Consider the following 140,931-nt stretch of genomic DNA (forward strand, 5'->3'; position numbering starts at 1 on the left):
GGGCTCAGCTATCCCAAAGCTGGTCCTCTTTACCTGCCCCCAACCCTTTGCCTATAGCTCAGGTAACTTCTTTCAGACAGGTATACCTGTCTTCTCCCTTGTACCCACTTGATGTATAAAAGGCTTGCACAACTCTGGGATGGGGGACAGACGTGCTGTCTTTTCTATGCAGCCATGCTGTTGGTGGTTTAGACTCCATGCCGAAGATCCATCTTGGACTAGCAATTTTGGCTCGGGAAAACTTTTCTTACAAAAGACTTTCAGCCGTGGAAATTAAACATTTTTAGTTTAACAGAGCAAAGGGATGTAGTTGGGATATATAACTGGAAAGATGCTGGACCTAGAGTCAGAAGACCTGGATTCGAATACTGACTCTGCCATTTTTTAGTAGAGCCATTAACATGTTATCATGAGGCCTCTCATGCAAAAGGTTGAGTTAATCACACGCTTCAGATAACAGTAAGACCCCCATAGGTCTGTAGGCTCCACCTCAGAGCCACTCCATGGTTCATATCCCTGGGCTTGTCTTTATCAAGAATTGCATCTCCTGGAAACCTCCATTTCCTTATGCCACCATCTGCTCATCACTTCTTACTTTTTCAACTTCATCTCTCTATTCCACCAGCAATTTCTCCTAAAATCCATTGATCCAACCACTTTTTCAGGGTTCCTCACACCTCCCCAACCTGTCCTCACTTCCCTCTTTACTGGGCCCAGATTTCATGGGCCACCATGGTAACCACTTGCTTGCCTACAAATCCCCACCCTCTCTCCATCTTCTCCCAACCTGTACTTGGAGTGGCTAGAAAACAAAGACACTTAATCACCCTAACTGACCGCTCACCCCAAGGTGCTACCTGGTGAGCCTATCACATGCTGGCAGGCTCTGGATGACCAATTCACACCTTCTTTTTCCCTTTGAACCCCAGAACCACTGTACTCTCAGCTGATGACATTGCTTCCTGTTTCTCTGGAAAAACAGAAGCCCTGGGAAGAAAACTTCCTAAGGCTCCCATCATTTCACCTGTATGCTCTGCATTCCTCAGAGGGACTCTCCCTGCTCCTGCCCAAGGTCAACCCTCCACCAGAGCACTTAACCCCATACCCCTTGATGCCTTCAGGACTTCACACCCTTCTCTCTCATCCTTCTGCATCATCAATTTCCTCTCTCTCCTGGATTATTCTGGCCAGCCTACACACATGGTGTAACAGCTCCTAGCCTAAAAAAATATCCTCCATGATTGCACCCCCGCCTCTAGTGACTGCACCACTTCTCTGCTCCTTTAAAAATTTATTTATTAGAGAGAGAGAGAGAGAGAGAGAGAGAGAGAGAGAGAAGGGGGAGAAAGAGAGAGAGAAACATCGATTTGTTGTTCTACTTATATACGCATTCATTGGTTGATTCTTATATATGCCCTGACTAGGAATCAAAGCTGCAACCTTGGTGTTGTCCTGATACTGAGCTACCCAACCAGGACTTCTCTGATCCTTTTATAGCAAAATTCTTTGAAGAAGTGTTCACCACTTCCTCTGCTCCCATACTTGGTGCATTGCTCCAGTCAGGCATTCGTCCCCAACACTAGTGAAACTGCTCTTACCAAAGTCACCAGTGACCTCTACCTGGCCAATTTCAAAGTCAGTTCTCAATCTGTATCTCAGTTGATTTATCACCAGCATTTGACGTAACTGCCAAGTTCTTGCCCTTGAAATACTTTCTTCTCTGGTCTCCAGGACACTCTCTCACATGTCTGCCTCCCACCATGCTGCTGGCCATGCCTCAGTCTCCTTTCCTGCTTCTCCTCAGCCCCTCTCCCCCTCCTGCTGTGCTCTAGAAGTCAGCCCTCAGCCTTCTTCTCTCTTGACACCTAGATAACTGGCTTTAAAAATCATCCACATTTTGCTGCTGCCCCAATTTTTTATTTCTAGCCTTTATCTCCCCCTGCATTCTGGCCAAATTTATGCTACTGCCTACTTAGGATGCTACCTGGATATCTCACAGGCAACATGTCCAAAACTGAGGTCCTGGTTGCCCTCTCAAACCTCTCCTTTCTGGAGTCTTTCCACTTGAGTGAAGGACATCTCTATCCTACTAGCTGCTCAGGACAAAACTTTGGAGTTCTTCGCGGTCCCTTTCTTTTTCTCAAACCTGGCATCCAGTCAGCAAATCACATAAGCTTCACCTTCAAAATATATCTAGGGCTGAAACTGGTTTGGCTCAGTGGATAGAGCGTCGGCCTGCGGACTGAAAGGTCCCAGGTTCGATTCCGGTCAAGGGCATGTACCTGGGTTGCGGGCATATCCCCAGCAGGAGATGTGCAGGAGGCAGCTAATCGATGTTTCTTTCTCATCGATGTTTCTAACTCTCTAGCTCTCTCCCTTCCTCTCTGTAAAAAATCAATAAAATATATTTAAAATATATATATATCTAGGACCTGAGCACTTCTCCCCATTTCTACCTGAGCACCCTGAGGCCACAGCCCCTCTCTCCTGGATGATAGCAACAGCTTTCTAACTGGCCTCCCTGCTTCTACCCTGGCTCATCTAATCCATTCTTTACACAGAAGCCGGAGGATATTCCCTCAGTCCTCTGCTTAGATCATCAATGGTTTCCTATCTCATGGAGGGAAGGACCTGATGAGGCCCAACATGAGCTGACAGCCCCCTAGGGCAACTCCTCCCATGTCTCCCCACTTACTGTGCTCCATCCAGCTGGGCTCCTGACATTGCTTGAACAAGCCAGCCCTGCTCCTGGCTGTCAGTCTTTGTCAGGGCTGTTTCCTCTTCCTGGAATGCTCTTCCCCTAGATGAGCATGGTTGCTGTTTCCCTATTATTCAGATCTCAGCTCAAACATCCCCTCTTCAGTGAGTACCCCCTTTTTCTGACTAATGGAAAGTATCAGCCGCCTTCACAGCTCTCTATCACCTGAAGCTATTGTATTTTTTCATAGCCGTCACCATGATCTGAAATGATCTTATTTATTTCTTGTGTATTGTCTGTCTTCCCCACCAGAATGAAAGCTGTATGGTAGCGGGAACTCTGTCCCCAGCAGCTAGCACAGTGCCCACTACAAGGTTGTCAGGGCTGCCATGGAAGGTGGTAAAGGTTGTTCACGGCACTGAGCTCTGGCTGAGGGGCTAGTGGTATTGATATCCAGCCTGCTCTCTGCTCTCCATGCTGTGGGGGACCCAACAGGTCATCCTCTGCTATATTCTAATGCGTGTCTATGGGCTGGCTGTGGCTCTGTGATGGGTGATCAATAAATACTAATTAAACAAGTGACTGACTGACGGATGTGCAGACCTTTCCTTGCTTTATTCTGTGGAATGTCTTGCTAATTCCCTTCTTATGGCTGTGTTTCTTCACCTATTATCAGGCTAATTAATATCTAATAGTGTAGTTATGAGGATTAAATGAAATAGTTCAGTAAAAAGCTGGCACAGGTATGGTTTCATTTGTAGGAAATATCCAGAGCAGGCAAATCCATAGAGAGAGAAGGCAGATTTTTGTAGTTGCTGGAGCCTGGAGTACAGGGGAAATGAGTGAGTGCTTAATGGGTAGAGGGTATCCTTTGGTGTGACAAAAATATTTTAGAACTAGCTACAGTGATGGTTGTACAACCTTTTGAATATAATAAGTGCCACTAAACTGTGTACTAAAATGGTGAATTTTTTGTGATGTGAATTAGGTTATGTTATATTAATACCTCAATTTTAAAAACAAACAAACAAAACAGCACAGGTGTTCAATGAATACCTTTTGAATCCTATGATTTCCTTGCTTCAAAATCAAAGCAAAACCCCCAAACGTCCTGACTCCTCACTGTCCCATCACGGGTAGTATTCACTTTCCTCTTATTCACTTCTTTCAGAAGGATTTATTGTTGCTGTTTTAGATGTTGGGGACTTGAAGGGGAATGAGACAGATGCAGACCCAACCCCAGAGTTTCCAGACTCACAAGAGGCCCTGCCAAATAAAGAGAAATTCACAGTAGTAGAGGTCAGGGGAAAGGGAGAGAAGTGCCAAGCCTGAGGGGGCACCGAGGGTGGGAGGAGGAACCCAGACTAGGAAGAGTAAGGGAAGGCCATCTATATAAAGATGGCCTAAACTAGGGTCTGAGTGATGAGTAGGTCTGGGAGAAAATCAGCCTGAGAGATGATGGACAATTTGGGGGAAGGGCTGAAGGTGAGGGATAGGGGAAATCAGGGGCCCCAGGAATGGGGCATGCAGAGCCTGGGAGATGGAGCATGGTGGGTTCCAGGAGTGGAGAACGGTTTGGTGTGGCTGGAGGAGAGAGTATGAAAGGCAAGCACCAGATGGGGTGGGAGACCTAGGAAGGAGCCATTGGAAGAGTTCAGATTCCATGTTAAAAAATCCAAGGCCCTGCAAGGCCACAGTTCTGGCTTGCCCCACTTGCCACCCCTGGGCATAGTCCAGTGATGGCGAACCTTTTGAGCTCGGAGTGTCAGCATTTTGAAAAACCCTAACTTAACTCTGGTGCCGTGTCACATACAGAAAATTTTTGATATTTGCAACCATAGTAAAACAAAGACTTATATTTTTGATATCTATTTTATATATTTAAATGCCATTTAACAAAGAAAAATCAACCAAAAAAATGAGTGTCATAGGTTTGCCATCACTGGCATAGTCCTTGTTCGGGTTGTGGCCTGAGGGACCCTGTGAATCCTGTGCCCGCATGGCTTAGCTCATGCAGTCCTTCCTTCCTTACATAGTCACCGAGAGCCTGCCCTGTGCCAGGTGCCAGCAAGCTAGAGACTGTTAAAACTTGGTTCCACCCTAGAGAGCTTCTGGGTTAATGGGGGAGGCAGCCCAGGAAGAAATTATAACCGGACAATCAATGGGTCTGTGCTGCCTGTCACTACTTGAGTCAATTAAGCAGAGACAGGGTTGAATCATATGAGCATTTATTCCAATAATGCTGGCAGCATGGGAGAGCAGCAGGTCGTCCACAAAAATCTGCTCTGCCCCCCAGCATAGCCAGCTGCTTATATTAGGTAGAAGGACAAAGATTACGTGGGGAAGTAGGCAAAAGGGTACAGATGGGGAGGGTGGGCCATGGGCTGCATTTCCAGGTGAGCTCCCAGGTCCCATGTGCAACGCCCAGCCAGCTTAGAATGCGCCTTCTTTAACCAGAACAAAACAATCACAGTTAACAGAGCATGGTTAATATTTCTTACCATTATAGCTGGTCTCCAATATCCTATTTCTGCCCCTATCAAAATCACTACAGGATAAACAGAGAAATGCTGTGATAAAGGGTGCGCAGGGCATGCAGGAGAGGGAATGATGAGAGAGAATGCTGGGCATCTCCACCCGGAGGGAGCAAGCTTGCCGGGGCAGACTGAGGGCTCCGGGAAAGTGACTCCTGAACCGTCTCTTCAAGGACAAGGAGTAGGACAAAAGGGAGATTCAGAGCTAGCTTTGTGGGGTCACAGGATCCTTGAGATCCAGATGAAGGCTGGACACACATACACACCATAACCACCACCACCACCCCCAAGATACATATACCATCCCCAAAAGACCTTTGAACTCACACTCCCCATTGACCTTCACATCCGCTCTACACACACACACACACACACACACACACACACACACACACACACACTAGCAGGCAATTTTGAGTGTGTCCTTGGCCTCTCTGGCTTTGCCTGGGAAGAATGCCCAACACCCCCCCCCCCACGCCCCAACCCCCACCCTCCCTCCCTCCCGGTTCCGGCCCACCGCCTTCACAGGTCTGCAAAGCTCCCTCTTCAACTCCGGACTTTGTACCTGTCACCGTAAAGTCATTGCTCATCTGGGCCGCCAGCCTGAGCAGCAGCCTGCTGAAGCGCCCGCCCCTTCTAGGGCCCATAGGACCACCCCTTCCTCTCAGGATCCCAACTGCACCAGCCGACCCCCCTCTCCCCAGTAGTGGGGGTGGGGGTGAGGCCTGTGTCATAAGGTTCTCCGAAAAAGCTTGGTAAGACTAGTTAGTCCTCCCGGTTGTGGGCGTTGCCTGCTGCCCAGCCCTCCGCCCTCACCGGCAGCTTCAGCCCCACCAGGGGCGTCCCCAGGTGAGTCAAGCCCCGCCCACTGTCCGCCGGCCCCAGCCGGAAGCTTCCTCTACGGACTGTGCACAGTTCCTACAGGTGGGTAGCAGAGGGGAAGAATTGGGGGGCTGGGAGGAGGAACCCACAGACCCCTGAGGGCTGCTGGGAGCAGGAAAGGAGCTACAGATCAGGGTGGGTGTGTGTCTGAAGATCAGAGGAGGTGTGTGTGTGTTAGTGGAAGAAATGTGACTTGAGGGGGTGGGGAAATGTCCTTGGGAAGAAACTACAGGGACAGGGCAGAAGGAAAGGAACAGGAGTAAAAGAAAGGTCAAATTGAATTCAATTCATTTCAATTAAACAAAATCTGTGTTTTGAGGACCCAGTGCACAGTGTGGGGCCCACAGTAGGCACCCGCGGAATGTTACTCATTTACCCGTCCTTTCTAATCTCTCCTGTCCCACCCCTCACCCCCACTCCCATATTCACTCTCAGCTCTGTCCCTCACTCAGCTCACCAACTGGCACTGAGCAGCCAAGTGCCAAGCTCTCTGGCCGTCCCAGGGCCCAGGTTAATCATCCCAGTCTTTGCCCTCAGGGAGCTGCCCATCTAGTAACTGGCCAGTTCTGACTGGTAGTTTATGGTTTAGGCCAGTGACAGGGGTCATACAGAGGGGCCTGGGACAGCCTCACCAACTGGCGTGGCCTGATTTAGTGTTCGAGATGGTGGACTCAAAAAAACTGAGAAGGGAGGGGGTGGCTGAGGTGGGAGGTGTCTGTGTGGGGAGAGGGAACTGGGGGAAGAGGAAGAAGAGTTTGGCCTGAAGGCCTTGTGCTGGATTGTGTGGCTGCGGAATTTGCATGCAGCACTGGATGTGGTGAGCTCTTGGATTTTTAAACAGGGGGGTGAGGGGGCCAGATTTGGGCTTTAGGCCCTTTGCTCTGGGGATTGGACTAGAGATGGGGCGAGACCAGTTGGGAGGTTATTGTTAGAGTAAAGGTACAAGATGAAGGCAGCTTGGACTGGGGAAGTGGCAGTGGGGTGCAAAGGAAGGGAATAGTCATTCCAGAGATATTTAGAAGAACTGATGGACTTGGTGACAAGTTGGTGGTGAGGAGGGAAGGTCTCATTAAAGTATTGGTGTAAAAGACTATGGGGGAGTACTCCCCTAAACTAGGTGCTTATCTTCTAGGTACTTTCTTAGGTTGGATACTCCTCCCCAGGAGTATCTGATTTGGGTACTCCACTTGCAGATAATCTCTAGCCCTAGCTGGTCCTCCAACGGGTACTTCCCTAACCTAGGTGCTCTGCCTCTAGATCAGTGGTTCTCAACCTTCCTAATGCCGCGACCCTTTAATACAGTTCCTCATGTTGTGGTGACCCCCAACCATAAAATTATTTTCGTTGCTACTTCATAACTGTAATTTTGCTACTGTTATGAATCGTCATGTAAATATCTGATATGCAGGATGTATTTTCATTGTTACAAATTGAACATAATTAAAGCATAGTGATTAATCACAAAAACAATATGTAATTATCTATGTGTTTTCCCATGGTCTTAGGCAACCCCTGTAAAGGGTCGTTCGACCCCCAAAGGGGTTGCGACCCACAGGTTGAGAACCGCTGTTCTAGACACTCCCTAGATTCAGGTGTTGCCCCCCCCCTTCTGATTCAGGTGCTCCTCCAGGCATTTCTGAGTCTAGTCCAGTGGTTCTCAACCGTGGCTGCACATTAGAATCACCTGGGAATCTTTTTAAAATCCAGATTTCTGGGGCTCATCCTCCAGAAATTCTGTTTCTTTGTTATGGGGTGGGGCCACAACATTAGTAACAAAGAAACAGAATTTCCGGAGAATGAGGCCCAGAAATCAGGATTTTAAAAAGATTCCCAGGTGATTCTAATGTGCAGCCAAGGTTGAGAACCACTGGTCTCTAGATGATCTTCTCCAAATACTCCCTTAATTCAGGTGCTCCTTCTCTAGATTTTCTCCAGCCCTAGCAATTCTCATCCAGATGATTTCCTGATTCGGGTGGTCTATATTTGGCTACTTCCTGATTACCGCCTCCCTCTGAGGGCTCAGGTGAATAGACAGATGTGCCTCAAGGGCTGAGGGTAAAGGTGGGTTAAGAGGGGCTCCTGACTCAGGAGCAGAGGGGCCAAGTCTGCCCTGGCTATGCTGAGACCCCCTGCCCTGGGTGGGGATTGGTACTGTCTTCCACGTGTGGTTTCCACTTTGGCTTGTTAACTCCAAGCAATTGCTGTTGTCCAACCTCTGGGAGCCAGGACTGCCTCTGCCCCCACCTTCCATCCTCAGCTTACCATGCAATATAGCAAACTGGGCCCTGGGCTGGAACTTTGGCTGAATTAGTTGACCCTTCTGGGCCTCAGAGTCCTCATCTATAAAGAGAATAATGTTTACACCGACATTACAGATTGCTGTGAGCATGGTACCTGGATCATACAGTGTGCTCAGTGTAAGTTCCAGCATTGATTTTTGTTTCCAGCCACTTCCAGAGCTGGACCCTGCAATACTTCCTTCCAAAGAGCCAATTTCTCAGCTTGTTTCTCTCCTGTGAACAACTGTTTATGGTTAGTTGTCCAGTCCCCAGCGTTTGTGTAGCACCCTAACACGACTGTGAGTATGGCCTGCTATGTGTGCCCTGTGGCCACCCCTGACAGCCACACATGTGTGTATGTTTCAGGATCTGTGCCCCAGGCCTGCCTATCACCTGGGATCTGCTTGGAGCCAGGGCTCTTCTGGCCAAGCCAAGGCTCACGGTGTCTTCCAGCTACTCCATGAGTGACACAAACCAAAGTGAGTAGCAGTGAGGGAAGCTGAAGAGGGGGGGTGGTTTCCCCTTAGATGCTGGGGTTGGGGGAAAGGCCCTGCCCCCACTCCTCTCGGTTTCCCCAGGGAGCCCATCTGGAGCCCATTCATAATGCTGTTCCTTTCTCTGCAGCCATTGTGGGACCCTCGGAGCTCCCCACGGTATCAGCCATGACCCCAGGGCCAGGCTCTGGGGCCCGGGCATGGCCTGTGCTGGTGGGGGTTGTGCTGGGAGCTGTGGTCCTCTCTCTCCTCATTGCACTTGCTGCCAAATGCCACCTCTGCCGCAAATACCGCATCAGCTATCAGCATCGCCCACTGCCCGGGACAAGGAAGGGGATTTGTCCGGAGGCCGGTGAAGATGAGGATGATGATGGTTTCATTGAGGACAATTACATTCAGCCTGGGGCCAGCGAGCTGGGGACAGAAGGTAGCAGGCACCATTTCTCCCTCTGAGCCACGACCTTTGCACAACCTTTGCCTGACAGCTTAAGAATTGTAAATACTACAATGAACTCAGGGATGGAGGTGGCTAGGATTTAAGGGCTGACCAGGGATTGAGCAATTTTCCCATCCCTGACACTAGCCACCAAAGTGACAATGCCCCTCTCTTGCTCAATAACTCTCAATGGCTCCCTGCTATTCTCAGGATAAAGCCTACCAAGGACCTGACTATGGAAATGAGGCCTCTGTCAGCCTCTTGGTTTGCATTTTCCCTACTTAACTAGTTATTATTATATACCAGTTGGTAACATTTTAGCAGATGAAAACCAGTGTGCCAAGTTTCTTATTGAAATTTTTTCCTATCAATACAGTGGGTAATCTAAATAGTTATAATATATTCTGTTTTTCACAGGTACTAATAAATCTATTTTTATTTCAAATAAAAATTAAAAGTTGCTCATTTTTATTTTCCTGAACTGGAACTTGTGCATAAAAGTGTTCTTTGTCACGGAGCTGGAAGATGCTGCTCGGACACGCCCAGCCTCCAGTGAGCCCCTCCCTCTCAAAACCCTGTGAGCTTCTCTCCCATCACCCTTGCCACATTTTACCTTAATCTTCATTGCAGTTTGTACTTATTTTTTACTGTGCCTGTCCTTACAGCTAGACTGTGAGCTCCCTGAGGCCACAGGCTATGTCTCATTTGTGTCCTCAGAGTCTTGCACAAGGCAGATGCTAAATAAATACTTGTAAAATTTATTGAATTACTGTGGGCTCAGGAGTAAGTAGGTGAAGGATAAGGGAGTGCAGTTGATTGTGAAAAACTTGATTAAGAACTTGACAGGAAAAGATTAGGGTCACAGCTGCTGGTGGAATATTGGGGCAAGGGAGACAGTTAAGCTTCCTTGGTTCTTTGCTTCTTTTGCAAGCAATGGAAAGGAATCCTGGCTTTTGCATAGAATTAAAGGGACAGCTGACTCAGGAGGGCAGGAAGCAGGTGGTCCCAGCAGCCTGAGGTCAGGCGTGGTACCGCTAGTGCTTTGTCATTTATGGGCATTGATGAGACTCCAAGCCTGGGACTCCTACACTCTCAGTTCTGAGTCTCAAGAACTCAGGTGAGAGAATCTGATTGGCCCAGGTTGGATCCAGTGTCCACCAGAGCTGTGACCAGTGAGAGCAGGCTCCTGTAGCACATATGTGATTTGGGGAGCCCACCTGTTTGTTCCAGGTCATTCCCAGACAAGGGGAAGTCATGAGCCAGGCAGCCATCCCACACTGTCCACCTGGATGCCACGTTAGCCTGCAGAAAGAGCCAGCAGAGGAGGAAAGGGAGGGATGACTAATGTAGGAAGGTGCTTGAGAAAAAGGCAGGAGGTCGAGGAGGACTGGAGCTGGAGCATAGGGTTTGAGGGGTGCCCATGGCCGTGATGAAGCTGAAGCGTAGACCAGATCAGCTAGTGCAGTGATGGCGAACCTTTTGAGCTCGGCGTGTCAGCATTTTGAAAAACCCTAACTTAACTCTGGTGCCGTGCCACATATAGAAATGTTTTGATATTTGCAACCATAGTAAAACAAAGATTTATATTTTTGATATTTATTTTATATATTTAAATGCCATTTAACAAAGAAAAATCAACCAAAAAAATGAGTTCGCGTGTCACCTCTGACACGTATGTCATAGGTTCGCCATCACTGAGCTAGTGCCTTGGTGCCAAGGCAGAGAGCTTGCTCTTCAATTTGAGAGCAACCTAGGCTCATCTGTGAACTTTTTGGGCAAGGGAATGCTGTAATCATGACAGAAAAGGCATTATGGATGCTGCTAAGCGATGGGTTGGAGGACAGAGACCAGGAGAGAGGTGACTAAGATGAGACTAATGTGTAGGGAACAGATTCCACACATTGAAGGGGGCAGGGCTGACAGCACTGCTTGGCTACCAGATGTGGGGGCGGAAGGAGTCCAGGGAGCTGCCCTGGTTTCGGGCTTGATGGAGGAACAGGTTTCTTGGGAATGTGGATTCAGTGCCGGATGTAGATTTCCAGGGAAAGGTGCCCCAGGGCAGCTGGGGTTCACTAGGGAGGGGAGAAGTCCTGTCAGCAGACATGGGCTTGGGAATAGTCAACCTGATTGTCACTGACACCCTGGGAGTGGTTTAGGTTTTGGAAGTGGAGTTGAGAGGCACTGACAACTGAGTAGGGAAACACTGACATCCAAGGACTTGTCAGCAGGAGAGAGGAGGCCAGGGACAAGGGAAGCCCAGCACGCACAGCCCCAACTCCAGCAATTTTTCCTGAGTCCAGAGATGGTCGAACTGCCCCAGCCTGAGACCTGGAGAAGGACCCTGAGCAGCAGAACTAAGGGCCAAGAACATGTCCTAGCTCCAAGGGGAGAGCAGCTGCGAACACAGTGGGTCTGTCCCCTGACCTAATGCTCCCGCAGGCCCACCTGAAGGAGCCGTCCTGCCTGCAGTTCTGGGCCAGAAAGCAGCTCAGCTGGCCCTGTTTTCAAGTATTCTTTGGGACCTGAGTCAAGATGTCCGAGGGATCCAGGAGAAGGTATGGGCCGGATCCCAGGAGAGCAATTGCGTTTCCTGAGCCCTGCCCCCAGTGAGGGTCAGCAGGGAGGGCTTCCTCTCAGAACCTGCTGGAGGGCAAGCCTGGCTGAGCAGGACCGTGGGGTCATGAGTACCTTGGACCTTGTCCTGAGTGGCCTTGCTGGATTCCTCTGCCGAATCATTGCCATTGTGCTGCACATGCCTGGCCCCAGGCACAAATAGGGCACGTGACCTGGGCCCACAGGTGCAGGAGCCCAGGATGCTGAACGTGCTGGGAGGCCTGGGACTCAGCCAGACCTGGCTCTGGTCTGTCCTCCTCTAGCTGAGGCCCTGGCTGCAGCTGCCTCTGCCTTGGCCTTGCACCCTGTCCTGCACCCCCAGCAGCTGCCACTACCTACTCTGTCCTGGGAACCCCAGCCCAGACCTGACTGTGGAGGACAACCCAGCTCCCAGCTGCCTTGTTCTGCTGTCCCCAAAGCAGAGCCAGATCCCTTGTCCATATGTGGAGGCCAAAGACAGGGGTCACACAAGCCACAGGCGTGAAGTTTAAGGAGCCCCAGCAGAATAGCGGGTGAGTTGAGAGCTGAGACTCCCTGGATTCAAATCCCAGCTCTGCCCTTGAAGAGCTGTGTGATCTTGGGCAAGTTACTCCCTCAGTGTGCTACTCTCTTCTCAGTAAAATCGGGATCATAGAGTACTTGCCACACAAGGTTAGAAGGATTGAGTTACTTAAATAAAGTGGAACTGAGCCGGCCTGTACAAGTGTTAGCCATTTGCCTGTGGGCTCCCCCAGGGCAATCACTCCTCACAATGGGTCCTCCCACAACCAGGCTTAATCCTGAGGGAGGAGCTTGTCAAGCCCCCTTTCTCCTCACTCTCTGGGCTGGGGTTTGAGCTTCCCTGTTTCCCAGAACTCAGCTCAGATCTGGTCAGGACAGAAAGGACTTGAATTCGAGTCTCTGATGCTATAGAATAACAACGATAGCACCGATGTCCTAGTGCTTCTTACAACAGTCCTGCTGGGGAGGCAGCCCCATATTATACACTGCGAAGTTGAGGCTCAAACACCGTAACTGCAACTTGCTTCTTTGCTCAGCAATAATGCCATTATCTCAGTCCGAAGTAATGATCACAAACCTAGAGAAGGAACCTCTTGCATTCATCCTGCCAGGGCTGGCACCCCTCCCGCTCCCTGAGTGAGTGGGGCTGAGAAGTCTCTGGGTGCAAGCTCCTGGTTTGGGAGAGCAGGCTGTGAGGGTAGAAGCGGTCTGTTCCGTCCCTGGGGGCCCTTCCAGTCCCGGAGGCTGACTTCCATAGCTATGCCCAGGGGAGTCTCTCAGGTCCTGAGGACAGTCAGGAAGGCGGCCCCTGTCCTGTGCAGAGTGCTGAGCATGAGGGGCATGTGTCAGTCCCCTGCAGCCTGGAGGAAGCTCCTTTGGGGAGACCTGAGTGACCCCAGAAGGCCTGAGGTCTCATGTAGGATGTGCTTGGATATGATATAAGCTCCACCTGGACTGGAACAGATTTGGAAATTTCTGGAACATGTTCTTCCAGTATCCAGGCATCCAGGTGACATGGCTGAGGACCTAGAGTTTGACTCTTGAGCTCAGAAGGAACATGTGGCAAGATCTCTCTCTACACCTCACCCTCCACCCAGTGGGAGCCTCCAGCTCAGGGGTGGGCAAACTTTTTGACTCGAGGGCCACAATGGGTTCTTAAACTGGACCGGAGGGCCGGAAAAAAAGCATGGATGGAGTGTTTGTGTGAACTAATATAAATTCAAAGTAAACATCATTACATAAAAGGGTACAGTCTTTTTTTTTTTTTTTTTAGTTATTCATTTCAAACGGGCCGGATCTGGCCCGCGGGCCGTAGTTTGCCTAGCTTCACACCACTGTCCTCTGTCTCTGTCGGCCCCTTCTTGTCTTTTCACTCAATACCAGCTTAGATTTCAGGGTGTAATATGTCAGCCTCTCTTGCCAGTCTCCTCCACTTACATGCCATTGTCTCAGCATTGCACACTCCAGGTGAACTCCGGCCTCGGACCTGGTGCCTGGCCTCTGTGTACTGTGGAGTAAGACCCACCATTGTCCAGCCTGTGGTCTCTATTAATGCCGGGCATCCAGCCTCTCATGGGCTCTCACAGCTTCGGCAATCGCGCTGTTTTCTTGGTCCCATCCTCTCGCACTCTCCATAGCAGCTCCTTAAAATGGCCTGTGCCTCACGGACACAATAGTTATTGGTCAAGGCCTCCCTCAATTTCCTGCTACAACACCCACAACTGTAACCTGTGTCCATTCTTTTCTCTCATCAAAATGGCTTTGTAAGCCCAATACTCCATCTTGTGTCCTGGACCTCCCCACCCCGCCTCCTGTTCAGGGACTTTTAAGGGCAGCTTCTTCTCTACCTTATATCTTAAAACTCTTTCTATCCACCTTAACCCATCACATCTCCCACCCTCCAGTCAGTCACAAAGACCTGTCAGTCCAGCTTCTGAACATCCACAGAATCTGTTCTGTTTCATTCTGTCCCTCATCATCTTGCATCTGGACGATGGCATTAATCAACCAACCCTCCTTGCCTCCATTTTGGCCCCTTCGGATGAAGTTTCTGTGCTGCAAGCAGGATGATTGTCCTAAAACACGTTCTGACCGGCCATTCCTCTGCTGACAGCCCTTCACTGGTTTGCTCTTGGCCTTGAGAAACTGCCACATGCTAGGGAGCTGCTGAAGCCTGGGACTGGCCGAGGGCCCCTCCTTAGCACTCCTCGCCTCTTCCCAGCTACTGCTCCATGTTTCAGCCACACAAACCCTTAGTGGTTCCTCTTTTTTAAACATATTTTTATTGATTTCAGAGAAGAAGGGAGAGGGAGAGAGATAGAAATATCAATGATAAGAATCATTGATTGGCTGCCTCCTACATGCCCCCTACTGGGGATCGAGCCTGCAATCGGGCATGTGCCTTAATGGGGAATCAAACAGTGACCTTCTGGTTCATAACTCGATGCTCAACCACTGAGCCACACCGCCGGGCCCTTCGTAGTTCCTTGAAGGAACCAAGTTCCCTTGTCCCTAGGCCAGCCATGGGCAAACTACGGCCCGCGGGCCGGATCCGGCCCATTTGAAATGAATAAAACTAAAAAAAAAAAGACCGTAATGATGTTTACTTTGAATTTATATTAGTTCACACAAACACTCCATCCATGCTTTTGTTCCGGCCCTCCGGTCCAGTTTAAGAACCCATTGTGGCCCTCGAGTCAAAAAGTTTGCCCACCCCTGCTCTAGGCTCTTCTGCTATTTCTTCTTTCTGGGGCACTCTTCCTACCGCTTAGGGCCAGCGAAGACATCACTTCTGGGGCTGTTTGGCCATTTCTTCTTCTTCTTCTTTTTCTTGGAGAGCTCACCCTGGTTCCACACAGCAGCCAGTGCGTCCCAAATCCTACTCTCACTCCCCTGATTAAATTTGTCCTGTGTTTCTCAGAGTCCTGAGGACAAAGTCCAAATTCCTCAGCGGGGCTGCCAAGGTCATTGTCCGGACAGGAGCAAGGAGGGGGGATTTGGTGGGAGCGATGTGAAGGCTTCCTTCCATAGGACTCTCAGTCTCGAGAGGTGGAAGGTCAAGCCACCTGCAGAGAGTGATGTTAGGTGACGCTGGGATGTGAAGGGCGTGGAGGTAACTTGAGGGTCACTGTGAGAACAGCTGACGAGGGAAACTGTAACTGATGAGCTACATTGCGGACCCGGCTGAGACTGGTGATGAGGAATTCATGGTGACACCTGCTGCCTGGCTGTGCGGGTCTCTCTAATAACCACTCCCTGGGGGGCGGCAGGTGCAGTGAAGGCCAGTGTGTGGATTAGTCCATGGAGGTGGTTTCCTGGGAGAGCGGGACCAAAGGGGCAGGTGGCTAAGGAGTTGAGGACTCTGTCACGGAGTGGGTGAAATGACGGGTCGAAGAATCATCACCAGACAGGAGATAAAGGCGGGAGGGGGAGGAAAGAGAGGAAGGGGCAGCTTTATATTTATTTTTTGTTAATCCTCACCCGAGGATATTCTTCCATTGAATTTTAGAGAGAGTGGAAGAAAGGGAAAGAGGCAGAAGCATCGATATGAGAGAGACACATTGATTAGTTGCCTCCAGCACCCGCCCCAACCTGGGGCCGGGAATTGAGCCTGCATCGAACCTGGGACCCTTCCATCTGTGGGCTGACACTCTACCCACTGAACCAAACCTGCTAGGGCAGGAAGGGGAAGCTTTGGGCTCTAAAGCAGGGGTCCTCAAACTTTTTAAACAGGGGGCCAGTTCACTGTCCCTCAGACCGTTGGAGGGCCGGACTATAGTTTAAAAAAAAAACTATGAACAAATTCCTATGCACACTGCACATATCTTATTTTGAAGTAAAAAAACAAAATGGGAACAAATACAATATTTGTATTTGCATGTGGCCCGCAGGCCGTAGTTTGAGGACCCCTGCTCTAAAGTTTAGAGAGATAGCAGAGGGGCCAGTGGCCAGCTGGTTGTAATGTGGACCAAGATGGGGTTTTGTGACATGCTTTGAGCAAACCGGCTGGAGATGGGAGGTTGTGGGTGGGCTTAAGTGATTGAGGAAGCAGTAGCATTTCTGCCCTGCCTGTGCCTTGACCCAGCTCTTACCCTCCCAACTCATGTTCCAGATGGGTGTGCAGAGGTCTACTCCCACTGCTGTCTGAAGTAGGCCATCTGGGGGCACAAACCATATTCTTCATGCGGCCTCCTTCCCAGAAGAGCCTGGCACGGGCCTTGCCTGGAGTAGCTGCTCATCCACACATCTGTGCCATGTAACCCTCCCCCTCCCCATTTTCTGGGCCTCTGTTTTCTGTTTTCCTTTAGTTTCTTAAAAGAAATATTATGGAAGAGTCTAGCCCTGTCTCAGCCTAAAAGAAACATGATTCCTCCCCGTGTTACAGGATGGAGGGGTGTCCTGTGGTCCTCGAATGGCCCAGGAGCTGAGATAATGCTTGCTGCCTCCTGGGAACCCAGGAAGAGCAAGAATTTCTGGGGCGGGCAGTGTGGGGCCTCAGGAGAGTCCGGGCCAGTAGTGGACAGCAGCCTAACTTCCCTGCCCTTCCCAATTATAGGTGGGTCTCTCCCTGATCCTTGCACACACATTGCCATCCAACAAAGCACCTACTAGGTGTCAAGCCTGTGCTGGGAACTAGGGACACACCGGTGAGAAGACCAAACCCTGCCAGGAGGAGTTTACCACCCAATTAAGGAGACAGGTGCACAGAGAAAGAATTGCAGACTGGTCTACAATTGAGTGTCTGGGCTAGAAAAGGGGCAACTCTCTAGTTCCGGGGAGAGAGTCAGGGAAGACTCCCAGAGAAGTGAGTCTTGAAGAAGGACATGAAGGCAAGGAAAGAACATACAGAGGCTGGGAGAAGGGAGAGAACATGGTGAGGCCCAGCAGTAGTCTAGTATGTCTGGCTCACGGGGTGACTCGAGGGGGGAGAGACCAAATCAGCTAAAGTCTGCACCTTAGCCTGCAAGAGGTGTGGCCATAGGAGGATCTCAAGGTAATCTGCATTTCTGTTTTAGCAGTCACTGGGGCCCCTTGTGTACATATTGGGGTTGGGGAGGGGAAGTTGCATTTAAGAGGAGAAAAGAACAAAAGTAGGGAGAACAGTAGAGAGGCTGCTTCACAAATAGGCCGAGACGAAGAGGATTGTGGGAGATGAGTGTGGAGGTCTGATTATCACAAGAACATCTACAAAGGAAGTCCGCAGGAGCTGATGTGTGTGCTGGACACGGGGTGAGGGAGAGCGAGGGTGCTGTCTGGGCCTGGCTGAGGGTTCCAACCTGGATGCTGGGTGAATGGTGAGATGGAGGAGCTAGTTTAAGAGCGAGAAGAGGGGTTCCAAGTTGAATATATATATGGAGGGTCCGAGGTGCCTTTGAAATATCTGCTGCTCCCGGACACGCCCTATTCCAGTGATGGCGAACCTTTTGAGCTCGGCGTGTCAGCATTTTGAAAAACCCTAACTTAACTCTGGTGCCGTGTCACATATAGAAATTTTTTGATATTTGCAACCATAGTAAAACAAAGACTTCTATTTTTGATATTTATTTTATATATTTAAATGCCATTTAACAAAGAAAAATCAACCAAAAAAATGAGTTCGCGTGTCACCTCTGACACGCGTGTCATAGGTTCGCCATCACTGCCCTATTCCTTCTGCTCCCGCAGCTCTCTCCCTGGCTTGGCAACACCCTTGCCCTCATCCAGCAGCTCGGTGTTGTCTCCAGGAGACTGCCTTGATCTCGGCAGCTGGAAGCAATGTTCTCTTGTGGGAGCCCTTATAGGTCTACATTGAACACGTCTGGTCCCGACCTCTCTGCTGGCTGAGGTGCTGCCTGTAACCTGCACCTTGTGAAGCAGGAAGTGATGAAATGCTCTTCTGGTGAAACTTTGCCCTGGGCACCCAGGGAGTGGAGATTGATGACCGCACCAGAGACGGGAGATCCCTTCCAGGGTGGACCTCAAGCAGGAAGTGACTCTTAGCACCCAAGGGGGTTTCACACAGCCCTCCTGTGCCCCGGAACCCGAAGTCAGGCCAGCCCGTGCAGCGAGGACACGGACCAGGACCGGGATGCTCCGGTTGCAGAGGTGGGCAGGGAGCAGCAGTCTCCTGAGTCACCAGCTGACAAAACCCCAATACCCGAGGCTTCATCGTGAACCAGCACGTGAGCTAATGGCAAGGACCCCCTGCCCTCTCTGGGGCCAGAAACCCACCATCTTCCCGAAGCTGAGCACCCCTCCGCCCCCTCTCCCCTCGGCTTCACAGCAGCTGAGAGGAGGAACCACAGGCCTTACTGAGGACACCTGCAGGCGCTTTGGACACGGAACTCGGATGGGGTGGGTGTGAGAGAGGGGAAGGAAGGTCTCTAGGTGAGCTGGAATGTAAAGACAGTGACAGTAACAAGCAGCCACCACTTTTAATGCACATCTGTAACGTACCCCGTCCTTCCATACACTCGATCCTCAGAACTGATGACCACAACCATGATTCTCAAAAACTGAGGCTCAGAGAAGCCGAGTCACTTGCCCAAGTTGCCCAGCTGGGAAGTGGTCGAGGGGGATTCCAACGCAGGCCTGTCACGCCCCGGAGCCCACTCCGCCACCAGTGATTCTCCTAAATGAAGACTTGCTGGTGCGGTCTCCGGGGTGGGCAGCAGTCACTCCTGGGGAAGTCTCTGATGAGTGCGAGAGGGCAGGATTGGCTTGGAGGGGTGCTGGGAATAGGAGCGAGCCCAGAATCTCCAGGGGCCCAGATACTTTTCTGCCTGGAGACCCCAGTGCAGATAGGCAGCCTCTGACAGTTCCATGGACACACACCCAGTTCCAAGAAGACACACACTCACCTTCCCGTAGGGCCGGACAGTCCTGGGGAGGTGCACACACACAGTCACACAAACACACACACTCACATGCCAGCACAGGTCCATGAGGTTGAGGCAGCTGTGGCAAGGGCGCCGGCTGGGTCAGATGAGGCTGGCGATGCTGGATGTGGTCTCATGACGCTGGCCAGCAGAGAGCCGTCCTGAGATGCTGAAGATGCTGCCGCTGCCACTGTGGTCACTATGCATGGAGGGGGCAGCTGCGCGCAGGGGAGGGCAGTGTCCACTCACGCCCACCTGATACACCAGCAAGCCCAGGAGCAAGAGTGAGCCGGAGGCAGCCAGGGCGATGCCCACGGACAGCATGACGGCCAGCGGCCGGGCAGGGGCTGGGGCGGCGGCCAGCCCGGCCAGCGTCAGGCCGGTGACCAGCAGCACCAGGCCACTGAGCAGCACCACGAGGGCGTCGGCACCGCCGCCGCTGCGCAGCAGGGCCACATGTTGGGGCTGGCGTATGCAGTTCATGTCCTGCACGGCTGAGCTCATCAGCTGCTTAACCAGAACCAACAGCGCCAGCAGGCAGAGCACAGTGCCCACTGCCAGCCGCCACTCGCCCGAGCGACTGCTGGTGGAGGCGAGCAGTGCCACGCCGCCTGCCCCGCAGCCAGCCACGAGGCCCACCGCCATGGCAAAGCAGAGTGCCGAGCGCCGCGGCTCCTGGGACCACCATAGCTCCACCTGCTCTGCCAGCACATCTGGGGGCAGCGCCCGGCCCCGCGGGGCAGGCGCCTCTCCTTCCGACATGGCCGGGTCTGGTGGAAGTCAGGGCAGAGGGCAGCACCAGGGTTAGAGGGTGCAGATCATGGCCTGGAGCCCCCACCACCTGCTTGGCAGCTGGAAGCCCGAAGTCCTATTCCTCTCACAGTCCAGGGCAAAGGCACCATCATCTGTGAGGGAGAATCACTGTTGTTACCTCGCCAGCCCTCCTGCCCCCCATGGTCTCTCCTAGGGGCTGTGGGGATGATCCCTGGGAATCCTCCCATGTCCCCTGGAACAACCCCCAGGAAAGCCCCCTCCCCAGCACTGCTGCTTGGGATGCCTCCCCAATGACCCCAGGAGAGTTTCCCCCTATAAAGCACCCCACCCCTCCAGGGAACCCCCTTCCCCAGCTGACCTCTCTGGCTCTCTCAGTTGCCTGTCCCATCCCGGCTGGCCGAGGGAGCTGGTGCCATGGTGGATGGTGGACGGTGGCTGATGACGAAGAGCCAGAGATAAAGCCTCATTCAGGATCCAACTCACATGGCTTCAGCTGTCACCACTGGCTCCTGGGGGGAGGGTGATGGGGAGGGAGGGGGGTGACTTAACCCTTCTGGAACCAGCAGCCTGACCCTGAATATTCTCTCTTAGGGCTGTGGTTCATTCTCTGCAGGTTAGAATCTAATCCCTAACACTCGCCTTCCCCTAACATCCCATCCAATCTCACAGCCATGGCCGCAGGTTCCCGAGTCACCTGTGCCCCTCAAATCCCAATCTCCCTCCCGGGCTGCAGACCCATAAGCCAACTGTCACCTGATGTCCCATAGTCACGTCTGATGCAACAGGTCCAACCCAAGCTCGTCCTTTTACCCAAACCTGCTCCTCCTCTTATGCTTGTTCCTCACTTATGCACGTCCCAGGGAGGCCATCACTCCACATTTCTCCATCCCATTCCCTGCCTCATCCCCACTGCTTCCCGACTCTTCAACACCCCACTCTTCACGGGTCTTCTGTCCCCCAGCTCTTCACCCTCCTGTCCCCCCCTCCCCCACCCCATCATCCTCCTCCAAGATTTTTCTAAAGTTGTGCAAAGGGAAAGAAGGGCTCCGGACCCGAACCCCAGCTGCAGTCCTTACACCATGGGAACTTGGTGAGGGACCTCAGAGTGGTTACTCATTTATTAACATGTCCTGAAGGCGCCAGGCAGCAGGACTGGGCAAATGAAGCAGCCAGGGTCCTTGCCCTCAAGGAGCTTCAGTTACAGCAGGTTCAGGCCATAAATGCTGGGTGTGGATTCACCAGGAGAGGGTTTTGGGGGAGGGTCAGGGAAGCTCCCTTGCCTTCACCTCTTAGAGCCCCAGGCTCCTTATCTTAAAATCGAGGACAAAACATTTATCTTGAGGGACGAGGCCCAGTCATTTGATATCTCCATTTCAGAATTTCAGTGGGAATTCTGGGGCCCGCACAGATGCCCAGAGTGTGCTTTTTGAATAAAAGAACACAATGTTCCTTCTCTCCTCCAATTCAGGACGGGACTCCTGCTACAGACTTAGGACCCAGGTGCTGGGTCACTTCCGGAATGTGGCTGCAAGGCTGTATGTGGGTTGCACCCCAGGTGAGGCATCAGTCCTGCACAACCCCTCTGCAGGGCCACCCCGCAACCAGTAGGAGGGGCAGGTGCAAATGCCCCTGAGGGAGATGGATAAGGGGCCGTGGGAGGGGCGCTGGTGTCAGGGCCACCTTCCCCGGGGCGGTGACTTCACTGGTCCGAAAGTGCTTGCACAGGTGCGCTGGGACCGCGGGGCCAGGTTGGGGGTGAGGTGGAGGCTCAAAGGTGACGAGCCAGTGGGAGAAGATGGAGGCGGTGGGGGGGGGGGGCGGTAGGGGGGCCCAGGGACACTCACGAGAAGACTGGGAGTGCTGGATCCAATCCGAGCCCGGCAGGTGGAGTGCTCCAGCTCCGTTTCCGGGGCGGTGCTTCACCTGCTTAACCTGCACCCTGGTGAGCCGGGGAGGGGTGGGCGAGGGGGGGGGTGGGGGAGGAGATCAACAACAGGTGTTGCCTAGTCGGGGCTTGAGCTGATTGGCTGACGCGGCACTCCTTCTCCGGGGAGGCATTCCTGGGAAGGGAGGGGCTCTGTCAGCTGCTGTTGGGCTCCAGCAGAATTCCCGGACCTGGGCCGCAGGAGAAATGTCTCTTCCCGCGCGCCTGGGCCCTGCCCGTTCCCCCAGCTCCAACCCCATCTTAGATTCAGCCCCAGCTGCAGTTTCAAACCCTACCTAGAACTCCTAGCTCCAACCCCAGATCTTACCCCACATCTTAGCCCCAACCCTGAGTCTTGAAACCTAATCTCAACCCCCAGCCTCATTTGCAAATCTAATTCCTGTCCCAGTTCCAAAACCCAACCCTGAATCTAGCTTGGACCTGACCTCAGCTGCAAATCCTGGAATTAGGTCCTGGACCCCACTCTCACCTCAGTTCCTGAATCCAGCCCCCAAATCCCAAATCCGGACTCAGACTGAGCCTCGGCCCCAAATTCCATAGCTGGTCCCTAAGCCCCAGTCCCGTGGCACTTTCCCCTGGGCTGAGGCCCCCACAAGCCCCCTGCTCATTCTCCTTCAAAACAACATCCAGTGCCTGACAATGGCAGGTCTGCCCGCCCCCCCCCCCCCCTCCTGCAGCTCCCACTGGGGGGCAGGATTTGAGTAGAGGAAGGAGGGGCAAAGGCACTTCCTGTGGGAAACAGGAACTCCCTTGCTTAAAACACTTGCAGAATAAACTTCAGATAAATGCCACACTCCTTCACTGGGCTCACAAGCCCCTGCCATACACACCAGGCCAACTAATTGCCACTGGTCCCTGCCCTCCAGCCAGAATGCATGTAGTTCAGTTCAGCATGCTCTGCCCTCTGCTCTGCCCTTCCAGTTAGTTCTTGAACCCAGAGTTCCCTCTGCCTGGGATATTTACCACCCCCAGACTCAGTCTGGCCAACAGGACTTCTTTAACTGAGATGTTACCTCCTCCAGGAAACCCTCCCTGACTTCAAGTCTGGTGTAGGTGCCTCTTTGGTGCACCCATGGTTCCTGTGCTTCCTTCACAACTGCTCATATTGCATGTGCTGTAATTTTCCTTATTTACTTACCTGTTAGCCCCCACTAGACATGTGGTCCCCAAAGGGTACAGGTTTATGCCTATTTTGCTAACCATCATGACCTCAGCAGCCAGCACTGTGCTTGGCACATGGGCAGTAGTCAGTAAATGTTTGTTGAATGAACAGAAGTGTGAACTGACAGGGTTTTGAGCAGGGAGCATGTGAGATGAAGCTCAATAGATGAGCTGCACTGGGCCTTGAATGCCATGGTGAGGTCCTGGGTCTCATCTGAGGAACCGATGGAGGGGCCTGAAGTATAACTGGACATGGTCAGGGCTCTGCTTCTAACAGGTGAGCCTGGCACCACACACCACATGTGCTCTGGGTGGGCTAAGGCGGTTGCTGCTTGGAGCTGGTTGTAGGCCGTCACCCATCTCCTGGATTGAGATCCTTGAAATGAATGCCTCTTGCGCTCTCTCCTCCTGATGTGTTTGAAAGAGACAAGAAAACAAAATCAAAGTTATCTTTCCACCAGCAGCTCACAAAGTACTTATGCTTGACCTGTCCATGCTTCTTCTTGCTTTGTGCTGTGGAGACGATTGGGGGTCAGTCCCAACTCTAGAGCAGTGTTGTCCAGTAGGAATATAACATGAGCTGCATATGTAATTTAAATTTCCAGTAGCCACGTTGAAACAGTGAAAAGAAACAGACACTACTACGTTAAACTTTTTACTTAACCCCTAAATATTTTCATTGTAATATACAAATGATTAAATGAGCTATTTCATTTTGTATGAATTATAGAAAATGAGTTGTGTACCTTAGACTAGCCCCATTTCAAGTGCTCCATCGCCACATGTGGCTTGCGGCTCCCTTACTGGACGGTGCAGCTCTGGGTGCTTCTGTCCCTGGGAAAAGCTAGGGTAGGCTGACTACTGTGGGGCAGGGCCTCGGGGGGAAACCACATGGGTTTGCCACTTTGCAAAGCGTTATAAAGGTGTCCCCTTCCGTGGGAGGAGCAGGAGAGCAGGGGGCCTGGCAGGCTTGCTGGCTGTGTATTCCCCTTGCACATGTCTGACATTTATTTATCTTCCTGATCCCAAGGAGGGGCCAATCCTGGGCAGACCCATGGTCCAGCTGTCCCAGGTAGAGCTGGGCAGGGAACTTATGAAATTTTCCCTCCCTTTCCCCAATCCTGGTCCTGATATGTCTTCTCCTTACCTCTCACTCCAAATCCAGAGCAATGAGAGCCAGGGGGGTCCTACCTGGACACACGGTCATTCCCATACTCACCAGGGTCCCTCAGGTACTACTGGGAGCAGCTGGTTGGTAATGGCTGCTCACACTCTATATGGGGAAAGATAGACACTGATGCCAGAACCTCCTATGGGGCAGGTCTTCGGTGCTGGCAGAACAGGATGGCAGGGGAGGCTCAGCTGGGAACTCACATGGTGTGGCCAGAGCTGATGCTGACTCTAGAAGAAGGGCAGGAGAGCACAGGGTGATCTGGGGCCCAGGCAGAAGGCAGCCTCCAAAGGCACCCGTGGTCACACCAGCATTGAACGAGTCCCCAGAGCTCAGTGATGGACTGCAACCAGAAGAATGAGAGTGGAGTCCACATGCCAATGCCTGGCACTTGAGTGACCAGCAAGGTTCCTAAGGCTGCTGGAGGAGGGGCTGCTAGGCCCACTCAGTGAGGCTGAAGAGACCCTGTGAAGGAGGAGGTGGCACCGTGAGGTGAGACCCTCCCCATGGGGTCAGCACAGGCCAAGTGGAAGGAGGTCTCAGGTGCAGCAGCCACCCAACAGGGTGATGTAGGAACACACAAGACAGAACATGGAGAGGAAAACAAGATTATCCCTCTGGCACCAGCTTTGCCAGCAAGAAGCTGTGCTCACCCTTGTGCAGCTGAGAAAACACCTTGTGGATGCACTGGCCACAGGGCCAGGTTCTGCTGTGATGGGTTCTCCTTGGCTGGGCTTTCTCCTCCGCCTCCTCCTCACTAGCTGGGCCACAGCCAGCCTCGGGGTTACTAGCAGGTAAGCTTAGCCGGCAGGTGTCAGCACCTGTTACTTCTGGGTTGGACTCTCCAGAGGTCACACTCCTAAAACCACCAACACTTGGCCCAGTGCTCTGTTTGGGAGCCTCTCCAGGACAGGCTTAAGATCATGGGATGTGGAGGCCATTGGGTAGATGGCCTGCAATCCTGGCTCCATCAGTGTGACCCTGCGCTAGTGACTTCATTCCTCCTTGGGTTTTGGTTTCCTCATCTGAAACCTAAGGCTCAACTTACAGGTGAAATGTGATATCTTGATCCGAGGGCATTACGTTGAAAAATCTCATTTGAATGTTGCTACTTCATAGCAACAGTGAATTCATTTCCTTTTGGCCCTGAGAAGAGCCCATTTCTTCCCATGTTCCTGCTTACTGAGTCTTTCCCCCACCCCGACCCCCACCCCCACCCCTTTGCTTGGACAACTCCCTCTGGTCCTAACGTCAGGATTCACTTCTCTGCATCTCCACCGCCGCCATGTTGGTTCCAGCAGTTGTCCTCTCCCGTGTGGTCAGCCACAGTGTCCTCCCAACTGGTCCCCTGCCTCCACTATTAGGTCCCTTAATCAGTGACCCACCCAGGTACCCAAGTGAACTTTAAAATCTGACAGAGCCTTGCTTCCATGGAACGAGCGCCTCGGAGAGGCAGCATCTGACAACTGAACGGATCTGTCACAGGGGGTTATGAAAGGAAGCAATGCGGCGGGTGTAATTTAGGTGGGGGCGGGCGGGGGAGGGACAGCCCCCGACATTTCAGTTATCATCTGAAGGATGAGTGGAAGTTCACTGAGTGACGTGTGGAAAGACCTGGAGGCAGGGAAGAACTTGGCCTTTTGGAGGAATTGGAAGGAGGCCAGTGTGTCAAGAGCCTGGGAGGTGGTGGGGAGGGACTCTGGGTGGCTCAGTGCTGGCCTCTGTATGTGCCTTCACCACCCTGCACCATCTGGCCCTGCTGACCTCCCCAAACTCATTTTGAGTCGGTTTCCTCTACAAAAGTAAAGGCAAGGTGCTGGCTGGGAATGGAGAAGTCTGACTCCCAGAGCCCATGTACCCAGCATGGCTGTGGTCCTAGTGGGTGAATCTCTCAGGTGCCTGAATGTTGTCCTGCTTCCTGGGCCTGGTCTGGAGGAGATACGCTGGCCACTGTGACAGGGTGTGGGCTGGGTGGGGGTGGGGAATTGCTAAGGAGAGAGAGTCCTGTGTACACTTTGCTTTACGGCCTCTGCCTTGTGCCTTCTTTCTGCACTCCTCAGCCCTCTGGAGAGACTTGCCAAGTGTGACAGCCATGCCTCGGCTCTCACTGGGGAAACTAACTCGAGAGCGGTGCCCGGAGCAGATCGGGGAAGTTGGGGAGATGCCTTGGGGACACCAGACTTAAGAGCCAGCAGGGACCAGCAGGGACCGGGGGCTTAAATGCTTGTTATTTGGGTATTAGAAGGTTGCCTGGCCTCCGCAGGTGGGAGAAGACAGGGCCGTCTGGGTATATTGCTTTGCTCTTTAGTGCGTAAAAACTACCTTTTCTGGTATATGTGGCTGGGTCACCCATTATGAGGCCCAGAGGAAGAGGTGTCCCCCAGAAATGCAGGGGGGCGGGTAAGACCTTGGAGAACAAGTCTAGAGTGGCATGGAGGTGAGAGAAATAAGGGGGGAGCTCTGCTTGTAATTCTAACAACAGGGTCAGCAGGTAAGGGACACTTGAGGGAACTTTGCCATGTTCTTTCTTTTACTCTGATCTTTACACAAATGTAAAAATCCTCAGAAAACCTCCTTAGGTTTCATAAAGGAGAACAAATGATGGAGACTGTGTTGGGTCCTGTTCTGGCTGGCAGAGGAGAAAGCCAGGCCAGACATGCGGGCAGTGATACTTAAAGTGGGAGCAGGCAGCCCATCCGTAGGGCCCAGAGAGGAATGGGGTGGCAGGAACCAGCTTCAAGTTCAGTGTGATTTCCACAGGTAGAGGTGGCTTTGGATGAGCTGGAGACACCCCCAGTTTTCAGAGTCCCCCCTCTCCCTTCTTCCTTCCCCAGCTCCTTGGCTAAGCAAAGAGTTGGACACAGTTGTGGGCAAACACTTTTATTCTGACCAAGTCTCCAACTCCCCAGGGCAGGAGAGAGGCTGGTGCGGGGAGTGCCGCAGGGACTGCAGCCCAGAGTTGGCCTGGGGACAGATGCGCAGTGCTTCCTCTAGTGTGACTGGAGGTGGCTCACCAGAGGGAGTCACTTGTTGGGCACCTCAGCGTCCACCTTGGCCAAAGAATGAACCGTCGCTACGAGGGAAGGAAGCCGAAATCCACTGATGGGGTGGAACCCTGGGACCTGCTCCTGTTCTTGGATCTGGTCTCTGAGACGTTGGATTTCTAGGCGTTGCATTTCAATAATTCTCCCAGTTTCTTCTTGCTCATTCAGTCTCATGGTGGGAACGATGCGGTGTGTGACCTCACTGGGCCCTGCAAGGGACAGAGCAGGATGAATGCGGGCTTGTCATTGGACTGCAGCGTATCCTCCCTTCCTCCCTCCTGCCTCCTCAAATTTCTATTGAGCACCTACTCAATCCCAGATGCTAGGGATACAAGATGGAGAAGTGAAGAGACACACTTGAGAGTGATAGCCAAGTGCTAAGCATGACCTCAGCCCAGCCCCTCTCCTAAGCCCCAGCTGCTGGCCTTGTGGCCCCTCCCATGCAGGTGGCTCATTCTCCCATTCCCCACCCCAGTCAGGGTGGCGCTCTCCTGTTGACGTTGGTTGGCTTCTAAACCTGCAGTGCTCCTCCTCAGGTAAAACCCCTGCTCCTGGAGACAGACCCCTCTCTACCCCTCCTGGTGTGGCCACTCATTCATGTTCCTTGAGGACTTTCCCTTAACTCTCCCGTCCCCAGTCATCCTCAGATGCTGCCATCATCCTGGGCAACACTGGTGTCCACCAGGGTCCAGGGCTCATCCATTACCTCGCCTCACAGGCTGAACCCTCAGCAGGAATGTTCTTGGCTTCCACGCCGTGTCAGCACCCACTCCTGTGGTTTCCCCTCCCTTATCACACACGAGGTCTCCATTCTCCCATCATGACCTCTCTTACTGCCTTGTGCTCAAGGCACCTGTTCTTTGCCTGAGTTTGGACCTCTTCTTCCTGGACAACTCTATTTCTTACCTACCAAATGGGATCTTTTTACACTCACTCCCTTTTCTGTCCAGTTAGATCAATTTACAATAGCATCAAAAAGAATAAAGTACTTAGGAATAAACTTAACCAAGGAGGCAAAAGACATTTACATTGAAAAGTACTTTAAAAAAAGAAAAGAAAAGTACTTTCCTCATACACTACAAAGCCACCGTAATCAAAACAGCCTGGTGCTGGCATAAGAACAGACATATAGATCAATGGAACAGAACAGAGAACCCAGAAATAGACCCAAGCCATTATGTTCAATTAATATTTGACAGAGGAGGCAAGAGCGTACAATGGAGTCTCTTCAATAAATGGTGTTGGGAAAATTGGATGACTGCATGCAACACACACACACACACACACACACACACACACACACACACGGCCACCAACTTACACCATACACAATAAACTCAAAATGGATAAAAGACTTAAATGTAAGTTGTGAAACCATAAAAATCTTAGAAGAAACCATAGGCAGCAAAATCTCAGACATCTCTCATAGCCATATGTTTACAGATACATCTCTTAGGGAAAAGGAAACTAAGGAGAAAATGAACAAATGGGACTATATCAAAATAAAAAGCTCTGCACAGCAAAAGAAACCATCAACAAAAGGAAAAGAGAGCCCACTGCATGGAAGAACATATTTGGCAATGATACATCTGATAAAGGGTTAATATCCAAAATATATAAGGAACTCATACAACTTAACAGAAGGAAGACAAACAATCCAATAAAAAAATGGGCAAAGGACCTAAATAGACACTTCTCCAAAGAGGACATTCAGAAAGCCAAGAGATATATGAAAAAATGCTCAAAGTCACTAATCATCCGAAAGATGCAAATCAAAACGACCATGAGGTACCATCTCACATCTGTCAGAATGGCTACCATCAACAAATCAACAAAAGACAAATGCTGGCGAGGATGTGGAGAAAAGGGAACCCTAGTACACTGCTGGTGGGAATGCAGATTGGTGCTGCCATTGTGGAAAAATAGTATGGAGTTTCCTCAAATAATTAAATATGGAACTGCCATTTGACCTAGTGATCCCACTTCTAGGTCTATATCCCAAGAAAACCGAAGCACCAATCAGAAAGAATATATGCACCCCTATGTTCATAGCAGCACAATTTACAATAGCTAAGATCTGGGAACAGCCCAAGTGCCCATCAGTAGATGAGTGGATCAAAAAGCTGTGGTACATTTATACCATGGAATACTATGCAGCAGTAAAAAAGAAGAAACCCTTACTCTCTGAGACAGCATGGAAGGACCTGGAGAGTATCATGCTAAGTGAAATAAGCCAGTCAGAGAAAGACAAGCATCACATGATCGCACTCATATGTGGAATCTAAGTAACAAAATAAACTGATGAATGAAGTGAATCCAGAGACATGGAAGCATGGAACAGAGTGCGGGATCTCAGAGGAAAGGCGGGGGAGGGTGGGTTGGTGGGAGGTAAACAACCAAAGACCTTGTATGCATGTATGCATAACCCATGGACACAGACAATAGGGTACTGAAGGCCTAGGATGGGGGTGGTGGGGAGCGTGGTGGTGGTGGTGGGGGGATACGCTGGAAGGGGTCAATGGGGAAAAAAGGGGACATATGTAATACTTTCAACAATAAAGAATTATTTTTAAAAACAAAAATTAAAAAAGTTACAATGATAGAAGAACTGGGCTGGCAGTGAATTTTTTTTTTTTTTTTTTTTTTTTTTTTTAGTGTATAGACATGCAACTGATTTTTGTGTGTTGATTTTGTATTTTGCAATTGGAATTTTTGCTCCTTTGCATGAAATCTCTCCTTATTTTCTTTGGAAGGCTGGAGGATTTTTTTCTTTGTACTCTGGTGTTCTAACATTTAATGATGATGGTGATGATGGCCCTGTTGAAGGTCCATCCTTTTTTTTTAATCCTTACCTGAGGATATTTTTCCATTGATTTTTAGAGAGAGTGGAAGAGAAAGGGAAAGACAGAGAGAAATATCGATGTGAGAGAAACACATAAATTCGTTGCCTCCTGCAGGTGCCCTGACCAGGGCCTGGGCCAGGGAGGAGCCTGCAACCGAGGTATGTGCCCTTGACCAGAATTGAACCTGGGACCCTTAGGTCTGCAGGCCAACGCTCTCTCCATGGAGCCAAACCATCTAGGGCTGGTGAGGGTCTATCTTTAACCATTGTATTAGATACTGGGCGGATCAAATGTCTTTTGTTTTCAGGCCCTCTTTACTCCCACTTCCAGAGCTGTCAGCTTCTGCTAATTCCTGAGCCTTTTGCAGTGGTTCTCACCTTCTGGCCCTTTAAACACAGTTCCTCATGTTGTGACCCAACCATAAAATTATTTTCGTTGCTACTTCGTAACTGTAATGTTGCTACTGTTATGAATCGTAATGTAAATATCTGATATGCAGGATGGTCTTAGGCGACCCCTGTGAAAGGGTCGTTTGACCGCCAAAGGGGTCGCGACCCACAGGTTGAGAACCGCTGCTGAGGGTTCTGTGATTAGGTTTCCTCTAGTGTTCCCAAACCTGGCTTAGGAGTCAGGTTTCTTGTGCCTATGAAGTGGAGTTACCACTCATGTATCCATTTTCAGCTTTCAGATTTTTGTGTCTCTTGTTTCCTTTTGTGTTTTTTTTTTAGATCTTATGGTTTACTTGTGCCATTTTAGTAGGTTTTCAATTAACCATCTTTAATTAGAAGTTCTAATGATATGGTTTTAATAATTGAAAGCAAGCAGGTGTGTCTATCAGACCTGTTAGTTAATTGTGCGAATAAAAACTTAATAATAAATGCTGCTAAAACTAAAATAGTGGTTTGGAGATGGCAACCTCTCCTGTTTGGATAAAAAATTCTTAAAAGCCAATCAAACTGCTCAATTCCTTAAACGACTTGAGGGTGTGAATTTTGAGCTAACATGTCTTGGTGGGCCCATGTTCAAAATCAGAGGTCAGACTTAGGCTCTTCCTAATCAAGGCAGGCAGTTGGTAATATATGTCTCCAACTGTTATGAACTATAAATATCTCCCATGCGAAAACTATATTACATGAGTGCTATGATGTTTGCTTTGTTTAAAAATAATCCATGGTGGGTGTGGGGGCAATTACTGAGGGGTAGGGACACTGATGAAGCAAGAGTGACAGAAATTGATGCTTGTTGAAGTTGGGGGATGGATTCATTAGATGTTTCTCTCAATTTCTGAATATGTCCGAAAATTCCCATGATTGTAATAAGAAGACCATAGATATATCATACATCATCCTGAGGACGTCTCAATTAATTATTTGCTAGGACACTCGGGCATATTCGAAATATTTTCTAAAGTGAAGTTTTGCAATTGTCAAGCGCCTGGTCTTTGTAACACATGTGCTCTTATGTCATTCTTTAGACCTGACAGTGCCACTCAGGTACTACTCAGAGAGGTTACTATTGTGTTAATTTCTCATCAACTCTAATGACAAGGGCACAGGAGACAACACACACACACACACACACACACACACACACACACACACACACTAGAGGCCTGATGCACGAAGATTTGTGCAAGAATGGGCCTTCCTTCCCCTGGCTGCTGGCACCACCTTTGCTCCAGCCTGGAGCTGCCTTTCTGCCTTCATTCTAGCCCAGAGCTGCCTTTCCGCCTTCCCACATTGCCCAGAAGCCTGGAGTGGCTGGGGCGGTGCGGAACACCTGCGTCATCGCCATGGCGACAACACAAGCATCCTGCCCTGCCCCTGGCTGCTAGGCATCTGCATATGCAAATCAACCTACCATCTTTGTTGGGTTAATTTGCATGCTCACTCCTGATTGGCTGGTGGGCATCATGCAGGTTCAGTCAATTTGCATCTTTCTCTTTTATTAGTGTAGATATATTTATATAAATATCTATATCTATATCTATATCTATATCTATCTATATATAAAGTTTAAGACTCACAAGAGGTTGTGAAAATAGTACAGAGAGTTCCTTTGTATCCTTCCACTACCTTTCCCCCAATGATAGTATCTTATATAACCACAGTACATGAGACAACTCATATGTGAAAGACCCAGTCCTCAGCAATGGGACGTTTTGTCAAGGTTTCTAAGCTTTATCCCTGAATGTAAACCTCCAGAACACAATATACTTGAACCACGTTGGCTTACTTTTCCACAGAAATGCCTTACCCTCTTGGTTTTCATTGACTGCCCAGGTAAGAAATGGACACCTGAAGAATGTTTTTTTAATTGTCTGAAAACCTATAATTGCAGACGATCAATTATATTATTCAACACCCCTTTCATAAGCATCCATGTGATAAGCTTTTCATGCAATTTAGTGCCAGGGAAAGGTTTGTTTCTCCAGAAAAAGAAAATTCCTTTATCCTTAAATGAAAACTATGTAAATAATCATATTTCTTTGTTTCCCTTTTTGCCTTGGTTGTCAGAAATTCAGAGGAACTTTAGGATATAATTACAGTCATAACTCATTTGCAGTTTCTAATATCATTTCCCCCTCTCCCTTTAAATAGTCTCTGATTTTTTAAAAAAATATTTTTAATATATTTTATTGATTTTTCACAGAGAGGAAGGGAGAGGAATAGAGAGTTAGAAACATGGATGAGCGAGAAACATCGATCAGCTGCCTCCTACACACCCCCTACTGGGGATGTGCCCACAACCAAGGTACATGCCCTTGACTGGAATCGAACCTGGGACCCTTCAGTCCGCAGGCTGACACTCTATCCACTGAACCACACCGGCTAGGGCTAGTCTCTGATTTTTTATGTGTCTTTAATTATACAGGTCTTCCATCCCTATCCATAGTTCTAAGAGGCACAAAGCTCTAAAAATGAAATGCATTTTAAAATTATGAGGTGTAAATATTCATCTGTTTCACAAAAGAAACACTAGTCTAGGGCTGCCATGTAATATACAGCATACAGTATGCTCTAAGACAATGATTTTCAACCGGCGTGCTACAAGAATTTTTAAAACATGCAATACCTGACTATTTAGTCAGGGCCACTGACCTCTTTTCCCTTAGACTGTCAAATAAAAAAATGACAAGAGCCAACAAAATAGCTGTCTAGGGTGAATAAATCATATACCTATTTTTGTCAGATCAGCAAAATATACTAGTATTTATTTTTTGATGGGCCACAGAATTTTAGTAGTTTCTGCATGCCATGAAGATGAAAAAAGGTTGAAAATTGCTGCTCTAAGATCTGAAAGATTCTAAATTCTGACAGCGTGGCTAACTCTAAGGACTGTGGACCTGCATATATTTGAATGTGGTAGGTCCTCACAGATCCTTTAGAGAGCAGGTGTGTGGCACGAAGAGGCTCCCAGAAGGCCATGGGGTGGCTGTGACCTGATCCAGGAGGACACTTAGGAGAGGCTACCTCAGAAGCCAAAGGGCGACCTGCCCATGGCTGCCATTGGTCTGTTTGTCCCAATGCCCATCTCCTTTAGCCACTGGGGACAGTACCTGTTTCTGGAACCTCTTGTTGTTGGAATTTCTTGGTCGGTTTCAGAGCTGCTTCAAGGTCATAGACCTGGGAGCGGGTGAGCTTCAGCTCCCTGCGGAGCTCATTAATCTCCTTGATGAGGGAGACATTTTCCTGCATAAAAGGGAGGAAAAGAGAGTGAGTATGGATGAGTGATCAGTGGGCACAGGGCATGCCTGGCTAGGGGCCGAGGGTGTGGGGAATGGGTGGGGTTGGTCCTGAACCCAGATTAATTATCTGGTGCCTCTATTGGGGTCTGAGTCTTCCTAGCTCATGGCTCAGCCTCTTGAGGCATCAGCTAACTTACCTTCAGGTGGACTCTAGCAACATTAGATACAGACAGTACACACTATTTCCATCCACCCAGGCTCTTTCCAACACCCACAGTGACAACAACACTTTTCTAAGAACTTCATATGAATTTAATGCATTGAAGAAGCATAATAACCCTGTAAGTAGATTCTATTATAATCAAAATTTTACAAAAGAGGAAATCGAGGCACAGAAAGGTTATGTAACTTGCTCAAATTACATAGATAGTAAGTGACCGTGTCAGGATTCTGAGCCTGACAGCCTGGCTCCAGAGAGTTACAAGCTCTTAAGTACTGTGCTGCCCTTTATTCATTTTTTTCATTAATTGTTGAGCCTATTTTTATAGGGTATCTGCCATGTCCCTGAGATGCAGACAGAAAAAAAGACATGGTTTCTGCCCCCAACAGCACACTGTTTAGTTAGGAACCCAGAAAAGTACGTGGGTAATTAACATTTGCAACATCCACCTGAAGTTCACTTCTCTTGTGTTTGATAATATCCATCCATCCACCCACCCACCTATCCATCCATCACCCATCCCATATGTATGACTACTAACTATGTGCCAGGCACTGCGCTGACCCTGAGGTATACCGAAAGTGAGACCTGGTCTTGAGGAGTTTAGGGTTCCGTGGGGGACCTGGCACAGTGCAGTGTGTGGCTGCCCTACTGAGAGGCAGGAGCGGGCCACAAAGCACAGGTGCTGAGCTCTGCCTGAATGACCAGGGTGGACGCCTAGGAACAGGTCCGTGGGCTGAGGCCTGAAGGAGCTGCCAAGGAGAAGGTAAGGGGTCCTAGACAACTGGAACCGCAGGAGTGAGGCACAGAAGTAGGACACGGCGGGTGGGCAACTAACAGCAGGTCTGTACCGCTGGACACCAAGTGAGAGAGGGGAGTGGCGAGGAGTGAGGATGAAGAGCCTGCTGGACGCCGGGTGGTGGGGGCTCTGCCCCTGGGAACACTCTTCCCTTCCCACACCTCAGATCACTGCCTTCCTTTTCATACTCAGCACAAGGGCAGCAAGGGTGGCTCTGCAGAGGTGTCCCCTTCACCATAGGCGCAGAGAGACACTGGCCATTTTGCTCTGAGTCCACAGCCTCAAGTACCCGGCTTGTCTACAGCGGCACCTCCCATACATCATGCAAAGGAATCACCTGAGGATTCCGTTAAATGCGGCTCCGGACTCGGTAGGTCTGGAGCTGGTTCTGAAATTCTCCATGTCTAACCAGCTCCTGGCTGATGCTGCCGCCGGCCTGCGAGCCAGGCCCTCAGTGGGCAGCAAGGCCTGGAGGTCTGACTACCACAAAAGTCAGCGCGGCCCAACCTGCATGGAACGGACTCGTGCCAGGAAGAAGCTGTGCTTCTACAGGGGACATTGTGAGCATGGACTCTGAGCCCGGAGAATGGGCTGGTCCCAAGCACCGTCCTCACAGTGCTTCTGGGTCACGGGAACGTGCCCGTGGCGCCCAGGAGGGAGCACCCCATCACTGTCTTTCCCTCCAGAGCCTCTTGGTCTGAGCATGTCAAACATACCTTCCGATTTTCAGTGTATCACTTCATTTCAGTGCTCTTCCCTCCCTCGTGGATGAGGTGCCCAGTCATTGCCCCCCCCTTGTTCTCAGGCGAGGCCCTGTGCCTGTCTTTGTAGACAGTCAGCAGCTTTTCTCCACCTGATCTTTTACCCTTTTAACCCACCCAGGCCTGGGTGAGGAATCGGCCGCATTTCCTCCCAGAGGCTCCCCAGTGAAAGTCTCTGCCAGCCCTCCCCCCGCCCCAAACTTCTCTATGCTGACTTTGTATCATGACACGATCAATTAAATGTGTACTAGTATTTATGGGGTTCTAAGACCTTGGACTCTGCCTTGCCTGTAAGAGGTGCTCCATAAATATTTGTGGAATGGGGAGGCAAATGAATAACGAATGCAATGGATAGCAAGGTGAATAAGATGAGATTCTTACTAATGAGGAAATGATAAACCAGCGGGTAAAGGTCAGGCAGGGGAGAGCAGACCGAGAGGAGGCTCGGGAGAGCTGCAGTGAGCTCATGGGCCACTCGCACCCTCCGGGGCTCTCCACTCCTCCTCTCACTTGGTGTCCCTCAGCTTCACTCTCCTGCCTCATTCAACGGAGTAATAGGCATCAGAATAAAAATTAGAAGCTGAGGGTACCCTCTCCCCAGTCCTCTCCATAAACTTCTGTAGTTACTTCTTCTTGGTCATCTCCATCCATTTGGTCACTGAACCCTGTGGATTTGTGTCTGAATAGAATCTGGTGTCTACGTTTCCTGCTATGATTTCTAACCAGCTCTCAGCATCTCTCCCCTCTGCTACTGTAATGGCCCCAAGTGGACCCTGCCCTAGTTTTCTCCCCCACTCCACCCTCCACAACCCTGTCACATGTCTGGGACTTCTGGCTCCTGATACCTTTAAGTGTGAATGCCTGTTTCTGACCCCACTATCAGCCTTGGACACCTCCATGATGCTGGCCACCTAATAAACCTCCAGGACATGGCTCAGTCCTTATTAGAGTGTGACCGAGACCCATGCAGCCTGATTCCCCTGTTGTGTTTGTTCTTTTGTTCATTCATTCATTCACTCATCCATTCATAAAAAATCACTTAAGAAGGAGTTCCTGAAAGCCTACTATGCACTGGTCATGGTGCCAGACACAGGAGGTCCAGCTTGAATCCAATGCCAAGAGATGTCCTGAGGGTCTGAAGAGGGGTGCTCACCCATGTGAGGAAGGCTCCATGGGTGGCAGGGGACAGGGAAGAGAGTTTCAGGCCTGGTGTCAAGAGGGAGCAAGCAGGAGATGAGGCACTAAATACTTGATGAAAGTAATCATAACTGCAGGGGTTGATTTGGCTCCCTAAGGAGTACTTTCTGGGTGGTTCGTGCTCTGAGGGGTCCAGAGGTCACACCGAAGTCACCTGTACAGGCAGGCGTACTTTGGGGAGGTAGTGCGGGTTTGGTTCCAAACGACCACAATAAGCGAATAACACAACCCAAATCGCATGAACTTGTTGGTTTCCCGGTGCATATAAGTTATTTTTACACCATACTGTGGTCTCTATTAAGTGTGCAATAGCATTATGTCTAAATACAATGTATAGACATTAAATGAAAAATACTTTATTGCTCAAAAATGCTAACCTTCATCTGAACTGTTGGAAAAAATGGCACTGATGGTGTTGCTTGATGCGGGGTTGCCACAAACCTTCAATTTATAAAAACAAAACAAAACACAGTATCTGTGAGGCTCAATAAAGCAAGGTATGCCTGTATATGCTTCGGGGAGCTTTGTGAATTTAAAATGTGAACACAACCGTTAGCTGAACCTTCTGTTCCTGATCCCTCCTCAGTCAGGATGGCCTACAAAAGCCCTCCAGTTCTCCAGGTCCCCACTCAGCAACTTTGGCGGAGAAAAGCTGGCACAGGCCCATCAGGTACCAAGTCATTGGGCAGGTAAGAGAGACTGGCTGGGGATGCTAAAGTCTGTTTATATAAAAAACCTTCTACATAAAGGGGCTGTATCAAGCTGGCCAGGTTTGCCTTTTGTGGAGACTGACGCTGGAGAGCCACAGATGTGAACAGACCGGCAGTTGGGCAGGGAAGGGAAAGAATGCCTATAGCACCCCCTACTGGCTTTTCCTGAGTTGACATCTTTTTTTCCCCCCATGTTTTCTTTTTTTAAAAAATATATTTCAACGATTTTTTACAGAGAGGAAGGGAGAGAGATAGAGAGAGTTAGAAACATCGATGAGAGAGAAACATCGATCAGCTGCCTCCTGCACATCTCCTATTGGGGATGTGCCCGCAACCCAGGCACATGCCCCTGACCGGAATCGAACCTGGGACCTTTCAGTCCGTAGGCTGACACTCTATCCACTGAGCCAAACCAGTCTCGGCATGAGTTGACATCTTTAAGAATGTGGCTGGGTGGAAAGAACAGGCGACTGATTTATTCTGTGAACGTGGAAGCCCTGCATGGGTGGCATTTTTCTGGAACCCACAGCTCTCGCCATCTGCCTAATTGCGCAAATGAGCCATTTCTCTGCTCCTCTTTCAGCCTGCTCACGTGCAATCTGACATTTCTATTCATCATTTCTACTCCGAAATGTCTTTTGACATTTTCCCCTTCCAAGTCCTTCTCGTCTTCCTTGAACACGGGCTTTCCTGCCACTCGCCTTTCCCTACCAGCCTTTCCACCTGCCAATGGACTTAACCTTGGTAATACCCCTACCTACTTCAGAAACCTCAGGTGGCACCTGCTTATAAGATATGCGTATGCTTCTTGGTGTGGCATGGAAAGCCCTTTCAAGGGGACCCTAAACTACATCCTGTTCCAGTGGGTCCTTTCTCCCTGCCCCCACGCTGTGCAATAAAGTAAGGTCTGTGGACTCCTGAGTTCCCAAACATCCCACCGGCCTTTCTCTTCTCTGTCTGTCCTCGGGTTGAGCCCTCTGCCCGAAAGGCTCGTCCCCATTTGCTCCCAGCCCACGCTCTCCTCATCCTTCACGGCCCAGCTCAAAAGCCACGTCCCCTAACTGAAGCCCACCTCCGTGGTGAGCTCACAGCACGGGATCCACGGTGTGGAGCAGTGCTTACTGTATCTTGCTCACGTTCCCTGGCACAGAGTTCCCTACGATGAGCTCCCTGAGGGTAGGCACACGATCACCTCATCTTGGAATCCTCCATGGATGGCCAGAACTTGCCACGTAAGAAGCCCTCAAAGCATGTATACTGAAAGAGTACAGTATGTGTCCTAGATATTTGTATTCCATAGCAACTCTTATTTTCATATCTGCAAGCGTGCTGGAGAATGTGTAGGGAGGCCCCATGCTCCCGTCTGAACATGCAAATGAGATAGTGACCTCATTTTCTGTTTTCTAATGAGCATCTCTCAGATGCCATGTCCGCCCTGGCCTTCCTTGCCCTTTTTTGGACAGAAGTGTCAGGGCCTAGGAACCTGCAGACACAGCTCCTTACCAAGGCATCAGGCATCCAGGCCATCAGCTGGGGGGTCTGGGGTCAGCTGAGTGGCCCCCTCTCCTGTCCTCTCAGCCCACAGGTACCCCTGGTCCGTGTGGTGGCCTTCCAGGCTCTCCCTCGGGATTTCCACCTTGGTTCGTAAACAGATCCCTTGCTCGGTGGACAGGAAGGAAAGAGCATTTCTGAGCACCTGCTGTGGACCTGGCCAGTGCCGCAAGCATCCTATTAGTTCTCTCGTTCAAACCTCGCATTGCCTCGCTGAAGTTGGTGTTTTCTTCCCCGTTTTCTAGATGGGGAAGACATTCCTGAAGACGTTAAGGAATTTACTCATGGCGGCCCCACGAGCGTGGCTGAGGCAGGACAAGTGGGGTCTGCCCAGCGTCAGTGCCTGCCGACACCTTGCCTGACCCTGGCCTGGCCCCTCTCCTTCAACTCAAGATTGAAGAAAGGAATAATTTTTAAAACCCAGACCAATGGTTTTGAAAGTTTTCCTTTAAAAAAAAAAATCTTCCAAAGAAAAGTTTACAGAGCCTGCTGTAATAAGCAAGGAGGCCTCCCTGGTTGAGGGTGGGGACCCTGCCTCACGGGGTCCCTCTTGCTCCCTGCAGTTGCCTGGGGGCACTTCTGCGGGCTCCAGGGCACATGGGTTTACCATGCTGCTCAAGAAAACACTCTTCCAGGGATTTCCCTCTGCCAGCCACTGGGGAGTGGCAGGGCCGGGCAGGAGCCCTGCCCGGATCTCCTCTGCTCCTTCTACTCCGACTTGCACCCTGGCCCAGCAGGAGTGGGCACACAGCCTCTGGGGTAGTGAGGAGCAAAAGAGGACATTGTGTCCACCCCGAGCAGCCTCAGGGGATGTTTGCTCCAGGCTAGCCTGCTGTCTTCACTTTCTTTCCTGTTCCTTCTTCTCCTTGGACTGACACTTACTTTGGGTATCTGCTTGGCATGGAGATAGGTACCTCGCCCCTGGCCAGCCCCCACCCCCACCCCCAGGCATGTGCGCTGGTAGCAGGGCAGACAAGAGCTCAGCAATGTCCCCTGCTGACAGCTGCTCCTGCAGTCCCACTGCCCCACTGCCCAGCACGTTGCACTCCCTGGTGGGCTCTTCACGAGTGGGGGCACTTGAGACCCTTAACCATGGCTCTGTGTGTCAGCTGCTCGTGCCTAAGGGTCCCACCAATGATCGATGCCTGTCTCTGGGCCTCTGACTGCTTTCAGGGCCCTGCATGGGGCAGTGGTTATTGATGGTGTGGGCTGCTTTTAAACCGGGGCTGTTTGTAAGATGGCACGAGACCTACCGTGCCTGGACCTGGCCTGAACTGCAGTGCCCTCTGCCCAGTGGTGTGTGGGCTGGCCAAGCTGGGCACTGGTTTGTTTCAACCCAACTGCAGCCCAACCCCATTCCAGTATTTTAATTATGGCATTAAAGACATATAAGCATTAAAAGGTACATGCCTTATATATGGGATTCTGATTAATTCACATTAATTGCCTCAGACGATACTGATACCCAAACAGAAATCTGGCAGGAGAAGCCCGACTGGCAACCCTGATAACGCGCTTACGTGGAGGCGGCCGTAATGGGGCCAGGCTCCCTGCACAGTCTCTGGAGGATCGGGAGGCGGGTGTGGAGAGCTCATTAAGTCAGAGTGAGGCCAACTCTTCGGGTGGGTGTGGTTAGCTCTGCACCCAAGAGATAAGGGTAGGGACCTGAGGCACCAGAAAAGTCAGACGAGGAGGTGGGTGGAGACAGGCGTGTTCAGAGGACAGAACTTGGCCAGCAGGGACCATGTGATACCAGGAGCAGAATAAAAAGCAGCAGAACAAAGCAGGTGAAATAAGAGTTGGAAACAGAGGAGAGGAAAAGGAGAGTGTGACTCAGGAGAGCTAACATCACGGGGATGAGGGTCCAGAGGGGACAGGGGCAACAAGAGGAGTGAGGCAGGACACAGGAGTGCTTCAGATAAAGATGGGGCAGAAAAAAGAAGAAAAAAGAAGTGGATGAAGTGAGGGGGGTGGGGGCGGTTAAGGCCTGGGCATAGAGATGCCTAGGAAACCTCCTTGGCGGGCTCTGGGCCATGTCACAGCCAGGACGAGCTCTGGGAGGTCAGAGGAGAGGAGTCAAAGATAATGTTTTAGAGAAAGCTAGTGGGTCCCCTGGACCTTTGGGGAGCCCTGAGTATTGGGTGGTCTCGAGGGGCCCTTGACAGGCTCTCTCATCTGGGATGGCTCGGCCTCTGAGGGAGCTGACCAGGAGCGTGCAGGTACCTGCATGATGCGGACGTAATCGGTGCGGTGCAGCTCACCCTCCTTGACCACCTTCTTCTTGAGAGTGGCCAGGTTCCGCTCCAGGTGCTCCCGCTGGCGACTGTACTCCAGCTGCAGGTCTGTGTTCAGCCCTGCGATCTCCACCTGATGGGGCACAGGGGTCTCTGAGCGAGGGGCGACCAGGAGAGAAGGGGAGGGCGGGGAGGGAGGCAGAGCTCACCATGTCTGCCCGCTGCACGTACTTCTCAAAGAGACCTCGGACCTTCTCCTTCAGGGACCGGGCTTCCTGGATGTATGCCACGCAATTGTGAAGGTCCGTCTTAAACCGTTTGACCAGCGCCTCCAAGTCCCGCTCCTGCAATCAGAGGCGCTTACTTCTGGTGCTGAAGGGATGGACTCTCCAGGGGCAGGGGCTGCAGGCTAATGGCTGCAGAAAGGGACAGGAGGCACCACATGTGGGACTTGCAGTTGACCACACGGGGCACAGAGACCTAGATGGGCACACGGCCTAGAGGTGGAGGCCCTAAACCTCCGCGCACCTGGCCTGAACAGCGTCAGCTTTAAGAGGCCAACACAGACTGCTTCCTTTATCGGCTCTGTGTTCCCTTCAGGACCATGGGCCTTAAGAGATGAGAGGAAGCCCAGGAGTCACCCTTAGTCCTTTCGGGGCCGAGCTGGAGCGTCGATTCTCTCCTGCAGGTCCCTGGGCCAGGGCTCCCAGGCCCCCTTATTACAAAAGCTCGTCCAGGGTTTATCCTTCCTGAGGGTGGCTGTGTGTGTGGGTAGGGAAAATATGACAAAATTGGGCTAGATCCCCCCCTCTTCCATCATGCTTTCTCTGATACCCATCTTCCCCTACCTATGACACAGCGAGTCCTTCCTTCCTCCTGGCTCCCATAGCCCTTTATTCACATTCCACAATTTTCCACCGTGCATTATAATTTTTATGCACATGCTACAAATCACCTGTCAACCTTTTCAGTTTGTGAAGGGTGGGATCTGTGCCTGTTCATGTTTGTAGCAGCTCTGTAGCAGCTTCTAGCATTACCTAGCACAGAGCCAATACTTACTGTGGGGAATGGAAAAATCCAGTCTGATCCAACCAGCATTGTAGGGTGCCTGGTGCCAGTGGGTGAAAGTGCAGCCAAGTCCTGGCCCAGGGCCAGAAGACCTGGCTCCCAGTATTGGCTCTCGGCTCTGTATGAACTATGGGTGCCAGGTGAAGTTTCTTAACTTCCTAATCCTTCTGGCACGGCTTTCCTTATTTCTTACAAACAGGGACTAGAATAGGTGATCTCTGAGGTCCTCCCAGCCGCAGCATCGATTTGATAGTCAAGGCCTTTAAGCACTGACTACAAATGACTCTGAGCATGCTCCTGCCCAGGACGAACAAGCCAACGCTGAGGGCATTCACACGAAACTGGTCTCCCACCCCCTGGTCACTTTACCCAAAGCCATTGTACAGTCTCAGATGGATTCAGTCATGTGAATTTGCATGGGCCTGCAATCTGGCAGGGCTGTGAGCAAGGATGCAAGTTAAAATGGGAATGTCTCTTAGCAGTGGGCTGGCTCTGCCTTTTGGAAGCCAGCTGCCCACTGCAGGCAGGTGCCAGAACCTGAATCCAAGAACCGCCAGACGCTGAAAATCCTCACACCTTCTGTCTCTCTCTGCGCATCTCCTGATCGGTGGCTCGTAATTTCTGCCACAGTTCCGTGATGTTCAGCTCCAGCTGCGTGTTCTGCTTAAAGAAACGCTCCAGTTCAGATTCCATCTGTAGGGAACAAGGAACAGAAACAAGAATAAGAGAGTGAGAGAATGAAAATTAGGTTTGAACCGAGGTCTTTCCGTGGGAACGTCTCCCCTGATACCAGGACGTGTCTTTTCTAGCTCCCACCTGTCCTCTGCAGCAAAACCTTCCTTCTCACTCCTCGTCTCCTCCAAAGCCCCCACCCTCGTGGCTGACATGTTAACCCAGGTCACGTGTTCCATGGCTGGGCCACGAGTTTTCCCCGCTTAGTTGCCTGGTTACCTTCTTCGCTTACATTCCTTATAATGGATAACTCTCAAGTTCTGGAACCTCAGCTCCAGCCAGAGGCAGGGTCCCTCAGACAAGCACCCTCCTTGCCAACCTCGTGACACTGTGTGAGTGAATCTTGACCCTCTGGGGCCACAACTCATCAAAATCGATCCTCAAGCAGAAAGTTTTGAGGGACCAGCATGTGGGCATCCCCAGCCAAAGGCGTAAGACAGGAAAGAGGAAGCGGAGGCGGAACCTCTGCCTCGCCGCTCTGTTGAAAAGGTCTTAAAAAGTACAACTGAGGAGAGTGTCCCGTCTTCCAAAGAAAAAGCAGGAAGCACAGGCGCTTCGGAAAGATTTATCTGTTGTTGCAGTTGTCGTGACCAGAGATGCGACTGACATCTGGAGCGTCTGAGTAGAGTGAAACCCCCAGTAGCTGAGCTCTCAGTTGATTTCATTCCTCCCAAAAGGGAGAAGTGAAGTTCATTTTCACATGAAATCTGGTGGACCCTAGTGTTCTTGTTAACGGAGAGGTTCGCTGTTTAGGGGGATGGGACATTCACTGGGTTTGTTCGTGGCTGGATGGAGTAGCCCCTTGAGTCTATTTCCGGCCCTCTGCTCGGACTTCAAGGCTCTTGGCCACCTTCTGGGCATCAGGAGGTCCTCATGAGCCACACTCATGTTGTGAACACAAAAGGGCAGGTTTTAGAAGAACTTTGTCCTCATTATTGAAAGCACTTTGTATAGACAGAGAAGCCTAAATGTGTCACTGCCGCCCCCGCCCCCCCCCCCCCCAAAGTAATCATCAAGGTCAAAGGACCTTGTGGAAGGAGTCAGGCCAGCTAACAGCCCTGGCAGCAACTGGTACCAGGGTGGGGTAGGAGGGCTCTGTTTGATCACTCCCCAGGTTCCGGCACATCCCCTGCCAAGAATCAATGCCATGGTTGGCCCAGTTACTGAAGGGAAATGAGTAAGCTCTCAGGTATGTTGGGGTGGGTAGTAATCGACTAAGTCTTAAATCTAATTGAAAAATATGTCAAATGAGGAGGGAGAAACCGGCAGTGATCTCCAGGGGCCTGCAGCACATTGATTCCAGGCAGGGGACCTCTGCTCTCTCTTTCATATTCTCTGGCTACCATTTTTGGGCCTTGGAGTCACTCAAGAATGGCAGGAGGCCCAGAGGAGACATCCTTCCTTGTCCCAGAGGCCAGGGAGAAAGTCATTGCCAAAAGGACGTATGTTCTCTGGACTGCCCCAGCCCTGGACTGATCCCATGCCTGGCTTCTTTCCTGGGCCTCCTAGAGAAAGGGCTTTGCTTTCTCCACCATAGCTCTTGTGCATCCAATTCTAGTTGGGTCACCAATGCTTTCTGACACCCTTTGACTTGTTATCCTTGCTCAGCACAATTAGAGAAAATGGAAGGGGAGCAGGAGGTCATTTTGCATAGGGCGGTCAGGAAAGGCCTCCTTGAAGAGGTGGCCTATAAGCTGAGACCTTGAAAGACGAAAAGAAGCCAGTCATGTGAAGACCTGGAACCTCTGAAACAGCATTGCAAAGGTCCCGAGATGGGAAGAGCTTGGCTTACCCCAACAACTGTCAGAAAGCCTGTGGGCTGGAGCAGGGGAGGGAGCCGGAGATGAGGCTGGAGAGGCAGGTAGAGGCCTCCTGGGCCTCAGTAGGGAGCTTGAAGTTTATTCTAGATGGGATGGGACACCACTGTGGTTCGCTGTGGCCTCTATGTGGGAGTCGACTGGAGGCTGGAGTCAAGTCTAGGCCAGAGATGACGGAGGCTTGGACCAGTGTGATGGCAGCAGAAAGGAAGAAGGCTTGGATTTGAGAGATCTTTTGGAGACTGAGCAGATTGGTGATGATTGGCTATAGGGGTTAAGGGAAGGGAAGGACCAAGAAGACTTCTACCCTTCTACCTTAAGCCCCTGGGAGGATCATGGGACACCTGTAGCTCAATGGACTCTCAGAAGCCCTCTTCCAGTTGCTCTTGCTTCTAATCTCCTAGCTACCTTCATCCTGTTTGCTTTCCAAAACACACACTTAATTATGCCACTCCCCTGCTCAAGAGCCTTTGAGGACTTCCCATTCCTATCAGATGAAGTCCAAACATGGCTTTGCATAGGGCCGGAACCAACATTTCCAGTCTGCGAAAAAAATGTTGGAGGGGTGTCCTTTCCAGTGCTCAAGGCTGGTGGCTGAGCACACATCGCCCCCTGGTGGCTTAAGGCCCAAAAGCCGCGTTGTCCCTTAGAGGGCCTGGAGCACGCACCTTGAGGTGCTGGTCCTGCCATAGTCCACCCCTAAGACCCGCGAAAGCCAAATCCCAATGCATTTCGCTCTTGCACAACTGAACACCCGGTTGGCATCCTCTGGGGAGGGCAGGGTGGCAGATGCCTTCTCACCTCCTGAATCTGTTCCTTCATCACCTTGATCTCATTCTCTCGAGGTTCTATTTGCTTCTTTAGCTCCTTTATTTTATAGTCGAGCACAAACTTGAATTTCTCTAGTTCTTGATTTTTCTTTTTCAGGTCATAAATTCGCTTCTCCTGCAGGTGAGATGAGAGAAAAGTCAGGTGTCAGGAGGCCCGGGATTTGGGATCCTGTTAGGCAAAGAACATACACCCTGTGCCCCCCTGATTGAGGCGGCCCCAGACAGCTCTCCTCGCTGGGGAGACAAAGGCTGTGGCTCTGACTCCTTGGCTTCTGTGCCAGGACTGCGTGCATTTGCTCACTCACTCAAGTACAGCCTGTGGCCAGCTGTTTCCCAAAGCTGGCCTTGGCAGCATTTCTCGTCCCACATGTTCTTGTACAACACAACCTTACGCTCCTCCATTAGGAGGTAGGACCTGGTTCCTCCCCTTGCCTCTGCCTGGGCTTAGGGCTCGCTTGTAACCCACAGCATGTAGATCACATGATGCTGTGTGGCTTCCCAGGCTAGGCCAGAGAAGGCCAAGCAGCTGCCACCGGTTCTCTGGGGGAGGCCATGTGCTACGTAAGCAGCCCCACTGCACTGAGACCTCCAGGCTGGGGAACACAGTAGGTGCTTTGGTGAATGGTCTTGGCTGACCCCAGCCTCCCAGCTGTCCCTGCCAAGGGCTGGGCATGAGGATGAAGAAGCCACCTTATATGCTGATCTTCCCACCCCCAGCTGCTTGCGTCCCCCTGGCTGTGGCCCTGTGAGGCCCCAGACACCGAGGACAAAGACAACCCATCAGGTCTAGTTCCAGACCCACTGAATCTGTGAGAATAAAAGAGTTGTTCGCTTTTACCACCAAGTTTTGGGGTAATTTGTTGCAAGGCAACAGTCACTAAAATGTAGGCCTATTTTATCCACCAAACATTTACTAAATGAAGACCTTTTATTAAGGTCTGGGATACTAAATAAAAATATGACACAGACCCTGCCCTTAAGGAGAAAACACTAGCTGGGGAAGCAGGTGTGTCAACAAATGTACCCTGCACGGTGGCAGGTGTTGTAGAAGAAGGCATGGAAGGTGCGGTGTGTATTGAGGGTGCTGAACACAAGGTGGTGGGTGGTTCACGGGGAAAGTGAAGAATGAGGCTGGAGGGAAGTAGGGGAAGGAGGGAAGTGTCTTGCGTGTTGGATAAAAGGTTCAGAATTTATCCAGGAGGCCAGGAGTTGGAAAACTACAGACCTCAGATCAATTCTGACCCGTTGCCTGTTTCCATAGTTTTATTGGAACATGGCCAAGCCCATGCATTTATGGGTTGTCTATGGCTGATTTTACACTTGGATGGCAGAGTTGAGTAGTTGTGACAGAGACTACACTGCCTGCAAAGAGTACAATATTTACTACCTAGCCCCTTACAGAAAAAAGCTTGCTGACCCCTGCCATGGGCCATGGGGAGCGAGGGAAGAATCTTAAGGGGGAGAGGGACATAATTACAGAGTGTGGTGGCAGGGAGGTGGGAAGAAAGGCCTTTAGGAGGCTGATGTAATGTTCTAGGTCAGAAGGTCTTAACCTCTTTCTTGTCAACCCCTCACCCCCTTTGAGAATCTGAAGAGAGCTTTAAACCCCCCTCTAAAAAAAATATGCCCAGATATATACACAAACACTCACATGTAGAAATTACATGCAGGAACTGTCATCCCATCAGGTGCCCTGAGGGGCCCCATTTCACAGGTGAGAAAACAAAGGCTTAGAGAACTTGCCTAAGATCCCTTGGCTGATAATGGAAGAGCCTGTGTTGGAACCTAGCTAACTAGGCTAAAGCCCATGCGTTCTCAAACATTCGGCAGTAATGGCAGAGCCTGGATTTGCTCAGGAGGATGATATAAAATCATTTGGTATGTTTTACAAAATACGATGGGTCTGTCTTCTAAGTGTTTTGTGAGAAAAGGTATCCTGAAATGTGGTACAAGTCTTCTGGGGTGCCCAGCAATCATGGGGCCAACACCGGGGAGCTCCTCTCTGACCAGGGGTGCCAAGTGGGCCATGGGGCAGATGAGCTGCCCCCAGTCCATGGGGATGGCCCCCCTAGGATACCTGGAGCAGTGGAGAGCAGGGGCCTTGCAGTCAGCTGACTCAGGTTCTTATCCCAAGTCTGTCACCTACTAACTGTATGGTCTTGGGCAAGATACTCAACCACTTGGAACTCAGTTTCCTGAGCTTTACAACTGGGTTGCTCATGGCCCCTGGGGTTGCTGGGAGAATTCAATGTGATGTGTTTACAGCAATTGGCCCAGTGCTAAGCACACAGTAGGCACTTTACGGACTGCTTATCCCTCATCAAGTTAAATAAATATGTTCTCTTGGGCCTTGTCCTCATTGACGGGGTCCATCTGGACTGCAGTTGAGGACGGACAGGAGCTGAACCTTCACCTTATCTTGAATCGTCTCATCCCTTTCCTGGATCTCCCGCTTGAGGCTCAGGATATCCTTCTCCAGGGACTTAATGACTCCTTGCAGCTTCATCTGCTCTCCCTTCAGGCTCTCGATGTCATTGGCTCGCTCCTCAATCTCCTTCTGCAGGCTGCTGAACTAAAGATACAAATGGCAACAACAAGGACAACAAAGGCTTTGAACTGTCTCTGTTCCTCCCAACGGTCTGTGAATGTGAAGAGCTCCCCATCAGAATTTGGGACAGTCAGGACTTTCCCAGGCCAAACAGAGGATGTAGTGTTCTCTCTCATAAGATCCAGTTCCATCCCTTTATGCGAGGATGGACTGTCTTCATTGGGAGGCTCCGGAGACCAGCTCCCCGAGTGGACCCAGAGTTTTCCATGACCATACCGGCCTTGAAAGTTTGGAATCCATGCCTCATCGGGGTCACAAAGATTGAGCCTTAACTGGCGAATCATCTTAGCCATGTCCAAGAGGGAAGACACGATGGTCCCCCGGACTGACTAGTAGCGTGATTCCTAACAGGAAGGAACTCGGGCTTGCTTACTTGTCTTCTCTACCACTGCACATTTGGGGAAAACTGTGGCAAGTCTATACGGATCTATAAATTGAGTCCCTCCTCACCCCAACCATCAGTGGCTAAACACATTTTCCCTGCCCTGTAAACTAAGCATCCTATACCCCCAAGCCTTCGCCCACCCATGGAGTCTAAACAGGAGCCACCCAGGGCTCCCTGCACCAGGAGCCTGAGGACACCTCCAGGTGAACGCCGTCTCACCTCCAGAAGACCTCATTTCCATTCTTATCGGGGTTTAGCTCTGATGACTAAATCCTACTGGCCAATAGATGAACGCCCAGAGCGCCCATCAGTGCCACCGTGAACCTCACTATCCCTGGGAAGGGAAGGGGAAGCCCTGATGGTTACCCGGTTACAGGACGTGGTAAGGATCTGTCTGCCTGACGGAGCCGAGAGAACCCTGACACCAGGCCACGCCCCTTTCCTAACCCACTTGCTGGAGGTGAGGCCCTTCAGGCAGGCTCCACTGCGTTCCACCCTCCGGCCCTCCCGGCCCTCGCTTTCCCTGCGGCACTGCCCTTGCCCCCGCCAGGCCTCTGAGGGAACAGCCCGATACCTTCTTCCTCATGATGCCTGTTTCTCCTTTGAGCCGAAGGTTGGACTCCTTTTCTTCCCGAAGCTTCTTCTCATACTTGGTTTTGATATCTTGGATTTCTCGGTCTTCGTCTTCTTCAATCTGTTTCTTAGTCTCTTCAAACTCCCGAAGCTGCTGCCTGACATCTTCCTGGGCCTGGCTCAGAGAGAGGGAGAGTGTGTGCTCGGGGAGGAGGGGCGCAGGGCACCTTGTGCTAAGAGGGCCTGGGGCGAGAGGAGCATAGGGGGCCCGCGTGGGGAATGGGAGACTGAGGTTATTATAGGAATGGAAACCGAGGCCATGGGTCCCTCAACGCTTCCACATTCCTCCTGTCTGTCCTTCTACCTTCCCTTCTTTTCCTACCAGATTAGGCCTCAGGCCCTATCACGTCAACCAATACCCCAAACCCTCTTCTACCTCTGGCCTTCACATGGACACCCAGGCCTCCTCTATCTTTCCTTCGCCGAACTTGGGACACTCATGATTTTATATTTATTTGTGAAATGGTTTGATTGTCTCTCCCATTAGATATAAGTTCTTCAAGGGTAGAAACCCTGTCGATCATGCCCACCATTGAACTCCCAGTGTACAACACATACCAGCACACAGCAGGTTTGCAGAAAATACCTGAGTGAATGAGTGAACCTTTAATTCTGCCCCCCCAGATCCTAATCCAGTCAACCCTGATCTTTCACCTCCCACATGGTTCTTGAATCCATCCACTTCCCTTTATGCCTCCACCACTGCCCAAGCCACTTGCCTGGATTGCTGTCTCGGCCTCCTGACCAGACTCCCATCTGCAGTCATGCCTCCCTCCCGCCTGTTCCCACTCTCTGCTGGAGCTACTCCCACAGGGAGCTTTCTAACTCACACACCTGATCATGCTACCTCCCATTTGAAAGCCTTCCATGGCTCACCTTGTCCTCACAATAGAGTCCAGACTCTTGAGGTGGGTCTACAAGACTGTGCGTGAGTTACAGCACCAGCTCACCTCTCAGCCTCAGCTGGCACTCCAGCCCCAAGCTCTTGCCAGAATAACCTAACTTCAGTTCCCCCAAACACGCATGTCCCTCAGCTGCTGGGCTTGGCACACGCTGTCCCTGTTTTCAGCCCTCTTCCCGCGACTCACTCCTAGCTCTTGGCTCAGCTATCATTTCTTGCCACTCGGCCATCACTTGGTTATATGGGAATTGCCTGTTTGACGGCATCCTCCACTGGAATGGGAGCTCCTCAATGGCAGGACCACACCTCTCTGCTCACCACTGTGGACACCCAGCACAGCATCGGGTCCATCATTGGTGCTGAGTGAGTGAAAGCCCGAGAGCTCAGATGCTGGGACAAGCAGCTCTGCCAGGTGGAGTTCAGCAAGTGGCTAGGGCATGACTCCTCTTTGCTTACTGCCACCAAGTGGTGGAAATTTCCAATTATATCAGAATCAATTGCTTTCCTCCCAGGCCGATCGATCCTGGCACTCACTCTCCCAGGCTGCATGTGCCACCCCTGGACTGTGTGTTTCCAGGGTTGAGAGAGACAAGATGATTTGAAAACTGGGCCCAGTGGCCTCCTGAGAAAGGCTTCTTTTTGCCCACCGCACGTTACCACACCCCTGCCAGACAGAAGTCTGGCCAGGCCAGCTCTGGCCTGAAGCCTGCCGTGGCCCACAAACACCTGCTCTTTTTCTGGTAGATGTTGCTAAGGCATAAAAGCAGCCCAGCCAGGTTAGTTAAGATGGCGTGCCAGGTGGAGGCTCCCTAGGAAAGTTCTGATTTGAAATCTTATTGACGCAAAAGAAGAAATGCATTATGGTCAGTGTGGGAGGTGCTAGGAGGAAGGCCAGCCTCTCTTCCCTCTGGGTGGATTTAATATCCCTAGAGGCAGAGCTCTGACTCGTTTTCTTCAAAAATGACTCCATACCTCATGACTCTCCTGCCCCCCGCTCTCAGCACACCACCTGCCGTTTCATGCCAAAAGGAGGCCATCTGGCCTCTCTCGATTTTCTCTTCATCTTGGGAAACGAGGTATTTTGGCAAAACCCACACTGCCTGCGCATCTATCCCTTCGCTCTGCCTGGGTGGCCTTTGCTCCTGCGTTTCCCTGGCTCCTGGTCATGCTAACTTACATTCCTCCTGGATCACATGGGCTCTGCAATCCTTCCCTGACCTCCCAGGCCAGCGTGGTCCACCGGTGCCCTTCGTCTGCGTGTACACCTTCATGAGTGGCCGTGAATGTGACCGCCTCCCTCACCCAGCTGAGAACCAGGCCCCATGTTTTATTTTCTTGGTCACCCAGCACTCAGGCTGGTAAACCAACAAGACACTATTGGTCTTTGCTAAACCAGTGGAGGAATGACTTCATTTTGTAAGACAAAAGTTATTAAGGGGCTTCCCCATCATTCAGGGCCCTTGTTCCTCTCCAGGTTCTATAAGCTTCTTCTAGAAAGGTCGCCCCAATTCTTAAGGCTTGAGGGTACAGCTAAGATAGAACACTAGGCATGCACTTAGTCTATCCAAGGAATTTTAGTCTCAAAACCAGAGCACCTCCCGGCTCAGTGAGTCCCCTGGTCTACAAACAGATGTCTGAAACGGAGGTCGAAGGGCACACGTGCTGAAAGGAAGTTGGGGGAGGAGGTGAGGCGAGGCTTCCCACAGCTCTTGGGTTGTTCAGAGGTCGGGCCTGCAGGCCATACTGTGGGAGGGAGGCACAGCTTGGCTTCCTGCGAGTACCTCTTCCAGGAGGCCGGTTTTCTCCTGTAGTTTGGCCTCGTAGAACTCGGTCAGCTCCTCCAGGGCCTGGCTCTTGGTCTCATCGTTATCCCGAAGCTGTTTTTCATACTCCTCCTGCATCCTTTGGGACTTGAGCTGCAATTCCTGGTACTTCTCATATTCTAGAAGCAACTTCTGGTTGTTGCAACATTCTGAAGAGAAGCAAGGAAGGTGTTTAAGGTGAGACAGTGGCACCAACCTCAGGGACACCTAGGAACCTTGGGTGCTTTCCACCCGCTTCCAGCACCAGCTAGAACATCTGCCTCCAAAGCCAAGACTCAGAGCCTGTCTTCCTCTCCTGCCCACAGTTCCATCATCTCATCAGGCAGCCTCCTCTTTGCTGCCTAGGCAGCAAGGTTTTGAAGAGAGTGCCGATGGGATGCTTGGGGGTTCAGGGCTAAGAAGAAATGTCTGTCTATTTTGAGTGTGCAAAATAGACAGTAGTATCCTCATTTTACAGAGGAGTAACTGAGGCCCAGGGAGGTTGGGTGACTCCCCAGAGCTCCCAGCAAGTACATGGTGAGTCTGGGACAGTAGCTCAGGCTCCAAACCTGCACGTTTCCGTATTCCCTACTGGCTTGTGTTTAATCTGTGTTTACTGAATGAGTGAAATACACAGGAGTTAAAAACCATGGTGAGTTCCAGGGGATAAAGGCAGCCTGTTTATAGACAAAGCCTCACCATCCAGGACTTCTGCCGGGTCTGGGGACTCTCAGACATCTGCTACCTTCTGCCCACGTGGCCTCCACTGTGGACTCACCCAGGTCCTGCAGTTCCCGGGTTTGTTTGTCCAGGAGGTCATCCATGCGTTCACGATGAAATACATCCTGCTTGTCTTTTTCTGTTCTTAAAACCTAAAACACAGGTCACATGTTCTCGTTTCTACACATCTGCTGAAAGCACTGCCGAGGTGAGAACACATTTTACAAGTGACATCCACCTTCACCCACAAACATTTCCCAAGCCCGTGTGTTGTTCCAAGCACTGTTCTCTGGGCAGCGACCAAGCTACCACTTTTCATTTACATTACATTCTGCTCTGAAAGTTCTATACTTTCACTATTTATATGCTTCTACTAAGCGGGTCTTAATAATGAGGTCAGTTTTGGACATGCAGCAAATGCATTTTGGGGTGAAAAAAGTAAGGACTCAGTGGAGTTCTCTGTTGTCAGCACATTTTTAAATAAAATCCTTGGATATGTGAATGTGTCAGCATCTAAGGAAGTGTTTCCTTTCACAGAGCAGGAAGCTCCTCACAGGCAGGGGAGGGGCCATCTCCAGGACCGAAGTTTGTGCTTAGCTTATGGAGGGCACCAAATCAGTGTGCTGACTAAGTGAATGAAATAATTAAATCAACAGTCAGGTTTGTGGGTTTGTGTGTGTGTGTGTGTGTGTGTGTGTGTGTGTGTGTTTTAGCCAAACTGTGTGACCCACGGAGATAACATAGAATAACAAATATCCCGTGAGCTAAAAATAGGGGGTTTTGGATGAAAGGCCAGGCAGATTAGTGCAGAACAAAGAAATTATTCTGAGAGATTCCTGGACCAAATCTAACCAGAGGAAGACCATTTAGACTAATTTTATTTAACCTACTGACAATCGGGAGATCAATACTCTGCTAGCTTTTTTCTTTCTATACTTACTTTTTCTTGTGACCTTGTATTTTAAAATAAGTTTCTCTTGTTCATAAAGGTAATATATTCTCATTGAGGAGAATTTAAAAATTACATAAAAGTATAAAGAACATTTAAATTACCCATAATTCCAATTTCCAGAGATAATCACACTATTTTCTTAAAAAATTGTTCCGCCGAAACCGGTTTGGCTCAGTGGATAGAGCGTCGGCCTGCGGACTGAGGGGTCCCAGGTTCGATTCCGGTCAAGGGCATGTACCTGGGTTGCGGGCACATCCCCAGTAGGAGATGTGCAGGAGGCAGCTGATCGATGTTTCTCTCTCATCGATGTTTCTAACTCTCTATCTCTCTCCCTTCCTCTCTGTAAAAAATCAATAAAATATATTTAAAAAAAAAATTGTTCCATATGTACTTATTTTATTTAATACTATTCACTACAGAGTTTTATATTTTGCTTTTTTTTCACTTAGCACTTTGTTGTAATCATTTCTGATGTTATCAGCTATGCTTTCAGATCACACATTGTCATGGATCTTATTGCATGAGCATATACCAGTTCCATCTTGAGTACATGGGAGTGAAAAGAAGATTTCTTGATATTTGTGGTTGCTGGTTTTGTCTCTCAAACAGACCTGGTTTTTCGTTTTCAAGGACTCCATTTCCTGGATGAACTTGTCGGTTAGCTCCTTAATCTTCTCGGAATAGTTCATATCCTTTAGTCGCAATTGATACTCATTCTCCATTTTTAATTCTTCCACACGAGTCTTCAGCTCCAACATGACCTGAGCCTTTGGGAGAAGGACACAGAATCAAGAACACTGACAGTGAGAGTGACTCGGACTGTTTACACCTGTGGCCCTGAGTTCTCTGAGACCAGCACCTCTGTTTAGCCTCAAACTCATGTGTCTCAACTAGAACTTGTCATCATCCCCCACAAGACACACAGACTAAAGACTAGGAGACATATGAACTTCTTCCTCTACCCTCACAACATGCATTCAGTGAGCCCGGCTGTGTGACAGGCATCATGCTAATAATCATCTCCTACAAACATCAATAAATGGCACCTGCTCAGTGAGGTCTATGTGGACCACAGCATTTTATCCTGCTACTCTCCCCTTCTCATTCCCAGCACACATGACCACCCTTCCCCCCAACTCTGCCCTACTTTTAATTATTTCTTTACATCTTGGCACTTTCTAATATATACTTTATCATTTTATTGTCTTTGTCTTCTTCCCCCACTAGAATTTAAGTTCCAAGAAGTCTGAGGTATTTGTTGGCCTTGTACGTTGATATAGCCCAAGTACCTAGAACAGTGTCCAACACCTCGCAGGCATCCGAAAACATTTGTTGAGCCATGATTCCTGCCCCCATGGAACTTACAGTCAGAGAATACACATAGCATTATGAATTGTGATAGGTGCCAAAAGCTGGGTGGTTCCGAGGACTATTCCTTTGTCCCTCTCAGGGTCTGTGATGCTTTTGCCTGGCCTCACTGTTATTACTTTAATTTAGGTCTTAAGTCTTTCCAACTTCCTGGTTCCTATGTCTAATGTCTTCTTCTTCCAATCCACAGTATTCACCATTGCCAAGTCTGATAAAATACTGTACTACACACCCCCTCACTTAAAAAAGAGTTAATGTTGATGACAGAGGAGGTGAGAACACAGGTGTGTGCACCCCCATTCATCTCTTCTGGTCTGTCTCCCCTACTTCCTAGCCAGTGGACTAGTGTGAATCTGGCACACAGGAAGTGCTGAGAGAAGAGATGAACACAAGTTGCATGTGCAAAGTCAGGAAGGTAAGAGCGAGGATGCCTGGTCAGGGCACTGCATGTGATTTGGTGAGGTAGGAGGCCAAGGGTGAGAGAGGAGGCTGAGACTGGGTCAGACCATCAAGGTTCCTGAAAGCCATGCTAAGAAACTTTGATTTTACCTACAGGGCTTCCGAAGGCCCTCATCTAACCTGATTAAGCTGACTTTGGCCTTAAAAAGACCTCTCTGATGGCAGCGTGCAGCACGGGCTAGATCAGAGGACTGAAGGCAGGGGTACGGCACAAGCCTGTGGGGGGATGGGAGGGGCTTGATTAGAGGTGGGGTAGGGGGAGCAGAGAGTGATGGAAAGATTCGAGAGAGATTTTAGGGAACGTGGGCCTGACTGGGTATGGGTGAAGGTGTGAAGAGGCGAGAGGACTGGGGATGAAGACTGTTTCTCTGGCTAGACTGTTTCCTGAGGGTGCATTTGGCCTGTCTTGCTTCACTGCTTCATCCTCAGAGCCTGGCACAGGACCACAACATTGTCAGCACTAAATCAATATTTATCAAGTGAATAAATGACCCCGGGGATCTGCCTTGGACGAGTGGACTACATTTATTGGGGGGGTGATCGGGTATTTGACATGAAGTACTTGCTCATCATCCTTCCTTGGTCCCTTCTCTATGCTGCTGCAGAGTAGTCTCTCCAAGACACAAATCTATCAAGTCCATCCGTGGGTCCTTAGGAACACTGTCCAAAGTCTAAACCATGGTATAAAAGGCCCCCCATGATCTCTCTGCAGCATCTGCACCCTCCCTCCCACACTCCCTCTCTTCTTCAGTGCCACCCCCCCCCAAACTGCCCCCTTCTCCCCCTCACCCCCCTCCCAAGCCAGGAGAATCTTCCCCAGAGCAACCCTCTGTCATCCCTCTGCACACACTTATTCCTCCGTGTTAAGATCCTTCCCCATTTGTTCTGGAAGACTCCATCCAAGGCTCACTTCCTCTGGTACCACCTGGCCTGGGTCAGGGTCCCCTCCCTTGTGCCCTCACAGCATTGTGCCTTCATAACGCCCATTACACCCTTAATTCCCTTTTTAAATTTCACTTATACTTCCTCCCAGGTTATAAGCTAAAGGGTCCTCTATGCCCTTCATTTCTGTGATCCTAGGCCTTAGTGCAGTGTCTGGTACACAGCAGACTCCTCTGTGAATACCAGCTGCATGAACAAATAAGTGAATGGCTGAATGAGTGGGTAAATCGTGGCCCGAGAGTGACATAGAACATCAAGAAAGCAAGCAGTCTGGGAAGTCTGGGAGTGTGACTTTTAAAGGTCAGGAGGAGGAAGAGCCAGGGTGGAGCAGTCAGAGAGGCTCACAAGGAATAATAAGCACGTGGTCCCGTAGACGCGGGGAGAGAAAGGCGTTTCAGGATGAGCAGTGCACACACCAGTCATTTCCCAGCTGCGGGAGGGGGCAGGCAGCAGCCTAGACACCTCAGGCTTTCAGTGCAGGCTGGTGTCTCCTATTGAGTCTCTTCCCTACCCTCTGGGAGGAAGAGAGAAGAAAACCGAGAAGGAAGAGGAGACCTATTTACCTGCCTGCAGTAGGTCAGACCTCAACTCTCAAAGGCTCTCCCCCTCCTCTCCTCCCACTGTGCCTTTCCTGCAGAAAGTTCCAGGGAGCTCTAGGAGGGACCCCCAGAAAATGCGAGGGTCCCATCATCCTGCTCTGGGGCCATTTCGGCATTGCTGGTCTGATGGTTTTACTTGTCTCCACCCCTCATTTGACTGCAAGTTTCCTGAGCACAGGGTCATGCCTGTATCACACAGGCATCCCCAGCACCTAGTGAACAGTGAGTACTTGGTAAATGCACTTTGGATTCTGGGTGAACAGCACCGACTGCATAGTTTTCCCATCTGCCCCAAGCCTCTTGAGTTTATCATCCATTCAGCTCCTCCCTTAGGGAGTGAGGCACAGCTATGCCCTCGAAGCCCTCAAAACACATCTGGATGCAGTTTTTACATGAACAGGAGGGAAGGCCCTTTGGGATAAAGAGAATGGACTCTAGACTAAATCCGGATCAGAACTCTGGTCCTGCAACCTATTAGCTCAGTGACTTTGGACACATCACTCAACCTCTCTGAAACCATTTCCTGAAACACGGGAGAATTACAGTAGTATCTTCTCATGGATCCTAGTGAGTTTTAAATGAGAGAATGCTTATCATTAGCACAGTGCCTGGTGTGTGGCAAACCTAAAAAAATGTTGGTTACTGGCTATTACTTTTATTGTTTTAAGAGGAATGGGTTTCAGGAATGTTTTATAAATACCTCCATTTTTATTTTTTTTTTAAGAAGGCTTCCTATATTAGCAGTTATTAAGTTTCACAGATACAATTGGGATATTCAGTGTGTCAGTTCAGTTTTATCAGTATTTACTGATTGTCTTCCATGGGCTAGAAACTGTTGGTCATACAAGAGAATTGTTTGTCGTAGTTCCCGCCTTTAACGAGTAGGGAGAGAAAAGCTAGTGCACAGCATAAAATGGCCACGCAGCGTAGTGACAGGCAGGTGCGGTGGGAACAGACCAAGGGCCAGTGAGGAGGGCAGCATGGCCATATGGGCAGAGAACGTGCAGTGGGCTCTGGGCACAGGTGCAGCCAGGCTTTAGAGGGCCTCGAATGCCAGCCCAGGAGTCTGGACGCAATCTGTAAAGAATTTCCACATCCTCTTCATCAGATCCAATTCTTACCTTCTCTTCCATGTCTGTTTTAGTCACAAGCACCTCTTCGGCAAAGCCCACCTCCCTCTCTCGCTTGATTCCCCGACCATCCTTATCAAAGACCTTCCAGGTGAACAGGCAGCCATCCTCGGAGGCCGTCAGCAGGAATTGGTCATCGAAGGTGAGCAACATCTGAGAAAAAGCCCAGGAAGAGGAGGCTCTCTGAGGCCCTGGGTGATAGGACTGGCTATTGTGCAAGCCCCCCCTACCCCCATGCAGGCCCAGGCACAGCTCATGGGGAGGAAGACGCAATGCTGGGTAAGGATGAAACAGGAGCCCTCACGGGTTCCTGGTAATTAATAAAAGAAGCAAGACTAGGTCTCTGTAGATTTGGAATTTTGAGTCAGTTATTATCTAGACTGTACAAAGAACTCTCAAAACTCAACAGTAAAAAGCCCAAACAGTCCAACTAGAAAGTGGACAAAAGATATGGAGACATTTCACAGAAGAGAATGTACAGATGGCAAATAAGGACACAAAAAGGTGTTCAACAGTGTCAGCCATTAGGGAACTGCAAATAAAGACCACGATGAGCTAGCACCACACATCCATTAGAACAGCTAAACTACAAATAGTGACACCACCGAACGCTGTGATGTGGAGAAACTGACTCTCTCGTGCACTGCTGGTGGCTGACAGGCTCTTAAAAAATGAAACAAATATTTAAAATGGTACTCCTGGGCATTTATCCCAGAGAAATGAAAACTTAGGTCCACACAAAAGCTTGTACATAATTGTTCATATAACACTATTTGTAATAGCCCAAAACCGGGAGAAATAAAAATATCCTACAATAGATGATGGTTGGGAAAACTATGGTAGAGCCCTACCATGGAACGCTACTCGGCGGGGAGAAGGAATAAACTATTGAGACATGAAATACCTTAGCAGTGGTTCTCAACCTTCCTAATGCCGCGACCCTTTAATACAGTTCCTCATGTTGTGGTGACCTCCAACCATAAAATTATTTTCGTTGCTACTTCATAACTATAATTTTGCTACTGTTATGAATGGTAATGTAAATATCTGATATGCAGGGTGTATTTTCATTGTTCGCGACCCACAGGTTGAGAACCGCTGCCTTAGAGGGATCTCGAGGACATTAGGCTGAGAGGGAAAAGCCACTCTCAGAAGGTCATATACGTGTGATTCCATTTATGTAACATTCCCAAGAAGACAAAATGTTAGAAATGGAAAACAAATGAGGGGCTGTCAAGGACTAGGGCTGGGGGTGGGAGGGGGCTGGGGGTGACTATAAAAGGGCAGCATGAGGGAGCTCTTTGTGATGGTGGCATAGTTCTGTATCTTGATTGCAGTGGTGGGTACATAGATCTACGCATGAGATAAAACGACAGAGACTTACACACACATATTGTCCCAATGTCAAGTTTCTGGTTTGGTATTGTACTATAGGCAGTTTAGGTGTAACTACTAGGGGAAACTGGGTGAAGGGTACACAGGACCTCTATGCTATCTTTAAAATTTCCTGTGAATCTATTATTATTTCAAAATGAAACACACACACACACAAAAAGAGCCAACTATGAAAATATCTTCCCACAATCAGTAGTATGTGTCAAAAAACCTTAAAGATGGCCATGCTCTCGCCCTCAGGAATTCTCTGTCTAGGGACTTCGCCTCAGGAAATAATCAGAGACACCCTTGGAAATCTGTAGACTAGGACACTCATTAGAGTTTATAAGGTAACTTAAATACCCAGTTAGAAGAGAAGAGTTAAATAAGTTATCACATGAAAGAATATCTGTGTAGCACTAAAATCATGCTGTTGAGGACAATTTAATTACTGAATATAATAGCATTAAGTTTTTTCAAAAGGTTACAAAAGAGTGTACATATAGTATAAACTCAATTTTTGTAAAACACACACACTATATACATAAAAGAGTAGACATTTCAAATGCACCCAATTATTAATGATATTATGAGGATTTTTATTTCTAAAATAAACATGCATTGCTTTTATAATCAGAAAACAAAACATCTTATCCATAAAACTGAGTAGATCTGAAGAGAAGGTGGGAGGGGCTATGTCATAGGAATCTGCTTTGGAACAAGAACTGGCTCAATACAGGAATGTTCCAGCTTATAATGAAAAATCCTTTCCTAGTAAGGACAGTGGCTACAGGCAAGCCAATAGGATTTGGGACCTAGTGAAAAGCCTCAGGTGTTGCTGTTGTTCAATCTGGAGTAAGAGGGGGGTCGGGGGAGGAGCTACACATTCTCCCAGTGCCTGTTCTTCAGAACTCCATGTAAATAGAAGCGCTGCTGTTTTAGAAGGGAGAATGGAGGGACAATTTACAAATGTGTGCTCATGTTGTTACCCCCAGGAAGGTCTCAGGATGGGGGAGGGCTCATCTCCTGGGCTATGACTCCTTTTAGTCCAGGGCCTTCTGTGGAGGAGGTGGAGAGCTGTGATCAGCCAACACTCAGAGCTGGGAGGAAGGAATGCACTGGCGGGGGAGAGGAGGTCTGGGTGAGGCACCTCCAGCATCTCTCAAATGGCCCTTTATTATCTATAATATTGTGGTGAACCATCTGTGCATAAATCTTTAGGTGCATCCAATTATTTCCTAGGATAAATTTCTTTTTATTTAATTTTTATTTTATTTATTTATTTATTTATTTATTTAAAATATATATTTTATTGATTTTTCACAGAGAGGAAGGGAGAGAGATAGAAAGTCAGAAACATCGATGAGAGAGAAACATCGATCAGCCGCCTCCTGCACATCTCCCACTGGGGATGTGCCCACAACCCAGGCACACGCCCTTGACCGGAATCGAACCTGGGACCCTTCAGTCCGCAGGCCGACGCTCTATCCACTGAGCCAAACCGGTTTCGGCAATTTTTATTTTTTTAATATTTTATTGATTTTTACAGAGAGGAAGGGAGAGGGATAGAAAGTTAGAAACATAGATCAGCCACCTCCTGCACGCCCCCCACTGGGTATGTGCCCACAACCAAGGTACATGCCCTCGACCGGAATCGAACCTGGGACTCTTGAGTCCACAGGCCAACGCTCTATCCACTGAGCCAAACCGGTTAGGGCTCCTAGGATAAATTTCTGTGATTAGGTGAAACAAAGAATATTAATAGCCAATAAATGTCTATTGAAGGGATGGCTGGATGAATAAGTAAGGAGACAGAAAAGACACTGCGGGGTTGATGGGGTGAAGAAGGTATGTGGGGACAGGATCAAATGTATCTACTGACTGCTGGTTCTGGGACTGGGCCCCTGAAGAGAGGGGACTCTCTCACCTTGGTGATAGGACCGCCATGGGCCTGGTAATCATTGAATTCTTTCGGCAAAGGCAGAGGGTACTTCATTGCACGTATGGTTCCCATTGAGGTTCCCACAAATATCATGCGGCCCGAGTGAGAGATAACAATGGCTGTGTAGACGACGTCAAATGCTGATATCTCCCGAAGGACCTGGAGAAAAGACAGCTCTGCTCAGTGTGAGGGGTGAGCCATGTCCCCAGGTTCCCAAGTCATTCTCTTCCTCTCCTCTAATAGCAATGTTAGAGCAAGTTCTGTATTTAAAAAATATGTCTCTGCCCGTCCAGTATGGTGCAGTGGTTGAGCCTTGACCCATGAACCAGGAGGTCAAGTTTCGATTCCTGGTCAGGGCACGTGCCCGGGTTATGGGCTCAATCCCCAGTAGGGGGCATGCAGGAGGCAGCCGATTAATGATTCTCATCATTGATGTTTCTGGAGCTCCCTCTCTATGAAACCAATAAAAACATGTTTTTTAAAAATGTGTCACCCTAGTCGATTTGGCTCAGTGCCTAGAGCATCGGCCTGCGGACCAAATGGTCCTAGGTTTGATTCCCGTCAAGGGCATGTACCTGGGTTGCAGGTTCCTCCCTGGCCAGGGCCCTGGTCAGGACACGTGCAGGAGGCAACCAATTGATGTGTTTCTCTCACATTGCTGTTTCTCTCTGCTTTTCCCTCTCTTTTCCACTCTCTCTAAAAATCAATGAAAAAAATATCAAGTGAGGATTTAAAAAAAAAGAGGGGGGTCTCCTATTTCTGACAGCATCTGCAAATGTGCTCAGCACATAAAAGGCACAAACTAAATATTTCTTGGCTGCTTGATTGATATAAACAGTTCTACAAGTTAGGAATAACACTAATAAAGGGAACCTTTCAAACAGCACCTTCTAGGTGCCAAGCATCATTCTATGGCTTTTGTATGTTGTAACTCATTAAATCCTCACAACCCCCCCCCCTCCCTTTAAAAAAAATATATATTTTATTGATTTTTTACAGAGAGGAAGGGAGAGGGACAGAGAGTTAGAAACATCAATGAGAGAGAAACATCGATCAGCTGCCTCCTGCACACTCCCCACTGGGGATGTGCCCGCAACCAAGGCACATGCCCCCGACCGGAATTGAACCTGGGACCCTTGAGTCCGCAGGCTGACGCTCTATCCACTGAGCCAAACCGATCAGGGCACAAAACCCCTTTGATGGAGTAACTGTTACCCCTGAAATAGAGTCACAGAAATGGTAGGTTATTTGCCTCAACTCACCCACCTAGAAAGTAGCATTGGGCTCCTTGGCTGCTATATTACCATGCACCCCAAATGCAGAACAGGATGTGGATCATAAATGCATTCAGCAAGCATTCATTCATGTCCATTACATAAACAAAGCTATACTATCAAGGAACTCATTCCTGCACATATTAAATCACCCCCACAACCACCCACCCACCCACCCACCCACGTGCCTACCCACCAGACATTGATTGGATGCTTGCGGTGGGCCATGCAGTGGGTGCTGGCTGGTCGGCATATCAAGAAGGGAGAACCATGGCTCTGCCCTCCCAGAGCTTTGCTCTGGTGCCGCACTGAGAAAGCCACCACAGAACCAGGACTAAGCTACGTGGGCACAGTGGTGAGACACCCTGCTCCAAGCTGTTTCGGTCCTGGGGAAACCTGCCTTGGGTCAGTTTGCTGCTGTGGTATCTCTGTCCTTCCCCAGATATCAGGACCCGGAGAGTGACGAGCACCAAAGGAAAGCGAGAGAAATCAATGAAGACCAGCTGCCGCTGGGCTCCTGGAGAAGGACACAGCCACGTGAGGAGGCGGCGTCCTTGCTGAGCTCTTCTCTCCTCCCTCAACCACTGGGAGTTATTGCCACCATTTCGGAGTTTGGGGGTCTCAGATGAATACGGTGGCAAGCCTAGGTAACAGCAATAACTACAGTTTTGCTTCTACCCCAGGAAAGTAAGTGCAGATCTAGAGTAAGGGTGCAGGTTTGAATGCTGCTGAGCTCCCTGCCTAGAGGGCGGAGAGAAGGTCTAGGTAGTAAGCAAAATCCAAGTGAAAAAGGGCCCCACAATTCATCCCAGTCAGGTAGGGCACTGGGCAGAAAATTCCAGAAGTAACAAGAACTGAGATGACCGAAAAGGAATGGGGAGCCAGGTTTGACTCCATGAAGAAGAGCCCCTGTTCTCACAGCCCTCTTTCTGTGGTAACCACAGGGGTTGTCCCCTGCAGGTCAGTGCAGCAGCCCAGCGGCCGGGCAGGGGCAGGCAGACTCACGGAAGAATCGGCGATCTCCTTGAGGGTATGGTCAGATCCAACAGCAAAGATAATTTTGCTATCAGGGGAGACGGTTACACAGTTGTAGCTGCAGGACTTGATCACACATTCCGTCTCCCTCTTTCCTGTGGACAGATTCCATTCATACACAGCACCGTCTGTGCCACAAGAAATCAGTTTGCTGTCATCTGCATTCCACGCAATGGAACGAATCTGCAGGGGATGAAGACATGCCCAGTGAAGAGGATGCACACACATGCACAGCCCTCACAGGCAGGGGCGCATGAACTCTTCACGTGTTCCACTAGACCAGCGGTCGGCAAACTGTGGCTCGCGAGCCACATGTGGCTCTTTGGCCCCTTGAGTGTGGCTCTTCCACAAAATACCGACTTCTGCACACGGGCCACGAAGTTTCAATCGCACTGTACGTGCGCGCCCGCACGTGGTATTTTGTGGAAGAGCCACACTCAAGGGGCCAAAGAGCCGCATGTGGCTCGCGAGCCGCAGTCTGCCGACCACGGCACTAGACTGAGGCAGAATGTCCTTTCCTGGTACGTACCCTTCAGTCAGCACAAAACAGAATATTCATATTCCGTTTGCCAAGATGCTTGCAAAATATGGTAGATGAAATACTCCCATTTCCTTTTTACCTTAGAATGGCAAGACTAAATTATAATGGTTCCTATAATGCTATAACTATTCAATTATGACTATGTTTAATAAAACACTTTTTGGGGGGGAAAAATAATTATATATTCACAGGAAGTTGCAAAAATAGTAGAAAAGAACTCTCTACTCTGAAATAGCAGAGTAAGTCTCTTAGCTGACCCCGCCCCCCTAAAAAAAATAAGTTAACTGTTAAAAATAATACTGTAAAGTCTCTGGAAATTGTCCTAAGGGCATATAGCAAATGAAAAACATTCATTCAAGTAAATCTACCCGGCCTCAGTAAGAACAGAAGCTGTGGCATTTGAGCCATGGCCTGCTCTGCTCCACGAATTTTACTCTCGTGCACTCTGGGCAGGTGTGGCCAAAAGATGGGGCTCCCTCTCTCCAGCTCTCCGTCTTTGGCTACGGTGTCACCCTGGGAAGGGCAGACCACTAGTGTTTCTTATCCCTACTCAGAAGCTCTATTCTAGGCAGGCAAGGCCCAGAGGACTGGTCCCCCTCCCCCCAGCCAGTCCCCACTGTTGGTGGGAGCTCTACTCCGAGTGTAGGAGGCCAAGGATAGCGAGGGTCTGCGGATGCTGGTTCCCAATCATGAGGGGAGAGCTGAAAAGACCAGGGGCTGCCATCCCTCTCCCTCTGCAAGTGCCACTCGGACTGAAGGGGTCACTCCTGAAAAGCAGAGCAGGGACTCTGCCCAGGGGATGGATGGCCAGGCCATAAAACTAGAGCTCTCCAGCTCTGCTTGGGGGGACGGACTTATTTGGAGCAGAGCACAGTGTACTTTCATCTGTGTCTCCACAGTCGCTTGAAGACCCATCCCACTGCGAAGCAGCTCTCCATAACGCGTGTGTTTATAGCACTTCCATTGCTAAAGTCAATGGTGAGTTTTTAGTCTTTGCAGGACCTCTCTGACATTCCATGCCAGCGACCGCTTTATCCTTTTGGAACTAGTTCCCTGGCCTCTTTGCTATAAGTCCCTGATTCTAGGTTCTCTTTGCGCCTTCCTTGGAGTCTTTCTGTTCTTTTAACAATCCTTTAAATGTTGGCCATCTGTCTCCTGCCCAAGATCCTTCTCAGATTCCACACAGGCCCCTGATGATCTGATCCACTCCACCCTAGTCCCCAGAATCTTAATTTTCAGCCTTGACTTCTTTCCTGACCTCCGTACTTCCTGGACATGTCAAACATAACATGTCCAAATGGGACCTAACATCTTTTTTCTCTCTGTCTCTACTACTAAAGCCATGGTTTAGTTCCTAACTCATCCTCCACCCTCACTTCCTAGCTGGGCTCCATCATTCAACTTTCCTCCTGTCTCAGCCATCCTCAATACCATTTTGCAGAATTACCTTTCTGATTCCATTACGTCCTTTCTTACATTCTTTCAGTTGTTTCTCATCACCTACAGACCAATATCCAATTCCTTGGCCGGGCATATAACACTCTATGATACAGGCAATTTCTCCAGCTCTTTCTTCTATCACTCCTCAAGTGTGCCCAATGTGCCAGCCATAGAAACCACAAGCCACCATCCTATTTTATACTCCCCTTCTATGATCTGTAACACGTCCTCGCGCCTAGAATACCTTTCTTTTTCTATTGCTTTTTCTCTCCAAATTCATCTGCTGACATCTTCTTAAGCCTTTTAATCTTTGGCCCCTCCCTTTTCTTCATGCCCCATATCCACTCTATCTTCTTTACCTATTGGTCTTACTTCCTAAATATCTTTTAAATTCATCCACTTCTCCCTATCTGTACCACCTCCACCCTGGTCCAAAATACTATCTTCTATCGTGTAGACATCCTTATTTCTTTAAATGCATTCTTTACTCTGTAGCCAAAGTAAGCTTTTAAAATGCAAATCTGGTCATATCATTCTCTGCCCTGAGAGTCCTCAGTGATTTCGAGGAACAACGATAAAGTATAAAAACCCTTAAATGCCTACAAGGTTCTAACCCAGTGGTTCTCAACCTTCCTAATGCCGCGACCCTTTAATACAGTTCCTCATGTTGTGGTGACCCCCAACCATAAAATTATTTTCGTTGCTACATCATAACTGTAATTTTGCTACTGTTATGAATCATAATGTAAATATCTGATATGCAGGATGTATTTTCATTGTTACAAATTGAACATAAAGAATAGTGATTAATCACAAAAACAATATGTAATTATATATGTGTTTTCCAATGGTCTTAGGCGACACCTGTGAAAGGGTCGTTCAACCCCCAAAGGGCTCGCGACCCACAGGTTGAGAACCGCTGTTCTAACCTCTCCAATCTCGGCTCACCCCGTGTTTTATCCTGATACCTATGTTCCAGCACCACAGACATTTCAGTTCCTCTGACACACGATGCACTCTCCCACCTCAGTGTCTTTGGAGCCCTATCTGCAATGACTATCCCACCAGCTCTGTGTGGTTAATCCCTACCCATTCCTGTAGGACCAAGCCTTTGGGAACACCCAATTTCCTGCATTATGCCAATTCTTTCATTATTTCCTCTCATAACACCTCGTGTTTTCCTTTCATTGAATTTATGGCAACTAGTAATTAAATCTGTCTGTGCATCTGTTTTATTGTCTCTTCCCCCAAGTAGACAATGAGCTCCAAGAGGAAAGGAATCGCTTCTCTTTTCATCACTTATTCCCCATTGGCTAGCATAATGTTGGACTCTGTGCTCCTCCACACCCACTCACCTTCCCTGTGTGTCCTTTCAGATTTGTGATGTTCTCCAGGCTTGTGGTGGTGAAAAGGTGAATCACGTTTCCATTGACTGCAGCAAACAGGTGACCTCCATTGCTAAAGGCACACTGCAAGGAAATACAGCCAGAGAGCAAGCATGAGAAAAGTGAGCAGTCTCCTTCTGTTACCGTCAAGTCCTCCTTTTCTCCAAGAGTTGAGGCTGAGTCCTAGCTGGTTTGGCTCAGTGGATAGAGTGTTGACCTTCTGACTGAAGGGTTCTGGGCTCGATTCTGGTCAAGGGCATATACCTCAGTTGCAGGCTTGATCCCCATCCCTGGTCAGGGCGTGTGTGGGAGGCAACAAATTGATGTGTCTCTCTCACATCGATGTTTCTCTGTCTCTGTCTCTCCCCCTCCCTTCCACTCTCGCTAAAAAAATCAATGGGGGAAATTATATATATATATAATTTCAGGCTGAAACCATGTGTGGAGGTGGGAATTGGGGCAAGGTACAAACATACAGTGGGGCCTTGACTTACGAGTGTCCCAACTATCAAGTTTTTTGAGATACCAGCTGTCTCTCGGCCGATTTTTTGCATTGAGTTGATAGAGTAATTTGAATTAACGAGCTCCTTAACGAGCTCGGTCTAGGAACGAATTAAACTCGTAAGTCAAGCCCCACTGTACTGAGAACTGGCTGACAACTACTCCTGTAGCTCACTGCCATGGGCATTAAGTATGAAGCTGCTTGGTTCACAGAGCAGAGCACTCATTTGTCTGTAGAAGTTTCAGAGTAGGGAAGTGATTCCTGGAACCACGTCTTGTTCCTGCAGGTCATCCCCGGGAAAGCTGATGGACTGCTTACTGCCTCTCTGCTGACTTCTGAGCTTCTCCCAGCCTCAGCCTGGCCTTCCCAGCTGTGACTCTGACTCTGTGGTAAGTCTTCCTTTCCAATGCTTTTGTATTACTCCACAATCACAGAGAGGACCTACGGCAGGTGGGTCTCACAAGGCTGGGCTCAATGAAAGATTTTGGTGAGAATAAGAAAAAGGCAACAGAGCCATATACTCAGTAAGTTTGGTGGGAGAAGAACTGGATTATTTTCTTTTTAAAGCCACTAAAGTTTTCTAAGACACCTTTTGGTCCCACCTCCTTCGAGTGTGTTAGTTGATATTTCAGCCCTGGCTTTCCAAGAAACTGGACCGTTATCTCCAGCAGTTCTTACCTCTTTGCATCCTCTGATAGAATATTCTTTGAATGAACGTATATCGTCAATGAGTAGGTTCATGAGGCGTAGTTTGTCAGCAAACCCTACTACAATGAAGTGACCAGACGGGTGAAGGCTGATTGTATAGGCCTCTTCCTGGTATTCCTTGTAGAGTTCCAGAGTGCTGTGAGGAAGGTCAATTACTGCCTTATCAGTCTAGCCTGCTAAATCCCTCGAGCCCTCCCCTGGTATGTATTTTTATCACAGCATTTGAGACACTTTGTTGCTTGCAATGATTGCTTTCCCTCTTTTCTAGAGTTTGGTTATTTGAAGATAGGAGCAATGAGTATGGCAAGTAGGGAGACTGGTCAGGGGGTTATCTAGTGATGCTGAATGTGCAGCTCCATTTAGATTTCCCAAATCAGAAGGATTTCACATTTTATCTTTCAGCAGCCCCAGCAACTGCGCACAAGAACAAAGAAATTATAGTGTGGGGCCAATCTAGGTCACAGATTCTCAGGGAAGCTATGCCAGGAGGCAAAAAATATCACTAGGGAGTTGAGGGGGGTTTCAGGCAATGAGGACAGAAAAAAGGATAAATAATAGTCTGGCGAGCTCTCTGACGTCAAAAGCAGATCTAGTGGGAGTAATGGGGTAGGAGAGCTGGAAGGACATAGGAGGTCATGGAATAAGGTGAGATACCAGAGTCCCTAGAGCCTAGCACAGTGTCTGGCATGGAGCAAGCATTTAATAAAGCACAAAGTAATTTTCTAGCTCATATAAGAGTGAAAAGAGAAGGCGGTTGACTGACTTGACTTAAAAAAAATTTTTTTCCCAACTGAAAGCTTCTAAGTAATTAAAATTTAAAACTCTCTAAAATAACTCACATGAAAAATTTAACAATCCAAATCCTGCATATTAAAGTAACAGAGCCTTTGCATTCCTTACTTTGACTCATAATTCCAGATGCGTATGGATCGGTCCAGAGAACAGGTGGCAATGAGGGGTTTGCGGATGCAAGTAGCCAGACCGGTGATGGATGCTGAGTGTAATGGGTACATCAGGTACTCAAAGTGGGCAGGCTCCCCCTGGAGAAATCATAGAGAATGAGATCTGGCAAAGTGAGCAAAAGGCTGGCTGTGCATTTCAGCTTTCATACGATCTAAGGACATTAGCAGGCTGGGAAACAATCATGTTAATATTATGCATATTTTCCTAAGCCTATATTATTTTAAAACATTATTCCAATGGCAATAAAATATTTTATTCCAAGAATATACCAGAATTTTTAATTCAGCCATTCCTCTACGGTGGGGACATTTAAGTGGTCTCCAATTTTCCTTACTTGGGAATAATTAGACTAATTTCCTTGCAGGTAAGTCTGTGGACCTCTGATTATTTCCTCAGATGCTGCCGCATTAAGCTTTGTTATTGTAACCAAGTGCCTGGCAGTCAGCTTTGATTGTTGAGGCATCTGTTTGAAAACCTCATCTTGAAGAAACATATTGCCAGCTCTATAAGCCCAGCAAAACAGCCAGATAAGGAACCAAGCCGCCCCTTCTTTCAGAAAACCCTGGATAACGGAGATAACTGATGACTTCAGGGATACCGCTTCTCTCCTGCATGCCCTAATTTCCACGCTTAGACTGTCAATTAGGCACTAAAGAATGAACCTGAACAACCCTAGACACCCCACCCTTGTGCCCTACTAAAGGCAGAGAGCCCCAGGTCTGTGTTCTCTCTCCATCTGTGACCTCTCTGTGAGGCCCCTGGGCACATGCTGTGTACCCACCAAGACCTGCTCCTCCAAGTTCCCTGATGGTTTTTGTTGGAGTGCATCCTACAATCATAAGAACCACAAAGGCCAGTCCAGCTACAACACTGGCCCCTGTGGGGCAAACATGTGGGCCTGGGCCAGTGCTTGGGGCCTTCCTAGCTGATAGCATGACTATCAATAGGCTGGGACTGACACAACGGACACAGTCCTAGAATGGAATGCAGAGAAACATGGTAGGGATGATTTTAAGAATCTTGATAAGTACTGCCAAATTTCTCCCCAGGGAGGCCAGTTACTCTACCTCCAGCAGCAATGAGACTTGGGTGAATGACTTTAAATTAAAATGTATCCTATTACACTGCTTGTATAAGTTCCAGATGTCTGCCATCAGAGGCATTTTACCTGGGACACCTGCATGGGGAGTGATGATTGGGAAATATAATGAGGTGTACATATTTTGGGTCTGTTCACAGGACAAAGCAAAAGCTGAGATGCGAGTTCCTTCACATTCTGCATCATCCATCCTTTTCTACTGCCTCAGAGAAAGAGGTACTGTGCTGGGGAGGGGGGCAGGCACCCATTCTTCTCCATCTGTTACCCCTTCTTTCTCTAGTACCTTCAAACGTTTGCCTCTATTAGCTTTGTTCTCTGAAGGATGAGCAAGAACTAATATGGGGAAGAGAGGAGGGAAGAGTGTTCCAGGCAGACAGGACAGTGTTTGCACAAGCCTCTTGGCAGGAAGGAACATGCAGATTCATGGTGATGGGAAAGGTCAGCCTTATTAGGTGGAATGATGGGTTGGGCTGGGGCAGCCGGGTTTGGTCTCCTCAAGTGCACAGGGAGGCCACTGAGGGGTCGCAGCTGTGATGACGGTGGTGGTGGCGGAGGAGGTTGCATGTTGCAATGACCAGATATGGGTTTTGAAAAGACCACTTAGCATCAACATGGAGTATAACTCAGGGGCAGGAAGGTAGGGCGTGTGCAGAGGCACAGGCAGAAGGCTTTTACAGTGGAGGAGAGAGAATGGGAATGCTCCCCTCCTCGAAGAGCCAACTTCTCTGGCCTAGTTCTTTCCTCCCCATGCAGACTTCCTTCTCAGAGGCCCTGCCCCCTGGAGGGAGAGAGGATCTGCAATGAGCTGACCCCTCCAGACAGAGAAAGTGAACAAACTGGAGATCCGGCTATCAAATTAGTCCTTTTTGAGTGAATCAGTTCCCCCAGGTGAAATGATAAAAATAGTTTCTAAATCTGCAGGTTAAAAACAGCGCTGGATTCATGGTACCACGAGTGTAGGCGGCCAGAAAGACCCCACCTGAGAGCACTGGGCAGACAGCATTATCTCCTTTACTTACTTCTTATGAAAACAACCTGTGTCCACTGATGGACAGACGAATAAAGAAGAGGTGGCATATACATACAACAGACTACTACTCAGTTATAAAAAAGGTGAAATCCTGCCATTTGCCACAACACGGATGGACCTGGAGGGTATCGCGCTAGTAAAATAAGTCAGGTGGGTGCCCTCATGGGTAAAGACAAGTACCATATGACTTCACTTGTATGTGGAATATTAAAAACCAACTAACAAGCAAAAAAGCAAAAACAAGCTCATAGAGGAAGATGACAGATTGGTGGTTGGGGTGAAGAGGGGCAGGAGGGCAGAATGTGGAAAGGGGTTCAATTGTATGTTGATGGAAACTAGACTTTTGGTGGTAAGCACGATGTAGTATGTACAAATGTCAAATTATAATGTTAGACACCTGAAATTTATATATGTTACCTCAAAAAAGAAAAAAAGAAAAAAGAAAAAGAGGCTATGTCTTACAACCTCCTGCTGAAAATACGTGGGAAGTGATGCCCAGAGGGGTTTAATACAAAGAAATTTATCCAAAGTCACATAGTAACTTTTAAGTAGTAGTTCCCAAACTTTCAAAAACTCATTTGATGTGTGATACTTTCAAAATGCTCTACTGGATAGCACCTTTAAAAAAAACCGAGCTATAACTGACATATAACATTGCATTCTTTTGGGATATACAACATGATTTGATATATGGGCCTCTTAGCTTTTAAATACACTTAGATCTCGCTTACCTTAAGAACAAAATTCTTTCTCTTCAGCCTCATCTCTACACCTCATTCTATGAGGCCAGTATTACCCTGAGACCAAAAGCAGACAAAGGCACCAAGAAAAAAACTAGAGACCAATTCTGCTACGAAGACAGATGAGAAAAGTCTGGACAGAAACGTTGCTGGGAGAGACTTGCCTTGCTGATCTCCGTCAGGGACATGGTGATGCTGTAGAGTTGGTTCTTGCTGGTGCTGACAAGCAGGGTTTCCTCGGAGGGGCTGAAGCACAGGCAGAGGATGTCCTGTTTGTCAGACTGACTCGGGTCATTGCTCTGCGGGTCCACAGGAATCTGCCCACGACACAAGACGGCTATCAGTGACGTGCCCGCATCACCGGCGGGTCCCCTCCGGTGTAATGAACGAGGACTCCCAGACCAGCATGGCTCCAATCCCCCCTCAGAGGTGGGGGAGGGAGGGCTTGAGTTGCCTCTGTTTCTGTGGGTTTCGTATTCACCTTGACGTGATTAGTGGCTGAATAATAAGACAATGGCACACGTAGAAATGATCGATCTGCACCTGCCCAGCTGAGATCTCCTCTGAAAACAAGTGTCAGTCGAACTCCCACTCACTCCCACTCTTGAATTCACTTGGGACAGGTTGTGTACCCCAGGGCAGGCGCCCACCTGCACCGAGGATACCAGCGTGCGCTTCAGGGCGGCAGAGGGGAAGGTGACAGCCCTTCTTCCATGTGGGTAGGTGCCAGGGCAGAGAAAACAGAAGGGCTCACACAGCTCCTGCCAGCAGTCCCTGAGGGGGCCTGTACTTCCCAGGTAGGCATTATAAAATTACATTTCCTTTTCACTGCTATTGCTTTTCTTCTATGAACAACCAGGCTTCTTGAAAGGTTGGCCTACACATACCATCTCCTCTTCCTTATCACCCACTCAGTTTCTTAATTCCTTATCATTTGATAAATAAAATTGCCTTCCACTGTCCTCATATGCATTAGGAATGTCCTTATCACCAAAGCCAGATGCTCCGTCCTCATCCTCTTGACTTTTCTAGAGCCTGCAGCTGTGATGGCGGCACCGCCTCCCTGGGGTCCAGGACACCGGGCCCTCCTGCTTCCCTCCCTCTGCCTGGAGTTCTTCACATAGGCAACTGCCCCTGCTCCACAGGACAGCGAAGGCTCTGGGAAGCCCCTGACCTGCACTGCGCTGGGCTGGGCGGCCACTGATATTCCCTCAATGTGCCCACGGCACCTGACAGTTCCCTCTGCTGTCACATCTGTGTGACACTCCCTGCTGTGTAGAGTAGAATGGGAGCCGCAGGCCTAGGGCCTTGTGTGTGCTGCCCCAGTGCTGTCTCCCACAAAACTGAAGACGCATAGATTCTGCTGGACTCAGATGCTCATCTTAAGCAACAGAGACGTCTAACTCGCTCACTGTGTGTTTAGCGGCTTCCTGTCCACGGCCCCGCAGGCCCCCCCGCGCGCCCCCCCCCGCAGGCAGAGCGCTGCCCTGGAGCCTATGCTCCTCCACTCAGGAACCGGCTGTCCGGCACGCTCCTCGGCTGGAGCTCTTCCACCCGCACGGGCTCTCACCTTTTCCCTTCAAGTGATGCCAGTCCCTCTCCACTGGGGAACACAAGGTACCCCAAGTACACCGCCCGCTCCCTGTCCGTGGTGCCTTTGCTAATTTGTTCCTTCTGCCTGGAATTCCAGATCTGTTTCTTTCTGTCAAGTGCTACCCATCCTCTGAGGTTTTTCCTTCAACAATTACAATCAAACACCCAGAAGCCTTCCTGGTTCTTCCCGAACTAGATATGCTCTCTCTTCAAAACAGTGTGTATCGTTTATGCCACACACATTTACTAAATGCTCGCGGTGTGCGTGGTAGTACGCCGGACATTAAATGTCAGTATGTATCATCGTAATACAATTTCTCATGGGAGCACGAAGCTTCAGAGAGAAATAGAATTTGCCAAAGTTCTCTCCCAGGATCGAAATCCAGATCATCCCAATTCTAAACCCCAATTCTGTCCAGCCCATCCTAAAACTTCCTCAGGACAAACGGCTCAAATCCCCCTTGCTGCTCAGCGCTACACCCCTTCTCCCCATCAGACTCCTTGTCCGTGCTCTGCTGCTGGAGAACAAATGTCAGGAGGACCCCAGTTTTGCTTATTCCTTCTCTCCTTACCCGGATTTCCCTGCTCTCATGATAAAAATCCTTGTCTTCCATCTTCTCAAACAGTAGAACTCGCCCTGGCCCAGCAGAACAGGCAAATCCCTTTGAGTAGGCTGCAATGGCAAACACCTGGGGCATGGACTGCTGGCTGTGGCTATCTGTCTCCAAGATCTGTTCAAAGGAAGGGACTGGGGAACTGAGTGTTGGAAATTCGATCAAGCTAGAAAAAGAAAACAGCATGTAAAGTTTACAGAGACAATCCCCAGGGGAGGAATTCTGCTAGGGATGAGAAAGAAGGGCTGCCCTTGGGTGTGGGAGGAAACCACCCAGTGTGAACCCCTTTCCCATTGCCAAAACACTACCCTTCGCCCTGGGAATGCCACACAAACTCCAAAGGAAGATTGGAAAGTTACACATTTATTTGGTAGTCTCACAACCCTGTGTGGTCACTACTACTATTGTCATTATCCTATATAATAAAAGCCTAATATGCAAATCGACTGAATGGCAGAATGACCAGTCACTATGACGTGCACTGGCCACCAGGGGGCAGACACTAAACACGGGAGCTGCCCCCAGCTCACAGGCCCCAGGTCAAACAAGGCGGGTGCCAGTGGGCCCCTCCCCTCAATTGCCCTGCTGGTCGCCCCACTGAGAAAGGTGACCGACAGCAGTTGCAGGGTGATGGGGGGTTGGGGGTGGAGGGGTGGGGCCGGCTGGTGAACAGGTGGGGCCAGCAAGTGGGTGGCGCCAGGCCAGCCAAGGTGGGTGCCAGTGGGGGTTCCTCAAATCACCCTGCCAGTCACTCCACAGATTGGCTCTGATTGCGGGCCAGGCCTAGGGACCCTACCCATGCACGAATTTCATGCACTGGGCCTCTAGTTAGTAGTATTATTAATATCCTCATTTTGGTGTTTAGAAAAAAGTGGCTCAAGGGATTGAGTTTTCTAAAATCACACACTTAGTAAGTAGAAGAGTTGAGATTTGTATCAAGGTATCCATTTCCTCCTTCCTTCTCTCTCTACTCTTCTCATTCATTCATCCAATAACTGGAGGCCCAATGCATGAAATTCATGCAAGGGGCTCGGCTCTCGCAGCTGCGGTGGCTTTCATCAGCCCTTACAGCCATGGCAGCTTGCCTCAGCCTTCAAAGCCCCAGCTTCGTCCGGAAGGTCGTCTGGCTGTCCAGTCTAATTAGCATATTATGCTTCTATTATTATAGATATAATGGTGTTATATGGTGGTAACAACTCTGTGAAATAATCCTATATAATAAAGAGCTAATATGCTAATTAGACCAAACAGCCGAACGACCGTCTGGACGACCTTCCAGATGAAGTTGGGGCTGCGAGGGCTGGCCAGGGCTGTGAAGGGCTGCAAGGGCCAAGCCCCTTGCATAAATTTTACCCCTTGCATAAATTTTACCTCTAGTGGTAAATAAGGTTGATACATCTTACTACTACTACTAATAATAATAAAAAAGATTGATACATCTTATTTACCTTTAGAAGGTTATAATCTAGAGCAGTGGTCGCCAACCAGTGGTCTGCAGACCACTGGTGGTCCATGAGGTCTCAAAGGTTGGTGACCACTGTTCTAGAGCACATGTGATAGGACTGTTAGGGAGTAGCTCAGTAGGATGGGAACAACCAGTCAACAGGTAGCAAGGATTTTCTGAATACAGTTATAGGGAAGGTGCACTGACCAGAGATATACAGAGGCTAAGCCCTCCCAGCTAAGAGCTGAAGAACGAGCAACAGTACGTCACATATGTGTATGTATCCATGGGAGTGGGGTGTGAAGGGGGGCAGGGGAACTACACATTACCAAGCTCAGAAGCAAGAGCATGCATGAGGCATGCATCGTCTGTAGAGGGCAGAGCCAGTGCTCTAGAAGTAAAGAAGGGACAGAGTAGCAGACATGTGGACCACGTTCAGAAGTTTGGACCCACTGAAGGATTGTGAACTCAGCAAACTGGAGGGCATGGCAACTTATTAGGAAGCTCTTAAGCAAATCACAACAGAAGAGACATCATTGGCAGGAATGGTGAAAATGGTGGACTGAAAGTTATTGAGGAAGAAGGAGCTATAGTATGCCATTATGGTTGAGGGCTCAGGCTCTGGAGTCAGACAGATCTGGGCTTGAATCCTGACCCTGCCACTTCTCAGTGCTAACTGGGTAAGCCAGTTAACCTCTTTGAGTGTCAGTTTCCTTGTCTATAAAATGGGCATGATAATAATATGTACTATATAGGGTAAGACTCAAATGAGAATATATATAAGCAGTGCCTACTCCACACAATGGTACAGCCCGATATGGGTGAGAGGCTATTGGTAGAGGTAAGATTGATAACTCCCCCCTGAGCCTCTAATTTAGCCCATATGCTTCTGTTGACATTTCCTTGCACCTCTTTGTTGGTCTGCTGCCTCCTACTGAATTGCAAAGTCCTGGGGGATCTGTGTCCCCAGCATCTAGCAAGATGCCTGGCACACTGCAAGTGCTCAGTGGACATTTATTCAATTGATTCAGTAAATTAGGCAGCCATTAGAAAATATAATTTGGAAAATCTGTAGTTTGGAAGACCAGTCATACTAAAATGAGGTTAGGTATAAAAATAAAAAGAACTGTATCTAGGCTATGGTCATAACTGTCAAATTTGTGCTTGAATATGGATGAACACTAGAAAGGCAGAGGGAAAATGAAGAGTTGGCTTTTAAGGTAAAGAGGTAATGAGTGATTTTTAAAGAATGCTGGTTTTCATGTGACGCTATTAGTACGAAGAGCATATTTTTACAGGGGCACCAGCGGGTGCCATTACCTCTCTGATTCCTGCATCATCTCCAGGTTCTTCAGCTCATTGGTGGACTCCTTGACCATTATACTTGTCTCCCAGCGTTGATCTCCAGATTCAAAGAGGAAGAGCCTGCCTGTATCAGTGCCAACGACAATCTTGTCATCAGACACCCAGGTATGGGCTAGGTAGTTTTGGGGTTCTCCCCTCTGAAAGTTGGTTTGCTTCAGGGTTCCCTCGGCAAAGCGAAGAAGCTTAAATATCCCATTTCCAGTGACACACACCTGCGTGTTATCCTGAGGACTGAAGCTCACCTGGAGAGTGTGAAAGAATGAAAGACAAAGCTTTATAAAATTAATCTTAATGGAATTACTTCCCATTTTACCAATTAATATTTATTTCAAGTAACTCAGAGTACCCTTGAAACATCACTAAATCATACACTTTTGATACCATATTTAATAAGAGCACAGATCTATATCCATTATATTTGTGGGGCCAGTTGTTTTAAACTAGGAAACCTACAAAAGTAATTTTACAGAGGCCAAAAGCAAAATGAGCAGGTCTTGACAATGGCCGAGCACTGTGTCAACAAAAAGGAATGAAGGCTCAGCTGCAAACACAGAAACAGGAGGGTCTGGCAGGGTTTATGTGTCCTGACCAGGGAGAAGGAACCAAATGTCAGGGGCTGCTATGTGGTCTCCTGCCAACTGAGCTTCCTTTATCTGTACCCTCCTCATCCCCACGTACAGTGACAGGCAGTCAACCTGTCACCCCCATTAGATGGTGAGCAACTTCAGGGGCTGTGGCTTTTTCCTCTCTGTATTCCCAGTGCTGGGTTCATAGTGAACATCTAATGAATGTGCATTGCATCTATTGGAGCAAAGGTGCTCTCTGCTCTGAATGGGGATGCTGCACAGGCCTCGCTATGGCCTGGAGGAAATGACCCTCAGCTCTCCCTGATTCTGTGATCACTAAGGAGCCTTCTAATTGCTGATTTCACTTCCAAGTTCTCTATTCCTAGGGTGGAAATACACTGGATAAATGATGTGAGTGCTCTGGTCTTGAGGTGCTGGTTTATGCACTTATGCACTAGCCTCCTGTGGGAATGACTGAGTCCACTGAATAGAGCCGAGTTCCTGACAGCCTGTAAAACCGAGTTCTAGATCCTACGCTGGGTTGACTGCACCAGGATAAAACTCCTTGGGACCCACTGCCTTAGCAGTGAACCAGCTTCCTAACAGGGGCTCTTTATTTTGCCTTCAAATCACAATAGAAAACTCTGCTCCCCATATAACTACAAGTTCATTGACAGCTTCTTAAAGATCTACCACTTCACATTACTCCCGGAAATTTTCCCATTGCCTAGCCATGATGCTGAAAAGAGGCCAGAACCAGAAAGGGAGAGCAAGTTTGATCACTTCACCTCTGGCCTGAACCTGGGACCAGAAAGCAGTTCTAGGCCAGAGTAAAGACAGGCACTGGGCTCTTGGCCCTGCCATTCAATACCTCTGTGATCTTACGTGAGTAACTTAACCTCTTAGAGCCTCAGTTCCCGCATCAGTATGATAGGGATAATCATGAATACCATATACGATTGTTGTGAGACTAAAGTTAAATACGCATGTTAAGAAATGAGCACTGCTTCTAGTACATAGAAAACATTCACTAAAATACAGCTCATACTATTTTTAATAGTTTGCACGATACTTGTTATGTTGGGAGGTACCTGGGAGACAGTGTTGTTCTGAGTGTCGGTTTTAACAATGGCCATTACTTTCTGTTTTTCCCATAGCCAGTAGACAAGGTTGGACTCTGGAGGCGAAGTTTGAGTCAATAGGTATTTGGAGTCTGGAGAAAAAGCCATGCAAGTAAATCTCTGAACCGGGAAGTCAAAGTTATTAAGGATTTTACGCTTCCGGCAAGGGATGGATGACAGTTCATAAATGGTGATGACAGGTTTTTCTTGCACCAACTCAGAGATAGCGAGGTATCGCCGATTGGGACTGATGGACAAGGCTAACATGGCTTGACTCTTGTCTGAGCCTGCAAACAGGTAAAACGGAATAATGAGGGTAGATCGCCAAGATTCAATACGAACCAGGCATAGTGGTAGGCATTGCTGATGCAATAGGAGAAAAGTGCAGAAATAGGTAATTGTCAAGCTGTGAAGCTCCTTGGTACAACTATGTCTGGGGTAATTAGAACAATGACCAGGGTGGGCACCTCCCTCAGGCCAAGGTAGGAGGAGAAGTCAGGGATCAATCCCTAGAGGACAAAATGGGACAGGGAAGGGGTGGGACAGGTGGTAGGAGGAGAAAACATGTGGATGTGAGAAAGTGGGATATTGCTGGAGCATCTCATGTGAGCCAGGGTTGGTCACTATTAGGTAAGCCTGGAGCAGTGGGATAGGGTCATATTACATAGGCCTCTATGCCTTGAGTGGGCAGCACTCAACACTCTCCCTCTGCTCTCTTAGGCTGGGATGCTAACCACTGGATTCCTCAGCCTTCCTTGCAGTTAGGTGATCTATGTGACATTCTTGCCATGAGATAGATGCAGAAGTTTGTCGGACTGGCTTTATGGTAAAGCTTGTGCTTTCTTGAAAACCAGGGATGGATACATTCTCTCCCCCTTTCCCTGGAATCTAGGAGTGATATCTGGAATTACAGCAGTCATCTTGCAACCATGAGATAACACATGAGAATGCAAGTTATGGTCCTCTACATACAGCACCGGAGGCAAACACTAAAGTGCACATACTTTATTGGGAAATGCAATCACATTATGATTTTCATGGGCCCTAGATACTATTGCTTTCAGGAGCCTCTTCCTCCATTAAAGAAAGTTAAAAAAGTATATTTTGTGATTGCATTGGTATAAAGAGAAATAGAGCCAGGCTCGATTCATTATGACATATTTATTATTATACTTTTCCCCTGATTTTAAAATAAGTTAAAATGAAAACGTCCTCTTGAGTCCTAGGCTCTGTGTCTACTGTGCTTTATGGCTAAGATCTCTTTCTCACTTAATAGCAATTTCATCCTTCTGCTTAATCAGGCCAGAAATCTTGCTTCTTCTTTTTCTCTTCCACCCTACACCTGGTTTCTGAGAAAATCTGTTACCTCCACTTTCAAAATATATCCAGGATTTGATCTCTTCTCACCATTCCTGTTACCTACAACCTGCTCTTTGACACCATTTTCTCTCATCTGGATTGTAGCAATAGTTTCTCAACTGGTCTCCTGCTCCCTCCCTTGTCCCTCCTTAAAGCTATTCTCTACCCAGTGGTCAAAATGAACCTGTTGAAACATAAGTCAGATGATGCTACTCTCTCTGCTCAGAATCCCCCCCATGACTTCTCATTTGACTCAGAGTAAGAGCCTATGACCTACAAAGCCCTATGTGATGTTGCTCCTCATTACTTCTCTGCCTCACCTCTCGCTCCCTGTTCCTCCATCCCCTCCACTCCAGCCACACTGACTTCCTTGCTATTCTCCTAACACACTAAGCACCCTCCTAACTCAGAGCCTCAAAGGTGAAAGACAAAAGTATAAAGCATAAAGGAGATAATATAGGATAATATATTCATAAGCTTGAGTTAAGGAACAATTCCTGAAGAAGACACAAAAAGGAAAATGTTGATGAACTTCATTAAAATGAAGAATTTCTGTCCATCAAGGTACCATAAGGAGGGAGAAAACACAAGACTCAAACTGGGAGACATTATTTGCAATACATAAGATTGGTATAAAGAATATAGAAAGTGTGCCCAAAAGTTAATAAGAAAATTACCCAAAAACTCCCATACCAAAAAAAAAAAAATGGGTAAAAGAGATGAATAAAGCATTTCATAGGAGACTAAATAGGAATAGCCCATAAGCATGTGAAAAAAATTCATCCTCATTAGTAACAGAGAAATATAACACTAAAAACAACAAGATACCCTTTCTCAATCACTAGAGTAGCAAAAAAATAGAAATGTGGATAATACCAAGGGTCGGTGAGGCTGTGGAGGAATGGCAAGTCTCGTGTACTCCTGGTGGGAGTGTAAGTTGGTACTACCATATTACCCAGTAATTTTTGTCCTGGCTGTGTGCCCTGAAGAATCTCTGCACAAGTGGACAAGCATATATGAATGCAATAAGTTTTATGCTAGCATGATCTGTAATACCAAAAAACTGTTGTTTCCCAAAAAGTCCATTGACACTGGAATGGATAGATATACTTGAGACATTAGATTCATAGATGTAGCAGTAAAATGAATTCAAGATGCATGTAATATGCAGGATCTCAAAAGCCTGATGTTGAACAACAGAAGCAAGTCATCAAACACATATACTATGATTCCATTTATATAAAGTTAGTAACTAGCAAACACAAAACTATATCTTACATGGGGCTACACATATATGGTCATACTATATGCAACAAAGAGCAGAAAAGGAAATAAGTGATTAAGTTGTGGAAATGATGTATATCATCAATGAACAAAAACAATGAAACATTGTACAAATAGTTATATTTGTGACTTGGGATAAAATCTCCAGTGTCTTCATCACACATGAATTCAAAAGGTGCTGGATTGAGGGCGGTGTGCTCTAGTGTTAGACAACTCAAAAATTGGCCTAGGTGAGGACAAAGACAATGATATTGAAGAAGCATGAAAAGGGACTTGTTAAAATAATTTTTCATTAAATCATGGTGAAAAAGTGCTTTTAAATTAATATTCTTTTACATGTGATATTTGCATGTAATGCAAGTAGACATGTATTTCGTCTACATTTAGAGAACTATACGTTTATGGGAGTTGGCCAGAAAACTTTCCTTTCAATCACCATGTTGGAATTATGAGGTTATTTTTGCCACATAAGGTTAATGTGTCAAGATGGAAAGGGTTTTTACCTGGAATGAATTTTTGCCATTTCTGATCCATATTGTACTTCACACAGTAATTCCCTGAAGGAAATATAATGATCTGTTCGTCGAAGAAGAATATATTGTTGGCCACGTGGGATCGAAGACCAAAAGCATGCAGTGACTGTGCTACCACGGTCGACATGGTCCCCGGCCAGAGTTCTGTGAAGACCCAGCGCAGCAGGTGAGCGTGGGGAAGAGTATCGTCCCGCCCCGGACATGCCCCTGCCCCTGCCCCTGTCCCGCCCCCGCCCCCGGAGTCCTGCCGGATTGCATCCCCCCCTCCCTACACACACACACCCCGCTCCCCGCCAGCACCCCTCAAACCCACCGCGGCTTAGTTTCTCCCCTTTCCTTTGAGCCTTCGCGGCTTCCTGCTCCTCCGGACGACCCCCGGGCCCCCCCTCCCACCTTACGCTTCTCCTCCAAGTCACCAGACCACTCGTGTATCTAGGGGTAGTTTTCCTACGGATCCCAAACAACTCGGGCACTCTCCGACGCCGGAGCGGTTCCTATAGCAACGGAAAACCGGAAGTGAAGGTCCGCGACCGGAAGCGGAAGTCTGATCTAGAAGTTCTGCGCTGCGGTGTGTAGTGGCCGCTGGAGCCGTTCTCCTCCACGTGGGGCCGCGGAGTGAGGGTAGGGGGCTGAAGGCAGGCGGCAGCGGCGGAAGGCGCCCTCTTCCCGCCGCACGGGCCTGGGCCTACCCGGACCTCTGGTAGGTGCCGCACGTGCGTGCTGCGAGATGGACACCCCCCTGCCCTCCGGCTCGGACTCGGATTCTGAGGAATCTCTTGTCACAGACAGAGAGGTAAGTGTCAGTCGCGCTCGCGTGGCTGGGCGAGGGGGGAGAGGGACGTCCTTCCTCCCCTGGAACTGACGCCGATCGTGCCCTGCAGTTGCAGGACGCGTTTTCCCGAGGGCTTCTGAAGCCAGGCCTCAATGTCGTGCTTGAGGGTCCGAAAAAAGCCGTGAACGACGTGGTGAGCTCGGGCGCCGAGTCGGGGTACTGGGGCGTGAGCTGAGCGCAAGGGGCTGTTACGCTTGGGTGGTTGAGCTCTTGTCCTGGGAAGGAGGCAGCCTGTGCGTTGTCAGGAGGGTCGGCTACGCGATGGGGTGTGGGGGTTAGCAATTTGCCCGTGGGCCTAGCACCCTGGGCTTGGGAGAGACATCGTAAGGGTTCCCCTTCTTAGGGGCGCAGTGTCTGAATTTTTTAGAATGGCCTCAAGCAGTGTTTGGCAGAATTCAAGCGGGATCTGGAATGGGTTGAAAGGCTTGATGTCACCCTCGGTCCGGTGCCGGAAATCAGTGGACCTCAGTCAGCACCGCAGAACAAGGACCAGAAAGCTGTCGATCCCGAAGATGACTTCCAGCGGGAGATGAGCTTGTATGTTTGTTTTCAAATGTGGGAGAAGTTGTGGTCCCGGCGCTACAGGGGGAGGGGAGAATGGCGAGCCTGTGCTCCACATAGATTACCGAAAGGGTAGGAGCAGGGAGGAGGTCTTCTTTTGACTAAAAAGAGCTAAAGTTGGGGGGGGGGGGGGTGAGTGAGGTGGAAGGGGCGGGGTAACGGGGTGGGGGGGTGGGTGGACGGGTTTGCCTGTGTGCCTATTCAGTTATTAGAACAAAAGTTTTCTTATGGAAGGTCCTTATATAGACTTTTGTATTGACTCCATAAGAATTCATAATGAGTTTGTAAATTGATAGGTGCTTTTAGAGCGGTCATTCTCTGAAACTACTGATTTATTTTCAGCAGTACTCCTCGCCGCCCTTTTTATTATTTTTTTCCTCCCCCCCCTTTTTAAAAGAGTGTACAGTTAAGTTTCTTCCAGATGCCAAGTTAATGAGGTTTTATTACAGTTTTTGTTTGTGTGTGTCTTCTTGCTGGTGGAGGTCAGAGGTTGAGGGTCCGTCTGACCTAGGATCACTCAGGAAACGGAGTGAGAAGGAATGTAAGGCCTCTGCTGCCTGGCTTATTTCACACTTTGTCCTATATCCTCAGCTACCGTCAGGCCCAGGCTGCAGTACTTGCAGTATTACCCCGGCTCCATCAGCTCAAAGTCCCTACTAAGCGGCCCACTGATTATTTCGCAGAGATGGCTAAGTCTGATCAGCAGATGCAGAAGGTAAGAAACAGAGAAGATGTTTTTTCCTGGCAAGCTGAGGCTTTGGACTTTTAAATATATTTACCCGGCTAATCTCCTATAATGTTTAAAAGAAGACTAAACCTAATTATAGGGAACTGATGGTCAGAGGACAATTATTATCTCTATTGTCTACTTCAGACTCATGCCAGTCACCACCAATTAGATAAGTATAAGGATGACTTTTTCCTAATTTAAACAACTAAGGGGAGGAAAAGAACAGGAAGAAATGAGGTCCATTTCCTAGCTGGCATGATCATGGCCTGGTGCGTAGAAAAATTACAGATCTTGTCCTGCTTTTGCTAGGGGGGGAGTGCTGCAACTTGTAGACAGTTCATTTTCTCTGGGCTTCAGTTTTCGCTTCTGTAAAATGAGGTATTCGTATATGGCCCAGATGCAGTATAATTTAGAGTTAGGTACAACTGGTCCTTGTTTGACTTTGGGAGGAAAAGAATTGCCAAAATTTAGTTCAAGATGAATTGAATAATTCCCTTGGGTCTCAAGCCAGATTTTAGGGAGCTGTTGTCTTGGAGGTACTTAGGGTACTTAGGTACTTAGGGAAATCTAGAGACGAGCTCAGACACATCTCTGTACATTCACACTGACAGCCGCTCATCCTTTAACTGGGATGTGTATGTTTGATAGAAAAGGCTCCGTGCCTGATATCTGTTGGTGTTTTTATGTATATGGTATATTGGAGAAGGGAACTAGGGCTGCATGCTGTTTTAACAGTCGGTAGACAGTAGGGATGGGCAGAAGTTATTTTCTCTTGGCAAAACTGTAAGCAGGCAGTTTTGTATAATGGAGCAAATGGCACACCAGGAGTGGGAAGGTTGCTTTCAAGTTCTTGCTTCCCCACTGACACATTCGGTATGCTGGGCAAAGTGCTCAGTCTTTGGGCTGCATTGTCCTCATATGTAGAACCCAGGTCTTGGAATAGATTATTTACAAGGTTTCTCTGAGCTCCATAGTTTGCAGATCAAGGAATATCTGTTTCCTGCTCCAGGGCACCCAAAAGAGCAGTCATCCCAGATTTAAATAACATAAGCTGACACATTTTGTGTTTTAGATTCGACAAAAGCTGCAGGCTAAACAGGCTGCCATGGAGAAGTCAGAAAAGGCTAAGCAACTTCGAGCACTTAGGAAATACGGAAAGAAGGTAAGAAGGAAAGTGGCAGGGGATAGAATGATGCCGAGTGTGTGTGTCAGGTCAGATTGCCGCAGTCTGATTTGGTTCCATGACCCGTATGTGTTAGAGCTTGTGTTATCTTTTCTTCTTTTTTTTAATGTATTTTTATTGATTTGAAAGAGGAAGGGAGAGGGAGAGAGATAGAAACATCAATGATGAGAGAGAGTCATTGATCAGCTGCCTTCTGCACGCCCCCTACTGGGGTAGGGGACCAAGCCGCAATCTAGGTATGTGCCCTTGACTGGAATTGAATCTGGGACCCTTCAGTCCACAGGCGGATGCTCTATCCACTGAGCCAAACCGGCTAGGGCTTGTGTTTGTTATCTCATAGTCGGGGGTGGGTGGGTGGTGGCGCTAGTATTCATGAGCACAGTCAGGGTGTTGCCAAGGGTAGTGTGGTAACTGTAGCAAGCCATTTATCTCTCCAGTTTGCACTTCTATACAGTGAAGAGTTGGGGGGTCCAGACCAGTGGTTTCCAAACCCAATCTCACAGCAGAATCACTGGGAAAATTTTTCAAAACAGATTTCTAGGTTTTAGTGTCTGGGAATCTGTGTATGTTTTCTTCCCTTCCCCCAAGAGACTCTCAGATGATCACTGGCCTACATGATTGTGAAGTCCTTGAAGAAATCATATAGATTGTCATTCGGTCAGAAAAAGCAAATGGCACCTGCGAGATTAAACTATGACTGCCTTGAGTTCTAATGTAAAACCAGAGCAGGCATACCATGGAACTTTTTTTTTGGTTTTTCTTCTTTATTTCATGGTCACTTAAAGAAGATGATAGGAATTAAAGTTAGAGGTGTGGGAAGAAATGTGTGTGAGGAGATTCAGCATGGGTGTTAAGACTTTGTCCATATTTTGTACATAAACATGATTTGGGGTGTTGAGCTGCTCTCCTTGGGAATCATGTCACTGGTAGATCCTCAGAGGAGTAACCGTAGAGGGTAGATTAGCATCCTGTCCTTTGCAAATGGGCAGCTGTGGATTTAGTACATTGAGCTGGTGGTCGATGGCCGAGATCAGCTCAAAAACATGGGCAATTGGTTTAACACAAATTATCAAAAGCAAGGAAAAAATCAGGCTCATTAGCTCACTCTTTCTAATTTGAGGAATCTGAGGGTACTAGTTCCGAACTGGGGATGATTTTGCCTCCCAGGGGTTTTGGGCAGTGTTGGAGACATTTTTGGTTGCATCTTGGTGGGGAGGTGCAGCTGCAGCTGGTGGGTAGTGGACGGGGAGGCTGCTAAACATCCCACAGTGCCCTGGACGGCCTGTCTTTCCCCCTGCAGAGAGCTTTCCTGTCTGAAGTGTCAGGAGTGTTGAGATTGAGAAATATCCCTTAGAGTAAAAGCATCTCCTTTTGTCCTTAAAGCTTCTTTTCTTTCCTGATTTTTGGGGAGATTGTTTTTTTCCTGTTGGTACTTTCATGCCTAGCAATAGTAGGTTAGATATTTAATGAACTCATCAATGGGGAGAATTGAATGTGGACCTAAACATGATTGGCTACAGTTTTGTAGGCAGGATTGTGTATTGGGGGAAGAGTGCAGACTGCCTGCGTGTGAACCTCAGCTCCCCCCTTTCCTGCTGTGTGGCTGAGGCAAGTGACCTTATCTCTCTGTGCTTCAGTTTCAGGGATGTTTCAGAATTCCTGACTCATTGGGTTGTTGAGAAGCTAAACTTGAGTGTTCGCATAGTTTTGTCGCACAGTGAATGTTCAGTGGTGGTGGTGTATCACAGTGTTGGTACTGGGAGAATATAGGCGCTTGCTGTGATGGTTTGGAGTGGGTGTAACAGGCCTATGTCCATGTCCCAGGTGCAAACAGAGGTTCTTCAGAAGAGGCAGCGGGAGAAAGCTCACATGATGAATGCCATTAAGAAATACCAGAAAGGTCAGTGTTTCTCTCTCCTAAGGATACAGGGGGCAGGGTCCCTGCTAATTCTGACACCCAGTGTGCTGGAGAATTGATTAATTTGGAGCTATTGGACGTAGGGTTTGGGAAGGGTGTGGGGAACAAGATGGACCTCTTAAAATCCGGTGAGCAACAATCTTCTTTTGAAGTTTAAGCTTTTCTTAAAATGCGATGGCACTAATCAAATACAGTTCACTCCTAGGCTTCTCTGACAAACTGGATTTCCTTGATGGAGATCAGAAACCTGTCGCACGGGGCCCGAAGGAAGGAGCTAAAGGCCAGCAGATGAAGAAAGGGTATGAAGTGTTTGTTTTGTTTCGTTTTGTGGTGTGTGCTGGGCAACAGTTCACGAGTATAGGGGCTGCCATAGGAGCAGCTGCAGGGTTCAGAGCGTGGCACTGCTGCCTGGGACCCAGCCTTACCAGGCTATGTGATGGTCCTTTCAGCCATATCAGTCTTTGAAGATTAAAGAAAGATGACTTAAGGATTTGGCACATTTGAGTGAATGTTTAATAAAACAGTGTGATGGTTAAGAGTATGGTTAAGAGTCAGATCCAAACTCTGCCCCTCATTGGGAGGGTAGCTGTCATCAAGTTACTTTATTTTTTTAAGTGTTAATTTCCTCTTCTATGAAAAGGAGAAAATTGTGCCTCATGCTGTTATAAAGATTAAAAGGGATAATGTTGGCTATTATTATTACTTTTAGTTCACCTTTTGCATTCCTGGACACCAGGCCCATGGTGATGATCCTGGAGGAGGATCCCACCTGAGCTTAGTCTGAAAGATGAGTAAGAATTAATCAGAATAGAAGAGGCTCATATTTAGGGAATACAGAAGAACACGGATGAGCAAAAGCTTAGAGATGAAGACAGCAGGTTGGCCTGTGAGGAGCAGCAAGCATTTGGTATCACTGGGAATACAGTGTGAGACAAGAAGTGGCAAGACGTAGCTGGAGGGGACTCGGCCGAGTCACAGAGGCAGAGATTGTCTTGTTGAGAAGCCTGGGTTTTAGCCAATAGGCAGCGGGGAGATGATGATGGGCTTTCCTCAGAATAATGTGCAGGTCATAGTCACATTTTATTTTATTGTTGAAAGTATTACAGATATCCCCCATAGTCATGTTTTTTAAAAAAAATACTGTGGTTCTTGTGTAAATGATAGATTTGAGCGAGGCAGGAAAGTTAATTAGGGACCATTGAAGTCCAGATGAGCAATGACAAAGACCTGAAAGTGGTCGTGGGAGCAGGGAAGGGAAAATAGACTGAAGGAATATTCAAGCGCTCAATTAGCAGGACTCGGTAATTGAACTGGGTGTAGAGAGTGAAAGAAGGAAGAACCAAGGCTGACTCCCAGGTTTTAGTTCACCTTTGATTTAGTCTGGTGTCTGGGTGGATGGCAGTACCACCACCCTCTTAGGGCATATGCACAGGAGGCGAAACCAGCCTAGGAAGGGAGAGAAGTTATTTTGGAATGCTGAATCTGAGATGCCTGCGGGATGACCAGTTTTAAGATTTATTGCATTTGAATGTTAACTGCATGTATATATCCCCGAGAGGAGTAGAAACAAATGAGGATGATTTAGCAAGACTTAGTTAAAATAGAAAGCTTTTCAAAGCTTTCCTGGTTCTTGCTTTGTTTTCCTGCTCTGGTGGTTAAACCTGTAAATAGATGAGCTTCCCTGGGGAGTTTGTTGAGTGGGAATGTAGGGTTAAGGATGAGATTCTAGGGGACAGTAGTGTCTATTTGCAGACAAAATACTGAGGGTGTTGTTGGGGCATAAGATTCATCAGGATTTGCAGGGCTGAGGGTAACTTGTAAAACCACTTTTTCCCCAGTCCCAATGCCAAACGACGCTATAAAAACCAGAAGTTTGGGTTTGGTGGTAAGAAGAAAGGCAGCAAGTGGAACACTCGTGAGAGCTACGATGATGTATCCAGCTTCCGGGCCAAGAAAGCTCATGGCAAGGGCCTCAAGAGGCCTGGAAAGAAAGGATCAAATGTAAGTGAGCCTGGGGACCAGGTGAGGGGCCGGACTCATACCCACCCTCTCCATTCCTTTTTCTGTGCGTCCTGATCATGGGCAGAAGGCCAGGCTGCCATGTGACCACATGTGGTGTTTCTTTTTCTGTAGAAGAGACCTGGGAAACGGACAAGAGAGAAAATGAAGAGCAGGGCACGCTAAGCAGCATCTCCAAGAAAAAGGATGAAGACTTGGGATTTCACAATGCAATTGGGTCCCTTTTTGTAAAAAAATTTTCAATAAACAAAAAAATTACCAAAGAAGCATAAACCCTTGGGTGAAAACACAGTTGAGACTAAAAGATTTAGAAGTTACTTTTACATATTAAATAATACCTCTATTTATTGATAATTTAGACGTTGAGTCCAAGTTGTCTTCTTTTTATGATTGATGAAGGTTTAACACCCATCCATCCTCCCAAATAGTTGCATCATGATTTGAGATAAATCAGTTATCAGTGTTTTTATCATTAATATCCTTTAGCAATCACTGGAGAGCTAGATGAGCTATGATAATATTTCCTTTGTGGTACAGTTTTTGTTTTTTTCTTGGGTTGTCACCTTGTTTTTTTGTGTGTGAACCAAATTTTCCTTCTATATTGTTAACTTCTTTCTAGGTGTTTCATTTTACCCATATAATTTTCCCGCTGTAACCCAGGTCTGTCTGTCATACAGCTGTCGCCTTATCCCTTTTTACACCTTCTAGGTTGAATCCACTGGATCCCGTACTCTCTTGTGTCTTAGGCCTCCTTTTGTTCTGTACCATTTTCTAGTATCTTTCTAAGAAATGGAACGTGCGGGGGTGAATTTCCTACCTCTTCGCAAGTCTTGAGTTGCCTTTAACTTGGTGGGTATGCCTTTCCCTGAGGATGTTGCAGGCACGCTTCTTTGTCCCGTGGCTCCAGTGTTGCCACTGAGAAGCCCACGCCCTTCCAGTCCTCATTCTTGTCTCTGGAAGTGTTCACCCTGTCATCTGAGTGCCATCGGCCATGCCTTGGTGGCGCCTTTGAATAGGGTGTTTGGAAGAATGTGCGCTCTTCCATTCTGGTAAATTTCATAAAGGATAGCTTCCCCCTGTGTTCTTTGTTCTCATTCTGCAATTTCTGTTAGTCAGATGTTGAAATCTGATGATCTAAGTGTGTGTTTATATTTAAATTCTCCTTTGGGGGAAGATTTCTTTTTCTTTTTTTAATATATTTTATTGATTTTTTTACAGAGAGGAAGGGAGAGGGACAGAGAGTTAGAAACATTGATGAGAGAGAAACATCGATCAGCTGCCTCCTCCACACCTCGTACTGGGGATGTGCCCGCAACCAAGGTACATGCCCTTGACCGGAATTGAACCTGGGACCCTTCAGTTCACAGGCTGACACTGAGCCAAACCGGTTAGGGCCGGGGAAGATTTCTTTGATTCTTTTTTTTCTGATCATTTTATTGAATACTTACGTCAGCATTCATTTTTCAGTTTATACCCAAGAGTTCTTTGTTTCTAATTGACTCTTTTTCACATCATTTTACTCATTCTACAGATGTGGTCTCCAGTCATCTCTCTCAGAAGATGAGTTACAGTTTTGGTTTTGAAAAGAGGTTTCTTCTGTTCCCCTCATTCTATTACCTTGGGATTCCCTGAACCCCTCTCTGTGCATTTGTGTTTCCCTTTTCATGTTGAGTTTCTAGTACAAAAAGAAAGTGAATTTAGCTTTTTAAACTAATTTCACATAAGATTCTGAGTAAAGAGGCCCTATTTTCAGAAGATGAAATTATTTCCCCCTGACTTGTTTCTGGTTGTCTGTACAATATTAGCAAATGGGGTAGAGCATAGTATTTCAAACAAGGAGCCTTAGAATTCGTTAGAAACTTTGAATTATGTTTGGAAGATGTTGAGAGTTTTAAGAAAGAAGAACATAGGTTAACAGCATTTCACAAAGGTAAGGCCAAAAGTAAGTTATTTCTGCTACGTACATGTCGGCCCTCAAAGTGTAATCGGTGCAGGTACTGTCATTGCTCATGTTCTTTAGAATACCGCTTCATGCAATGCAAGGTAGCAACCTAGCAGTCCCCAGTCCCCAGGACAGGCTGCTCTTGGTTTGTTCAGTTCCAATATCCATGGGTTTCAGTTATCAAGTGCAATTAAGTAATAGTTTTTCAACAACACTGTTCAAATTTCAGTTGTCAGAGTATTGTTGACTGTGAGAACTTGCAGAAAGTAGTAACTTCTATTAGCCTTTCAGTCCGAAATGACTTCATGAATTACAGATGAGATGCATAACGATTACAAAGTCTAGGTGATTGATCACCGCACAGACAAGCAATGTGTGGAATTGTGTTGCCTCTGTTTTGCCCAGCAGTAAACCTACATGGCATTTTACAAAAGTAGATAATTGAGAGAGTTGATGAATGAAGATGAAAGTGCAGTAAAGAAGTGGAAAGTGATAAGGCTAGAAGCAAAATTTGAAAAGCATGCAAATGGAGTTGAAGTCAGCTGAGGTGGGCGTGGTGACACTGCTGTCCTTCCAGAGTAGCTGTGCAGCAAGCACTGGGGGACATAATGAGGAAGCGATGAAGGTGTCCCAGAAATAGCGACACCGGCAAAAATCTCATGGAAGGGACTCTAGGAGATACTTGGTCACATTGAAAGTAGAAAAGATGAAATGTTGGAAACCAAATTTAGAAACGAGCAAGGCAATTTGCTGGCGAGTAGAAATGATGCCTGCTCCATGTCATGTACAACAAAAAAAAGAAGGCAAGCACTTTTTTTACAAAAAACATTTGATTCTCAATGTTTTATGTTTTTGTTTTCTTACACATTTAACAAGATGTTTAATAGTTTGACAAAAGTTGAAAAATTTATTCATCATGAATATATTTTGAGGAAAGCATAAAATGGATTAATGGATATGCGAAGAGGTGAGGCTATTCGTGATCCAGTGTAAATTGTAAGAGTAGATTCCAGATTCTTTTCATCATAATGTTCTTAGCTCTGAAAGTGCTCATGGTGCTCCTGCTTGTGTTTCGTTAAATAGAGCAGCCACATTTCACCTTCCCAATATCGAGAGAGAGAGAGAGAGAGAGAGAGAGAGAGAGCGCGCGCGAGCTGTTACTTTGTTCACCGGCTTCTCTAAAAAGACAGTCTTCACTTTGCACAGTAAAGCAGGACCACAAAGTGACCTTAATGAAAATTTTGACATTTTTTTAAATGTTGGGGGCTGTGCAAGGAGCTTCCATGCCTCTCTGGGTCACCACCCTCCCAGTACCACGAAGTGGTGGCAAACATAGAAGCCCTATAGTTAGCAGGGTTTATGGAGGATTCGCCATGGAGGCAGGACTGATTAAATCATGACCATTAGTGAGAAAGTCAATCTTCAACCCTTATTCTCTCCTCAGAAGTTGGTGGTGGGACTGAGAGTTCCAAGGTTCTAAGCAATGCTTAGTCCTACTGGTGAGCAGCCCCCATTTCAGATCTACCTAGAGAGGCTGCCAAGAGTCAACTCGTTACAACAAAAGCATTGCTGTCACTGCTATTACATGTGAGACTGCTGGGGATTTAGGAGCTCTGTGTTATGAACCAGAGAAAGGAAATATCTTTCTATGATACCATGCCACCCCCTGGTCTTTGACCATGGATCCCTTAGAGCAGAGATTTTCAACCAGTGTCCTTCAGAATTTTTAAAACATGCAATACCTGACTATTTCCCTTAGGTTGTCAAATGACGACAGTCAACACACCAATAGCTGCCTGGTGTGAATGAATCAAAATTATACCTATTTTTTGTCAGATTGGAAAAAATTATCTTTTTTGGAGTGCTGCAGAATTTTAGTAGTTTGTGTGCGCCATGAGGTGAAAAAGGTTGAAAATTGCTGCCTTACAGCAAAAGGATCTTGGCCCATTTCTAGATCGCCACACAGGCATTAGTAATTAGCCTCGTCCATGACATTGTATGAAGATGCCTCCGGGGAGAGGCCTCGCAGCTTTGCAGGCTTTCAGCGCAGGAGTGGTTTCAGCAGTAGATGGCTTCACCCTCTCAGTGGCCAAGCGGCAGAGAAACAGCACCTTGCTCTGAAACTGCAGCATAATTACGGCCTAGGGTGGGGAGGGAGCATGGAGCCTCCATGTCCTCCCTGTGTTCCCAGACTGGCCGTTCCCTGGCTCTTCTGAAGGATCTTTAAGTGGGTCCGCGTGGGGGCCTTTTCTTTAGAGCTGTTCTATTTTTCCACAGAGGATTCCATTAGCTTCAAACCTTTGGCAAAAATGTAGTACAGGTGTGGGCTAGGGATTCAACCTTCCCTCTCAGATTTTCATACCTCCGTCCTACCCTGTGCTTTCCTTAGTTCCCTGATGCTGGGCTTTCCCCATTTCTCTAAGAATGACCCTCCAGTGTGGGAGATGTTACCTGCCTGAATGCTGGTGTGTGTGGAGTGGGCCTACCGGTGAGCAGCCCCCATTTCAGATCTATCGAGAGGCTGCCAAGAGTCACCTCACCAACATCCACGGTCATTTCCCTGCTTCACACTCGCCTTGTCTAAGGGTCCAAGGAGGACTGGGGTGTGGGCTCTGGGCTGAGAGGTGTCCCATTTAGCTTGCATCTGGTGGCTTACACCCTCTTTCACCGGCATTCTAGCTCCCCATTAGTGTTCTTGGTTACCAGTGTTCTCTCTCTGCTGTGGATTCATACTTTCAGTATCTCTTTATTTCCTTTGCTAGGGTCTGGGGAGGCAGAGGAGATATTTTTGCAGTTAGATTTCCATCTTTAATGGAACTTCTCTGACTAGTTTATAAGGTTAAGGACTTGAACCAGTGGACATGGGCAGAAAGGAAAAAGGTGAGACTCTGGATAGGAGAAGGTTAGACTTTCAAGGAAGGACCTTTATTTATCTGGGCAGCACACACTCTGCACATGGAAGGTGGGCAGACACCACTGCTGGCGAACTACTTGTGGCGATCATCTTCTCCCAAGCTCCACATTTTAGACTTGTACAGAGTGATGTCACTGTAGACCGTGAAGTGATTCAGCCTGGCATCATCGCGTTCTGGGTTGACCTAGACAGGAGAATGTAAGTCAAAAAGCAGCCTGTGGGAAGGGGGAAGACTTGGGTTTGAAGCTGACGGGCCTGGACTTGAATCAAGGTCCACTCTGCTGATGCCCACCCCTGGTTCTTTTCCTTGCGAAGCCCAGTTTGCGAAATGAAGACACCCCTGACACCAAAAGAGATGCAGGATGGAGAGAGAATATCCTGCAAAGCTGCTGCCCTCCTCTTCCCACTGCCCACGCTGGAGGCCAATGGACTCTTTCCCCACTGGAACGTGAGCTCCAGGGGGGCAGGTGCTGTTTTAGTCACTGCTTATTCCTGCACCTAGAACAGTAAGCAGCACACACTAGGGACTCTGCACATATTTGTGAATGAACGAATGAATGTGTTGTAATTACACAGAGGACTGACTGAGAGTGAGAACTCTGGCATGTAAATGGTATAGGAGCTCCACTGTGCAATTAACCTGACAGACACACATTCAGCACAAGTTACTAGGAGACCAGAGGCTGAGTGGTATTCACTGAGTGTGCTTCCCCCGTGTCCTATTATTGGGGTGGGAGTTCTCTTCCTGTGCAGGCTGAGGTCCTGCCAGGGGGCAGGGAGCCCTAAGTGAATTTGGGGCCGATCAAGCCTTTTGTGCCCTCTAGTGCGTCACTCTGAAACTCCAGCGTAATTAACTTCGTTTGCACAAATGGATGTCATGGGATTGGGGTATACTTTCTCACTATGCCACCAGCGCCATCTTGTGGCAGTGCCTCCAGTTTATAATGATGAACATGTCTAGCTTATTTGCAGACTCTTCACAACTCCATGGTGGAGACCTGATGTGAGGGCCCCCGCAATCAGTTATCTGCAAGGCCGAAGGGGGTTGAGCAGGGCAGGCTGGCCACAGCAGTCACACTAGTGACTGTCACTGCATGGTGCGCCTGCTGTGAGATGTGCTTGTCAAAGATACATTTCCACATGCACACTTTGTACCCACGGGAGCCAGGCCTTTATCTTTAAAAAAACACAGCAAAGAACAGTGAGCTAAATTATTGTGCTCTGTAATATTTTTAGAAGTTGCAAAATTATCTAACTTGGATGATTTTTAATTCGCCTTCTTTCCTTCACAATCCTCCTTTTATTCACTATAAGTGAACTCCTCCCCGTCTACATGCCCACATCCTCCCCTACTTCCCTTTGAACATTTGTCTCTTCCCCAGCCTCTTCCTCTAGACTCAGCTCCTCTGTGAAAGTGATGGGGCTCCCGCTGGAACCCTCACCTTGTCTCCCAAAGTCTCCTCTCTCCGAGGCGAGGCCCCCGTGTCTGAAGAGGAGCTGCTGCAAGGGTGCAGCTATTAGCTCTCTCCTCACTGGCTGAACGGACTTACTGAGACACTCATCCCATGCCCGTGCAGTCGCCCTGCGGCAGAGCCACTAGCCCCAGGCTGGAGTGGAAACAGTGGAGAAGCCAGGCCCCCATATAGAAATAAGAGAAGGACCGGGAATGGGGAGTTGGAGGGAAGGGTGTACACTACAGAATTACTCAGTGGACAGAGACAACCAGGAGTGAGCCAAGAGCAGGGGAAGCACATGACGGCTCTCGGTGGGGCCATGTGCCTTCTTTTCTCTTCTTCATTTACAGCATAGTAGCCCATTGTTATTGAGCACTTACCTGTGCTAGGTACTCTCCTAGCAAGTTATATACATTTCTGGTTAATCCTCACAACAAACCTTCAAGTATTGATATTTTTATCCCCATTCGATAGTAAATAAATGGAGTTTCAGAGTTTCAGTTCACACAGCTAGAAAGTGGTGGAGCTGGTATTTGAACTTAGGCTATCTGGCTCCAGAGCCACCATGTAACATTGAATTGAGTTGAGCTATAATAGCAGGAGGCACAGGGTGCTGCAGAAGCACAGGGGGCAGTGCCCAACTCTGCCAGTGGGGGGCAGAAATCCCTTAGTGGGGCTTCATGGAAGAGGCGACTTGACTCCAGAGCTGTGTCGGAGGATGAGCAGGACTTCCCCAAGGAGTAGTGGCTGGGGTCCGGAGCTGGGCTGCAGGAGCAGCACATGTAGAGATACAGGGCGTGTAAGCTCGTGGCACCTTTGAGGCCATGAAGGAAGTTCCAATACAGCTGTGGAACACCCTGCCACCCACAAAATATACAGATGCACTAGAATCCTAGTGTTAAAAAACACAACATTTAGGGGGAAATGTAGAAGAAAAATTAGTTGTTTTGTAACTCAGGATGTTGAAGGTTTTCCTAAGCAAGGCACAAAACCCAGGAACCATCATACAAAACACTGGCACACTGCCTCCTTAAAAACCAAAACCTCTATGCGATGGAGACAGAGCGGAGTTAAAAGACAAGACTGGCAGAAAGTTCTTCGAGATGTCTCTTTAAAAGTCTACATTTTTTCCTTTAGTAACAGAAGCCCTGTATCATTTAGGGTGACGACGGGCTACAGGCTCCTTGTAGGTAGTAGACCTTTCAATCCAATGAGGTGAGTACTGTTGCTATCATTCCCACATTACAGGGGAGGGGCAGAACTTAGAGGTGTTAAGTGACATGGCCAAGACCAGCCTACTAATTACTGGTAGAGCAAATCAGCAGTCTGTTTTCAGCAACCTTTGTTCAATCAACACTTACCCAGTGAAAGGGTTAACGAGAATAAAACGGGGCAGAGAAAACGGATTGTGCTTAGCAGATATCTTGCAGAAAGCTTGCAGCCTTGAACACCACATAGCCTGAAAACAGCCAGACATCTGGCACAGGGAGGAGCCAAGGACGGACCGGACCCTCACGTCAGCAGAATGGCTTGCAGCCAGAAAGGACTAATAAAAACCTTTCTCTCCCTTCTGTCTCCACCTATTCCTTTCTCGGACTCAGTCCACCTGTGCCCAGGTGCCTGGCATAAAATTTCTTTTGATACATTATGGCCTCAAGTCATAGGTGCATGACCCTGGCCCACTCCGAACCTTCCCCACAGGACTTACTATGTGGCAGGCACTGTTTTTGCACCTTACAAATCCTAACCCATTTATTCCTCATAACCTTGAGATATGTCCTGTAATATCTCCAGTTTACACGGAGAAAACTGAGTTATAAAATAGCTCGGTCACTTACTCAACGTCACACGGCTAGCAAATGGTAGCCAGAGTTCGAAACCAGGCATCAGGTCCATACTCTGCTCTCGCAGCCCCCATGTTCTGTTGCCTCCGAGCTTCCTGAGTAAAGGAGACACTTACCAAGGGCTCTGAGAACCACCCAATTTCTTGGCTTTCAGTCTGTGTCTCTGGGTACTTCTTCCTGGGCCCCTGGGCAGTGTGGTGAATAAGATTCAGAAACCTGTCTGGAGGAGGGGGCATGAGTTAGAAAGTCAGCCTTTGGGAGCGACACCTGGTCCTGTGCCCTTTTCACTCTGGACACTTCCTTCCTTAGAGGCAGAGCACCTGGGCTCGGAGACTTTCTTGGGCCTCCTGCCAAGGGTGTCTGGTTCCTCCATTCATTTTTCAACAAATACATGTTCAGCACAAACTGTGCCAGGCATTGTCTGGGTCCCGGAGGGAGAGCAGAGTGAGACACACATGGTCCCTGCTTTCCTGGAGCCCCAAGTCTAGGAGAGGGGAAAGGGGACACAATGTACAAGTACACAAGCAAACCCAACAGTGGCAAACAGTGAGGCGAACTGTGAAGAAGGGGCAGTCAGAGGGGCACACAGAGGTCAGCTGGCTAAGTCCACAGGACCTTTAGGGGACGCCTCTCTGGATGTCAAGCGGGAGGTAGCCCTGAGCAAGAGGCAGAGGCAAAGTACACCCCTGCCGGCATGAGAACAAAGGCCTGAGGCGTGGATGAGACTGGACACGGTAGCTGTGGCCCAAAGAGTGAGGAGGAGGGCTGTAAGAAGTCAAGTCAGCCCTGGCTGGTGGCTCAGTGGTTAGAGTGCCAGCCCACAGACTGAAGGGGCGTGGGTTCAATTTCCAGGGTCAAGGGTACGCACCTCAGTTGCAGGTGCGGGAGGCAACCAATGGATGTGTCTCTTTCTCTCCCCCTCTTCACTCCCTTCCACTTTCTCTAGAAATTAATAGGGAAAAAAATATCCTCCAGTGAGGATTACAAAACAAAAAACAAAAAAGGTCAAATCCTTTTGTATTGAAATAAGTCTGGCTGCCAACGCCAGGTATATTTGTAGCTCCACAGCTTAAGGACTCAAAAGAATTTTCATTTTTAATTCATACCTTATCAAATCTCAATTTGAGAGAGGCAGTTTGACATCAGGAAGAAACTGGGGTTTTTAGTGGGACATTCTGGATCTTCTATTATTCACTTGTCAAGGGGTTTAACTTCTCTGGGTCTCACTTTGCTCATCTGTAGAATGGGAGGCAAATACCCACTTCAGCGAGGTGACTGAGAATGGACTGAAGGGGTGTGACTGAAGGGCCTGTGCATCCGACCAAGCTCATCTTTAGCATGAGGGAGCTAGTAATGAACTTCTGCCTGGCTTTCAGGACCTCACTGCCTGGTATTTTTCTTATTGCTACAAGGCCCCAGCGTCTGTCCTTTACCTAGGCTGGCGTCTTCACTACAGATGAGAACCGTACCTTTTTAATTATGCTCTTTTGATAGTTCACTTGACTTGTCTGTCTCCACTCTGCTGTGTGATCATTCATGCTCCCCCCACCCCACACCTCCCAACCCATCCTCCTGCATGTCCTACATCCTTTCTCCATCGTGTTCTACTCTAAGAACATAGAGGGGAAGGAGAGCAGCTTTCCATAAAATACTTCTCTTCCCTCATTCCCACACATGGCCCGTGTCCACCTATATATTGTGGCCCTGCCACACTACTCATAGTTCTAGGGCCATGGTGGTGTCTCTCGTTTCTGTGCCTTTCCATGTAACTTGGAATGTCTTTCCTCGTCACCCTGTGCCCACCTCCTTTAAGAAGACTTTCCAAAACTCCACTGCCTGACTTAGGCACCTGTTTTCTATGCTGTTGCCATCCCAGTCCTGGTCTCTAATCTATCTGTCTCTTCTTCACTACGGGATGAGATCTCCTCCCCAGCCCCACCACATAGTACTATCACATAGTGACTATTACTTAGTAATGATGAAAATAATTACATGAATCTACAATTCCTGATCACCATATACCAGATACTGTTCTAAACACTTTACATATTTTGTTTAATCCTCACAACAACCCTAAGAGATAAACTCAGGGAGATATAAAAATCTTGCCCAGGCCCTGGTCTGATAGCTCAGTTGGTTAGTGTGTTCCTGGTACTCCAAGGTTTTGGGTTCGAGCCCTGGTCAGGGAACATACAAGAATCAACCAAGGAATGCATAAATAAGTGGAACAACAAATCAATGTCTGTTTGTCTGTCTCCCTCCCTCCCTCCCTTTCTCCCTCCCTCCCTCCCTCCCCTCTCCTTCCTCCCTTCCTCTCTCTCTTCCTAAAATAAAAAAATAAAAAAAATCTTGTCCAAAGTCACACAGTTCATGAGCGGCAGAACCAGGATTTGAATTAAGTATGATTCCAAAATTTGTGTTTATAACAGCTAATGTTTGATGAATGAATGAATGCGATGTTACGGTCATTAGAAACATGCTTGTTGGCTTGAAAGTTAATAAACTGGAACTATGGTGGCGTATGTCCATCTCTTATGAGCTTGGATAGTATGAGCCCAGTTTTCAGATGATCAAAGCAGAGGACTTTATTTGCTCCAAGATGAGACTCCCCTGAGAGGACTGTGCAGCCATCTGCCTGTCTTTGTTCTATGTCAGTGATGTTCTCAAACCCCAGGACCTACCATCTGCAGGTTCCTCCAGGTTATCATGCCAAGACATGGGCTTTCTGGTGATTGTGTGAACTAGAGAGAAAATAGCATCATAAGTTCACGTTAAAACACTAATCCTTGCCCTCTCTAAGACCCACAGTAGGCCAGACACCCACTTGGTATTTCCTCAGTAACTGTCACATGTCAGGTATGGCGCTGGACATGAGGAAAGAAGGCCCTCAAGGACCTCATAGTCTAGAATGTCACTGTCCAGTTCCGTGGCCATCAGCCACATGTGGCTACTTGAATTTGAATACTTAAGTACAATTAAAAATTAATTCCTAAGTCACACTAGGCACATTCCAAATGCTCAATAGCACATGTGGCTGACAGCTACCATTTTGGGCAGCGCATTTTCATCACTGCAGACCATTCTCTTGGACAACATCATTGTTCGGGGATGCTGACACACCCTTCAGCCAAACAAGGTTAGACAGAGAGTGAGACCACATGGTAATAGAGGTTCAGAATCCATAGACATCTACTCAGCTGGTAGTTACTGGTGCCCTGGAGACAGGGAAGGTTCCCATACGCCCTCAGCTCCCATTCTAGTTGTGGTGATATATACAAATAAACCATTTCAGGCAAATCCAAGTAAGATGCAGAGCAATAAAGCAGGTTCTGTGGGTAGAGAGTTGGGGGTGGAGTGGGGATGGGAGATACACTAAAGCAGAGTCTTGCATAAAGTGAGGGATTGTGCTGGGTGAGGACATGGGAAGAATCCGAGAGTGACCCTGGTGACTTTGAGACACATGTAAAAGGCCAGAGTAATTCAAGAGGAGGGAGCGAGGTAGAGAGTGGGAGGAAATGAGCAGAGGCCAGAAGGAACCAGTGGTCTCCAAAGTGATTTTATCTCAAACTCCTGAGCCTACATCCCTATGATTATCAGCAATTAACAAAGCATAATTTCTTTTTTTTCTACATAAAAGTAAACATAAATACCAGTTCTAATATTTTCTCACTCCAACGCTATGGACCATATTCATCATGTTTTCAAGGGGCAGAGTTAGGAGAGCAATGCTTTCCCTAGAAAGCCTGGAGGCTGCCGAGGGATTATTTAAATTGTTGGAATGGACCAAACTCAAACAAAATTAGACATTAATTTGTTATCCTGAATTTAGTGGTTAGGGACTCCCACTGGAAAACCAGGTTAAATTGTAAGAAAAGTGAAGACATTAGATTTTGTGTGTGTGTGCATGCACACATACACACATACACACACACACACACACACACGCTGGGTAACTATGTGAGGAGATGACTATGCTACTTAGATTGACTGTTGTAATCATTTCACTATGTATATCAAAACAATGTAATACACCTTAAATATATACAATTTTAAAGTTAAAAATGACATTACATTTTTCTCTATGAATCTGGGCTGCAGTGGACTAGAGTTAATTTAGCCTAGAAGTTGAGGTAGACGTTCAGGAAGAAGGAACAATTTTTATGAAGGTAAAGAGGTTGGGAATGACCGGATGTGTTAGGAAATCCATTTATTTAGACGATGGGAGAGAAGGGAGCATGTGGCTGGTGCTGAGTAGGCACTGAAATATTTCTCAAAGGAAGAGTGCATGGGTGGGGAGGGGAGTGAGGATGAAGCTGGGGGCAACAGAGCCAGATCCACAGATCAGTTCAAACCTCAGCTCAGAAGCTATGGGGCTAGTGAGGCTTCTGCAGAGGGATGGGGGGGAGGGGGTGGGGGTCAAATTAGCATTTTAGCATAGCTCTCTAGCCAGCAGTGTCAAGGTTGGAGGTGAGGGGGGGCTTGGAAGAAAAGAGTAGTTAGGAGCCCAGCAGAGCAGGCCAGGCAGGAGTGAGGAGGCTCTGTTGAGGCCCAGGGGTGAGCATGGAGAGAGGCAGTCGCAGGCACTATTTAGAGGGCAGAATTAAGTGAGGAGAGGTGAGATGTCTCCATGTGCACGATGGTGTGTTTCACTGAGGAAGGAACACGGGAAGGGGCAGGTGAAAGAAGTGTTAATAACCAGGACTGTGAGGATTGAGATGAGGAGTGAGGGAGAGAGTGATGGAGGATGACTTCCAGGCTTCTAACTTGGGGGAGCAAACGGTTGTGGTGACTTTTGCTAAGACAGGATATTCTGAAGTAGCAGCAGGTAGGGAGGGGGTGGAGGATGTGCCTATTTGGGGAACTGGTGAATTGGAGGCACCCAGGGTTGTCCAGGGGAAGGGGGAGCTAGGAAGTGTTTGGGCAAATGGGTCTGGGGCTCCATTTGAGCCTCAATGGCATTCAGGGGGAGCTGATGTTACAGGACCACCCAAGGAATGTGCAAAGTGAAGGTAGGGCCATTTTATCCAGGGGACACGATGGGCCCTGAGTCCACTACCCCTGAACTTTCCAAACGTCTATGGCAATTTAGAAACTTGGAAAAAACACACAACCCCTCAAACTTCTGCTCATTAAAAACAAACCAAAATTGTCCTGACCGGTTTGGCTCAGTGGATAGAGCGTCGGCCTGCGGACTCAAGGGTCCCAGGTTTGATTCCGGTCAAGGGCATGTACCTTGGTTGCAGGAACACACTCAGTAGGGAGTGTGCAGGAGGCAGCTGATCGATGTTTCTAACTCTCTGTCTCTCTCCCTTCCTCTCTGTAAGAAATCAGTAAAATATATTTTAAAAAAAATTACAGGCGAAACAAAATACATAAAACCCTGCCAAATAGAATACTTCAAAAACAAAATTATAAAAAGCCTTTCAACTTTTTTACAACAAAAATATTTCATCATGACTATTTAAACACATCTAATATATCTGATGCGATGTGGGGAGAGACACCCCGACCCCTCTTCCCAGCCAGAAGTCCCAACTCCGGAAGTCTAGGCGGAGGGGGTGGGGGCGGCAGAGAAGGCCTCTCCCCACCGTGCTCCACCCCAACCCCGCCTCCCCCTGACCCGCACCGGGCGGCTCCTCCTCCCCGCCCCCCACACCCCGCACTCCCGGCCTCCTCCCAGCGCCCCCCTTTCCCCTTCCTCAACCCCGCGGCACCCCTCACCCTTGCGCAGGGGATTCACGTGATACTCCGGGTAGAGTTTCTGGGTTCGTAACTCTTTGAGGTACAATTCCCGCAAGATCTGGTTGTGACGCACCTCATCTAGCATCACCTTTCCCTTCTGGTGTCCGGCCATGGGCTTGGCCCGGCTGGGTCTGGCCCGGCTTCCTCTCACCGCCCCTCGACGCTCGCCGAGTGCCGGGCCACCCGCCGCCCTGGGGCACGCAGTCCTGGGCTGTCTCCAAGGCAACAGCGTCCTGGACGCTCCGCCCGCCCCGCCTCCCGGAATCTCCCCAAGCCCCGCCCCCTCGGGCGCCGGACTCACCTTCCGCCGCTTCTCTGGACGTAGCCGATGACGGGGACCGCCCCTGGATGCGACCGGAAAAGGACTCTCCCCGCCGCGGCCGAGTGGGACGGTCGTGGACTTGCGATTGGGACCCACCTGGGTCAGTCATTTACGACAGAAGATTTCGGAAGGGCTCCGAGCGCTCTCCCCCCGCACGGAGTCCCGCCGCCGCCCCCTCCGGCCGGGCCGCAGGATGGCCGCCGCGCGGCACCGCACGCTGGACTTCCTGCCGGGCGCCCGAGCCCGCGACGGGACCGTCCTCGCAGCCCTGCGGCCCGTGTTCCGGGCGCGGGGCATGACGGAGTCGCTGCACACCTGGCAGGACCATGGCTGCTTAGCGACCTACACCAGCGCGAGCGGCAGCTTCGCCAACTTGAGAATTTACCCGCATGGCTTGGTGTCGCTGGACCTTCAGAGCTACGGCGGCGATGCGCAAGCCACGGAGGTGGACAGTCTTTTGAACGAAGTAGAGGAGAGAATGAAAGACCTGAGTCGGGGCAGCCCTGGGAGGGCGAAGCGCTTGCCACCCATCGTTCGAGGAGGGGCCATCGACCGGTACTGGCCCACGGCCGACGGCCGCCTGGTGGAGTACGACATCGACGAGGTGGTGTATGATGAGGACTCGCCCTATCAGAACATTAAGATCCTGCACTCGAAGCAGTACGGGAATATTCTCATCCTGAGCGGGGACATCAACCTGGCGGAGAGCGATTGGGTCTACACCCATGCCATCATGGGCAGCGGCAGAGAGGATTACGCTGGCAAAGACGTGCTGATCCTGGGAGGCGGGGATGGAGGCGTCTTATGCGAAATAGTCAAACTGAAGCCCAGGATGGCCACGATGGTCGAGATTGACCTGATGGTGATCGACGGGTGTAAGAAGTACATGCGGAAAACGTGCGGCGACGTCCTGGACCAGCTGACGGGAGACTGCTACCAGGTTCTGGTGGAGGACTGCGTTCCGGTGCTGAAGAGGTACGCCAGCGAGGGCAGAGCGTTTGACTATGTGATCAACGACCTGACGGCGGTTCCCATCTCCACAGCCCCGGAGCAGGACTCCACGTGGGAGTTCCTCAGGCTGATCCTGGACCTGTCCATGAGGGTCCTGAAGCAGGACGGGAAATACTTCACGCAGGGAAACGGTGTCAACCTGACGGAAGCCCTTTCACTCTACGAACAGCAGCTTGGATGCCTCTACTGCCCGGTGGAATTCTCCAAGGAAGTGGTCTGTGTCCCTTCATACTTGGAGCTGTGGGTATTTTACACCGTTTGGAAGAAAGCTCAGCCTTGAAGATCAGTATGCCCTTATCCTGTATGTTGCAGATAGCCTTCCTGACCTGCACATGCTGCACATGCCTTGGAATGGAGTCAGGCGGTTGCTGGTGAATTTCTTCAAGTGTTTTTTTTTTTTTTTTTTTTTTTTTTTTTAGTCTAATAATTACTTTTAATTTAAAAAAGCAAATGGAAAATGTACGTTTTTATGAGCTAGGGTGCTTTTGTTTATGAAAGCCAGCTGAAGATAATGAGACAGCTTGACGAAGGCTGCTCAATGAACCCCTAGAATGTGATTTTGTTACTTTTAAAAAATGTATGGGCTTTTCTTGTGTTTTTTGTTTTGTTAGACTTTGAATTTGATTGTTTGGAGGAATGAATATCATTGTTTTGTTCTGGAGGAAAGTCTCTATGATGTTCCCCCCAAAGTTAACTTAGATATTAAAATTTGGTGCTTATGCCCAGCTTGTGTGGCTCAATGGTTGGGTGTCATCCTATGAACAGGGAGGTAACCGTTCGATTCCCCATCAGGGCACATGCCCGCGTTGCAGGTTTAATCCCCAGTGGTGGGCGTGCAGGCGGCAGCCAATCAGTGATTCTCATCATTGATGTTTCTATCCTTCTCTCCCTCTCCCTCTTTGAAATATATTAAAAATATATATGTAAATTTGGTGCTTATAAGAAATAGTTAAAACGGAATGAATTAGCAATGCATTGATTAAAATTACAAATGAGAAAAAATATGAAACAAAGAAACCTTTCCCACTTTAAAGCTGATGTCCAGAATCCAGCCCTCTATGTCTATCTCACAAAACAGCAGGGGTCTCATATCTGAGAACACATTCTGGCCCAGATCATCGTGTGATAATATAGACAGAATAACCCTTTCCTACCTTAAGTAACTGGGGGACTTTATCGTTTATTTTTTATTGTGATAAAATATACATAAAAGATTACCATCTGAACCATTCTCAAGTACACAGTTCAGTAGTGTGAAGTGAATCCACATTGTGTGAGAACATCTCCAGAACTTTTTCATACCCCCAGCTCCTGACAACTATCACTTTCTCTTTTATGAATTTGACTACTCTTAGACACCTTATATAATACTAGAGGCCCTGTGCACAAAAACTTGTGCACTAGGGGGTAGGGGGGGTCCCTCAGCCCGGCCTGTGCCCTCTCACAGTCTGGGACCCCTCGGGAGATAACGACCTGCTGGCTTAGGCCTGCTCCCAGGTGGCAGAGGGCAGGCCCAATCCCTAGGTGCAGCCCCTGGTCGGGCTCAGAGCAGGGCCGATTGGGGAGTTGGGGCACCGCCCCCTGTCATGCACAGAGCAGGGCGATCGGGAGGTTGTGATGCCACCCTCAGTCACGCTCAGGATAGGGCCGATTAGGGGGTTGGGGGCACCGTCCTGTCACACTCAAGGCAGGGTCGATGGGGAGGTTGCGGTGCCACCCGTTCATGCACAGAGCAGGGCCAATCAGGGGGTTGGGGCACTGCCCCCTGTCACTCAGAGAGCAGGGCCCATCAGGGGGGTTGGAGCTCCGTACCCTGTCACGCACAGAGCAGGGCCCATCAGGGAGTTGGGGCACCACCACTGTCACACTCAGGGCAGGGCCGATGTGGAGGTTATGGTTCTACCCCGTCACACACAGAGGGCCCGTGGCGGGGGGGAGGGGATTGGGGTGCCGCACCCTGTCACACACAGAGCCGCAGGGTAATCAGGGGGTTGGGGAGCTCCCCCCTATCAGGCACAGAGCAGGGCTGATCAGGGGGTTGGGGCGCCTTCCCCTGTCACGAACAGAGCAGGGTGGATAGGGAGGTTGTGGCCCCGCCCCCTGTCACACACAGAGCCGCAGGGCTATCAGGGGGTTTTGGTGCTGCCCCCTGTCACGCTGATCCCGGTGCCGGGAGGCCTCGCGGCTCTGCTGATCCCGGTGCTAGGAGGCATATTACCCTTTTACTATATAGGGTAGAGGCCTGGTGCATGGGTGGTAGCTGGCTGGTTTGCCCTGAAGGGTGTCCTGGATCAGGGTGGGGGTCCCCACTGGGATGCCTGGCCAGCCTGGATGAGGGGATGATGGCTGTTTGCAGCTGGTCACACACCCTTCAGGGTGGGGGTCCCCACTGGGGTGCCTGGCCAGTCTGGGTGAGGGGCTGAGGGCTGTTTTCAGGCTGGGGGTGACTGAAGCTCCCAACCGCTCCTTTTTTTCTTTTCTTTTTTTTTATTCTGGGCCAGCTTTAGCTCTGAGGCTTGGCTCCAGCTCTTAGGCCTCCGCTGCTGAAAGTAGGTTTCTGGCCTTTGCTTACAATGTTGCGATCCTGCTGGCTGAAGCCCGGCGGACTAAAGCAGGTTTCTGGGGTTTTGTTTACCTTCTATATTTGTTACATAGTTGCTTAGAGTTGCAGCTCAGAGGCCTGCAGCGGCAGGCGGGGAACGTTGTAGTCCTCCGTCACTGAAGCAAGCAAGCCTCATGTTAGTTTCAAGCTGCCTGGCTGCCGGCCGCCATCTTGGCTGGCAGTTAATTTGCATATTGCCCTGATTAGCCAATGGGAAGGGTAGCGGTCGTACGCCAATTACCATGTTTCTCTTTTATTAGATAGGATAGTTTATTTTTAAAGAACAAAAAACAGGCCTAGCATAAAGAAAGGAGTCACCGTCGGTTTTAAAAGTAAGCATCTAAACATTGACTCCAAAGCCTGTGCTCTTCCCGTGTGTCCTTCTTTCCTTCCTTCCTTCCTTCATGCACTCATTAATTCGTGACACAGTGTGTTCCAGGATGTGTTTAGGTCTGGGGGACACAGTGCTGAACATGACAGTTGTGTGAACCTGTCTGCAGTTTCCTGAGCCCAGCAAGCAACGTCATCCTTGCTTTTTTAGCTCTGCTTTCTCCCGTGTGGTCTGCCTGGGGAATACCTACCCAATGTTTATAATGAGCTCACATGTAATCATCTTTCAAAAATCTTTCTGGACTCTCTAGACCAAGGGTGGGCAAACTTTTTGACTCGAGGGCCACAATGGGTTCTTAAACTGGACTGGAGGGCCGGAACAAAAGCATGGATGGAGTGTTTGTGTGAACTAATATAAATTCAAAGTAAACATCATTACATAAAAGGGTACAGTCTTTTTTTTTTTTTTAGTTTTATTCATTTCAAACGGGCTGGATCCTGCCCGCGGGCTGTAGTTTGCCCACGGCTGCTCTAGACCCTAGTCTAGTTTTTCTTCGTGACATGCTCTATCCCAAATCTACAATTACTAGAATATTTTACTAAATTATTTTGTTTATATCTAAGTTACTTGAGAACAAGAACTATATCTAGTCCCTCTCTGTATTGCTAATACCTGGCACAGTATGGACAGATGTAGGTGTTTGGTAAATGTTTGCTGGCTGGCTGGATGTCTGACCAGTTGGCACTGTGATTTTCTTCTGCTTACATCATTACATAAACCATCAGAAATGCAAACATTTCATCACATGCTGGTTGAGTGGGAGAAGCACCTTTGTTACTTGTCATTGTGAGCCATGCGTGGGTCCCTTTTCCTAGCGAGGCTCAAATAGCCTCCTAAAGTCTTCACTACCTTCCTAAGGCTGAGGATAAAACGAACCATCATTCTGCTAAGAAGCCACACTGTTAGCTTTGGGACAATTAGCAAGACTATAGGTCCCAGCCAAACTGACATTTTCTTCAGCCTGGACCCAGTGGTCCAGCCCTTCCTCCACACAGGACTAGGGCTAGGCGGAAGCTTAGAAGGAAGAGGGGTTGGAATTGCTATAGCTTCATCTTCCCATTCCAGTTGCACATTTTTGTGTTTCCCTGATATGAGCTCTAAACATAACAGCTTAGTCCAGTGCAGGCCATCCCACTGCCTGTGGGGCTAGCTTCTGCTTATCTTGGTGCATTCCAAGCTATCAGTGTGCTTCTAAACACTGAGACTATGTATTGAGAAATACTGAAGAGATGAAAAACATAATTGTCCTGGACCTCCATCTCATCCAGTGTCTGAGGTTGCAGATTTTTCTTGAAATTTCTGGGTTACTTTTCTATTAGGATCAGATAACAGGGAATCAACCAGAAAGTCAAATGCCTTCACATTAGCAACAAACTGAATTATCTAGGAATTAACCTAACAAGGAATGCAAGAAAAACAAACAAACAACAACAAAAAAAAGAAAAACAAAATGTAACAAATAAAGAGATGAACATTATATGTTGGTGAAACAACTATGCAATAGTTAGAACCACAACATAGAGGTACTACAGCACTATGGACAGGCCTTTAAAAACAATGTTGATTGAAAAATCTAGAAAAGACTAAGGTTTATAATCTAATATTATTAATTAAAACTACAAACAACACTGGCAGGGTAGCTCAGTTGGTTAGAGCATCATCCCAATAAACCAAGGTTGTGGGTTTGATCCCCATTCAAGGCACATACAAGAATCAACCAGTAAATGCATAATTAAATGGAACAGCAAATCAATGTCTCTCTCTCTCTCTCTCTCTCTCTCTCTCTCTCTCTCTCTCTCTCTCTCTCACCAATAATAAAAGTTATAAAAACACACACACACTACAAATAGACCAATCTATGTGGCATAAGACCAATTCTACATGGTACAGAGTTCATATCTGGGTAAGAGAGGGGGGAGGCTAAATATAGGGTGAAAAAATAAAGCAAGACTTTTACTTCTAACCGCAATAGAATAACTGGGCCTGGGTTTGCCCTCCTGGTACAAACAAGTAGACAAAATACATGAAACAGCTGTTGGCTAACGACATCGGATAACAAGCTGCGCTGGGCTGTGATTTCTAGAGAGAAGGGAACAGATGAGACGATCTCAACAACTGCCTTACTTTTCTGCCTGGAGACACTTTCTGAAACGAGGAAAGGCAAACCCAAGCTGAGCCTGGCAATATTGCATTGTTGAGAGAACATAGGTTGAGGTTCATGAAGTGTGAAAATTTGTGGAACAGTAAAATGGAGAGGAGGAGGAGAAGAGGGAGAGGGAGTGAAGGGGAGGAAGAAGAGGAGGGAGAGGAGGAGGACTATTCATGGCTTTAAATGCTGATATTAGAAAAGAACCAAAGTACAATATTGGTGGACTAGGCTTCTATCATAGGAAGCTGGAAAAAAGAAGAAAATAAATTTAATAAAAATGTAATAAGTAGAAGAAGGAATAAAAAGTGGAAATCAATTACATGGAAAATAGGCAACCAATAGATAAAACCAAGAAAGCCAAAAACTATTCTTTATTTCAAATACTGACAACATGGATAAGCTAGACTAAGGAAAAATGAAGAAGACACAATTATAATGAATAAAAATGGGACATCATTACACCTCATACAGACATTAAGTGGACAATAAGGAAATATTACAATTTTATCAACAAATTTGACAATTTAGATAAAATGGATAACTTATGTAAAAATACAATTTTCCAGAACTGAAAAAAGGTGGAAATTCTGCCATGCTTTATATAAACATTTAATTTTTAATTGAAAAACCATAATATAAAATCTCTAGGCCCTGATGGCTTTTCTGGTTATTATATCAAACATATGGACATATTCATAGAAAAATACAACCTTCCAAAACTTAATCAGGAAGAGGCTAAAAATCTCAATAGGCCAATAACTATGGAGGAAATCGAAGCAGTAATCAAAAAGCTTCCAGCAAACAAACATATAATGAAGAAAACACCAATCCTACACGACTCAGAAAACAAGGGGAAGGAATTACAAAGTATATCAAGTATATAAAGAAAATGGAGCTCTTTGTATATAGGCCCTTTCAGAGTTGTATGTGCTGCAAATTTATGTTTTCATTGTATGACTTGCCTTTTTCAGTCCCTTTATAGTGCATTTTGATAACTGAAAGTTACTTAATATTGTCTTTTTAACATTTAGTTGTTGTCAGATGTCTCAGTCTTTCCCTGTGCGGTTAGTGCTTTGTAAATGCCACTTAAGACATTTTTTCCTAATTAAATATGTCAAGATATTTTCTTATAATACCTTCTAGCTCAGTACTGTTTAACCAGAAATATGAAGAAAGCTACATGCATAATTTAAAATTTTCTGATATCTAAGTAAAGGGTAAAAAGAAACAAAATTAACATTTAGAATGTTTTCTTTAACCCAATATATCTAAACTCTTATTTCAACACAAAAATTTTTAGTGCAATTTTTAAAATGCTGCGTGTTTAAAATCCAGTAAAAAAATTTACACTGAATAGCACATCTCAAGTGCTCAATAGCTAGGCATGACCACAGCAATTCTAGACGAGTTATTGTTTTTACCCTTTCACATTTAGATCTTTTTTTTTAAAGCTGTGTTTTTATTTTTATTGCTAAACCTCAAACATTTCTTTTTAAAAAATATATTTTATTGATTTCAGAGAGGGAGAGAGAGATAGAAACATCAATGATGAGAGAGAATCATTGATCGGCTGTCTCCTGCATGCCCCACACTGGGATGGAGCCTGCAACCTGGACATGTACCCTTGACCAGAATCAAACCTGGGACCCTTCAGTCTGTAGGCCAATGCTCTATCCATTGAGCCAAACCAGCTAGAACTAGATCTGTTTTATGTGAAACTGAATTTTGAGAGTAGTGTGATCTAGAAGTATAGGTGAATATTTTTTCATGAGAGTTTCCAATTGACCCAGAACCAATTTATAAAAAAGACTAGGGGCCCAGTGCACGAATTCATGTACCTTGAAAGGAACTGTGGGCTGTGATGCTGTGGTGGGCACAGGGGTGGGTCTTGGCTCATCCTCCACGCCCCCGCCTGGCCCCTCCCACCTGGCCCCTGGTCTCCTCTCTGCTGGCAGCCCTGCTCCCGCTGCCACCACTCCCATACATTGACAGCTCCAGCCCCACTCACACCCCTGACAGTGCGGAGCAATTGGGGCCAGCGCCAGCAGTGGGTGTGAGTGGGCCCAGCACTGTCAGAGGGTGCGAGCGGTGGCTGCTGCCCCAATCGCCCCTCAGGAGCAGGAGCAGGTGGAGAAGCCCTCAGGGGCAATTGGAGCTGGTGGCCACCGCTCATATCCACTAACAGCACCGAGTGATCAGGACCAGCGCCGGCAGCGGGTGCAAGCAGCGGCTCCAGTGCTGGTAGCAGGTGCGAGAGGCAGTTGCCAGCCCCGATCACTGCTCAGGAGCAGCGGTAGGTGGAGAAGCCCTGAGGGGCAATTGGGGCCAGCAGCCACCACTTGCACCCACTGTCGGAGCCAAGCGATCGGGGCCAGGGCCAGCAGTGGGGGCAGGACCACTGCACGCAGGAGCAAAGAATTTTCAGTACCACCAAAGGCTGGCCCCGATGACAGCGCCCAGCGCCCAGCCTTGGTCTGGCACCCCCTCTCACCTGCTCCACCATCCCGCCGTGGCCAGCGCCTGCCATGTTCTGTGCTCTGCCGCCTGCTGCTGACGCCCACCATGTTCTGTGCCCACCCCCCGGTGGTCAGCACATGTCATAGTGACTCGTTGTTTGGTTGTTCCGTGTTCGGTCTATTTGCATATTAGCCTTTTATTATATACGATAGTCATTTCTCCACTGTTTCGCTTTTACTTTTCCCATATAAATTATGGTCAGCTTGTGAAGTTACCCAAAACTATATATTAGAATTTTGATTGACATTGCATGGAGACTATATATCAGTTTGAGGAGAGTACTTTAAGAAAAATACATATCATGTATTCTTCTGATGCTGTCATCTGGGCAGCATCTGTACATGTCCTTTCCTTGTAGATTCTGCTACCTGCCACAATCTGGAGTGCAGGCAGCAGACTGAGAGAGAGGCTCCACCTTCAGAGCTGTGAAGAAAACACAATGGGGAGTTCCCTTTATTCCAGTAGGCATTTTTCAAGGGCAGAACTTTATAGAATTCCAAGGTTCAAGAATTTTAAGATTCAAAAAAGAAGAAAAAAAGGCATTTTAGAGGAACCAGCCTAAAAGAACTTTGAGTCCTTATATATCAATAAAAGGGACTTTTGTGTCCTGTGTGTGAGTTCTCAGGGGCCACCCATTCTTGCAATTAGTTTAATTTGGGGTAAATCTATTATACTTACTCTTCTAGAGATCAGATTAGATGCTTTCCACTCTTCACTGTTCTTGCTGTTTTCTCTGTGGTCACAGACATGAGTTCCATGGAGAAGCTATTGGCAAAGGTAGAAGCCTCTGCAGGCTGACTGATCAGGCAAACAAGGAAAGAAACAGTCTCTATGGAAATAAAACTTTGTTAAAGTTGTCTTGGACATCTGAAGATGACTGATAGGATGAGGATGAGGACAAAATACAAGCAAGATTAAAGATTAGTCATGGCTGAAAACAGGGGTTCCTGTAAGTAATTGAGCTTACCCTCTAAGCTGAATGTTGGTAGGCCACCATCTCGAATGCTTTATGTCTACCAGGTCAGGCTAATGTAGTCCACTCTCCTAGAAATTCTGAACTGCACCAGAACTGTCCACTAGTATGGAAAGTATCTTTCTAGGGTTATAGTTATGAATTAGGAGGTCTGGATGGGGAGCGAGCTGGAGTGTTGGCGAGGAGCAGAGACCAATATACTAGAAAGAGGGGCTAGTAGGGAGAAGTAAGGGCAAAGATAGAGGACTAAGTAGAAAGGAGATTGCTATGAATAGAGGGGAAAGTGGGTAGTCTGGAAGGCACATACGAACTGGGTAGGTAAATAACATGGATGGGGTAGTGGAAAGAGCTCCTACTATTCAGAGAAGGGAGAGTGGTAGGGCAGAAAATACAAAGAGGTGAGTGCCACATGGGAGTAGAGCCAGGAGAATAAGGATCCAGGTTAGGAAGGTTGCTTAGAAGATGAATTTTTTTAGGAACATAAGGAGGCTGGAGTTTAGATGGAGAAATTCGAGGTAGCTTTCTTCTCATTTTTCCAAAATATTATTCATCTTGTCAAAATGAGGGACTGCACGTAAGCTCTGACCTAGGCCTGCAGTTATCTCATATACTAGCCCTCGCCTCATCTTGTGGCATAATGCCCATTATGACATGCACACAGCTATCCACTGGGCAAATCAGGGAGGCCCCATAAAACCAGAGAAATGGTCCCAGTTTCTAGTGATCATGGAAAATAACAGTGGAAATGAGGCTATACTACTTGTTCACATTCCCTGGGAAAACGTGTACCCATGTCCCTCAGTTGGCAAAGATTGATCAAAGGGCTAAGATAGAGTTTGGGTATTGGGACCCAGGAGAATGGATCTGAGGCAGGATTGGACAAAGTGGGGAGAACTCAATATTCCATTTATTTAACCTACTACATTTTTCAAAGGCCTTTCCTATCATATATATCACTCCATGAATATGAGGCATCAGAGAAGAGATAATATGTCCATATTATGACTGATGAGGAAATTGAAGCCAGAGAGGGAAGTGTATAGCAAGCAGCAGACCAGAGCTTGGGCCAAAAATCAAGCAGTAGGGGCATGTAGGAAGAGGCAGAAAATGGCACAGAGCACTGAGAAGCAGCATGACCTCCTTCCATTTCTGGACAGGATGCTATAAGGGTGCTTCAGAGCAGAATCTTACAGTGTACTTTCTGGTTAGTGCCTGTGGTTCCTAGATTGATTTGTTGCCTGACCCTAAGATGGTACTAGAAACATAAGGCCAAAGCCAATGGGATGGCTGCCCTTTCCTGATGCCTATTGGCCAGTTTTCAGCTTTCTTACTACTTGAGATGCCTACTTTTATGTCAGATGATTTAGGGACTACTGCACTCTCCCTCTCTATTTTGTCTGTAGGAATTCTCTCTCCTTAAAACTCCTGGTTCCTTTGAGCACCACCCAAATCATAAGTCTCTTTGGTCCCCTATTCTTTTCTATGTACTTTTTTATCAGAGAAAATAAAACTATTTCCATTTTCTTTTCAAAGTCTAATTTTAATCCAGACTGAACAAACAAGTAGAAAAGTGAGAAAGCTAACTGTAGGTATACCAAATATGAAGGCATGGATTATTAACAGAACTTTTTATCTGCATATTTACAAGCAATCCTTTTGTACCTAAGTTGTGTTTTTAGTTAGTTGGAAGAAGATTTTTGACATTAGGTAAAAATAGGACTGAGGTGGTACCACATTATAGTAAAAGTATTGGAAATGTGATCCTCAAGGTGTATCAATTATAAACCAGATGAAAACTTGAGTGACAAAGATCTAGCAAAATTCTCTAGTAAAAAAGTCAATGCAATTCATGCTACCAAATAAAGATAAGAAAGCCATATAAATACAGCAGAATAATGTCCTAGGCTTTGGGAATTGCAATAAATCCTCAGTGAAGAATCTTGGTTGTTTAGTTGAGAGCTCCAACTTTTCATTTTCTTTTTTTAAAAAAAATATTTTTATTGATTTCAGAGAGGAAGGGAGAGGGAGAGAGAGAGAGAGAGAGAGAGAGAGAGAGAGAGAGAGAGAGAGAGAGAAACATTGATGGGAGAGAATCATTGATCGGCTGCCTCCTGCATGCCCCACACTGGAAATTGAGCCTGCAACCCAGGTATGTGCCCTGACTGGGAATCAAACTGTGACCTCCTGGTTCATAGGTCAGTGCTCAACCACTGAGCTATGCCAGCCGGGTCCAACTTTTTATTTTAATGACATTTTAAAAGTTCTTGGTATCAAATAGCACTTGGATATGTATATCAGTTAATGACATATTCTAAGACTTTAATGCCAGAGATTTTTATGATTGTGATTCATATTTTTAAAACAATTCATTGAGACACTAAATGTAAAACTAAATGCAAGCTATGTACTCACATCTAAAAAAGGAATGCTACATTTCTGCAATAATGTGTATTTCCAGGCAAAGACTTTTTCCCTTAAGAAAAGCTGCATTTAAAGGATAAACTTCTAACTAGCTAGCATCACTTTTAACATTTCATTTATTTCAGAATCGATTTTACTGGAGACCAAGCAGTGGAATTAACTGTATATAATATACTATTTTATATATATATACTAGAGGCCCGGTGTACAAAAATTTGTGCACTTGGGGGTGGGGGTGGTCCCTCAGCCCGGCCTGTGCCCTCTCGCAGTCTGGGACCCCTCGGGAGATAATGACCTGCTGGCTTAGGCCTGCTCCCAGGTGGCAGAGAGCAGGCCCAATCCCTAGGTGCAGCCCCTGGTCGGGCTCAGAGCAGGGCCGATTGGGGAGTTGGGGTGCTGCCCCCTGTCATGCACAGAGCAGGGTGGATTGGGAGGTTGCAGCGCCACCCTCTGTCACGCACAGAGCAGGGCCAATCAGGGGGTTGGGGCGCTAGCCCTGTCATGCACAGAACAGGGCCCATCAGGGGGTTGGGGCGCCGCACCCTGTCACACACAGAGCCTCAGGGCGATCAGGGGGTTTGGGCGCTGCCCCCTGTCATGCTGATCCCGGTGCTGGGAGGCCTCGCGGCTCCACTGATCCCGGTGCTGGGAGGCATATTACCCTTTTACTATATAGGATAGAGGCCTGGTGCACGGGTGGGGGCCGGCTGGTTTGCCCTGAAGGGTGTCCTGGATCAGGGTGGGGGTCCCGCTTGGGTGCCTGGCCAGCCTGGGTGAGGGGATGATGGCTGTTTGCAGCTGGTCACACACCCTTCAGGGTGGGGGTCCCCACTGGGGTGCCTGGCCAGTCTGGGTGAGGGGCTGAGGGCTGTTTTCAGGCTGGCGGGTGACTGAAGCTCCCAACTGCTCCTTTTTTTCTTTTTTTATTCTGTGCCAGCTTTAGCTCTGGCTCCAGCTCTGAGGCCTCTGCTGCTGAAAGCAGGTATCTTGTTTGTTTGGGTTCTATAATCGAAACACTGTATCAACTCCAGCTCTGAGATCCCGGCTGGCTGAAAGCCCGGCTGGGGTTTTGTTTACCTTCTATATTTGTAGCAATGTTTCAAACTGCAAGCTCAGAGGCCGGCAAGGCAGGCTGGGAACGTTGGTTTCCTCCGTCACTGAAGCAAGCAAGCCTCATGTTAGCTTCAAGTTGCCTGGCTGCGGGCCACCATCTTGGCTGGCAGTTAATTTGCACATCACCCTGATTAGCCCATGGGAAGGGTAGCGGATGTATGCTAATTACCATGTTTCTCTTTTATTAGATAGGACTAGAGGTCCGGTGCACAAAAATTTGTGCACTCGGGGGGGAGGAGGGGTCCCTCAGCCCGGCCTGTGCCCTCTTGCAGTCTGGGACCCCTTGGGAGATAACGCCCTGCTGGCTTAGGCCTGCTCCCGGGTGGCAGAGGGCAGGCCCAATCCCTAGGTGCAGCCCCTGGTTGGGCTCAGAGCAGGGCTGATTGGGGAGTTGGGGCACCACCCCCTGTCATGCACAGAGCAGGGCGGATTGGGAGGTTGTGGCCCCACCCCACACACAGAGCCCCAGGGCGATCAGGGGGTTTGGGCGCTGCCCCCTGTCACGCTGCTCCAGGGGCCAGGAGGCCTCGCGGCTCCGCTGATCCCGGTGCTGGGAGGCATATTACCCTTTTACTATATAGGATAGAGGCCTGGTGCATGGGTGGGGGCCGGCTGGTTTGCCCTGAAGTGTGTCCTGGAGCAGGGTGGGGGTCCCGCTTGGGTGCCTGGCCAGCCTGGATGAGGCGATGATGGCTGTTTGCATCTGGTCACACCCCCTTCAGGGAGGGGGTCCCCACTGGGGTGCCTGGCCAGTCTGGGTGAGGGGCTGAGGGCTGTTTTCAGGCTGGCGGTTGACTGAAGCTCCCAACTGCTCCTTTTTTCCTTTTTTTTTTTTTTTATTCTTGGATTTATGGCTGTCACTGGAGCTGAGAGCCGGCTTTAGCTGTGAGACCTCACTGCTGAAAGCAGGTTTCTGATTTGTTTACTTTCTGTATTTGAAACTTTGTGCGACTCCAGCTCTGAGATCCTGGCTGACTGAAAACAAGTTTCTGGGGTTTTGTTTAGCTTCTATATTTGTAACAATGTTTCTTCAAAGCTCAGAGCCCAGCAGCGGCAGGCGGGGAACGTTGGAGTCCTCCGTCACTGAAGCAAGCAAGCCTCTTGTTCGTGTCAGTAGCCTGGCTGCCAGCCGCCATCTTGGCTGGCAGTTAATTTGCATCTCGCCTTGATTAGCCAATGGGAAGGGTAGCGGACGTATGGCTAATTAACATGTTTCTCTTTTATTAGATAGGATAGGTCTTGATTTGGGAGGTTAGGTGCATCACTCCCTCCTGAAATGAGACGCAACAATTTAACTGAACTGACGTATTCATGGGACTGATTGATCGAATCAATGAAATATGGGGCAATATACCAACTTAGCTTCTAGAATGTGAAATTTTATTATTTAAAGCTCCAGAGGCCAGACTGAAGGGATCTAAATTCTGCCACCCTGAAGCTACTTTGCAGGATATTGGTTTTAAGCTTGTTTATTAAGAAACAAAAGATTGGAGAGCAACTAAGATGGCAGCATAGGTAAACACCGGGAAATTATTGCCTCACACAACAATTGAAAATTACCGTAAAGGACTGAGCAAACATCATCCAGAACAACAGGAAGGCTGGCTGAGTGTAAATTCCACAACTAGAAGGAAAGAAAAGCACGCTGAGAGCCAGAGGCGCTGCGGAGGTGAAGTGTAGAGGTACAGCGGCGCGTGCGTGCGCGCGCGCGCGCGCGCGAGGCAAGGGGGTGGCGCCTGAGGACGCGGCTGTCTTTTTGAATCACAAACTCCTGACGGCTCTGAACTCCGGTTCCGGGAAGTCTCTGGGGACCCAGGTCTCACACGGGGAGAAGCTGGTCTGTCCGGCAGCGAGCGAACTTGAGGGCGGCTTTCCCTCAGAGGTGCTTGCAGCCGTTACCGGAACACTGAGACGCGCGACTCCGGGCGGAGAATCGGCCATGGCCACTTTCTCCGCCCTCTGACTCCCTGAGACCCCGCCCCACCCAGGCTGCGGCAGAGGCTTTTGCATGTGAATGTACCTAACTGCAGCCGAACCAGGCAGACCTGGAACTTCCAAGAGAAGGCCCAAGGCCCCGCAGCGGCTTGCATTGCTTCACAGCTGAGCCTCTTCGTGGCTCCTGCTGTGTGGCCTCAGGCAGAGGCTGAATTAGCACCTCCTTAGATCCAGGAGCCACTGTACCCAGTGGTCAGAGGGGGTCCATCCAGACTGCAACTCCTCAGATCCATAAGGGACGCACTCAGGGAGCAGACTCAGTGAGCACCAAAGCCCCACTGAAGCAAGTCTTGCCCCAGAAGGGTGTCTTCAGCACAGAAGTTCTCCCACTTTAGACACAGCTGATTCTCACAGCCAATTGGCCTGGAGGTCAATTCCTCCCAGTGATTCTACAACAACCAAGGCACCAAGAGTGCACCAAGAGTGTCCACCCCAGGTAACTGGGGAGGCTGAGCTACTGGGCCCTACAGGACACCTGGCGCACAGGGCCACTCTATCAACACAGGGAAGCTGCCAAAATGCGGAGACAAAGAAACAGGTCACAAATGGCAGGAGGAAAGCAAACGATTGGATATAGAGTTTAAGGCCACGGTTATAAGGTTTTTCAAGAATTTTATGGAAACCGCCGATAAATTTAATGAATCCCTCAATAAGTATAGGGAGACCATGGAGGACATGAAAAAGGACCAACTAGAAATTAAGCATACACTGACTGAAATAAAGAATAATTTACAGAGATCCAGCAGCAGACAAGAGGATCCCAAGAATCAAGTCAAAGATTCGAAATGCGAAGAAGCAAAAAATACCCAACCGAAAAAGAAAAAAGAAAAGAGATTCCAAAAATATGAAGATAGTGTAAGGAACCTCTGGGACAACTTCAAGCGTACCAACATCAGAATTATAGGGGTACCAGAAGGAGAGAGAGGGCAAGATATTGAAAACCTTTTTGAAGAAATAATGACAGAAAACTTCCCCTACCTGGTGAAAGAAATGGACTTACAAGTCCAGGAAGCGCAGAGAACCCCAAACAAAAGGAATCCAAGGAGGACCACACCAAGACACATCATAATTAAAATGCCAAGAGCAAAAGATAAAGAGAGAATCTTAAAAGCAGCAAGAGAAAGACAGTCAGTTACCTACAAGGGAGTACCCATACGACTGTCAGCTGATTTCTCAACAGAAACCATGCAGGCCAGAAGAGACTGGCAAGAAATATTCAAAGTGATGAATAGCAAGAACCTGCAACCAAGATTACTTTATCCAGCAAAGCTATCATTCAGAATAGAAGGTCAGATAAAGAGCTTCACGGATAAGAAAAAGCTAAAGGAGTTCATCACCACCAAACCAGCATTATATGAAATGCTGAAAGGTATTCTTTAAGAAGAGGAAGAAGAAAAAGGAACTCTTACCATTTTCCACAGCATGGATGGAACTTGAGAGCGGATAAATACCACAGGATCTCACTCATTTGTGGAATATAATGAACAACATAAGCTGATGAACAAGGACTGATCCAGAGACGGAGAGGCATTGATTGGACTGTCGGGACTTGGAGGGAAGGTAGGGGAGGGTGGGGGTAAGGGGGAAAGATCAACCAAAGGACTTATATGCAAGCATATAGGCCTAACCAATGGACATGGACAACGGGGGGGTGAGGGCATGAGCGGGGGTAGGGGGGTGGGGGGTAGAGGGTAACGTGGGGACAAGGACACATATGTAATATCTTAATCAATAAAAAATATATTAAAAAAAAAAAAAAGAAACAAAAGATTAAGAAAGAACTTTTGACCCTCCCCCCCTTTCCTGCCTGAAAGATTCAGACAGAGAAACCTGTTTAAGACAAAAGATGTTAGGATGTTTGCCTTAGCCTAACTTGAATTAAGTATCCTTTACAAGAGGGAAAAAAACAACCAAACAACCAAACAAACAAAAAAACCCAAAGCAAAACAAAACCAAAAACCAAAACCACAAGAGGGCTTAGGCCGTGCCTGTTAGCTAGATACCCACTGTGTCCCGTTGTTTCTGCGTTTCCTGGCAAGAATTTTACTGCCATGTGTGTTCTGCTCTCCCTATAAATTGCCCATTTTCACTTCTGAAATCTATTACCCTGTTCCCCCTCCCTTCGTTTCCCCACTTTGTCTAGAAATGTCTTATGTACCTAATGCTTCACTACTGTTTTTGGAATTTTCATGGAATTAATGTGTCTACGTGAATTCCCCATGCACATGTATTAAACTTTGATTTTGATTTTCTCCTGTTAATCTGTCTCTGTTAATTTGGTTATTAGCCCAGCCAGAAGAACTTAGAAGGTGGGAGGAAAAGTATTAATATTTTTAACCCCTACAGGATAAATGTGAGAGAATTATCAAGAGATAGCACAAAGAGATCAAAAAAGAAAAATGTGTGATGTTGTGATTTAAAAGAAACATATATTTGACCATTCAGATAACCCAAATATATTTCTCATATGTAGTTGGTTTTTGTCTACAATTCCTGAAAACAGCTCTGAAAACTCTTAGAATTTGCTGAGCAATAAGATCAGTGGGAGCACCTTTTCTTATATCTGGTCCCTTGACCTTAGTTCCTGAAATCCCTTCAGAACCATAAAAGTGAAATAGGTGTCTTAACACTTAAGATAACCCTTTCCACTACAATTGGGTGGTCATGGGTGAAGTGACTTTGGGAAAGCACCTAAGGATGGGGGCTGGTTTTCAGAGGAATCAACCATGTGATTATACTAGTAGGGTTGGAACTTTCAGTCTTACCCACCCTGTTCTTCAGGAAGGGAGAGGAGTTAGAGGTTAAATCAATCACCAATGGCCACTGATTTAATAAATTATGTCTGTGCAGTGAAGCCTCCATAAAAGCCCCCACGGACCGGGTTTGGAGAGCTTCTGAGCTGGTGAACACAGGGAGGTGCCGGGAGGGCAGTGGGCCTGGAGAGGGCCTGGAGGCTCTGTGGCCTTTCTTAGATAGCTGTTCTTGAGTTACATGTCTTTTATAATACACTGGTGATCTTATAAGTAAAATGTTCCTCTGAGTTCTGTGAGCCTCTTTAGCAAGTTAACTGAACTCAAGAAAGGGGTTGTGGGAACTTCTGATTTATAGCCAGTGGGTCAGAAGCACAGGTACAATCTGGAGGAGCAATTGGCATCTGATGTGCAGGGCAGTCTTGTGGGACTGAGTACTTTACCTGTGGAATCTGTTGCCATCTCTGGGCAGATAGTGTCAGAATTGAGTTGAATGGTAGTGAGACATGAGTCTCGAGAAATTGACAAATGAATTTCCAGGCAAGGGAGGGGTACGCAAAGGGAATCGAAGTTTATTACAGCGGAAGTAACAAAGCTCTGGGTGCCTGAGAAGCTCACTGGTCTAGGGGTTTATATTTGTCTGCTCTTGCTCTCTATGGCTCTTTCAGAAAAACACTAGCCAGTCTCCTTTGGCCTTCATCTCCACACTTTTATTTCCTGCTCTTGGGTTCAAGGGGAAGGGCACTCTACGGTTGACTGGTACATTCTGCTTACCTTGCTCACATTCTGACCATCTGGCTCATTCCATCCTTATCTACTATCTTCCCTCCTCGAGGCCCTTGCCTGATCCCATCTAACTCCACAGTAGGACATCTAACTGGTGTTGAATTGTTTGCTGGTAAACACTCCCCCTCCCTCTCCCCCGCCTGAATATCAAAATTTGATGATCAGAGCCATTTAATATGACAGTAATATTGAGAAGTATGTAGAACAAAATTTTAAAGTCTAACATGTCTAATAAATACAAAAAGGAGAAAGTCAAGAGAATGAGGAAGAGAAATATTTGAAGTGATAGCAACTAAGTCTGTTCCAGAAATGGTAAAACTCATTAATCCTCAGATTCAGGACACACACTGGATTCTTCTCCTTTTTTTTTTTTCCAGTTAATATAATTCTCCATTTACTTTTCTAACATACTAGTGTACAGCATAGTGGTCAGACAATCATATTGTTGGGGGCTGGAAGAACAGCACCAAGTGTTAGACTGGTGGGGTCAGATTGGACCTGGGTTCAGTAACCTCGGCACTTGAGTTCTTGCTAGGAAAGAATTTAGAGCCCAGACAAACTATGAGAATATTTATTTGGAAAATCACAGAGGTAGAAGAAGTAATTCACAGATGAAATGGGTTTAGGAAACAAATTATAGAGGTAAAGAAAGGGCCCTTGGAACTTAGAAGTGAGGAAGGTAATGATAATGTGCCTGGGGAGCAGGGAGGAGGAGGGATGGGGGAGGAGGAGGAAAGGAAAGGCTCGGTGTGCTCCCTGAAGACAGAGCTCTCTGCCCTGGGTCCTCCACCTCGGGGTTTTCAGGGTGGAGATCTTAGGGGAGGTCCCAGGGAAAGATCTCAATAGAATAGTAAGCAGCTTCCCACGTGTGTCCTTTCAGGGTAGGGGTCTCCACAGATTGATTGGTGAGCGCCAGGGTAGGAGGTCATTATTCAATGCAGCTCGTCCTGAGGTCAGCCTCGGTATTGCTTGTCTGGTTTTGCTGCTTTTCTGGGCCTGGGGCAGAAATACAACTGAGGCTAGATGTTATCTCTAGGGAGGAAATCGGTCAGGGGGTCCAAACTGCATGACCTCGATATGCTAGGGGAGGAAAACTCACCTGAGGGTGAGGTCCCACCCTATAATTGTCCTTTGCTAAGCACCCAGGGCTTTCTGTCCTGGTGACCTTTTGTACCTGGCCTGTCGTCCTTGCTCTGCTCATGTCTAACTGCCTACCACAAAAGTACAATATATCATGACCAAGTGGGACTCACTGTAGGGATGCACAGTTGATTTGACATTAGAAAATCAATCACTGTAATTCATCATAGTAACAAACTAAAAACCATATGACCATCTCCATAGATGTAGAAAAAGCATTGACAAAATTCAACATCCATTTCTCATAAAAACTCTCCACCTATGAAGGAATAGAAGGGACTTCTTTAACTTGAGAAAGAGCATCTATAAAAACTTTATAGCTGAAATTATACTTAATGGTCAAAGGCATGTATGATTTTGCAGTGATAAGGGGGATGATGATAATACTGATGATGGTGGTGGTGAGGTGATGAGTTAGGTGGTAATATTGAGAATGATAATGCAATAGAGAAAGGATGAGACTTGGGAGCTGATGATGAATGAAAGTGGTAATGAGAATACTAATGGGGTGATGAGGTTATGATGATGTAATATATGATGAAAATAACAGGGTGGTGGTGGTGAAAGTGAAGGTGCTTTGGGTATGTGCTTAGTAGCTAGTGCACACACCTGGGATAAAATTAGATAAAAGTTAAAACAAGTTTTTCAGATGCCTCTGAGGGACACTGAGTCACTTCTGATCTTCCTGCTTAGCTACTGATGTTGGCCCAGCTGAGTAATAAGCTGAAGTTCTTAATGATGTTCCCTTCCCTATTTTAAGCACCGAATTTAACAAGCCTCCCAGGACTTCTCAACTGTGGCTTAATTGGGCCATAGCCAGCAAGGAGGACTTCTGGGGCAGAGGCACCCAAGAGTGGCTCTCAGAAACTGGGGAGTAAACTTGGAAACACACAGCGGGGGTAGAGGGGAGGAAAAGTGATTAAGATAGAATATCTAGCTTAATTGGGATGAGAAGAGTGTAGTTCTCTGTATAATTGATAGTTCTTATATCCTCCTGGGAAGTGGCAAACTAATGCAGAACTCACGGGGAATTCTCCGTGGCTCTAAGTTGGGGGCTTATGATTGCTCCTGGAAAGCTACACACACAATCTTAAGGCAGGCCTTGAATTCCGGTGGCTACACTGCCTGAGAGGTGTTTCTCCACCTTGAACAAACCTTGGCGTGCAAGTCAGTTACTAAAGATCAGAGCTAGTAGGAGCCTAAAGGTGACAGTGATAGCCTGGTTACATCAGAAGCCCCTCAAAAATGTTTTCATTGTTATTACTTGTAATTTCTTTAAAAATTTTTTCCTAATTATCAGATAAACATTAATACACTCATTATAAACATTCAAATAATATAGATAAGTAAAAGTCCCCTTTGATCCTCTCTTCCATACTAGTCCCCACTGTTATGCCCAGATTTCAGGATCCCCATGAGACCACACCAGGGAGCCAGCCGTGTCCGATGCAAAAGCATAAGAGTCTTTATTCAAACCCGGGCTTGGCTCCCCTACCCTCCTTACTGATGCAGCAGCAAGTGGCAGAGAGAGCTAGCCCTGTGGGAAGAGGGGTCTTATAGGGGGGTTGGAATAAGGGGAGGAGAAAGGACTGTGGACCCTGTCGATTGGCCAGACGCAAGTCGGTGTCTTGTTACACAGGATGTGGTCATATCTATGGCGCGCACTTCCCTTGATTGTCATTGGTTAGTTTAAAGAAGTCCTGGGTGTGGCTAGCAGAGGCTTGGGCTTCCGGGAAGAAGCCTTGCCGAGCACATGGCTGCCCAAAAATGGAGGATCCAGGGTAAGATGGAGGGCGCAGCCCTTACCCTGGGGCAAGATGGAGGGCGTAGTCCTCGCCCTTTCACCCACACCAGAAGTGAAGTCTGTTTGCAGATTTTAAAAAATATGCTTTAACTTTGTATACCTATGGACAAGCAGAAATGTAATCTTGTTCTCTTTTTCCTAAGGTGGAGGGATTTAATGATATCATAACATAATAATGATATAAATGACATTTTCACTATTAGGTCAAAAGGTATATATACTTTAATTTTTTTCAGCTTTATTGAGGTATAATTGACATAAAATTATAAGATATTTAAATGTACATCATGGTGATTTGATATACAGATGCATTGTGGAAGGATCCCCCCAGCTAGTTAATTAACACATCCATCAACTCTTATATTTATCTTTTTTGTTGTGTGTGTGTGTGAGAACATTTAAGTACTAATGTCTTAGCAAATTTCAATACTGTAATAGTCTTTTTAAAAATGTTTTTATTGATTTTAAGAGAGAGAGAAAGGGTGAGAGATAGAAACATCAAACATCAATTGGCTGCCTCCTGCTGCCCCCTACTGGGAATCCAGCCTGCAACCCGGGCATGAGCCCTGATTGGGAATTGAACTGGTGACCTCTTGGTTCCTGGGTCAATGCTTAACCACTAAGCCATACCAGCAGGGCCAAGCTATAATACTGTCTTATCAACCACAGTTATTATGTTTTACATGAGCTCCTCAGACCTTATGTATCTAATAGCTAACATTTGGTACCCTTTTACCAACCTCTCCCTATTTCCCTTACCCACTCTGGCAACCACTTCTCTATCCTCTCTTTCTATGATTTTGAAAAATTTTCTTTTTGTTTTTTAGACCCCACATATGAGTGGTACCATAGTTATTTGTCTTATTTCACTTAATGCCCTTAAGGTCCACCCATGTTGTTGCAAATGGCAAGATTCCTTTCTTTCTTGTGGCTGAGTAATATTCCATTGTATGTATATATCACATCTCCTTTATCCATTCAAGTGTAGATGGACATTTGGTTTGTTTCCATATCTTGGCTATTATGAATAGTGCTGCATCAAATATGGGAGTACAGATATCTTTTCAACATCCTGTTTTCATTTCCTTTGGATGTACTCTCAGAATATACATTCAGAATTGGAATTTTTGAGTCAAATGGTTGTTCTATTTTTATGATTTTTGAGAAACCTCCATGCTGTTTTCCTTAGTGGAGACATCAATTTACATTCCCACCAACGGTGTACCAGGATCATCTGTTCTTTGCATCCTTGTCAATACTTGTCATCTCTTGTCTTTTTCATTATAGCCATTCTAAAAGGTGTGAGGTGATATCTTATTATGGTTTTGCTTTTCATTTCCCTGGTTATTAATGGTGTTGAGGCAACTTTTCATATACCTGTTGGCCATTTGTATATCTTCTTAGAAAAAATGTCTATTCAACCCTATGCCTATTTTTTTTTGATCTAGGAGCTCCACATTGCCCAGGTAGAGTACTAGATTCTTATCATGGTTTAAAAGCATTTTTAAACCTAGCCTTGCTTTCCTCTTCAACTTCTCTCCAAATTCCAACTCAGATGTACACTCTCAGATCAACCCACCAAAGAATTTTCTGTTCCCCAAACATGCTATTGTACTTTTTGCCATTACCCAGACTTCATTTGCCTGCAGTGTCTAAGATTCTCATTCCTTTCCTTATAGAATATTTTAGTGCATGCTAAAGGCCTAATGTAAATGTCATTCCCTTGGAAAAACTTAGTTGCTACATCTTCAGAGCCCTTGCATTGGGTGCAAACCTCATTGAACACCCTGACACACTGGTTTGTCAGTGCTTATTTATGGGTAAGATTTTCCTCTTGGCTCTAAATGATCTTTCTTCAGATCTGGCCCAGGGGAGAGATGTGAAATGTGTGTTGGAAGATAGAAAGTGGAGGTGCCCAAGGGAGCTGGTATATGTTGAAACAGAAGTCATTCAGTTGTATTAGACTGGAGGGTGCAGCTGGATCCCTTAGAGCAGCGGTTCTCAATCTGTGGGCCACGACCCCTTTGGGGGTCGAACGACCCTTTCACAGGGGTCGCTTAAGACCATCGGAAAACACATATATAATTGCCGGGGTCCAACCCCAGCAGGTCCAGGGGTCCCCAAAGGTGTGGACGGAGTCAGCGAAGAAGGAAGGACACGGAGACAGTGTTCAGTTGATCAGCAGCCTAGCCAGGATCTCCAGCCAGGATCTCCAGCCAAGTTCTGGTCTGGATCTTCAGAGAGGTTCTGCTTAGGATCTCCAGCCAGGTTCTGTGTCCATGTTGTCTTGCTAGGTTCTCCAGCCAGGTTCTGTAGCCATGTTCCCTCGCTAAGTTCTCCAGCCAGGTTCTGTAGCCATGTTCCCTTGCTAGGTTCTCCAGCCAGGTTCAGTCACCAGGTTCTAGTCAGGTTCTCTTGCCAATTTCTGTAGTCAGGTTCAGTCCAGGATCTTTTGCCATGTTCTCTCCAGCGAAGTTCTTCTGTCTGTAGGTTCTGTGTTCTAAGTTCTGTGTTCTAAGCTCTGTATTCTAAGTTCTGAGTCTTGCTGTCTTATTACATCTGTATTTATACCAGTTGATTCAATCCTATCAATCTCTATTCCAAAGGTTAGGGCGTTTCTTATCTCCATTCCAGGGAGTAAAGATTATGTAGCTTAAGCATGATTGTTTGTAGTTGAAGTGATTAATTACCCACCTGGCACTTAGTTAAGAAGTTTTATTCCCTCCCTAACTTCAGGGGAAAATCCCTACCTGGGGAAACAACCTTTCTCAGAGAGGAGACCTTGGTTAAAACACATAGTGCCAAGAAGGTGAGCAAACATATTAAGAACAGTATGCCATATATGCCAGGTCCCTTGAAACAGCAAGCATGGACCGGCTCCCAGCATATAATTACATATTGTTTTTGTGATTAATCACTATGCTTTAATTATGTTCAATTTGTAACAATGAAAATACATCCTGCATATCAAATATTTACATTACGATTCATAACAGTAGCAAAATTACAGTTATGAAGTAGCAACGAAAATAATTTATGGTTGGGGGTCACCACAACATGAGGAACTGTATTAAAGAGTTGGGGCATTAGGAAGGTTGAGAACCGCTGCCTTAGAGGGCTGAGCTCCTTGGACCCCTCACAGGTCACTCAGGAATCCCAAGAACAGCGATGGAGAGTGATGCATAGCAGGAGGACAGAGCGGGTCAACGTTTTCATAGCTGCTTTCTTGAGGAAGGTGAATCTGGAATTTATGGGAGACTTGACGTTATAAGGGAAGAGGATCTTTAGGTGGGGAGCATGGCAGGTGCATAATTGGGAGATTAATAACTTTATAGGTCACGTACCATAAGCCAGGCAGTCCTAAAAGCTTTATACTTATTGACACATTTTATTTTAAGACCCTATTAAGCAGGTTTTATTTTACTGTCAAAAGGCCTAGAGACCCAGACAGGTTTTTGAAACGTGCACAGTCACACAGCTGGTAACTGTGTGAAATCAGGGAGCCATGCAGTCTGACACGAATCCAGAGAAAACATGGAGCTTGGGAGGGCGTGGACAGGCAGAAGCCTGGCCTGACCAGAGCAACTAGGGCCGTGGGGAGCATTGAGGCTCGGCTGGGAGGCTCAGGGAGACTGTCCGTACATAGTCTTCACTACTAGGTGATGAAGTTCACGCTTGATATTCAGACCTCAGGGAATTCAGAGGTGCTGGGAGCTCATTGGAAAGTCATGGATGTGTTGCCCAGGGAATCAGGGAGCTTCAAAGGAGAGTGCCTCAAACTCCTGGCCCATGCTCACACAGAGCCCAACAGCAGGTAAAGAGTGACAGGGGCTCCTTCTACTGTCTGTAAGTCCTCACATCGGTGTGTCCCTTCCTGCCTGTGCTTCTTGCTCTGTCCTTTGATCCTCTGCTCACTTCTCTATCTCTCTGACTTGCTTTTTTTTTTTTAATTGTCTAAAGTTTTACATATGTCTTCTTCTTCCCCAACTGATCCCCCTCCCCGCCCCCGAAGCCATTCCCACCCCGGGCAAGCCCCCACCACCCCAGTGCCTGTGTCCATTGGATATGCTAATATGCATGCATACAAGTCCTCTGGTTGCTCTCTAACCTCCCCTCCCCTAACATTTGTCTCTGGATCTATTCTTGTTCATCAAATTATGTTGATCATTATATCCCACATATGAGTGAGATCATGTGATATTTATCTTTCTCTGACTGGCTTATTTTGCTTAGCATAATGCTCTCCAGTTCCATTCATGCTGTTGCAAATGGTAAAAGTTCCTTCTTTTTTTATAGCGGCATAGTATTCCATTATGTAGATGTATCACAGTTGTTGTTTTTTTAATATACTTTATTGATTTTTTACAGAGAGGAAGGGATAGGGATAGAGAGTTAGAAACATCGATGAGAGAGAAACATCGATCAGCTGCCTCCTTCACACTCCCCACTGGGTATGTGCCCGCAACCAATGTACATGCCCCTGAGCGGAATCGAACCTGGGACCCTTGAGTCCGCAGGCCGATGCTCTATCCACTGAACCAAACCGGTTAGGGCTGTACCACAGTTTTTTAATCCACTCATCTGCTGATGGGCACTTAGGCTGTTTCCAAATCTTAGCTATTGTAAATTGTGCTGCTATGAACATAAGGGTGCATGTATCCTTTCTGATTGGTTTTTCTGGTTTCTTGGGATATATTCCTAGAAGTGGGATCACTAGGTTCCCAGCTTTGCAGGGGTCCTAATATGCAGTTACTTTGCTACTAGATTTGGAGCTTTCACCTTATTAATGATGGTTCTGTTCTTTCTCTGCAATAGGAGAGGGATGTAAGATTTCCTCTGGGGAAACGGCAGTTCTCTTAATGAGTTTATTCTTCTAGGACTCTCCACTAACACAGAGATCAACGTTATTCTATTGTCTTCCTCTCCTTCACCTCATCTCCCTTCTGGGAAATGGGCTTATTATCATCTTGATGTGCATGGACTCCTGCCTCCACACACCCATGCACTTTTTCCTCAGTCATATCCATTCCGAATATGGGCTATGTCACCACCACAGTGTCCCAAATGCTGGCACATCTGGTTTGCAAGAGGAAGACCGTTACCTGCATTGGATGTGCGGCCCAGATGTACAGCTTCCTGATGCTGGGAATCACTGAGTCTTGACTTTTTGCAATGGTGGTTTATGACCGGTATGTGGCCGTTGGCCATCCCTGAGGTATAAAGTCAACATGAGCTCTTTGCTGTGTGGGTGAATGGTGGTCATCTGTGGATTCTGGGATGTCATCTGCTACTAATTCTTCCCTATTGTGGTCCCAGTGAGATCAATCACTTCTTCTGTGAAGTACCTGCAGTCTTGAAATTAACCTGTGTGGACACATCTCTCAGTGACCAGGTGAACTTCATCTTGGGCATCATCCTTCTGTTGGTCCCACTTTTCCTCACCATCATTGTCTCCATCAGTATGTTTGCTGCCATCCCGAGGAATCACTGCCCAAGGGTGACTCAAGGCCTCCTCCACCTGTGCCTCCCACATCACCACGGTTACTACGCTCTCATTCCATTTTTGGTTATGTAAGTAAGGCCTGGCTCTGAGGCCTCCCCATAAAAGGAAAAAAAGCTGGCTCTATTCTACAATGTCATTTCTGCCTTCCTCAACTCTATCACCTACAGTCTTAGGAACTAAGATGTGAAGAGGGCTTTCCTAGGAGTGACAGGCTGGGCCAAAACACTAGAATGAAGTCACAGAAACATGGGAACCAGCAACAAACCTGGGACACAGCCTACATGATTTTTCCATCCAAATTCTTTCTAACATCAGTGAGCACATATGATACATGAATGGGCTAGCCAGGGGTGGGCAAACTTTTTGACTCGAGGGTCACAATGGGTTCTTAAACTGGACCGGAGGGCCGGAACAAAAGCATGGATGGAGTGTTTGTGTGAACTAATATAAATTCAAAGTAAACATCATTACATAAAAGGGTACGGTCTTTTTTTTCAATAGTTTTATTCATTTCAAATGGGCCGGATTCGGCCCGCAGGCCGTAATTTCTCCACGGCTGGGACTCAGTGAGATGATGAAGGAGAACCCCCAGAAGGCTGTGGCAGGAGGTGTTCCTCAAGCTTGAAGACACCAGACAGTGGACTGACTTACTGGAGGCAAATCATATGTTTAATTCATTTTTAAATTACCAATTTATAAGACCTGGCCAAGAATTGGCATAATTGTCATCTTTCTATTACTAAATGAATATGAGATTGAGTGATTGAGCTCTGGACTCATAAAATAAGATCAAAGTGGTGGGCTTATGATGACTCCTAGATCAGTGAACCCCACTATAGCTCAACTTAAGAAAAATTTGAAATAAATAAAAGGGAATTATATAAAATAGAGTTCAGGGAAGTGAAATATGGGTCATTTTCCCACCAGTACTAGAGTATAAATTTAAGGCACATAAACCCTCATGTCATTAAAGAAAGGAACTTTGCTTTACTGAAGTGATACCTGTATAAAGAAGTAAAAATTGGGTGAAAATCTCCCACCCAGATATTTTCATAATGCATTTTCAACTTTATTGAAATATACTGATATACAATGAACAGTAGATATTGAAAGTATACAATTTGATGAGTTCTGAAATATATATATATATATGTGTGTGTGTGTGTGTGTGTATATATATATATATATATATATATATATATATATATCTGTAAAACCATCATTCCCCAAAGTGTCCCTATGACTCTCTGCAGTTCCTCTGTATTAGTTATTTATTGCTGTGTAACAAATTACCCCCCCACACAATTTCATGGCTTATGACAACAAACATTTATTATATATATTTTTTGCAGTTTCTGTGGATCCATAATATGAGTGGTTAGCTGGGTCCTCTGGATTATGGGTCCTCACAAGACTTCGATGAAGGTACCATTTGGAGCTGCAGCTATCCTAAGGCTCGACTGGGAAAGGACTGCTTCCAAGCACACTTGATTGTTGCTAAGATTCTGTTCCTGACAGGCTGTTAGACTGAGTGTCTCGTTTCCTTCTTGACTATTGTTCAGAGCATCCATCAGTTTCTTCCATGTGGGCCTCTCCCTAGAGCAGCACAGCACGTGGCAGTTGGCTTCAGAGAGTAAGCAAGAGAGATTGAGAGCAATGCTGAACCAGGGTCTTTTGCAACCTAATATTGAAAGTTACTGCTCCCTCACGTTTGGGGTATTGTGATTATGAGAAATGAAATACTAGGTCCAGCCCAAATGCTAGGGGAGGGGATTACAAGGACATGAATATCAGGATGCAGGTGTCATTGGTTCATGCAAAATGTTTCTCCCTTGTGATTTAGACTTTTGCTAATCAGGTAGTCGTCTGTGGATTAGCATCACCAGCATCACTTCTGAGTGGTTAAGAAATGCAGTCTTGGCACCCTCCCGCTATGGAATCAGAATTTGCATTTGAGGAGATTCTATAGGTGGTTTTTAGGTGCTCTTAAGTTTGAGAACAATGATTTAGCCAACACTGCAAGGACAATATCATACCACCTGTCTCAGTAGACTTGTATAAACTCTAGACTTTTTAATTTAAATGTGTTAAATATTCAATATACAGTGTGTGTGTGGGGGGGAGTAGGTTTACAGTTGTGAGTATGCAAAACACAGTTTATTCTTGCATTTTGTATGAATTATTATATTATTTGTATTATAACTGTAAAACTACTTTCCCCACCCCTGTGTTATGCATTTAAGTAATATATTTAAGTCATTCAATATTACAGAAATATTTTCCCTTGGTTCCAATGTTCTCATATCTTAAGTAACACAATGAAAATTGTTGTATTACTTTTCCTGCACTTCTGATGTCTAGTCGCTAAAATATCTTAACACTGGAAGCATTAGGCCAAAGTATTTAAGGTTCCTGATACATAAAGCCAGATCCTCTGGCAAAAAGATCAATTTATACTCCCACCAGCAATGTGTGAAAGTCCATGATTCATTGTCTTCTGGTCATCCCTGATTGTTTAAAAACTTAGCCAGTTTCAAAGGTGAAAACCTGGTATCTCATTGGTATTGTAATGTGCATGTCTTTGGTGGGATTTTCCCATTTGCTTATTGATTATTTGGATTTCTTTATGAACTGTTCATATCTATTGGCAGTTTTCTGGGGTGTTTGAATTTTTCTTACCAATTCATAAGAGCTCTTTCTATATTAATCATATGCTTTGGATGTCTGCAAGCATTGCAGTTATATACCTTGTTTTGTTATCTGCCTTTTACTTTTGCTTCATTATTTACACAACACTATGGCTAGAGGCCTCGGAGCTGGAGGCCTTTGCCTGCCCCATAGGGAACCTCCTACCTCTGGAGGACTGTTCCTTTTCTAGCATTTCCAGTGGAGTAGGATAATATCTTCGAGGACAATGCAAACCTGTAGCACTGGTTTCTTGCAGAAGGCACAGGCATTCATGTTCAATCATTCTGGCCAGTACGATTTAGGTTTTTGCAAGGAGCTTCATAGGAATGTGCATCAGCAAGGGGCTGGGAAAGAAGGACGCGAGGGGCTGCATGTTAACTTACCGGAGTTGTCCCTAGAATGTCATGGGGATTGCTTTGTTGGATGCTGGCGTTCCTGCACCAGCAAACAAAGGCAAACACCGGTAAATATGGGTGATGCCCAGTAACATGAACCTGCAGATTGGCAAAGCCTGGGGAAAAACAATGTGCCTTTGTAAGATTCTATTAGGAATAAACAGAGTTTGGGGGAAGGTCCCTCCAAGCAAAAGGGAACAGAGCACAAAACTTCCCACTGAGCTTTAACCTCTCTCTGGACTACCTAAATTTTGTATCTAGGGTAACAGTAGGCCCATTCTCCCCTCTCTAACTTTCCTCAACCTTAAGTGGACAGAGTGGAGTCCTTTTTCCTTGAGATCACCCAAGACAGGCTGTGGTTTTCCAAAATGGATTTTATTAGAAACAAGAGGAAAAGGGAAATCAAAAGGTATAAAAATACCAATGAACAGAAACAAGTGGTCATAAAATAATGTGTCCCCTTTTCTAAGGTAATTTCAGTCAACCTCAAAGTCAATGGAAACTCATGTATATAAGATATATAATGGTAAGATTATATACAAGATATAGAATTATATAACCTACTCTATAGTTATATAATGATAGATTAATTATATTGAATGTGGGATACGGGTACATTTTAATATGTGTCTTATGAAGTATGGTGCCCATGGTGGTCTTTAACTGCCCAGTGGCCTCTCAGGTCTCAGCCCTTTGAGGGTGTGTTCTGTCTGGCATTTCAAATCCCTTGGTGAGAAGCTTTTCTCAAGCAGGAGAGAAGGGGCCACTCTCCAGCTATGGCACCTAACTCCCTGAGGACTGTAGCACCAAGGACTTGACAGGTGACAGAAAGAATCTGCATTCTGTGGTCCTGAGACAGTAAGGCAGCGACCTGGGGTCCCCTCTGGCCAAAGTGAATTCAGTCCTGCCTGGAGGGCGGAATGAACTTCAGGCTCCATCCTTTCTGAGCGTGAGAAGGCCCTATCGCCAGCCCAGGGGGAGTGGAGTTACATTTGGAACTTGGCACAATATGTGCCTGTAGGACCCAAACTGGGCTTGGGCAAGAAGCCGAGAGCCACAGCGGAGAGAGGCCTGTGAGAGCTGAGCCCAAGAGCCTGGCTTCAGAGACAGGAGGGCTCCTTAGGTGGGGCCATTGCCGCTCATAGGGGCCTGCCTCCTGGGATAATAGGGTAGCGGGAAGTCAGGGCCAGAGTCCTGGAGCCTCGCTGTACCCTGAATGAAGTCCCCTCCCTCCCCTCCTGACTGGCCACTCTTGTGGCTACGCTGAGGGCTTGGCACTTTCTCCTTGATGACAGGGTCTCTCTCTGTTCCCTGCTCTGCTCTACTGATCCTGACCCCAGCATGGAGTCCACTGCAGCACTTGGCAGGGCCATGGAGGCCTCTTTCTCAACCCAAGGGGAGCTCAGGACCTGGTGGGTCATGTCCAGCTGAATCTGATTTAGGTTCCCTCTCAGACCCTCTCCATAGTGAACCTCCTACTCCTGAAGGGCTGTTCCTTTTCCAGCATTTCCCTGGCTCATACTGGGATGCTCTCTCCCGGGATGCCCAGTCTGAGACCTCAGGGACTCTAGGTCCGTGGCCTATCTCCCTTCCACGTGGCAGGGCCTGAATTCAACAACCAAGTTCTGTAGGCAGCAAGTGTTCACACGCAAAGGTGGTGGAATCGTCTTTCCAACCTGCAGCTCTAGCTTTGTTCCTCCCCTGCTCCAGAACCTTTAATGGTTCCTGTCCCTGGAATTCAGTCCCAGCTCCTCTGTCCAACCATCAAAGTTCTTTGGGAGATGACTCTGCCCACCCCTCCAGCCTCCTCTCCTGTCTCACACCCTGCACTCCCTGCAGCCTGAACCACCTGTAGATCCCCAGACACACACCTCACTTCACACAGCTAGGATGCCCTGCACAGCTCCTCCCTGACACCTCATGCTACCTGTCAGCTCTCCCTTCCTGAGAGCCCTCCAGGATTGCTCCTCTGTTCCTCTCTGTTTGTGCTGTGGTTTCACTAACTGACTGACGGATTCTACAAACACTCAAAGGTACTGATGGTGTATCAGACATTACTAGTCACTAGAAACAAAAAGATGAACAAATTTGGTCCTGCCCTTGTCCATGCTGGCCTAGGACTGGGAGGAGGGAGGGAAAAATGGAGATGGATGCAGGTGTGGTAAAAAAGTGGGGAAGGGTACACATGCAATTATGTACTAACACAGAGAAGGGTCCCACTGACTCTTTTTTTCACTGAGGGGTGTGGGAAAGAGTTCACAGGAGAGGCAATACTTGAGGTGGCCCCTGAAAGATGAATAGGAGTTTGATAGATGGGAGAGGATAGAGAAGGGCCTCCAAGATAATGTAAGAAATTTAGAATATTTTTCCATTTATCCCACTCCTGACATAAAGGTTATCATTTTTAAAATTTTAATTTACTTAGTTAACCCCATATGACATTATCAATATTGGTTTACAGAGACAATGTTCATTTAGATTCACTCAGATGCATATGGCTTTCCTTGCTCTTTATTCCTTCTTGCTTCAGACCTTCCATCTGCATTTACTTTCTTTCCTCCAAAGTTCATGCTTCAGAATTTTCTTTGCTGGAGTCCTGCTGGTGACAAATGTTCTTAATTTTTGTTACTCTATACATCTTTATTTCATCGTCAGTCTTTAATGATATTTCTCTGAGTACAAAATTCTGCATGGGGCCGCCTCCCTGGGGGCCAATAGCCCCTCTTGGTGTTGCCTAGCAGATCCTCTGAGGATTATCTGACTTTGCTAGGTAGGTGTAGCTGTGAAGTTATAGAAAACTATAGCAATGAAAATTATTCCTATCTAGCGTAATGCAAATGATTCGTATTCACAACAATGCAAATGTTCAGTAGAAAACATAAATTTCTATAAATCAAATTATTCCTTGAACTAATCCTAACATCTTATGGGTTCCTTCATGAATTAATGGGCTCAGGGAAATTTTTGACATGTAAGAAAAAACATAAAGAAAAAAATTCATAAGTTCATTAAGAATTCTATTTATTAAGTTATTATTCTATTCTATATATCTAAAGAAAGTGAAAAATATTCTTCAGCAGTAAAAATAAACCATCATGGATACATACCCAAACCTATTGTTGAGTGATTAAATCAAGTTACAGAAGAATACATACTTTATAATTCAATTTTTAAAATCATGAGAACAAATAATAAATTGTTTAACAATTGTATTATATTATATAGCTTCAAAAACATTAATACAAGCACTTAATAAAGCACTGAAATATAAACACTAAAATGTTAACAGTAGTTATCTCCAGGTCTAAGGTAATGGTCAATTTTCATTTTCTTCCTTTTGTTTGCCTCTGGCTTTTGCAATTAAAAAGAAAAAACAAATAATTAGCTAAAGGAGAAATATTCAATGCATGTAATAGACAAATAATTAATATCCAAAATGTATATAAAAAACTACAAATCAAGAAAAGGCAAACAATATCTTATATAAGTGGATATTGAACACTTATCATTTGTTACTGTGATAAGTGCTTTACATGTATTATCTTATTAATACTCCAACAACTCTCCGAAGTGCATACTATGTTCTTTCCATTAACAGAAGGGGAAACTGAAACTCAGAGAAGTGAGGTAACTTTCCCATCTTCACTGAGTCAGTAAAGAGTAGGAGAGTTCGGATTAACACATAAGCCTGACTTCAGAACCCACTATATTCACTTGACAATACTACCAACAATCTTACCAAAAGAAGTTAGATTCACTAGCAACTAGGGAAATACAAATAAACAAAAAATAATGTTGCCACTTTCCATCTATGCGATAGACAAGAAAACTAGGATGCTAGAGATACATACACAATATCAAGTACTGATGGGAATGAAAGGTGTAGATTGGTGTAATTACTTGGAAGAATAATTTAGGAGTGTCTAGTAAATTTAAATTTTCTTTTATTCTACAATCTTCAAAGTCTAATATACATAAATCCTAGAAAAAAATATTTATATATGGAAAAATGTCCAAAGACATTAGATGCAGAATTATTTAAACAGTGAAAAATTGGAAATAAACAAGTGTTCAATAGTAGATAAATAAAGTGTGGTATATTCAAATGCTTGTCAAAGGGAATAAGCTAGGCCTATTATTATCAAATGAGTGGATGTCAGAACCATGATGTTGAATTAAAATTTTGTCAGAGTGATACTGACCTCACACTACCATTAAAAAAAATGTAAACTTATACAAGAATAATTCTATATATTGTTCATTGATACAATTGTATGTAGCAAAAACTTAAAAACACATTGAATACACTTCAGTTTAATCATAGTGATTGATTCAAGGGAGTTGGTAATATTTGAAGAAGACTTCAATTTTCTCTGTAATTATTTCATCCTTTAAAAAAATATTTAAAATGTAAACCAGGTCAGATTCAGTTTCACAAGTTGAGTCCAGACCAGATCGATTATTAGCCATACAGTTACACAGCTATATCTAAAATAACTGTAGCTTAGATTTTATAACATCTAGTGCAAAGAAAAATGCTGAATATGATCTGTAAATGCATGGCAGACAGTAAGGCAAGACTGTCTTCCTGCATCCTCTGTCTACTCTTTATGCCATTTTCATCCCCAAATCCTTTACACTGTGGGAAAGCATGTACGCATGTTAAACATTTGTCTGTGATCATATTGCACTGACATAAATTTTCAAAGGCAAGAAAAACAACCAGGAAAAGCAACAGAGCAATGGCCTTGAGCCATAAAGATATAGTCTTTGTAGAAGAAATCCTTTGCTTTCACTACTTAACTGAGTCATTCTGTGGTGGCAGCTGAAAGTTTTCCAGCCAAGGGGGGATCTTCAGTTTAGGGATGGCCACACCCTCTCCCAGCTTCTTACAAAACCAGGAAGATTCAGGGTGATCAGAACTGATGTATTTTTATGAAACCACATAAGCTCCATCATGAGTCTGGACAACTCTGAAAGATCCTAGGTCATTGGGCCGTCTGTCTTCCAAGTACTTTCCGAAGGGCCCCCTTTACATCCTTGTTCCGGAGGCTATAGACGATGGGGTTAAGGAAGGCAGAGACAACATTGTAGAACAGGGCTAGCTTCTTGTCCCGCTCTGGGTTGTACCAGGAGCCAGGCCTCATGTACATGATCATGGCTGGCCCATAGAACATGGTGACTACAGTGACATGGGAAGCACATGTAGAGAAGGACTTCAGCCTCCCCTGGGATGAACGGATTCTCAAGATGGAGATAAAGATGCGAATATAAGAGGCCAGGATGAGGGAGAGTGGGACCAAAAGCAGGATGAAACCCAAGATGAAATCCAACTGGTCATTGAGGGATGTGTCCGCACAGGCCAACTTCAGAACAGCAGGGACCTCACAGAAGAAGTGGTTAATCTTGTGGGGACCACAATAAGGCAGACGCATGGTGAAGACAGTGTAGATAAGGGCCCCGGCTATGCTAATGGACCAACAGACTGTGACCATCTTGATACAAACGGGACGGCTCATGAGTAGGGTGTAGTGAAGGGGGAAGCAAATGGCTACATACCTGTCATAGGCCATAATGGCATAGAGGACACACTCAGCAATGCCCAGGACCAAGAAGATGAACATCTGGGCTACACAAGCTCCCCAAGAGATAGTCATCCCTGGACATACCATATTAACCAACATCTGGGGCATGGTGGTGGTTACATAGCTCATGTCCACCAAGGAGAGGATACTGAGAAAGAAATACATGGGCGTGTGGAGGTGTGAATCCAGGTAGATCAGGGTGATGATGAGTCCATTGCCCAGAAGGGTGATGAGGTAGAGGAGGAGGAAGAAAGTGAACAGGGCCATTCTGACCTGTGACTCACTGGAGAAGCCAAGGAGAATGAACTCGGATACAGAGCTGTGGTTCTTTTTGCCAAGGCTCTGCATGGTGATCTACTTATTAAAGACAAACAGAACGTCCCTGTTCTGTCCTTGGCCTTGTGGGAGGGAGGACAGAGTTGATAGAAGTTGAGTCACACGCACAGCATCTTGCACAGAAAGTTGCACACAAATAAAGATTTGGTCAAACCTTTGCTGATTGGATGAAAAGGGAAAGGAAGCTAGGGCAGTCCTGGCACTGGGAAATAAAAGTCAGAAGGCCTGGATCTGGACCTTAATAGAATACAGGCTGTCTGACTGCCCATAGACCCTGCTCTGGAAGCCACCCTCACCCACAGAAGGCATCAGGTAGCCATGTTTGTAGCAGCGGACCCAGCCAAACCCTGGCCACTGCCAAATTCTACTAAGGATGTACACTTGTCCCAAGCTGGAAGACAATTCTCTGCTGAGAATTTAAAATGATGACACGGAAAGCCTGTGTCTGTGGGCTATGGGTGGCTGAGATATTGTCAATGCAAAGCTGGTGCAATGGAAACTCAAAAGGGGAGCTGAAGCTATAGAGAAGAAAAAGGGAGGTCTTGCAGTGGTGATAAAATAGCAGGCATGCTGGGAAGCAGAGAAGAGACACCTCAAAGCCCTGAGCAGCAGGGAGTGACTTTGCTTCCAGACTTGCTACCTCCAGCCCCTAAGGCCTGTCTGAACTTTGTTTCTTATGCTTAGATATCTGTGGGATTCTCTTTTGAGTCCTTACGAGTACCACCCAGGACCACATTTTAAATTCAGCTCTTCCTGAATGCCCCATGGTTGTCACTTACCCTGCTGTGTGACCTTGGGCAAGTCTCTTCACCTCCACTGGCCTGTCTCAGCATCTGTAAGATAGAGGTAAACATCTATGGCACAGAGGAATGGCAAGGCGCACATGAAATACTGTAGGTCAAGGCATTTTGCAATATATATATATATATATATATATATATATATATATATATATATGTATGTATATAAACACTAGGCAAGTAAAAGGGATTAGTATAAGTGGAACGAGTCTGGAAATCAGAAGAGCGAGGGGCTGGTCTTGACTCTGCCCTGATTTTGCT

The 140,931-nt window shown here is 47.5% G+C and overlaps 7 protein-coding genes and 1 pseudogene across 14 annotated transcripts; 4 read left to right on the forward strand and 4 right to left on the reverse strand.

Annotated features, from left to right (window-relative positions):
* Positions 1–5,962: 5,962 nt before the first annotated feature.
* Positions 5,963–9,784, forward strand: CUNH1orf210 (chromosome unknown C1orf210 homolog). 5 transcript variants are annotated; one of them, XM_036352491.1, is made up of 4 exons: positions 6,024–6,156; positions 8,562–8,646; positions 8,760–8,872; positions 9,018–9,784. In XM_036352491.1, the coding sequence occupies exons 3-4, from the start codon at positions 8,854–8,856 to the stop codon at positions 9,338–9,340; spliced, it is 342 nt and encodes a 113-aa protein (XP_036208384.1). In that variant the 5' UTR covers positions 6,024–6,156; positions 8,562–8,646; positions 8,760–8,853; the 3' UTR covers positions 9,341–9,784. The 5 variants fall into 5 exon arrangements, with proteins under 5 accessions (XP_036208383.1, XP_036208384.1, XP_036208380.1 ...); XM_036352489.1 differs by lacking the exon at positions 6,024–6,156 and adding an exon at positions 6,865–6,931; XM_036352490.1 differs by lacking the exon at positions 8,562–8,646 and having other exon boundaries at positions 5,963–6,081.
* A 9,051-nt stretch (positions 9,785–18,835) lies between these two features.
* TMEM125 (transmembrane protein 125) lies at positions 18,836–22,026 on the reverse strand. Of its 2 annotated transcripts, XR_004974317.1 has the most exons (4): positions 21,913–22,026; positions 20,427–20,577; positions 19,343–20,199; positions 18,836–19,108 (listed from the first exon to the last, which is right to left on the reverse strand). XR_004974317.1 is itself a non-coding variant. In XM_036351845.1 (3 exons), exon 3 carries the CDS (start codon positions 20,054–20,056, stop codon positions 19,397–19,399), a length of 660 nt encoding a protein of 219 aa, XP_036207738.1. In that variant the 5' UTR covers positions 20,057–20,199; positions 20,427–20,577; positions 21,913–22,026; the 3' UTR covers positions 18,836–19,396. The 2 variants fall into 2 exon arrangements, 1 of the variants encoding a protein (XP_036207738.1); XM_036351845.1 differs by having other exon boundaries at positions 18,836–20,199.
* A 5,193-nt stretch (positions 22,027–27,219) lies between these two features.
* On the reverse strand, positions 27,220–82,797 carry CFAP57 (cilia and flagella associated protein 57). Its single transcript, XM_036351700.1, has 23 exons — positions 82,564–82,797; positions 82,221–82,394; positions 79,045–79,361; positions 77,343–77,629; positions 74,537–74,744; positions 72,536–72,688; positions 69,440–69,579; positions 68,510–68,675; positions 67,300–67,413; positions 63,934–64,146; positions 61,640–61,813; positions 58,330–58,491; positions 54,452–54,607; positions 52,947–53,040; positions 52,148–52,338; positions 49,407–49,580; positions 48,253–48,411; positions 45,811–45,954; positions 43,037–43,153; positions 41,602–41,736; positions 41,382–41,525; positions 33,792–33,924; positions 27,220–27,598 (listed from the first exon to the last, which is right to left on the reverse strand). Exons 2-23 carry the CDS (start codon positions 82,375–82,377, stop codon positions 27,369–27,371), a joined length of 3,768 nt encoding a protein of 1,255 aa, XP_036207593.1. The 5' UTR covers positions 82,378–82,394; positions 82,564–82,797; the 3' UTR covers positions 27,220–27,368.
* EBNA1BP2 (EBNA1 binding protein 2) lies at positions 82,787–89,766 on the forward strand. The gene is made up of 9 exons (XM_036351699.1): positions 82,787–83,043; positions 83,132–83,215; positions 83,450–83,619; positions 84,235–84,358; positions 85,446–85,535; positions 87,381–87,456; positions 87,680–87,773; positions 89,313–89,475; positions 89,608–89,766. The coding sequence occupies exons 1-9, from the start codon at positions 82,978–82,980 to the stop codon at positions 89,656–89,658; spliced, it is 918 nt and encodes a 305-aa protein (XP_036207592.1). The 5' UTR covers positions 82,787–82,977; the 3' UTR covers positions 89,659–89,766.
* A 4,567-nt stretch (positions 89,767–94,333) lies between these two features.
* On the reverse strand, positions 94,334–103,841 carry FAM183A (family with sequence similarity 183 member A). Of its 3 annotated transcripts, none has more exons than XM_036351710.1 (4): positions 103,691–103,841; positions 100,329–100,388; positions 97,764–97,867; positions 94,334–94,533 (listed from the first exon to the last, which is right to left on the reverse strand). In XM_036351710.1, the coding sequence occupies exons 1-4, from the start codon at positions 103,818–103,820 to the stop codon at positions 94,423–94,425; spliced, it is 405 nt and encodes a 134-aa protein (XP_036207603.1). In that variant the 5' UTR covers positions 103,821–103,841; the 3' UTR covers positions 94,334–94,422. The 3 variants fall into 3 exon arrangements, with proteins under 3 accessions (XP_036207603.1, XP_036207602.1, XP_036207604.1); XM_036351709.1 differs by lacking the exon at positions 103,691–103,841 and adding an exon at positions 103,369–103,641; XM_036351711.1 differs by lacking the exons at positions 100,329–100,388; positions 103,691–103,841 and adding an exon at positions 103,369–103,644.
* Positions 103,842–103,870: 29 nt separating this feature from the next.
* LOC118677002 (spermine synthase-like) lies at positions 103,871–105,447 on the forward strand. The gene has a single exon (XM_036351708.1). The coding sequence runs from the start codon at positions 103,905–103,907 to the stop codon at positions 105,000–105,002; it is 1,098 nt and encodes a 365-aa protein (XP_036207601.1). The 5' UTR covers positions 103,871–103,904; the 3' UTR covers positions 105,003–105,447.
* Positions 105,448–130,339: 24,892 nt separating this feature from the next.
* LOC118675113 lies at positions 130,340–131,046 on the forward strand (annotated as a pseudogene).
* A 7,891-nt stretch (positions 131,047–138,937) lies between these two features.
* Positions 138,938–139,882, reverse strand: LOC118675093 (olfactory receptor 2A12-like). The gene has a single exon (XM_036347269.1). The coding sequence runs from the start codon at positions 139,880–139,882 to the stop codon at positions 138,938–138,940; it is 945 nt and encodes a 314-aa protein (XP_036203162.1).
* Between the last annotated feature and the right edge of the window lie 1,049 nt (positions 139,883–140,931).

Source organism: Myotis myotis, unplaced genomic scaffold, assembly GCF_014108235.1.
Source record: "Myotis myotis isolate mMyoMyo1 unplaced genomic scaffold, mMyoMyo1.p scaffold_m19_p_2, whole genome shotgun sequence".
NCBI classification, from domain to species: domain Eukaryota; kingdom Metazoa; phylum Chordata; class Mammalia; order Chiroptera; family Vespertilionidae; genus Myotis; species Myotis myotis.

Coding starts and splice junctions, on each gene's coding strand:
- LOC118677002 (XM_036351708.1), top strand. CDS start 103,905: ATGGCCGCCGCGCGGCACCGCACGCTGGACTTCCTGCCGGGCGCCCGA.
- LOC118675093 (XM_036347269.1), bottom strand. CDS start 139,882: ATGCAGAGCCTTGGCAAAAAGAACCACAGCTCTGTATCCGAGTTCATT.
- TMEM125 (XM_036351845.1), bottom strand. CDS start 20,056: ATGTCGGAAGGAGAGGCGCCTGCCCCGCGGGGCCGGGCGCTGCCCCCA.
- EBNA1BP2 (XM_036351699.1), top strand. CDS start 82,978: ATGGACACCCCCCTGCCCTCCGGCTCGGACTCGGATTCTGAGGAATCT. Junction 83,216..83,449: donor AAAAAGCCGTGAACGACGTG/GTGAGCTCGGGC, acceptor TGAATTTTTTAG/AATGGCCTCAAGCAGTGTTT. Junction 84,359..85,445: donor CTGATCAGCAGATGCAGAAG/GTAAGAAACAGA, acceptor TTTGTGTTTTAG/ATTCGACAAAAGCTGCAGGC.
- CFAP57 (XM_036351700.1), bottom strand. CDS start 82,377: ATGTCGACCGTGGTAGCACAGTCACTGCATGCTTTTGGTCTTCGATCC. Junction 68,676..69,439: donor ATCTGGAATTATGAGTCAAA/GTAAGGAATGCA, acceptor CCTTCCTCACAG/CACTCTGGAACTCTACAAGG. Junction 64,147..67,299: donor TGAAAGGACACACAGGGAAG/GTGAGTGGGTGT, acceptor CATCCCCTGCAG/ATTCGTTCCATTGCGTGGAA.
- CUNH1orf210 (XM_036352486.1), top strand. Junction 8,873..9,017: donor CATGAGTGACACAAACCAAA/GTGAGTAGCAGT, acceptor CTTTCTCTGCAG/CCATTGTGGGACCCTCGGAG.
- FAM183A (XM_036351709.1), bottom strand. CDS start 103,501: ATGGCCGGACACCAGAAGGGAAAGGTGATGCTAGATGAGGTGCGTCAC. Junction 100,389..103,368: donor CGTGAATCCCCTGCGCAAGG/GTGAGGGGTGCC, acceptor TTTTCTCTCTAG/TTCACACAATCACCAGAAAG. Junction 94,534..97,763: donor GGTGGTTCTCAGAGCCCTTG/GTAAGTGTCTCC, acceptor TCTCCTGTCTAG/GTCAACCCAGAACGCGATGA.